The sequence below is a fragment of the Xenopus tropicalis genome, chromosome 7, assembly GCF_000004195.4.
Source record: "Xenopus tropicalis strain Nigerian chromosome 7, UCB_Xtro_10.0, whole genome shotgun sequence".
Lineage (NCBI taxonomy): Eukaryota > Metazoa > Chordata > Amphibia > Anura > Pipidae > Xenopus > Xenopus tropicalis.
This window is the reverse complement of record NC_030683.2, coordinates 95,604,268-95,748,446: the sequence shown is the minus strand read 5'-3', so window position 1 is coordinate 95,748,446 and position 144,179 is coordinate 95,604,268. Positions and strand designations below refer to the sequence as shown.

The 144,179-nt window shown below is 39.3% G+C and overlaps 5 protein-coding genes across 5 annotated transcripts; 3 read left to right on the top strand and 2 right to left on the bottom strand.

Moving 5' to 3' along the window:
• Positions 1-4,171: 4,171 nt before the first annotated feature.
• On the bottom strand, positions 4,172-20,527 carry dhrs3 (dehydrogenase/reductase (SDR family) member 3). The gene is given in 6 exon segments (NM_001008431.2): positions 4,172-5,041; positions 6,141-6,266; positions 7,285-7,523; positions 7,792-7,911; positions 8,147-8,290; positions 19,876-20,527. Coding segments are annotated over 6 exon segments (909 nt in total). The 5' UTR covers positions 20,071-20,527; the 3' UTR covers positions 4,172-4,956.
• Positions 20,528-40,510: 19,983 nt separating this feature from the next.
• On the top strand, positions 40,511-51,456 carry aadacl3 (arylacetamide deacetylase like 3). Its single transcript, XM_002937459.5, has 4 exons — positions 40,511-40,788; positions 47,366-47,591; positions 48,104-48,167; positions 50,613-51,456. The coding sequence occupies exons 1-4, from the start codon at positions 40,612-40,614 to the stop codon at positions 51,385-51,387; spliced, it is 1,242 nt and encodes a 413-aa protein (XP_002937505.2). The 5' UTR covers positions 40,511-40,611; the 3' UTR covers positions 51,388-51,456.
• Positions 51,457-54,347: 2,891 nt separating this feature from the next.
• On the top strand, positions 54,348-59,302 carry c1orf158 (chromosome 1 open reading frame 158). Its single transcript, XM_002937470.4, has 4 exons — positions 54,348-54,937; positions 57,190-57,303; positions 57,788-57,962; positions 58,905-59,302. Exons 1-4 carry the CDS (start codon positions 54,854-54,856, stop codon positions 59,186-59,188), a joined length of 657 nt encoding a protein of 218 aa, XP_002937516.1. The 5' UTR covers positions 54,348-54,853; the 3' UTR covers positions 59,189-59,302.
• A 6,687-nt stretch (positions 59,303-65,989) lies between these two features.
• LOC101731600 (cysteine-rich motor neuron 1 protein) lies at positions 65,990-75,058 on the top strand. Its single transcript, XM_004916186.2, has 4 exons — positions 65,990-66,349; positions 69,617-69,787; positions 71,124-71,291; positions 74,092-75,058. The coding sequence occupies exons 1-4, from the start codon at positions 66,067-66,069 to the stop codon at positions 74,331-74,333; spliced, it is 864 nt and encodes a 287-aa protein (XP_004916243.2). The 5' UTR covers positions 65,990-66,066; the 3' UTR covers positions 74,334-75,058.
• Positions 75,059-82,813: 7,755 nt separating this feature from the next.
• Positions 82,814-123,471, bottom strand: lrrc38 (leucine rich repeat containing 38). Its single transcript, XM_031906609.1, has 2 exons — positions 122,651-123,471; positions 82,814-84,772 (listed from the first exon to the last, which is right to left on the bottom strand). Exons 1-2 carry the CDS (start codon positions 123,276-123,278, stop codon positions 84,537-84,539), a joined length of 864 nt encoding a protein of 287 aa, XP_031762469.1. The 5' UTR covers positions 123,279-123,471; the 3' UTR covers positions 82,814-84,536.
• Between the last annotated feature and the right edge of the window lie 20,708 nt (positions 123,472-144,179).

Genomic DNA, 144,179 nt, shown 5'->3' with positions numbered 1-144,179 from the left:
CTAGGGCAAGGTGCATAACTTGTGGCCTTCTACATGTTATTTAAGTACAACTCACAACATACTTTGCCTGGTTGCATTTACTATTTGTCCACAACAAACGTTTCTGCAACTGTGTTACTAGCATTGTTTGAATTTATGCAATATTCATGGTTCATCAATGTATGCTTGGATTTCTACAAACTAGGTAAAGTTATAGCCAACAATTCTGCAGGGAAGCGCAGAAAACAAACCACTGATGCAGTACCTTTGTTTTCTTCCCTACAGAACTGTTGGCTTTACTTGGAAGATCTGGCAGAGTGGATCAATTTGGGGAGCTGCAATCAAATTATTATACCACAATATAGTGCTGAATTAACTTTCTTTTGCTCATCTAGGTAAATGTATAGCTGCAAAGAAACCCACAAAGAGGCATTAAAATAAAGTTTGCTGCATTTTTCAAAAGAGAGGGGTTTTCCAATGGGGTGCCACTCCCTGGATGCCTGCCAACTGCTCAGTCCCTATTAAAAACTACAAATAGGCACCACCTAAGTTTCTGGTACTGTCCATCTCCATTCCAAAAATGTAGGTCCAAATGCCAAGATGTTGCAGTGATAATGGATGTATAAGGGCTCTGGCACACGGGGAGATTAGTCGCGGAATTAATCACGGATGTTTCCGCGTATGCCATCCCACCGGCGATTTACATTTTCGCCGGTGGGATGGCATTTCGGGGAGATTAGTCGCCCGCGAACAGGGAGATTTGTCGCGGGCGATTAATATCCCCGTGTGCCAGAGCCCTAATTGGCACTACTGCAACTGATTTGCAACAGTTGCTTTAATTTTGTCAGTTTGGACACAGTTTCATCAGGCGCAGTTCAAATGCATCAGATTCAACTTCTCTTTGTGCTCACAATGATGCTGGAATTTTGGGGGAAAAAAAAGCCTGATTCCAAAGCAGATTCCAATGCTAGAGAGTCTGATTCCAATGCAGATCTCTTAACTTGCCCAGCTCAATTCGTTTTCAGAATCTTGGGAGCACACGCACCTTGCAACAATTAAAAAAGGCTATCCTCATGCAAAAAGCTGGATAAGAATACAAATTTTTAAAATCAAAACTAAGTAGCACCAGTCGATAGCCAATAGGGTCTCTAGGGTACTAGCCCATAGGGTCTCTAGGATACTACTAGTCCCTAGAGAACTAGCCTATAGGGTCATTGGGTACTAACCTATAGGGTCGATAGTCTATAGGGTACTAGGACACAGAGTGGCTGCTGACATGTTTTTCTCTACAGCCTTTTATTCTTTGCTCCCTTTAAAAAAGAGCCCAGTAAAAATTCAAAATGGGCAAGATCAAATGAGAAAACTTTGGTTGTCATTTTATAGAATACAAAAAACGATGCCATGTCAAAGGAGTCTTTTGGCTCCTTGGTGAGGTTGGGTCCATACAAATGTCTTGCACAGCTATAATACAGCCTATGGGCATCCAATGCTGCACATTTTTAATCTTCATATAAAGAGGATGAAACGCTGAGATGGACAATACAGTTAATTATGTAGAAATATGCAAAGGTACTACTTGTCACATTAAAGGAAAGTACATGAGCAGGTGTCTGAGTGACACTCACTTGTAAATCTTGCCTGATGGGACTTCCTTGTGAGAATTGTCACTACACTCTGCATCCTGTATGGCCACTTTAGCGGTGCACTGGCAAGACTATTGTCTCAATTTGGAATGTGTTTTAGCTCCTTATCCCTAGTCTCTTTGTGTGGGACTGTTTTATTGAGCTATGAGCAAGATCTTTACAGTAGCAGTGGTCTGATGAGTACAACCGTATTGATGAGTCTTTTAGTTAATTAGTACCAGATTTATGGTGGCTATATGCTACACTCCAGTAACTTTCCAAGCAGAATAATCAGATATACAGGAAGACACAAAAGAATCATTCCTCTACCGGATGAATCAGCATTAACGTGTCAGTGACCAAAGTTTCCATCTGGCCCGATCGATGAGACGACCAGTTCTCAAGGCCTCCTGCCATACACATATCAATTTTATCAGTTTGTGTATGTCCACTTTTAGTTTGCAAGTTCTTGCCATATTTGCTAATAACATTATGGCCTGATTTTGATTTCTACAGCAACTCTATATTCTCTTCTCTGGTTCTTTTTCCTGTGCCATTTTGTTGAAGCTAGTCTCACACTTTAAGAATTTCCAACGATTAAATACATAATAGACAGTGATTCTTTGCTCATTTAATATGTGAGTGGGGATGGAGGCTTTGGCCAGAAAGAGATGAGGAACAGTTGCAGTAGCAAAGATAACAGCCTTAACTATGTATATTTACTAAGTTATTATATTGAGATTATCTTGTAAGTGTATTATCTATTTGTCTCACAGGTATACAAACACTGGATATACCCGTTTCAATCAGTTACATGGAGACAAGAATTGACGTACACCTGTATAATGTTACCGGGCTTTTAAGATTCAATGTATCAGTTGCTAATTGAACTGCCTTTATATAGAGTCAAGCTGCCACCAAACCCTTTCTCACAACTTTGGTCATGTGTGATAATCCTTTCATTATGAGCGTTTGAGTGGGTCTTGGAGCTAAAGCATGGTCAGATGCAAGGAGTCCATGCAAGCAGGAAAAACTATACTAAGGAGACTAAATATGAAACAGACACAAATGGCCACAAAAACCTATTTTTTATTAAAGGAAATTGGAATGTAAGAGTACTGGGGCTTGCTGCAGTGACCAAAATCACTAAACTTTTACCTTTGGTCCTGCCACCCTCTCAAGCAAACAACCCACAATAGTAGAGGGAACTGACCAAGGATAAAAAAGTTTGTGATTTTTTTTTTGCTCCCAGATGTCCATAGCAGCAGCTTGGGTGGGTGCATGTGCAATAAACTAATGTCTATGGCCTGCATCTGTCCCATGTGCAAAGGAGTAAATGTGATGTGTGTAGGCGGGGCAAATTTTGTAAAGAAGACACTCATGTCAGTGACAGGTAGATTTTATTCCTGTCACTTTTCATACAGTTTGGACACAGGATGAATTGGCCTTTTCTCTGTTGGTGAACATGCTACGTGCCATAGGTCTAAGGCTTCAAAGCTGCGAGGGACACTTGGGAGTAGAAAAAAAAATGGCACAGCTATACATCCCAGCTAAATTCCCCCATTTTATTTTATGTATGGCATCAGACCAGGTAAATGAGAACTCAATCTGCTTAAAAGCATAAGGCCTCCTCCAGGGCTCTCTTGCAGCAGGAGCATGGAGTTAAAGCACATTAGGCCTTGACTTCATTATAAATGAATGGACCTTAGCCTGTAGCCAAGTGATCCCCAACCAGTGGCTCAGGAGCAACATGTTGCTCACAACCCCTTGGATGTTGCTCTCAGTGCCCCCAAACCAGGGAGTTATTTTTGAATTCCTGACTTGGTGGAAAGTTTTGGTTGAATAAAAACAAGATTTACTACCAAATAAAGCCGCCTGTAACTGATAATGCACATAGAGGCTCCCTAATAGCCAATCTTAGCCCTTATTTGGCAACTCCATAAACTTTTATGATGCTTGTGTTGCTCTCCAAGTCCTTTTACATTTGACTGTTGCTCACGAGTAAGAAAGGTTGGGGATCCCTGCTGTAGCCGATGGCCAAATTGGACAAACCTGAATTGGCAGCTGATATTTGTCCATGTAGGGGCAACCAAAGGGCCGAAATAGTGACCCTTATAGATAAAGAATAGTAGGCTAGTAATGCTGCAGTGCCGCCATTTTGGGGTCTAGGATTCAGTCCCAGAACAGGCATTGTCTTTGTGAAGCCTGTTTTTTTCTAAAATATGTGTGTGGATGGTAGAAATCCTACTTGCTACCTGGTTGATATAGGTTACTAGAGCCAACTTAATTAGTTATCATACTATATACTGTAAACACCTCTGGTGTAATTAATTTTGTAGCAACATCTGCTGCGATTGTATGCAACAATATGTGCAGGCAATTCTAAATTTCCTGTCAGACCTCTCTCCTTCTGCAAACAATGCTACTTTCTCAGCAAAGTGGATTAATATCACACCCTTTGATTAGTGTATAAATCAGATTTATATTATAACACAATGGCAATACAAAGGAATAACCACACAAACGGAATAATTTACATCCTAGCGAATAATCAAACAATCCCATTCACACTCTTTTCCAAACATTTTACTGTGAGCGTTGCAAGATACGAATAAAATGGTAGACCAGTTTTTCTCTCAGCGAAAGTGAACATACACATTATAATGTATATTATTTTGGTTACAGTTACTGGTTTCAGTTAAATGTCAACAAAGCATTTAAGGAAGGGAGCCAAGCTATATCCCCTTTAATGCTTTTAAATACACCTTAAAAACAAAGCTGTACAAAACCTGATTTTTTTTTCAAGCCCTTTGTAGAAACACAAAATCTGAAGCCATTTAAAATTGAATAGCTTAACAAAATATATTAAAACCTTACTTAAATTTAAGTATTGTGTTTTTTCAGGCAAGTATACCAATATGCTCTGTTAATTATCCTGAGAAAATACAATGCGGGGGGTGAACTCGCTAATGATTTCCAACATTTTCACTGGATTAGAAGCAGTATTGGTCTGTATTTAGCACTACAACACAATGCAACTGTTGCTTAAACAATTGCTAAAAGCAGATTAAAAAAAGTAAATTTGAATCTGTTCTTGCTACCAGCAGAGTTAAACAATAAAAACTCTAAATCCCTAAAAGAAAGGAAAACAAAATTCACTTGACGTGCTCCAGAGTCCATAGAGTTCAGCATTATTGGGGCCTGCCCAAAGGCCACGTTACAGGATAAATGACCTGGAAGAACCATATGCCGCAAGAGCATCAGTCATAAGACCGGGCATGAAAGTAGAGACTCGGCTCCACAGTCTTCTTAGGATTGCTTGTGCCTAATTGCGCACAGTAGTCTTTCATGGTGTCTATGTCCTCCCTTTGAAAGTGTTCATACAGGTGTAAGCTCCTGAAAATCTGTGTATTTCTTCAAGTGCTGATTGAGGAAGGATGCTGCAGAGAATAAAGACATGAAAAAATAAACAAACAGTCCTTCGCATGCTTTGGGTTTGTTCTAGGGGGGAAAAAGGATGTGTGAACAATGGAATCAGATGGCAAGTCTATGTGAAACAGAGAAACTAGGCTGTGGTTTCTTGTATACAAAGAAAAGGAAGTGCTGCTATTTTATCATTTTACGACTGATCTTCAAAGTCCTTTTAAGAAACTGTAAGGTATATGTATATTTTTCATTCAGACCCAACTTTCTTCAGTAAAAAACAAACCAACTGTAGTTTCTTTGATATTTAACTACAGGAATAAATTTGCTCCCTACGTTTTTATCCCCTTGTTTGGACACAAAGAAAACAGATAAAATTTCTTGGTTTTATACAAACAACTGACTGAAAATACAGTCACATAAGCTGCACACAGCATGTATCTGCTGCCCGTGAATCAGCCCCTTCGTTCAGAATGGCCTTTCCATATGTCTGCACCCAGAGCTGCTGCATCGGTCCAAGTGCAGGCAGACAAAGCAAATTTCAGCACAAAAACGCTCACGCATTTTGGCACAGAAATCTGTTCTATGCGCCTGCCCCTGGGCCAAGGAAGTGTTGCACGCACATCTATAAGTGGATTGGAGTGTAGGGGCCGATTCTCAGTCTGAGGCCCGTGTGGCTTAAGCCTAAAGCTGGCCATACACGTGGCGATCCGACGATGTTTCGTGCAACCATCGGTCGCACAAAACATCGTCAGATCCGCCACACACCATTCAGGGCTGAATCGGCAGGTAAGGAGGTAGAAACAATAGGATTTCTACCTCCTTCTGCCGATTCAGCGCTGAAGGGAGATTTTGGTCAGGCGCCTTCTACGGCGCCCGATCAAAATTTTCAAACTGGTCTGATCGGCGAGTCAGCCGAAATCAGCAGCTTCCTGCGATATCGGTCGACTCGCCGACATACCATACACGCACCAAATATCGTACGAAACGAGGTTTCGTACGATATTATCGGTGCGTGTATGGCCACCTTAAGGCTCACTGCCTTGGCAACACATTTTCTGCTGGCAGAGGGGAACTGTGTGAACCCAGCTAAGCACCCGGTCATTTGTTTTTTACCTTTTTAAGATCACAAGTGCGTGCATCGTCCATGGAAGCAGAAGAAAAGCTTTATTCTTTTGAACAGCCTCCACTGTTTTTGTAGCTACTGTTTCAGGCTTCAAAGGTGGGAAAAGGTTAGGAAACCTAAAATTAAAAAAAAAATTCTTAATTTTTGAGGCACTCAAAATGTTTACACATTTTTAACTTGAAACTTAAAAAGTTAAGTACAACCAACTGGATGTGCACAATACACATAATTCCACTTAACTAGCGTAACACTAAACCCCTACTACTGATGCAGGCAATAGGCAGACACAATGATATTCATTGGGAAACTCTGTGCCACTGGCCTAAAGGGCCTAATGGAGTGTAGGCCAGCGAGACAGCCCTGTTCCACTGAAAGCAATGCATGCTGAGATGAACTGGCTTTGACCCTATGCTGTCTGTGCATATCAGGTTCTAAATGCTCCTGGTTTATCTTCACACTGTACTGCTGTTTTTTGTCTCCTTCCTCCCCACTACTCCCAGTGTACTGACCTGCACAATGTAACAATTAGACACTACTGATAAAGGCAACAAAGACAGACCAGTCGCTGTATATTGTTCAAAGGGAAAGTATTACGAAAGCTTAAATTACACAAAATGAAAGTCTTCTTGCAAACCATTATTTAGCATCTTTATTGGTTTGAAAGAAATCCAGCATTAATAGCTTATTAAGTCTTCCGGAGACAAACACTTTGTCTTATAGAAAGGAGATCACAGGGACATTATCTCCATAGTGTAACAGACTGCAATCTCTGTATCTAACTAGAGATACAAGCTTTATCTGTATTTTAAATGAGAAATCATTTCAGATCGGCTGCACAACACAATATGGCGAAAGGATAAATAATTTTTCCCATATATTATCTTTCATGTAGTTTTTGTATAAAAACCCAGTACTAAGAACATACTGAAAGTAATAAATGAATACGGACAGTTTCTTTTACTATCACTCCTCTAAACCAACTGTTTTAGAGCAGACAGTTATTTAATCTTGCATATGAGCTGACTGGATGTTATTATTATAAAGTATTTATAAAGTGCCACCATATCCCATTGAGTTGTTCAATGTATCGTCCAGGAAGTTTTCAACTAATGAAATCCAAAAGCAAATACAAACCTTACTCTCATTCCCTGAAACATCTCTGTGTTGGTGTGGAATGGCAGTACTGTTGTAGCATTTACTCCTGGGCAGTCCAAAAGGCCCAAGGTCAAGCTTTCCATGAAGGCAAAGGAGGAAGCTTTGGAAGTGCAATAGTCAATGGCACCAGGGATTGCAGATAAGGCCAGCACAGAGTTTATACAAACAATGTGGCCATTCTGAAGTTCCAGCATACGTGGCAGGAAAGCTTTTGTAGTCTGGGACAAAAAAAAAAAAAAAAAAACAGTAAAAATATGTTCAGCAAAGAAAGACTTCATTCCTTTCAGTGAAAGGTATGTATATATTGTAGTGTTTTTCCACTAGGGAATTGGCTAAATCTTTTTGCATGATTCAGTCAAATCCTAAGATTTTAATGAAACAAATCAGAACCTTTAAAGTTATGCGACACAAATAGTTCTAACAATGCATTAGAAAAACATTCAGTATCCAGCATGGTTAAAGTAATCGTAACATTAGATATAGTACCCAAAATTGTCCTAGTGTGTTAATGTGTTGGGACTTCAAGAGAGCATCATCGTCACTGTCCATGAGACTCTTGCCATGTACAACCGCTGCATTGTTCACCAAAATGGTTACATCTCCAACCTATAAAGAAAAAAAAGATCAGTTAAAGTGTGGTATTTGAATAACACATTGTTAGGGACCAAGTCACACTGATATTACAGATTGCTCTTTTGTGTGTGTACATGAGGATATCTATAGGGGTATGTGCCCAGTACCCCCCCCCCCCCCCATGAACCCTAGGCATGTGCCGCTTCTGCTTGCCCCTAGTTCCAGCCCTGAATCGACAGTGCCAGTCCCATTACACCAGTGGACTAACCTTTTCTCTGACAGCTTTTGCTTGCTGGTAGACTTCCTCACGATTACCAACATCGCATACAAAGTATGAACAATCCGTTCCCATTTGCTTTATTTCTTCAGTAGTTTCCTTAAGGCACCTCTCTGTCCGGCCCCACAGAATTATCTGCAAATATGAAAAGCGGTAAATCAAGACCTGACACAGCATCTGTAGACAGCTTAAATGTAAGTGTCTTTTACAACTGTTTATTGTCATATCGAGAGTTCCGCAAGTCTTCACTTGTCAAAATAACTTCAAAGCCAAAAAAACATTAATGGTCAAATAAATGGAAGATATAGACCATGCACTGACAGGCTCAGCCAATGCCTCCTATTGCTTCAATCTTAGGAACAAGCAGAATTGTCTGTACAGACCAAAAGGGATCAATAGTCTGTCAAAATATCTTGTAAGGGACCAATGCATTGAAAGATGGATGGATAATTTGTCTGAAACTGGAGGAACTGCTCGGCCATATTGCTCCACATGTGACCCAGTAACGTTTCCAAAAAAAAAAAAAAAAAAAAAATCATGTTATTTTAAATAATATACCAGTATTCTAAATATTGGTTTTTTAAAAACCCCAGAAATTAATCAATATATATTCACACGCACACAACTGTCTTATGTGTCAACCAAGCCGTTTCCTAACTGAAGGCGTATATAAAAAAAAAAAAAAAAGCCAGGAGGCCATTTTCATAAATGATCATATCAAAGCACTTTGTGAAAAACATGAAGGTCAACGTGTCTTCTTTATAGTTACCAGATGTTGTTAAACCGTCGGGGCACAAGTTCATTGTATGTACTGCAATGGGATTAAACTTTCAAAGGGCCCATTGCCGTTTACATTAGACATCCGATGCCCTCATAAAAATTAACAATTTCCCCATGACATAGGGACGAACAGATGATTGAGACTATTAAAGCTGCATTCCTGGCAACTGTGCAATATGGAGTTTAAGATAAAACTCATCAGAAATGATTCAGTTTGTATTTTAATTGCAGAGTAGGAAATAAATGGGGAAAATAAGAGGAACTTGAGGCAGTGTTTTGAAAAGAAGTTCATGGGCAGATAGTTGCTTTTCCTGGACAGGATCCAGACACTATTCTCTTTGATTACCTCCCTCCTGCAGTAGACACACTCCTCTTTAAAATAATTACTGACCAGAAAATTGTCTGGGGCAGGAGCCCGGTGAGGCGGCAAATCCCCACCGAGTCAGGACAGCCCTAGAGGCATCCTGCCCTGATGTTACCTCTAAGTGACCTCGAGGGCCTGGCAGTCTAGAAAGCAGGTGGGGAGACAAGGCATCTGCTCAATGTGGGAACTGACAGTGACAGTCACCTGGGGACTGGAGACTGGGAGACAGTTGAAATACCTCCAGCTTTTGTTTCCAATTAGCACCTTTGCACTGCACTATATCAGCGTCTGCCGGGCGTCACAGGTTCAACTGGAATGTTACATTGCTGCATTAGAAAACCAAACAGAGCACCTTTTCATTGCTATACTCAATTATAAAATAAAAAGAATCTTTTGAAATGGCATCTGCCCATAAGTTCTCTGGTAAGTCAACCATGGCAGAACGGATAAAGTTTCAACATACTGCTCACTCCCCCTGGGCTGCAAGCACATTCAGTACTGATGCGAGTGATTGATGTGTGTACAGGGAGTGTAATCGCATCCTCGCCTCCCATCCCAATGAGCTGCTGCATGTAACAACAACATTGATCTTATCCGAACAGTCACAAGGAACCACCTCTTGGTTATTGAATGGAATAGATGTAATAACTTGGCTCCAAATAAACATCATCATCAGCATTTCCCAGCAAGTGGCTGCAAGCAAGCTGCTACGTTCTGACACTGCCAGAAACCAGCTTGTCTGGAAAAGGCCTCGGAGGGGCAAGTGAATGGGGCCCCAACCAGAAAACCCATTTGTTTTTGAGATTCGACATTAAAGCTAAAGCTATGGTGGTGGTACAGGTGGATCATCTCTTTCATAAACGCTCACTTTGGCTTTGATCACTACGTCTGCCTTAGACACAGCGGTTTCCATGCACCTCAGTGAGTAGATATCGGGATTTTGACCACTTTTCTGTTACAGACCTTATATGACAAGGTACATTTTATCAAAAAGGTTGAAAAAAAGACTTATGTATGATATATGTCAAAGGAATTTTACATCCATTAAAACTAGACAGGTTAATCTTTCCAGAGTTGAGTAGCGCCGAGAAGCACTTTAAGGTCAGATGGCATAGTCTCTTACAGATACAGTAGATATATGCTAATCACATAGATTTCCAAGGAGACTAGTCACCTGAATACTGCAGCTAGGAGTAAAGGGCCTTAGTTACATTTTGTTGGTTATTGGAGCAGAGGCAATGATTATGAGGGGGGAAGGCAATTCTTTTTGTGCCTTTTGTGTTAGCAGAGGTGAAATAGTGGTGGCCAAATGCAAAGCCAATGTACAATGTCAATATTCAGCCCAAGCTTTTGTTTCATCAGATTTGAATCTGAAGTTTAGAATTTACATATAAATGGCGCCTACCTGGCAATACATACTAATGGGCCCCTATCACACACACAGCACAGGGCTCATTTTTGTTATACAAAACATCGGTGTAGTGTGAGCGCAGCAGGCTGTTAGGCAGGGAATGCAGCAGTGCAGTTAATGGGCTCAGCATCATATTTCCATTCTTTTGTGGAATTATTAAGACAAGGGAGGGTGTGGGTGTGTTGTTTGCAAGGAGAGGTCGAGTAGGAGTCAACTTTTGCAATCCTATTAACACCGAGCCAGGGTCACACAGAGTGCAGTCTCTTAGAAAAGCATTGAGAGGTTTAAAGATCGCCTACAAGTCAGAAATCAGAAGCAATTGGGGAATGAAAATCACAAATGGATCACTTTTTAACAGCTTTGCAATTGGCAGCAAGACAAATCCCGTCCTACACAGCAGAGCGAATGCAGCCTTTGTTTAACCATCTATTAGAAACCTTAATAATAACCCAAGCATATTGCCTGACAGTTAGCATTTAGCGCAGGTACAGCCCTCTTTCTAGCACTAACTCGTGCCACTCAAACAACTGCAGTTTGGGCCCAAATCCAGGTCAGCTGACTTGCCCCCTGATATTCACCCAGAATAATCCTAGTATGTGTTTTAATAACAAAAGGATTTATTTTAATACAAATTATTCCACTAAAATGGTCTAATCTCAGTCATAGGGCTTGTAGAATCTGGACTATGCAGCACAATAAATATGGCTGCCCAACAGATCAACCCATAGCCGAGCGTACATGCACCATTCAGCGATTATTTATGCTGCTTTATACTGACATATTTCGCAGGACTTTACTGGCAATATTAACAATTCACAACAGTCCTGGGCTTAGTGTAATGTAACAATTTAAGGGTCCTGTCACATATACACACCCTTTGTCTGTAAGTGCTGGATAAATGCAATGTCTGAACCCCCCCAAGTTAGCAGTACTAGACAGCAGAGATCTAGGTCTCCTACCCAGAACTGCAGACCCATACGTCTCAGGGTCAACCCCATATACTAGACACGTTATGCCACATTTTACCTGGGCAATTTGGGTGGCTTGCTGAGGCACCAGTGCAATATAATTCATGTGCACTGTAGCATGCAGAAACAGTGTCATGTTTAGCATGATGTTCAATAGAAAAAACAAAAAGTGTAGTAAAGATATTTTGGAGATGTAGCAGCACACTGGATACAAGCTGGGAGCGTATCAGCGCGGCACTTCCTCTGTTAACGGTAAACAAGTGTAATGATGTCATTAAGGGCTGGCTGACCCACGCCTGAACCCCCGGCCTGTAAATTAGTAGGAAGGTGCCAAATCCTTTCCCCTACTGACACACACTCGCAAGGGGTCTCCATGTGCCATAGCCCAATCTCCTACTGATTTACAGTGAAGCCAATAAAACCTTGCAGTCCTTTCATGCCTACGATGTTGCTTCTTATCACTGAAAATAGTTTGCCCCTTTCATCCACTTTTGCATTGGATTTGCTGAGTCACTGTAAGGCATCCACTTATACAAGGAAAACTAACAGATATGACTGACTTTTTTTCTTGCTTGCCTTTAGAAATATGTCTACGTATGATAAGATTGGTCCTACTCACAAGAGCTTGCAATTTAGCAGAAACTAGCTAACAGCTGTGCACTCAATGCAGCTTGTTGCCTGCTTGTGAAGGGTGGTACTGGTGCAGAAGCTTGGCTAGCTACAAAGTAGTAACGCTAGTGGCACACTTGGCATTTTCCATCCAGGCAGAGAAAAGGCTAATCCATGTACTGCGTTCTGTACTATTAATGAACAGACAAGTGCTTGTCAGGGCATGCAAGAGGCAAATTTCAGGGTGAGAATGTATACTTTTGCGTTATTGCTCTCAAATCCACTGTGTGTGCCTAGACAGGCAGATACAATGCCTCTCAGCACATCAGACTTTTCTACACCTGCATTTCTAAGCAGGCAGAGAACAAGGCAGAGTGAACCACTAGCCTAAAAAGTCTAATAACACTGACAACGGTAATACCATGCAAACAAAACAGGTTTATTATATACCAAGAGAGGAAAGAAAGATTCTGAAACATCAGACTCAGGGCAACTCTTATGGCATAAGCCAGAGTGTAGTCCTCATTTTGGGCAGGAGATACCTTCAGTTATCTACCAGAATAATCATATGAACTGGTTTTTAGGTTTACTTTCCCCCCCTCCTATTAGCCTTAAATTTAATCTCAATAGTCCTTAACAAGCCTCTAACAAATGAGGCCCAAGCATGGATTATCTAACTTCTACCTTATATGGCCATTTACAGAAATGGGGCTTATTGCCCTGAAGCATGTTGCTATATAAACCCAAGACCAATCATTTTTACAGTTACCATCCTTGCAAACACTTTAAGCAATGCTTTATAGATATAGCTCTTCTGCACAGTCCCTGTACCATTTGTGACCATTGAAAGTTGGGTTTAAACTTTCTTCCCCTTAGAAACGTAATGTTTACTTTAACATCGATTTATGGTGCTACCATGATCCCATGGCTGTCACTAGCTCTACTTGATTAAAGAATCATAAGTGCCCTTGGAAAAAAACTGCAAAAAGGTAACATTTCCCAAACACGCTATACAGTATGTATAAAAGTTCACTCAGCTTTTACTGGTGAAGCTGGTGCACTTGGGCTAAACCTGTAGCCCTTGGTCCATAAACTAAGTCTGTAGGGACTAAATTTTAGGGGTTGTATATTTGTTGTTCTGTGTATTTTTGGAGCTAGCACAGTGACACCAGTTTTATATGTATCTATAGATAAATGGTCCTAGGATAAAGACAGTGTGCTTTCTTGCTGTTCTAAATACCCTAGAACTAGAACAGTGAGCATGCCAATTAAAGATTATGGTAACTGGTTGTACCCTTTATATCACTGATTTTCTCTCAGGTCAAAGGCTATATATATATTTTTTTTTTTAATTTTTAAAACTCTAACACAAAAATTGTTCAATCCCCACTCCAAAAGGATAATGTATTTTTAGCCTCATAAAGACACAAACATGCCAGACACAGAATCAAGGTTCATGGCCCATTTGGGAGATACAAGGCTTTAACCTAGATAAGAGCTACACATCCCTCTAGGTCACAATGATTGTTCTGTGAATAACCCTTTGAAGTTGGGTAGATGGCATTCCTTTTAACTCCGCCACCAATATTGTCACTTCATGAAAAGATTATTGGAGTCGACCCCTCCTTTGGATACACAGATTGCTTATAATAAACACTACCTGCAGAAGCCACAGGTTAGTAATCTGTGAGATGCAAAAATCATATTTATGGAACACAACTATGCCCTGGAGACTAAGGTAGTGTCTTGCACTCTATAGAGTGCAGATTAGGCCTACTGAATTTATTAACTGAAAAAAAAACCAGTGGGAGAAATAAGATCTATTAAATAGAAGAAATGCAGAGAGAATAAATAAAGCCCTGCTGTTAATATAAGTATGGATAGGGTAAATTGTTCTTTTAGTTAATGGAAACATGCAAAACACTGTTTAAAAACCCCCACTATGTAGCAGATATTATGAACACAAACAAAATACACATTAGACCAACACTCAGTGATGAACTCTCCTTAATCTGAAATGCTATTACCCACACACTGATCTCTTTCAGTGTCAGAAATCTCTCTGGGAGTGATGAAGAAAAAGAAATTAACAAGTGAATGGGTCTGGTTTTCCTGAAAAGCCTTTACATACAATAGATGGAATAATAACGCTGTAGGTATCTTGCAGCATTTGGTAGAGAAAGACCTGACTCTCCCAGTCAGGACAGCCTTTGGTATGAATAGGATTTCAAGAGGTACAATTTCTTCAATCTTCAATTGAGAACTGAGGCAAAATTGTTAAATAAGACCAAAATGCAGCCTAATGCAGTAAAAAATAATAACTCAGGGACACAAATCAGCCTTCATGTGACAGATAGCCTCCCTTGGAAAGTTCAATCTTGTTCAAAGCACAACCAGCAGCTTTTAGAAAGCAATTTCATGACTAATATCCTTAATGGTATTTTTATAGACAAATAGTCTTGCTCCTGAAGTTGATAATTCAAACTCAATGTTGTGCAAGAAAATCAATATCCCAGATAAATTATTGATAGTTAGCATTCCAGACAAATGACCTAGATAGACTTAATGGAATGATTACTGGATGGCATCCAAAATAATTGTACTGTGCAGCCATCGCCAATGTCTCACAACCCCTTTAAATCTACAGTGAGTTATAATAGGCACCTGTGGAGCACATGACAAAACCCGTAGATAAAAATGTACAGAGCTAAACGGGAAATGAGACGTTCAATATTTCTGCAAAATAACAAAATGCATCACAAGAGAATGGGTGGCTACAAAGCACAATTGTGGCTGGTCAGCCGGCCTGAAAGACAATAGTTGCTTTGGCAAGGATAAAAATCCAAGCTGAGCCACACAGAATGGTTAAGTGAAAGGAAAATAACAAAATGATCTTTTGTATTTCCATTTGACAAATCCAATTATTTGTCCAAGGTTAAAAATTTGACATGCACATCATTCATCAAAGGCTCCTATTAAGCCAGGTGCTTTAGGATCTGTTCATACAATCTTAGGCGAGTTAATGAAAGAAGCCGTGGAACATCAGAAGATGTTAATACTAAAATAAAGTTACTGTTACATGAAAGAGGACTTTAGCAGTCACAGATAGGTGTAAAAGTTCCCATACTTTGGCAGACACTTCTTGTAGGTGTGGATTCTCAGATAAATGGCAAAGGTGGAATGTTATTACACTGCTTATTTCTTAGTCAAGAGGGTTTTTTTTTTTTAATCAGCTTTGAGGATAAGCAGAGGCTAGAAGTAGAGTGCTTTCCTCATCTTGCTAGCAACAGCACACACAAGACCTGATTTATAAAGGCTTCTGATACAACTGCCAGAGCACTAAGGTTGGTGGCACATGGGGAGATTAGGGAGGCAACTTCAGAAAACCGTAGATGCCATTCCACTAGCAATTCACATTCATGCTGGTGGGAAGGCATTTTAGGGAGAAACGCAGTAGCGAAGATTTATCACGGGCGACTAATCTCCCAACGTGCCACCAGCCTTAGCGAATGGAGGATTTTTAGTGGACTGCTGGTTTACTTGACATTACTCCTTGAGATCATGAAGTAGAATGTGGCTTTTGTGTCATTTAAGTTCTTTTTAATTACAAGATATCTTGTAATTAAAATAGGCAACATGTATGTTCAACACAAGCACTATTCATTGAACCAATGTTGAACAGGGGAATACTGCCCCATTAAACATGACCAAATAGCATCTGGCATCCGATGCAAAACTTTGCACCTGTTTGCAAAGCTGATCGTAACACTGAATAAAGTTCTAGGAAAATGATTGCACTGTGTTTAGAAGACATAGCTCATGGTCACTATTTTGCATTTTGTACAAGTTTAGTGAATGAGCCCTTTGAATTCTTAAAGCCTAGTTAATATGAATGTTCTTAGCCTGTCTAAACGATGGATTATTTCAGCTAACACATACTATTTAATACAGTATGCATATATTCACCAATATTTGCTGCATCTACATGCTCTTTAGTTTTCTGCCAACATAATTTCTAACAGAATTATGCATTTGTCAGGTCTTCCAGAAGCCGGGTCATAACAGTCCACTTGTTAAATGATTAGACTCTTAACTTTTTTCCAGTACCAGAACTACATCAACACATTGAATCATTACAAACCCATGCCAAACAGAACTCCATCCAGTACATCCAACTGGATGGATGAGCGCATTTGCTAGCAACATTTTGTTTTCAACATGCTATTAATCATTTCCCTGATTAACCGTCAAGCATGAGACATTCAATATTTGACCCAATTCTTTTGATCTTGAAATGTATGATATAATGCGGACTGCTTCTCTGAGATGTATTATTAGAACAAAGGCTAGAGCCACGTTGAGTTATATCATTAGCTATTGTTAGTTAAATAAAAAGTCTCATGAAAGTGATGATCCTATTCTCTTGTGATCCTATACAGCAGAACAGCATTGTTCCACATTGGTTTAGTGCCTGCAGGAAAGTATATAATTGCACAGTGAATAAAAAGTAGTAAACAATGAGAAAGAAAGGAAGAAAACCCAGAGACAAAAGTATGTTGTCTGCAAACTGCCAGTGATAAGATTGAAGACTACATAAAACATGGAATAGTGTTATAAATCACACCATTCATTGTTACCACTCTGTTAGCTAAAACCAGATGAACTGCTTGCCAACAGCATTTAGACTGCTGGCACACAGGGAACTATGATTGCAGAGGCCCTGCCAGACAGAACCATGGCAATCAAGACACCCTTGCCCACAGGGAACAGATACATATTTGCTTACACGGGAAATAGAATCATATAATAGGCAGCCTATGTTATATCCAACGTTACTAACACTACTTATACTTCATAATTCTATACACATTTAAAACAAAGGCAACTGCAAGATTTCAGGTGACAATCAAGACAGGTGGCCTGAGGATAACTGCACAATAAGGCAACTTTGATTCAACAGCATGAGCTAAATGCAACTCACAGCAGTGAAAACTGATCCAAAAAAGGATAAAATGGGCAAAGATGAAACCTCCTTTTCTGTTTCCAGCTAGGGACAACTTTGTGTCCTTTGCAAAAATCTTCTGGTGAATAATGCAGCGGTTTATTGTACACCCCATATACATTTATACAAAATGCCATTTCCTCCCCATAAGGGCCTTTTTCCCCCACTGTAACAAAATGCCAGAGTCTAGCTTCAAATTAAAATCTTCTACTACATTTAACAGCTTTATTGCCCTCCTCTGGATGCTATTTCTATAACACTTTTTTGTGCATTGGAGACCAAAACCTCAAAGATATTAAAGAGGATAAAATCTGCACTTTATCTCCATGAAGAAATGATAACTAGTGAAATGAAGAATAACATGTGAAGTTGCAAAAGTGCTTGATCATTTCAATGTAGTAAAGTGCAAAGTTGTGGCAATGATTGTTTGCAACATGTTCTAGGTCAATGTCCATTTGCTTGCTTGTCAAAATAACCGTGGATGTTTTGAAAGCAGACAGTTCACTGCTCAGTGTGAAAAGTACATGTACAAGCTTGACAAGTTACATTTCACACATGCCCTGTTCATAGTACCACTTATATCTGCAACTACAAATGACGCCAATCTAGGAAAATATTACCCAAAGTGTCATTTGTTTCGACTAAAGGAAAACACTACATTAAAAGTAAAATGTTAGCAGCAGCACAGGAAAAAAAAAACTTCTAGAATTTAAATAAACCCAAGAAAATCTTGACAATAATAGCCTCCCCATGGTTCCATCTGGAACAATGTCTCTTTGAGCTGGAATAGCCCAGGCCAATTAAAATCAATGACAATCGTGTAACTGTTGGGAACTTCAACAGGGAGCTTGGATTTGTAGTTTAAAGCTACAGCAGCACTGATCAACTTGTGGCCCTGCAAATGTTGGGAGCTGTACTTTAGAATTTAAGGACCATAAGAATCCTATCCATATACATTGGAAACATCACATTTCAGTACAGAAGTTGCTTTGCGTCCTGGCAGAACCTTGGCAGGGAAGGTGCTATCGGGTTACTTAGTGAATTGCTATTCTGGGCAAATAAAGTAAAAGTTCCTATGGAGAACAACTCTTTTCACCTGATCTGACTCTACAGAACGAGTTTTGAAGGACAAGTTACAGTTGCTACTACTACTTCTTGGGAGGTGGGCAGCATGTGGGCATGCCTGAATGGATACCTGCCTATAGCTTTGGGGCTGATTGGAAACCGAATCACAAACAAATGATGCTTTATTTGCACGGTTAGAAATCTTGTTTGTGTTTCCCCTTGAATTTGTCAGTAAATGGAACAATTCAAGTAGGGCTGCTGTGCTCATGCTCTTTCTCCCTTTAACCACAAATCAAACCTGTACCCAAACACAGGTCTTTACACTGAATTATATATATTTACCAAATAGTACTTCTGGCAGCAAATTGCTCAACTTTTGTTCTATATAAACTGGTTATTTTGCACCAACTGGGTATACAGCTCAGAAGAAGAACATACTTTGTATTAACAAAGTACAGAGAGTTTTAATTCATACAGAGACTTAAAAACAATTTACTGACTACAGCAATAGTTACCAAACCTTATGTGGCCCTGTTAAAAAAATAAATAAATAAATAAAACCCCTAAAACCTTCAACCTGTCAAAGAGGCTTCTCAGATCAAAGGAATTCTATATACTTTTTGCCTCAAATGCACCCATATCGAGCACCCAGCACAGAACAATCTCTGCTCTCGGCAACTCAACAAAGTGATTCTGCACTGTAGTAAATGTAAGAAATATAATATAAAGATAACTGCTCAATGGCACAAGCTGTTGTACCTGTAATTTCGGGGGGGGGGGGACTATGAGATATTGAACCCCTGGTTGTTCCCGACATCCCTGTTAAACATCCACAAGCACCCACCACCCCACTTTATATTTAAGCTATGTCCAGGCAGTTTTCCCGTTACCTACAAATGGTAACAATTACCTAGCCAACTGATCAGATCAGCACAATGGGTCTAACCACTGAAGACCCTTCCTGTTGTGCCTTTGCTGGCTGCCATTACAGAAGTGCATAGGACTCACCAACCACCCAGCTTTTCTAATGTGATTAACTTTTTTGCCACTGCCCAGAGCATGACAGTCCCAAATGCTTGCCCAGAAGCTCTACACATGGATCAGTGAACTGTCATTGGTAGAAAGAGAAGAGAAAGCAGTGGCAGTGAGCAGGCAGGCAAGCCTATGTGTGGCTACCTTACAAGCCAATAGCCCCAATGTACCGGGGTGGCTGTTGCAGGGGGCAACTAGTTGTTGTGATGTAGACAAATGGGAGGAGCTTGGGTGCATGTTTATGCTCTTCCCACGCTGAGTGAACCTTGTGGGAGTCCCTTCTACTGTTACATTGCGGCTTCTTTACCGCTGGGGTGAAAGGGTGACAGGGAAGGGTCCCCATGTCGGGGCGTAGGAATAATTACTAGTGAGAGACCATTAAGAGCAGCGCTAATAGGAAGGTGTGAGTGGGTGCGCAGGGCAGGGGAATGCCTGAAGCTGTAGCGCTGGTACCCGGGAGGGCCATAGCCGCTGTCACGCCAGCCTTACCTTTTTAGCGTTTTGCTTTGCGAACTCCCTAGCGAGGTGGCGGCCGATCCCCCTGCCTCCGCCAGTGATGAGCACAGTGTCCCCGCTCAGGTCCCTCAGCCTAGTGGGCATCAGCAAGTTCGCAGCAGCCTTTAGAATGGCGAATAGCATCTGTACGGGGAACAGCAGCAGCCTGCCCACTGAGCGCATATCCATGGCTGCTGCACCCAAGCCGCAACTTTCTCCCCAAGTTCCCCGGGCACGGAGCGGTCTGTCAGCTCCTGAAGGGACACAGCCCTGTCACTCGTACAGCCCCGGCCAAATGACAAGTCAATGAATACCAGAGCCGCGCTGCTGGGCACAGTCCCTTGCAATAGTTGCCCTGTCCTGGGGCAAGGCGAGCTGCGGGTTCCCCCCTGTCGGTGCAGCAATGGTTTGCCCGGTGCAGCGCTGAGACTCCCCCGCGTTGCTGACAGATTGAGGAGTCCCCAGTAGGCTGCTCTCTGCTATTCTTAGTCAGGAAATGGCCCGCAGCAGAGCCAGGCACTTGGCAGCACTTTCACAGGGGAGCGCACTGAATGGAAGTTTTGTTCAATGTCATATGCCCCGTGTGTGCTGCAGGGCTGGAGCGGAGATGTGAGCGCTGCCCGACTCCTGCTTCTGCTTTGCTCCTTCTCCCTCTCGCAGCCTGAGAGTTTTTATACCCCATTAAGCCTGATTGACGGATAAAGTGCTGGAGTGCGGGGAGGGGGGGCGATATTTCACTACTGTTTCTGTGTGAGCGGCAGTTGCCTGTAGTTGCTTTCTTCCCCTCCCCCAGCGCTATCGCTTGGCCGCCGCACAACACAAGGAGACTCGCACACTCCTTCCTGCCTCACTCTCACTCCCACCCTCCCTCAGGGCTGTCTGCATGGAAGGACTTGCTGGGCGCCACGTTTAGGTCGCAGCTGTTAGCGGAGGGCGATACCCAGACCTGTGGATATAGTATGTGCGTTGGGAGCTTGGCAGCCTCCTCTTGTCTAGGGGAGAGCGATCCCTCGCCTTGTGCTGATACGCAAACGCCACAGCTGCTGCTGCTGCAGAACCGGTGTGGGAGTTCTCACGGTGGTGTCGCCTCCCTGCACCACAGCCAGCCGGGCAACTGCTATTCTGCTGGGCACCCTGGGGCTCTGTGGGGGTCGGAAAGCAGGAGGTGCCTGGCACACAGGGGTGCAGGGAGAGTGAGGGGTGCAGGTAGAGTGAGGGGTGCAGGGAGAGTGAGGGGTGCAGGGAGAGTGAGGGGTGTAAGCACTCTTGGGCCAGAAAGCAGAACCCTGGGGAGTAAATATAATGCAGTGTCTGAGGTGCTTCTCTGTGTAGGGCAGAGTCATTGTGTACAAGGCACACACATCATGGAGCTGAATAGCTTCTTCTGCTAAATGTCACCTCAGCATTAACCTCTCCTACAAGCTTCAAAAAGTGCAAACAATCCAAATGTTTTGACCATAGGAGGAGGATAATACAGATTTAGCTAGCCTGAGCCTTCCCAAAAGGAAATGCATTGCATATATACATCCAAACAAAAATGTTCCCTTTCTCTCCTGGTTCGCACCTGTATCTTTGCCTTTGGCCATTTTGTGCCTAATTCTTTGGGGCATGCATCAACATGTTCTCATGGCGGTATAGAAACATGCGCTAATGGAGGGAACAGTGACAGCACTAAAACTGACTCAGCAAGCCATAAAAAATGTTATGTCCCTCTTAATTCTGCCGAATGAGAATACATTATACAAACCGGTACATTTTTGACTGATTTAGAACTAAGCACCCCCTAACTCATGGGGCTGATCACCATATGCAATAGCACCAAAGTGGCAAGGCTGCCAAATGAGCAGATCTTTGCTTAATATGGCCACCAACAATCCGGGCCAAATTAGGGCTAATCCAGTCGTTTGGCCCCAGGCCAACAGTGGGATCATAGCTGATGGCCATGCAGGCCGATTGGGAGAGAACCTTGTCAACACTCTAATGTGGTTTAGAACCTGGCCATCAGTTACTTGGCGTATTAATTATCCATTGGTTAAGTTTTTGTTGTAATAGTGTTCTGCTTGAATAGGAGCAGAGGGTTAACACACCCTAATATCCATTGTGCTGAAGAACTTTTGCACCCAGTTCAAGGCTATGTATCTGTCTTATCAGATACATTTATCTATTGTTCCTACACCCCATTAATTTGTCTAGTTAAGTAAAGGCCATACACTATAAGATCCACATATATGTTTTCTGGAATTGAACTCCCCTTGCAAACATAGTGCCCTAGTCAGTTGCCTTTGCTGCCTTCCCTAGCCCCACATCACTCTGATATTAGATAAGCTCATGCTAACACTGTCCTAGAATAGAGAAAATTCCATTGCAGTGATTGCACAAATACTATTTGTAGAGGTGTAACAGTACATACAATACTTCACAAGTGTTAAGATACAATAAATATGATAAATAGGAGATGGAGATCTAGCTGCTTAAGGTGTATAATGTAAATCAGGGTTATCCACCTGGGGCCTTTGGGCAGGATGTGGCCTACCAAGGAAATTTAAGGGATGGGAGCCTGCCAAATATGGCCACCACCAGATTGCCACAGCACAAGTATGTTTAGCACTATGAAGGCATCTGTGACTGGCACTTTGTATTTTTGCACAATTTTGTTAAGGAATCATAATTGCTTATGTTCTGGACATTGTGTTGTTGTGTACATAGACCGATTTCCAGTCTGTGTTGCTGTTCAGATTTTCCAATGGCCAGACTTAAAGCTTACTGAAAGTGGGTACACAGATGCATGTGGCAAGCTAATTTTTACATGGCAAAGATACGTAGTATTAGCAACTCCAAGTTGGCTGGGGACCCAAGAAATATTCTAGTAGAGGTCATCATCTGCCATCATTTTCATTTCTGAGGGATCAGATCCAGTGATCAAGTAGGGTCAGCTAGCACTGTATTTCAATCTTTAGCAATGTTCAGCATAATAACAAGAATGTTGACAATGAATGGAGCAACTATTTTGTAAAGGAACACCTTCATGCAGATTCACTGCTTTAAAAATATTTTTATTTCAAGCCACTGCACACAACATGTTTCAGGCTACTTAGTGCCCTTTCTCAAGTGTGAATGGTGCATCCCTACTACAGTCATACCATAAATGATGTTTGGATGTTTCCTATTGGCACCTTGTATGGTCATTGTCCAATTAGTATCAAAATAGAGCAACACTTTTATGGGGATCTGATTATTGGCCAGTTAGGCCAGCTATCTCTACTGCACAATATCTTAAGGTATAGCAATCTAATAGTGCAATTAAGATTTCTGTATTTTCTATTACTTAAATATTGTTATTCTAAAGTCCATCTCATTTTGATTAGGTTGAATTTATAAAACCAAGTAACTTGGATTAAAAGTAACAATGGAAAATATAATGTAACTGTAAAATGTAATTCTGCTTTCCAATATGCATTCATTTCAAATTTTATTGGTTTTAGATACTGTAAACGTAGTTGTAACTGAAGCAGTATTTGTCTCTCCCTTTCTGTTCCCTGGTTCTGACTTTTTAAAACAATGTAGCTGTAAAGTAATCTCTCCTTTAGGTGTGTTAATCAGCTAGTTTCTGCTCTATTCAGTACTCAGAACCAACAGTGGCTGCTCGTTTTCTTTGCAATTGTATTTACAAATAATTTGAAAGTCATTTTTAGTTAAGGTATACTGGAAAGTTACTAAGAATTACATTTTCTTTCAATATGCAAAAAAAACAAAACTTTTTTTGTATGTGAAGCTCTTCTATAAAGAGGAAATATACTATTAGTAGGCCTGTTTGTCCACAGATTTTACAGGTATGGAATCTCTTATCTGGAAACCTCAATATCCAGAAAGCTCCCATAGAGCATCTCTCATACAATCCGTACAAATAATTCATTTTTTAATTACTTCCTTTCTCTCTGTATATTTGTGGCAAAACATTCCTATTGGGTCTAATGTTTAAAGGATTTTTAGCAGAGATCACGATTACAGAAACCACCCTTATACGGAAAACCTCAGGTCCCAAGCATTCTGGATAATAGATCCCTTACCTGTATCTGTCTATATGCAACGATAGATCAAATACATTTTTTTATTTTGCATTTAGCACTATTAGATCAAGGCCATTTTTTTCCTTGTGTCTGGCAAGTTAAATTGCCTTTTTGTAAGTACCCTAAATATTTATTTAAAGCCACTATTTGATTAAAGACAGTTTAGTCAATTTTTTTTTACAGCTTAAGAAAACCAAACTTTACCTTGCCTCCAAATCTAAGTTCCTCCAAACTTTATTCAAGCCTTTCTGTCAACATGGGAGCAGATGTGCTCTGTTTGGCCAAATACTGCCATGATTTGGATAAAAAGTGTGTGCTTTTTTAGTCTCCGGAAAAAACACTCAGGATTAATTATCTTCTACAACTTCATTAACGGAAGTGTTAAAAAGTTCAACGTTTTGTTTACAAGTAAATATTTCTTACTGTGATGTTTGTGTTCCCAAAGTGCGGAAAATAAGAACTGCGGATGCATGCTGCTCACCAGCGCTAAATGGATTTCGCTGCAATGACAGTAATAATGAGTACGACTTTCTAAATTGCTGTTAAGTTGGACTTCAGATAACATTTACTTTGTTGTCAAAGGAGAGGTATCACCAATAAGTTAGTGTTGATTCATGGGAAGCCATTTTATTTAGTTTAACTTGTGTGATAAAGACCTGCAACAGTTTCCTCTTTAACGTTAGCATTTTAATGTCTATTTTTCGAAAAGCAAAAGTGAGTGTTTTTTATACGTGGACGGAATGGATGTCAGTTGAGCAGTGAAACATGCATCAATGAAGAAATTTCAAATCATTTGCTACGTCTAGGAACAATATATTAGGAAGCAATAGTAAGGGGCTGAGTTTCAGGTTCTACTGAAATGATTGGAAAATGCAAGTGAATTCTTTACTTTTTTACAAGCTGGGCTTTATCACTCTGCTTATAATAATAAATCAGCCCTTTATAGATAGTGTAACAGCACAGGGGGCTTTGCAGAAAACAGCAGTGGACAAAATCCCCCTGTCTACACTTTGGGGCATATTTATTATGCTGTGTAAAAATCAGCGAGAAAATTTGCCACACATTGCCGGGCTTTGCTGTGTAAAAAACGTCGTAAAATCGGTGTAAGTTTTTTAAGCATTTTTTCTTCCACTTATGTAAAATAACGGCGTAAAATCTGGGGTTCGGATGGCGATCTTCTACGTTTATTTTACACAGCTTTTTACGCCGTTTTTTCAGAAAATTTGTTTTACACAGCTTAATAAATATGCCCCTAAGTGTTCTTGCATGGAGGGCCGCCTGTCACTGCTTTGAGTGCATCTGACTGGGCATGGTGACAGACAGACAGGGGCAGTTTGACTGCCTTTGTTTTCTGCTGGACAACAGTAGCCGTTACAATACCCCTATTAAGCCTAAATGTTGAGGCATCCTCAGACAGCTATCGGAAAGGTCATGTTTTAAAAAATCCTAGGCAGGTCTGGACTGGGAGTCAAAATAGGCCTGGCATTCCCTAACAGCCCCCAAAAGACCACTAAATAGTGACTGTCTATGGCATTTTACAGCAATCAATCTGGCATTTACCAGATCCCACATATTGCCAGTCCGGTCCTGACGCTCGGTTAGTTTGTATTTACTGTAATGCTGTTCTGCACAGAGAACCTTAGCTGTATTTTTAAATTTGTTTGAAAGCACAAACAGTTAATATAGTCAATTAAATATTATCCATAGAAATTAATGACTTCCTGCTTTGCCATAGTATCAATGAGCAGTTACCAAGGAATACCAGTAATACCCCCCAAAAGTATTAAGGGATGTGCAATGAGATGGCATATAATTGTGAATAGTTTTTTAAATCATTTGGCACAACAACGTCATTGGCCAGCTTAGAGTAAGGAAGGAGAGATCAGCTGCAAAAAAAAGTGGGCAAAGTAGCAGTGGGCCCTGAGCTCCTTGTTTGTGTTAAACAGACATTTGATCCAGGCTGCCCTAAATATGTTAAGCCTAAAAGCTACAACAGAATATTTCTTTGTGCTCTAAGTATAAAGAGCAAAGGCTTTCAGTAGGTGCCATTTGACTGACTGATTAAAGCACAGTTCTCGCAGAGGCGGATTTTGCTGGTACATAAAAGAGAAGTGATGAAATCTGTCAGATTTTCCATTGCAGCAGAGCACTTGCAGCCAGAATCATGCATCATTTATTTATTAATGTATACTTCAGCATTTCCATTACATTGGTGTTGCTGCTGCTGTTGGATAAATGGGGTGAAGTCAGTGTCAGAATCATATTAGCGCAGGGATGTAGGGCCTTGTCCCTTCAGTTAATGTAGGACTGAATGTTTCATCACCCTCATCTAGAGTTTCTAGTTCTAAACTGCTAAAAAGCAGAAGATGGAATTCCAGATTATTGAAGATATGGAAGAAATGATGGATTCCCAGTCAGTTGTCTTTAAGTTACAATGCAACAGCAGCTGCAGCCAGTAATAATAATATAATTGCAAGAGATAGCCCAAATGTTCTGTAATTTGCCCACACATAGTAGATGTCTAAACTGATTGGCTTGGGGTCACTGGGGAAATGCAAGTCCATCATGTTCCAAGTTGCCCTGTGAATTCACTGGTGCGTAGATCACACAACCCCATTCATGGATTGTGCAACAAAGTTAGCACATATATTCAGCACTAGGATTAAGTGCTTGCTAGCGCCTATGGCTTGCTGGACCTGGGTAAAATTATGCGTATCTTACAACATAACGGCAATAATAAGATTATTTGTTACTTGCATACATATACTGTAGTTACTTTGTCCATAATAAGAGCTTTAACTATGCTCTTTATGTTTCTCTGCCTGCTGTCTCCGTTGATATTGCAATGTAGGCGATCAGAAATAGGGCAGTGCTGTGCCATTTGGGCCTCATATAAACACCGGACACATTCACACATGGGCAGTAAATTATAGCATTCAATCAGTGGTTGCTTTTTCAGCCATCTGCAGGTTGAACAGGAGCAAATTTCCCAGTGTTTAGATGTTTTACCTGCCAACAAAGACAACACCTGATTGGCCTTCATGATGGCCTGGCCAACTGATCTCTGGATAAAAGTTATCAAGGTTGGGCATGTTCAAAAATCCTGTATTAGGATCTAGTTGTTGGCCAAGTAGGCCCTGCACATCAGATCAGGCCAAGTAGGCCCTGCACATGGGAGTCTGATGATATTAAACAAGCAAATCTGTTAATGTTTGGCCAGCTTTAGTTTCCGCAGAATATGCAGTGCACTTTTGAACCCTATTGTAAAGTGAGTAAATTAGTGGATGGCACTAATATACTATACATATGAAAATTAAGTGTTGTCCCATAGCTCCAGGGGCAAAGCTTCCTGCTGATGTTTGTAAATGTAGCTTGAAAGTGTTGCCCCTATGTAGCTTATTATCACCCCTCCACCCCCCCCCAGCCAAGGTTAAATCGAAAACAAAACAGGACTCTGCCCTCCTGTGGTTACTGCTGATTAATCAGGTTCATATACGGAGGTAAGCATACACCAAGACTTGCATTCATGGGCACATTAGCCTAACATAACATTTTGCCCTAGAAACAAATATGTCTCTGTTCAGGAGAGCCAGAAAATACAGTCATTTGGATAAAATGACAAATTTCCGTTTTCTGATTTGGAAGAGTTAGTTTTCATTTTATTTCCCTCCAGGCAAAATGCCAGGTACTGTTAGCTATTCTGAATCATTTCATAGGACTTATTTTGCACTCGCTCCACTTTCACCAAAGGGCCTGGACCTTTTATAAACCAACCCTTTGTATTATATGTTCAGTCACGTGTTAGTGTGTTTTATCACTTCTTTTACTTTTGACTTTTTTAGAAGCTTAAATTAATTGTTCCATCTGACTGGCTGGCTTCTGAAAATCTTTAAGGAAATGTGTTGATGTCTTTTTTGGGGCTATACAAAGTTATTTAATTATCCTCAAACATCCGCTTATTTGCTTTCACTACTATAAATGCATTAAAGGAAAACTGTACCCCCAAACAATGTAGGTCTCTGTAAAAATAAATCACGTAAACAGCTTATACATTAAATTTTGCTTCATCTAAATAAACCATTGCCATAAAGTATTAATTTAGCCCTTCCGTGCAGTTTGGTAATCTGCCAAATCTTTTACAAAGAATTCGCCCAAATCCGAAAATAGTGGATTCGGTGCATCCCTACTATACTATAAATAACAGTATTCCCATCATTCCAATTTAAAATTTTGGGACAGTTTCTGCCCAGGCCTCTTGTCCACTTCAGCCCTATCATAATCCACAATTTATGCCCCTGATTTTACCAACCCATTGCTCTTTCATGGTAGGTTTAGATTACTGGAGTTAGCAAATTTGCCAAACTTAGTTCTCAACAGAATGTTCTTTATTTGTTCAGTTATGTTAATACACAGTTTATAATAATGATATTCATAGGAGAGATGCCAAACAGAAATGAGTGTTTGCCCTAAGTCACAAAGCCACAGCATGAAAATCAGCCTTTTCTATCTGGAAAAATGTAACGTAATTACAAGTAGGATTTGTAGTTGCTTTATTAGCATTTTAAATTTCAGTAGAACATGTGCATTTTGCACGCTGTGGGCCTGATTTATCAACTCATATGTTTTATACAAATGGTACCAGTGCATATTGCTTTGAAAACAAATGATCAGAGTTTGGGATTTAACAATTTGTTCTCTGTCCTGAAACAACTTATTCGGGCTTGGAAAATAAAAGTCTAAATGCTCTCCCCATGTGCAATATGCATAGGGTTGGCACCTTTTCTATAAAAAAAAAATACAGACCTTCCTATATTTCTGTCTTTGTTTCCCTGTTATTGACATTACCATCATTGTTACTGGTAAAATACCGACCCAGTGACAACCACAGATACACACCACACAATGACTAGAGATCAGAAGTGAAAAACAGGGTTGTAACCACTTTGGGAACAAAGCCCTTTCTGGTATGTATAGGTTCTATGGGGTAAAACACAGGAGCATGTATTAACTCAGATCCAGCCAGGTGATCCCTGCTGCCACCAACTTTCCAGAGACACTCATCTAAACTAGAGAAGATACCGCCATTTAGTTATGTCTTACTGACAACATGCACTAGAAAAAATTGTACCCCTGAAGCCAGTCATAGTCCGAATGAATACAAAGTCAGCAGTGATGTTATGACATTAATGGTTACCTTATCTAGTATCCCTGTGCAAAAAGATGTAGGTTCTACTAAACTAGAATAAGAATTATCTTTTGGGGTTAGGGTCTGTAAAAGTAACCTTTAAAATCATGGGGCATATATAAAAGATTAACTAGAGCACATCACAGGGAAATTCCACCACACTTTCGTCAATGCAAGAGCATAACTATAGATGAAGCCGGGTGGGGCAGGAGAGCCTAGATCATGGGTTCTGCTTCCTCTATAGTTGTTAGAAATTCCCTCTCTCCAGCTTCTCTCTTACCTACCCTGGCATGAGTGGGTGGGGAGCGGGGGGACATGAATGGACAGGTGGAGGGAGGGCCGGCTTAGGGGCTGCTGTTCACGTGGAGACCATTGAAGATCTTTTTTGTACCCTTGAACAGAGTGTCAGAATTTACTTCTGGCAACCTGTGCTAAGCTCTGTTTCACATTTTGAGAAATATGCCCTCTGTCTTTAATGGAAAGGATCTTTTAGAAAGTAAAGGTGGCCATATGCAGGCTGATTCAACCTGCCGACATCCGGTCCTTTAGACCGATTTAGCAGCCTATCTGCCTGTGTATGGGCACAAATTGGACGTCGGATCAGGGACTGTATTGGGTCGTTGATGCGGCCCCCGAACCAATGGTGCCTATACCCGCCATCCCGTAGGTGGGGATATGGGGAGAAGATCTGCTTGCTTGGTGACCTCTCCAAGCAAGCAGATCTTACCGTGTATGGCCATCTTAATAGAATCTTAAAAAGCATGTAAATGACTACATTTTATCCATCCCAGAATGTAGTGGTCTGCAGGACCGCACAATTACCATAAATAAACATTTATACTGAAAGTTGATGAGTTGTTTGCAGGCTAGTTGTCCACCCATGTCAACTTTCCAACGTCAATTTTTAACCACTTGTAAACACTTTTTGTAGTTTTAAAGTTGTTTATAAATATAATTGCAGTTGAAGCTGTTTTTGTTCTAACTCTTGAAATAATAGGTCCAGGTCTGTTAATCAGCTGGCTTCTGCAGTATTGTTTCAGGAGTATGTACTGGCAGTGCAAAACCCACTGAGCAATTTTTATGTATATTAGAAAATTATTTAGCATTATATCTTTTTCCATTAAACAAAAATATGTTTTTGGGTGGAAATCATTTTTAATTTAGGAAATGTGTATGCTTCCTTAAGAATAAAAATCCATATATTCTTGACTTGAATGGCTTGGTGAAATGTATTGTAATGTTACAGTGCCCTCTACTGGGCAAATAATATTTAATACACATGAGAGCTACAAGTTGTACCTTATATGCCATGTGGTTGTTATTTTTTATAAAAAAAAGTTTATTCATAAAGCATCACTATATTTCACAGCACTGTACATTTCAACCAATACACACACACATATATATGCATGCATATATTAATATAATCTATTATTCACAATAGATCCGGTGTTGCTGGTCTTTTTTTGTAATATATATATATATATATATATATATATATATATATATATATATATATATATATATATAAGGACATAGAGCCGCACGCACAAGGACTTAGTGATTAGTGAAAAAATGTATTTGAAAAAATCCAACATTTCGAGTACTGACTGTACTCTTCTTCAGGGACAAACCAAAAGACCATACACACCCACCCCTCTAGATCATCCAGGTAGCTCCTTTACATTTTGCCTACAGGCTTCTGCTGTGCTTCTGTGCTTTCCCTTGACATGTTACTTTGTTTCTTTCCCTGTTCAGTGCGAGTCAGCGCTATTGAATCTCATATTAGCTACTGTTGCTGCTGTTAGCTACTCTTGCAATTTTCTGTACGTCACTCGTTTTATTTGTTCCAACATTTTACTCCTTTGTGCTATGTGGTGATACTGTTTTATTACGTATTTTATTTTACTTAACTTTGATCTGTTCTCTGGACATATACACTTTGTTTACACTTGTTACTATGGTTACAATCACTGGTTTTGGCGCCCTTTTTCTGTGGAGGGGTATTTCTAGGGGGGTGGGTGTGTATGGTCTTTTGGTTTGTCCCTGAAGAAGAGTACAGTCAGTACTCGAAACGTTGGATTTTTTCAAATAAATTTAAAAATCGCTAAGTCCTTGTGCGTGCGGCTCTCTGTCCTTATATTTCCTCATTTTGCCAGCACCCAAGGCATTTGAGCCTGTGTAGGGTGTGCTCCACTCTTCCTTGTATATATATATATATATATATATAAATAAAAATAAACGTTCCCAATGTTTCTATGTACAACATAACCTTCAAATAGTGGCTGACCTGCTTGGCTGAGGCCCATGAAGGCAAGTCCTACAATACATGTAATTATTATCTCCCCATATAAAACTTGTTTAATGCAGATATTAGTTTCACTCTGTAGCAGAAATAGCAAGATGAAAGACTTACATTTAAATGAGTGGATCATTCACCTCATTTCCCCCAATAAGGCTGATTATTTTTTGTGGACATGGAAGAAACCAATTTTTTTTTTTTACTCAAGCACTAGTTGATTTAAGAAAAAACTGGGATACAATATTTGGGGTTTTGTTTTTGTTCCAAAGGAAATGTTGAACACACGTGAAAATCACATTGCTCCATGCATTTGAATTGTGACTGAAAATGAGTGTTTTAATGAACTGGGAAATACAGTTGTTAGAAACCATTCCCATTGGATTACCCAATAGCACATAGTACTAAAAAAGTATATTTTTTATAAAAATGGTTAATATAGATGAAGCAGGGTTTTACATATGAGCTTGTTTATGCAATATATTTTTATAGAGACCTACATTGTTTCGGGGGTATAGTTTTCCCTTAAAATGTTGAAAGACCAAAGCCCAAAGCACAGTCAGCATTCTGTGAAAGTCATGTTTTCTGATAACATGTACAAACGGCAGTTGACTAAAGTACAAACAGCTGAACCTTACTCTCATCAGATTGACCATTTCTTAGTTCTCCCAGGTTAATTAGTTGGCAAATAGTGTTTTTACTGTTTTTTTAATTAACAAGAAAAAAAATACATGGATGTCTTTTTTTATATCAGATGGAATTATACAGCATTATGGTCAATACATATTGCAGTTCTGTTTTCATTTCCCCTATTCCCACAAGCCCAGTTTTGTTCTTCTGGTACAGCAGCAGGTATTCTGGACTTGCTTTTCACTGGAGATAGTGTGCTGGCCATATACCCCAATACCAACAATGTGTAATAAGGTAATATCTACATATTAAATAAAAACTGAATAATACAGAATGATCACTAACCTTTGTTCAATACAGGTATAAAATCCGTTATCCTGAAACCCATTATCCGAATTACAGGAAGGCCATCTCTTCTAGACTCAATTTTAATCAAATAATTCAAATTTTGTAAATGATTTCCTTTTTCTCTGTAATAATAAAACAGTACCCTCTGCTTGATCCCAGCTAAGATATAATTAATCCTTACTGGATACAAAACAATCCTATTGGGTTTATTTAATGTTTAAGTGATTTGTTTTATCTGATTTAAAGTATGGTGATCCAGATTATAGAAAGATCCCTTATCCAGAAAACCACAGGTCCAAAGCATTCTGCATAACAAGTCCTATACCTGTACCATGCTTGCTGATTGGCCTTGTTTTCCAAAATAGCAATCATGTTTGTGATACACTTGAAATGTCTGCTTTTATATAAAAAGAGTGCAGTAGAATTTTCCTGTGTATTGTATTTTAACCCTTTTACTGCATTTGCTGGACTATACATTTATCCCATAGCATAACCTTAAACCTGGAAATGTAGGTACAATGTTACTGGTAGAATGACACTTCCCCTGCCTATAGTACCTACAGTACATCATTGCCAGACTTAGCTTTTGTGGGCATCTCCATCATTCTGTATGATACCTTACTTGTACCAGTTTGTATATTCTCTACCTATATGGTACAGAAGGTTGAATTGTGTTACTAGTGCCAAGCCAAGTTTGTTGTATAACAGAACTGCGGCCATTGTTTATTGCAGTGCTGTCCAACTTCTGTTGTACCGAGGGCCGGAATTTTTCCGACCTACATGGTGGAGGGCCGATAATGGAAGCCAGTTTTGACCACTCCCCTTTTTGAAACCGCACCCACTTGAAACCACACCCATGTTATCACATGACCATACCCATATTAATGGTTGTAGTACAGCAAAAACCTGCCATACTCTGCCTGCCCTACCCTGCCTGTGTGCCATACTCTGCCTGCCCTACCCTGCCTTTGTGTGTGCCATACTCTGCCTTCCCTACCCTGCCTGTGTGTGCCATACTTTCACTGTGTGTGCCATTCTTGGCTGGTTTGTGCCCTACTTGGCCTGTGTGTGCCATACTCTGCCTGCCCTACCCTGCCTGTGTGTGCTATACTCTGCTTGCCCTATGCTGCCTGTGTGTATGGCACACACAGGCAGCCTACAGTGACACAATGCTGGCACTGCTCCTACAGTCTGCACAATAACTATATATTAAAAAACTTTTTAATTGCAGTACCACCTCAGTATATGTTCTTTTTGTAATGTGCAGGGATTATTTGTGGGTTTCTACTGCTCCTGAGGTGTGAACAGGGGAACAATGGATTACAGCCTGACCAGTAGGTGTGAACACTGCAGGGGGTGAACAATGCAGAGATTAAAAGGTGTGAACAGTACAGGGGATTACATATTTAAACAATACAGCCTGATTACAGCCTGAGGTGAGAACCATGCAGGGGGGGCAGTTAATCACAGTACTGATACAATTTAAAGCTTACACAAGAGTAAGCCATCAAAGCAGCCAGACAGGTGGGGGGCCACACAGAGGGGGGTCGCGGGCCGCCAGTTGGACAGCACTGGTTTATTGTATTGAGATACAAGCCACACTGTCTACTGCTGCAAGCAATACAGTATCTAGTAGAATTAAGCCTAAAACAACTTTTCTGAGTTTTCTTGAAAATGTTTCACCACTAATCCTTCTTCAGTTCAAATGAGTGGCATTTAATCCATTGAGGGTAGAACAGTCACAGACATCCAATCACAATGGTTCCATTAAACCTATTCAGTCAGGTCTTGGCTGAAACTCACAGGTGTGACAAAGTATGATCCAGTCACAATGGTGCCATTCTTCTCATTGATGCAGGTGTTAATCTTTCCAAGTACATGACTGGGATTGTGAATTGTTGTGAAACTGCCAGGGTAAGGATGTCAAAGCGGCATTGTATGTTGATGACAAGCAGTGTTGCAGGCCTCTCCTCTGTTCAGGGATGGTTCTTCCAGTCTGACATAAATGGCCTCTTTCAAACCATCTGTCTTCTCAGTACAAAATAAGCATGTTACTGTCCTCAAAGCAGTGTCCCTTTTCCTTGAGGTGTGGATAAACTGCTGAGTCTTGTCCTGAGGCGTTTGCCTCCTATGTTGGCCCATTCTCTTACAGTGCGGTTGTTTTGTTTCCCCAGTGTCTGAGCACTCTTCATTACTGGACAGCACAGACCACATTACTTTTCATGTCCTGTGGTGTAGGGTCTTTAGGGTGCACCAACTTCCATCTCAGGGTGCTGCTGGGTTTGAAAAACACGGGAATGCGATGTTTGTTAAAAATTCACAAGTTTTTCTGATGTCACAGCATCTCCCCTCTGTGTGTTGGTCTGGTCTTTTTGCCTGACTTTGATTTTGTTTTGATAAATGCCCATTGTGGGTACTGTAAACTAGTCGGATCCATGACAGACACTTTCTTAGCTTAAGGCAGTTTATTTAACACAGGGGTTCCCATTTCAGTGTACAAAACATAAATCATAAAAATAAATCCTGCCCTCTGGGCGCTACATTCACACATTAGATGAGTTCCCTCACTAATCTGGGCCTCTTGTGGACTTCCAGTGAGAAAACACAAATGTTTGGGGTCACCCCTGTACTTACAACATTTCTGGGGGATTTGCTCAGCCTCCTGGCTCAGTCTCTTGGCAGCTTGTTAAGTCAAGTCTCCCTCTGCTCCTTGCAGTGGCAGGAAGCACCCCCAACCCTTCGGTGAGTCCTAAAACACAGACAGGTTACCTCCCTGCTCTGAGAGACCTTTACACACCTTTCCATACAATTATATACTTTTCCATAGCACAGCCTTCCAGTGGAAAGTAAGCTCCAATATGCGAGCTGCACTACTGGAATGGATTGCCTGGTCCGCTTGTTCGTTCCAGAATATAGCTTCCAGGGCCAGACAGCAAAACCCTTTAAACAGAGGAAACCTTCTCTGTTTATCAACATCTCCCTTAAAGTCTACATCTCCCACTATGGTGAACTTAAAGGGAAAACTCACATTTTCTCTCATTTGTTGGGTCACTCTACCACATATATCCAGGTTCCCCTCTCTTTGACACTATTGCACAGTCCAAAAATGCCAGTTTGCTGTCTTTTTACTTTCTGAACTTGATGTTTTTGTCCACCGAGTTTTTGTCTTCACTGAGGACTGGAACCACACATGCCTTAATTGTGACCCACATGTCATCCGCTTATTTAAACCGTTGACTTGGTGTTGTTCCCTTGAATGTGTCCAGGGCTTTCTTATGCGACACTTGAGTCCTTGGAAAGCGATGTCAGAGCCCTCCTCTCCTGCAAACTTAGGTTGGAAGGGGGAGCTTTAGCATTAGCTAGGGCTGCTGATACTTTCAACTGAATGTTGCCTCATCCACTGGTATCTTATTGTTGTGGATGGAAGATTCTGTGGCTGTGATGAAGTCCACCATTGGGACATACCGTGGGGCCACCGCAAAGTTTAGTCCCTTGGCTAAGACTTTCTTCACTGGTTCTGTGAGATCCCTGTCTGATAAATTCTTTACCCAAAGATGCTTGATGTTATGGCATTTCTTGTTCCCATTTTTCTTCTTCTCTGTTCACTGGGTACGTGACAATAAACTGGCGAATTTGTTTGTGCTACCTGCGCCCAATCTGTGAATTCAACCACTCTTTCTGCTAATTCTTAGATACTATCTACAGATCCCTAAGCTCTTAATAAATGGCCTAACCTTGTAGAAGGAAAAAAGAACAGAAATAAATGATAATTGTTGGGACATGCTACATTGTATTTTAGCCTGGAATATATATATTTGGTATTCATATAGGATGAACCACAGACTCCTAACCTTGCCATGTATATAGGGAATGCCATCCATCCTATTGTTAAATGTAAAATGTCAGTGTATACATATCATGTAGCTCTAGATATTTTAAAGTAGACAGTACATCATTTTTTACACATGTTTCATTGAGTCAAGCCCTGAGGCAGCTTTCTCGATGACACCCCCCCTCATCCTTCCACACTTACATTTCCAGGCTCAATCTGCCCCCACCGGCCCACTAAATAGTGACTGTCTATGGCATTTTACAACAGCCCCTCTTGGCATTTGCCAGAACCCACAGATTGCCAGTCCAGGCCTGGGCACATTGCAGTAGCACTCTCTGCACTAGAAAATTAAAAGAAACCAAAAATTCTTGCTCCTGCATCACCCTAAGGAGGTAGAAAAGCTGAATTTTTCCAGGAGCTGCTTTTTGCTGGCCTAGGTAAGTTGTAGAGTGCTGCCTCCTGAGGCAGAGTTCTTACCTTGCCTTAGGGCAGGAGCGCCCCTTCATGTGACACTTACCACCATATGTAATAAAAGTTTGGCCAGTAGCAGTAACCCATAGCAGCCAATAAGATGTTTGCTTTTAAACATGGTAGTAAATTCTACCTGCTGGTTCATTGCTATGGGTTACTGCTCCTGGGCAAATTTAGTGTCTTTATTATATAACCCCCAAAGTGTAGATTATAACTGATGACATCACTAAGCACTACTTATACATAAGAATTACTGGTTATTTGTGGCTTTTGTGTATTATAGGCTTCTACTGACTGGTCCACCACATTTACTATGAGTCTTGTACAGGTATGGGATCCCTTATCCGAAAACTCCACTCTGAATTATGGAAAGGCCATCTCCTGGTGACTCCATTTTAATTCAATAAATCAGATTTTTAAAAATTATTCCTTTTTTATGTAATAATAAAACATTACCTTGTACTTGATCTCAACTAAAATATAATTAATCCTTATTGGAGGCAAAACAATCCTATTAGGTTTATTAAATGTTTAAATGATTTTTAGCAGACTTCAGGTATGGTAATCCAAATTACCCCTAATCCAGAAAACTTCATACCGAGCATTCTAGATAAACCTGTATTTGATGCAGTATAAAGGTAAATATTATTTGTCGCTGTTTCATACAAGTGAATATTTAACATTTTAAAGTCACAAGCAAAAGAAGAAACTGATTTTTCTTCTTTGAAAGAAAAGTCTTTATAGGGAATAAATAAATCTCATAAAATATTTTAATTTGGGTTTAAACACAGATTGCTCTTTGTTTAATGAAATCCCCAAAGAATGCAAAGAAATGAACTATAAGCACATTCCACCTTCTTATATACAGTGGCTAGTGCAAGCTGTCCTCAACACAAGCACATTAAGAAGATTATTTTTATTCTTTTTTTTTTTTGTTTGTTTTACTTTCTTTTAAAATGAGGTCAAGCATTTCTGAATTCATCTGGTTCATACCTGATGTGGCGGCCTACAGAAAATCCAGCTCTGTAACCTGAACAATGAAAGTCAAAATTAGCCATAGTTAGAAGAATTTCTTACCAGCAGTAGGCAGCCCAGTGAGTCCTGATATCTCTGTAATCTGCCACTGAACCTTCATTCTCTTGACTTCTACCTGTTCCTTTTTTATTGATAGGGCTGTTTTTTCATATTGCCATACTGTCCCCTTCTGCATCATTGCCTGCTCTCATGAATATTCTGGGCACCTGTTGTGAGAACTAGCAGCACCTAAATAATCAAAGGACAGATCTGAGGGCATAGTTTTAGGCAGAAAAGCTTTCAAAATGGTGCTCTTGGCACATGTCCTGGTTTGGGGTAGCCATTTCTGACTGGTTTCTTCAAGAAAACAAATTTAGAAATACAGATAGGGGACCTGTTATCCAGAACACTTAGGACCTGGGTTTTTCTATAATTTGGTTCGCCATGTCATAGAAAAACAAGCAAAAAAACATTAAATAAACCCAATAGGATTTTTTTTGCTTCCAATAAGGTTTAATTATATCTTAGTTGGGACCAAGTACAAGGTACTGTTTTATTGTTACAGAGAAAAAGGAAATAATTTTAAAAAAAATCGAATTATTTGATTAAAATGGAATCTATGTGAGATGGCCTTCCTGTTATTCAGAACTTTCTGGAAAATGGGTTTCCAGATAACAGATTCCATACCTGCATTTGTATGTATGTGTGACCAAATCCCTGATTTGCAGACATGTTTTACAAAAGATGGATATCTCATATCACATCACAATTTAAATCATTCTAATAACATTTCATTGTAGACTTTTAAGGTTTTAGTTTATTACATTAAGGGATGGAAGTGGTTACCCTTCATGTTAGAGTTTAGTTAAACGCAAGTAAAATGTTAATCCATAGAGAAAACAGAATGTGGTGTTAGTTCAGGAAGATCTTTTCCTGATTGTACCAGAACTGGTAATACTTTTATCTGGAAGTGTTTGCCTTTTTAAAGATCAGTAGGAAAAGAGAGGGTGTGTGAGAGCTGACCTTCATGAATTTGTGCCTCTTGACCTTTTTTTTTTTTTTACTTACTTTATGTACTTATTTACTTTTCCCACCCTGCAGTACCTTCCCTGCTCCTTTGGGTAATGGCTCACGGGGCGATTTCTGACTCAAGCACTTGGTCAAGTGACATTAAGGGCTGTGGCAGATGGGGAGACTTGTCGCGGGCAACTGCCACAGCCCTAAAAAAGGTTTTGCTTATTTCTTTATAAAAAGTATTACTTATTTCATCATTGAAATTTGTAGGAACAAAAAGACTCAATCGCAGGACATTCCTTGCATAGGTGCATTTATTGCTCTATTCTGCACAACATGTTTCCAAATGCCACTTGATAAAGGGAGCCCAGGGAACTTCTGCTCATTGGCTCAGTCATTATCTGCAAACGGCAAAGCACCAAGAACAACAATGGATTTAATTTACAGATGCAAAAGGACATTTTCCTTTATATACTGTGCCCAAACTGGAATGGTGCTTTGCATAAATACTACCTTAATATTTAGATCTGTGATATCACCAACTGCCCCATCCAACAAACTGACAGAAATAAAAAAAAAAAACAATAGCTATATAGTTATGTCAGTATATGATTATTGCATACAATGGAGATATAGTTGTGCTTATCACCTGTAAAAATGAAGTCCACTTGCAGAAACAGCTAAAAAAATACATTGGATGCAAAAACACTTATCATGTATCTTAGTTATGTGTCACTGTAAATGTACAACCATTTGCTTCAGATTCTAAGGGTAAAGTGCACATCTATTTCTAAGATTGCAGTTAGTTAATTTGTCAGTTTTACAATCTGGCTATATGCTATGATTGAATAAATTACCTTGAACATGCTGGATTGTTGCATGTGGCCACCATATAAGGCCATCATATAAGGCCATCAGTAAGCCCAGATTGGAGCAGGGTGAGGGGGGTGGTTGCAATACATGTATGGGACCTGTTATCTGGAAACCCATTATCCAGTAAGTTCCGAATAATGAAATGGTCGTCTCCCATAGACTCCATTATAAGCAAATAACTAATTTTTGAAAATTATTTCCTTTTTCTCTGTAATAATAAAACAGTACCATGTACTTGATCCCAACTAAGATATTATTAATCCTTATTGGAGGCAAAACAATGCTATTGGGTTTATTCATTATTTAAATGATTTTTTTTAGCAAACTTAAGGTATGGAGATCCAAATTACAGAAAGATCCCTTTTGTGGAAAACCCCAGGTCCAGAGCATTCTGGATAATAGATCCCACACCTGTATAAAACGTGAATTTCTAGTTAAGAAAATAATAATTGCTGTCTGAGGCAAGATTTTCATATTGCTTCCTGACTAAAATGCCTCTGATTTTAGCCAGTGAAAAAGCAATTTGGCACACTGTTTACCCACAGTTTTGTAGTATTTTTTGCCCATGAGCTTGTTATTAAGCAAGCAATTGCACTAATGGCAAAATAGAGGTGTGCCTAGGCCTCATTCACCTTAGTAGGTATAGTTTGTGCATTGGTGCTAGACAGAAGGCAATTAGGGCACAACCACTATGTGTATGGAATTTTAATGGGTGCAAACTTATGTGCCTTTTTACACCTAATTGTGCTCATTATTAACAAATTTATGTAAGGTCTAATCAGTAAAAAGAGAGAGAGGCCATATCTAGACTGGCACATAGCAGCTGTTATCAGAAGAAATACTATATATTTAAGAGGGTGTGTTATCTGAGCAGTGAGTGCTGGCACTCCCACAAGTCTGTTGATCACCCATAGGAAGAAGCTGGAGACCAGGAAGAACCGGTGCAGTCAGCTGAAAGTCAAAAGTGCTGCTTTGCATTGCAGCCTGCATTGACAAAATGGGGCTAGCTTTTCCTTTGCTGGTGCTTTTTCTTGCAGTTATTTTTTCCCTTTGTATATTAATATTTGCGGGAGTCATTTATTTTGAATTATCCAACTCACAAATCCCCCCAGGGGTGGCATGTCCTGGGAAACTTCGTATAATCCATGCCATTATGATTGGCATTGCAGTTTTGGTAAGTACTTTTGCTGAACACCGAGTGAGTGTCTGTGTCTTCTAAACTGTTTGCTGTTTTCTTATTGCAGTGTCATAGGGAAACTTTCACTTAGAATGTTCCCATGTACACACTTCCCAGTGTTTATTTGCTGAGCATTTACTTTTGCTGAGAGCACAGTTTACATACATGTGAAGGGCTCTCGGCTTGTTTATTCTGATTAGAAATGCACGCTATGCTTCGCTTGCTTTTTTGTGGCTTTATATTTTAATGTTAACCTCTTGTTCCAGAAGGTCGTTTAACTTTCATTCTTGGTTTTATTTATCACATGAATTCTGCATAACTGCTGCTGGAAATCTTCTGCTGAAATGTGCTTAAAGGGGCAACGATGAAGGTAGCGGTATATTAAGGCTAGCGGCACATGAGGTATTTTGACCAACACTGCCATGCATGAAATGGGGACAGGTGGACATCTCAACAAATCACTTGCTCGAGCTTTTTTTTATGGTAAAGTCCATCTGTCACACTCTTGTGTGTCTCATAGGGCACTTTGTTGGCAGCAATGGTTAAAACTCCCCAAGTGCCATTAGTCTAAAGTTGGCCAAATACAACACCAACATATTGTGCAAAATTTCATTTCATATGATTATTGGTTTGTGCATGATGCCCCGCCAATTTTCAGTAGAATGGGGGAAGTGTAAAAAAATTTCATCCGCTGATGCAATATTTTGGCCATGGTGCCTTTTCTTCATTTCCTGCTGTTCAAATCCTTGGGATGGGAAAATAGCAAGGCAGCCATAGTGTGTGTAGCCTCTAGTACTTTCTCCATCCTTTCATCCTGTTGGCCAGTTAGGAGGAGGGCATACACAGTGGGCCAATGTATGACCACCCACCATAAAACAATTTTCAGTTTGAAGTGTTTACTATACTGGCTGACTATCTGAGCATGTATGCCTTGTCGGCCATTCTAACAGTGCTAGCAAAGGCATCAAACTGTTCATGCTCACATTAATCATGTAATCATTTTTGCCAGTGCTCTACAGTGGGCCAGGTAGCCCTCACCCACCCAGCTCTGCCACGGATTTAGCAAGTCTCTGGTGACAGCTGGGGAGGTATTTTTTCATTTTAACAAAATTCTATTTATCATATTGTCACACAAGGGCCTATATATAAATACAGCCCTGCATATAATACCGCAATCCTGATAGGTAGGGGATTATCTCTCATGATGGTAGTTGACCTTTCAGCGACTTTTTCGTACTTTGCGCAACTTTTTTCGTACTTTGCGACAAAATCGGATTTTCGCGCCGAGTACGAAAGTTTCAGATTCATTCAAGCTTCGGTATCGTGCCTTTCCTTGGGCCAGGTTGGAGCTGCAGAGTGCCATTGAGTCCTATGGGAGGCTTCCAAAATCATGCACTGAAGGATCAAAGTCGGAAAGGTTTTCCCGCCGTTTACGATCGATGCAAAAATTTCGGATCGCCAATACGATATTATCGCGACTGTTCCGATTTTTTTGTAAGCATTTTCATGATATTTGCTATCATCAGAAATTTTCGTATCTAATCCCAATTTTTCCCCATTTCAGGATTCGAGCTCGTACTTTCATGAATGTGACCCTATAAGGTGTAATGTCTTAGCTTTTCGGTTCAAATTGAGATGCAGGAAGATATACACTGCTGGAGATTCCAGCAACATTTTTCAGTGTATTTTGCATTAGTGATGTGAAAGAGCATAGCAGGGTGTGGTGTTTGAAAGCATAAGGCCTGAACTCAAATGTCCTGTTTTTCATGCCTGTATGGCTGAGAGACATGAAAGTGTACAAAGAGCAAATGCAGTAACACAAAGATCCTATACCTGATAACTTACAGACTGGCTAGTCTAGTGGGAAAATCGAGTGTTCTGGGTTTTTCAGTGTTACATGCAAGTAGTATTGGTGTATTAAGAACTGGTGTAACCCTCCAGCAATATCTTTTTAGGGCCTGTAATGCCAGGAAGATATCCTATTTCACATTTCACATACGTCACTTGGGGCTCCACTGGACTGTCTACATTTCTGCCCCCCTAAGGTTCTGTCTCCTTTTTTTACCAATTTCCTAGACACAGTAATTAGCAAAAAAACACCCTATCTGCTCATAACAGTCAGACAGTGCTATATTGACTGCTGCTCTCTGTATTGTTTGGTCTGAATGAGTGGAATAACAGAAGGTTTGGCATACTGTGTATGGCCCCTCTTACTGCATCCAATCTGTCAGATATTGTGAGTGGTCAGACTCAGCCTGTGTATGGCTGCCTTTAGTTGAAAATGTAAAGAATTGGCTAATTGCTTTACTGCACAGGTTTAGAAGAGTTTAAAAAAAAAAAAATTGCTAGTTTAATGATATATGAAATATTTACCTTATAATTGTGTGAGCAGGGCCTCAGGCAATCCTGGATTTGACTGGCTCAGAATTATGTACAGTAATGTTCTGTATGGCTGAAGCTGTGCTATGTTGGTGCAACTCAGCATTTTTCCATGGGATTCTGACCTATCTTAGATGGATTGGACTGTAAATACATGTAATAAATTGTACAAGATATGCCACAAATTCATTATTTTCACCTTTATTATATTGGGCAGAAACAAAATTTATTATAATTTAATGTATAAGTCACTGCAAGTAATCACGCACAGTTTTTTGCTGAGCGGATTAGTTGCCGCATGTGTCTTAGCTCTTAAGCAATTTTAGGGTGAAGATACATGGAGCTTCTAGTAGCAGCTACTTGTCACGGCTACAAAAATAGATAAGGCTGATTTACTGATAATTGTCTCTACATGTGTTTTAGCAGAGACAATTTTCGGTATTGTCTATGGCAGGGTATTTTCTGGCATTTAGTAGCCATGAGAAGTAGCCATTACTAAGTAGCTTTGTGTGTCTTCACCCATAGGTGAAATTCAGGCCCTCCCCTCTTCATATTCCACTCTCTCATTCAAACCACTACCTGGTTGCTAAAGTAAACAAGACCCTAGCAACTGGATAGCTGCTGAAATTCCAAACTAGAGAGCTACTGAGAAAAAAAACAAATAACTGAAAAAGCACAAAAAAAAAAAAAAATGAAAACGAATTGCAAATTGAGCTGCACCTGCTTGTTATTGCGTTTGCTTGTTTGCACTACTGTAGTGCAGATAACTGACTTGGGAACAAGATCAGCAGTGTTCTGTTTGCTTGACTTTGAGTAGTAGTACTTAAACAAAACAATTCTCTAAAGCTTCAAGCTTACATCATATGATTGTATCTTTTTTGTTTTCTTATCATGAATAGGCAAGGTGAAACAGGTGACATACAATGGTAACACATGAGCATGGGCGTCCACAGAAGGGGGCAAGAGGGGGCACTTGCCCCCCCCTGGAAAAGTAGCAAAAAAACCAAAAACCTTACTCCGTTTCTGCACTTTCCCCTCAAGCCCGTTTTTGCTGTGCTCCGATTGGATCTTTCTTCTTGTGGATTCACCAATCAGAGCACAGCTTCCTTGACAGACAGTAAAATTGACCAATCAGAGCACAGATGCACACAGGGATCGGGAGATTTTGCAAACTGGAAACAGAAATAAAGACTGAAAAGATGAATCTGCAGCTGTAACTTTACCTGAGAACCAACTCTCAACTTTTGCTGCAGTTTTCATCCCACAGGTACTATACAGTTCTAAAGAATCACTAGCTGACATTAAATTGTTTAATTTATAATCTATCCCCTACCCTAACACATGGAGGGTAAGTTAACTCTTTCCCTCTGAAAAAGCTCATTGTGTGTTTATATATGTGTTGTTGTTTTTTGCACTTACTATTTTTTTTTTTTTTTTTGTCATTGTTTTGTTCATTTATAGTAAGTTACAGTGGGGCCAATGTTGTGTATCCGTGCCAGTGTTATAGTGCCAGGGCCTGAATATCTGCCATCAGTACCCACTGCTCCTCATGGCATATAATGTGCTGGGTTTGTAAATACAGACTGCATCTCACTGTATATAATGGGGAGTCAGTACCCACTGCCTTTCTTGCTATAAAACTAACATAAACACATCTAAAGGGGTGGTTCACTTTTAAGTTAACCTTTAGTATGTTATAAAATGGCCTATTCCTAGCAACTTTGCAATTGGTCTTCCTAATTAATTTTTTTGAATAATTTGCCTTTCTCTTCTGCCTCTATACAGATTTCAAATGGGGGCCAAAAAATATTGCTCTGCGAGGCTACAATTTTATTATTATTATAATTTTGTATTACTTATTTTTCCAAGTAGGCCCCTTAACTATTCATATTCCCATCTCTTGTTTAAATCACTACCTGGTTGCTAGGGTAAATAAGACCCTAGCAACCAGATAGCTGCTGAAATACCAAATGGAGAGCTGCTGAACAAAAAGCTAAATAACTGAAAAACCATTAAAAATAAAAGTGAATTCGAATGCGAACTACCCCTTTAAGCTAACTGATCCCAAACACAAATGTTTGCAGATCCCCTAACAGAAGTGCGCGTATGAATACTTTTACTACTAATACTAAACATTTTAGGGTAAAAAAAAAAGCACCCCCACCCGCACTTTTGTACAGTATCCCTGGGAGTCAGTGGGAACGGCAAGAGGTAGTTGGGAGGTTAACTTTTTACGTCAGCAGTGAATCCACTAAGTGTCACATTAGCTGTAGGTCAGTCTGTGTATGGGCCATATTTAGCCTCCCCTAGTATCATCCTGCAAAAAAAAAAAAATATATATATATTTATCTGTTGCAGGATGATGCTAGCTTACTTGCCCCCCCTTGGAAAATTTTCTGCGGACGCCCATGCACATGAGTTTACTTGTGGCTCTAATGGTAATGCGGCAGTTCTCTTCTCTACAGTGTTATGTTTCCAGTCACACCATCAGTCATATATGGTAGAGGACTTTGGCAAGGTTAAGAACCAAAAACCATTATTACAATGTGGTAGATAACTGCTGGCAATGTGCCGGCAGGTTTTTGTGGGCAGATAGAGTCTAAAAGGCTCCAAAGTACATAACCTAAACAAGCTTAATCAGAACAATGACAGGGAAGTATCTGAGAAGATCTAGCAAGCTAAGTTTGAGTAAGTGACAACACTGACCAAAATGGTGCAACAAAAAACTTGGCTTCAATTTTATGGGTAGCTTTTCCTACACATATAATTTGTGGTAAGAAATATCTCTTTCCAAGGTCATAGTTTAAAGTATGTTTATTGTGTGGAATAATAGTTACAATATATTATTATATATAATATGGTATAAAGCATATGCGTCTGCTATGATCATATGCGTTCAATGTATGTGCATGTGTGTGTGCATGTATGAGTAAATGTGGGAGTCCCAACAGGAAACAAGAACAAGGGGACACATCCTCTCTGTGTTCCAGAACATTTTGGCCGAAGTGTTTGTTTGATATGCATGGTTTTGCTTCCATGTATGGAACACATGGACCACATATGTTCAAGTTAATTGGCTCCTGATAGAACACCCTACTGTGTGTGTGTGAATGTGATAGGGACATTAGAGTGTAAGCTCTACTGGGGCAGGGAATTATATATAACATATAACAGCATACACCGTGTAAATTTTTTGTATACATATTCCGTTTTCCTTTCTTATTATACATGGTTTGCGTTATAAATAGGAGGCATAGGAGCAATATATGCAGGGCAAGTAAAGCCCCACAAAGCATTAGGATAGAATATTGTACCTTACACCCATGGTGTCCATTTGAGCTTTGAGGAAAAGGGGCCAGGAAGCAATTAAAGGAAAACTATAACCCCAAATATCTGATTAAAATATATTGCATAAAAGAGCTTATATGTAAAGCCCTGCTTCATCTATAGAAATCATTTTCATAAAAATATACTTTTTTAGTAGTATTTAGTAGTAGTATTATTAGTATTATTTAGTAGTAGTATTGGGTAATCCTAAATAGAAAAATTGCTATTTCAGGTACTAGGGGCCGCCCTCTGGGTTCATATTCACAGTGCACACAAAGAAACCAAGGGCACACATGTTAGGTCACATAAGTCACTTCTTCCTGTTGCATTTAGAGCTGCATTATTACCTGTCAGGTGATCTCTGAGGGAACACACAAACCATAAAAAATATTGGCTCAAGATAAAAGATGTAAAAGAGCAATATTTACTGACATATATATTTCAGTTTGGTAAGATTTTGGGACATTTAATATGACATAAACTATTAGTTAAATATTATTTTCTAGGGGTATAGTTTACCTTTAAGCTCCATACATTAATGATGTGTTTGCATGGCACCATGCCATTTGTTCACATTCAAAGTGTGCTTTTTGGCATTCAGGGGCACCCAGTCCAACAGATTAAAACAGAATATGTACAATGCCCCCTGCAACTGTGAAGGGGCTGTTTAACATAATGGAGCTACAGGAGTCAATTTAGTAATTATAGCTCATGAGTCTCATAGGGCTTTTGTACCTCTGGGTTGGTAAGAAAAGCCATGTACATGTAGTTTAAACATTTGTTGTGTGTTGCTTGCCCTTTAAAAATGTATTTGCATTTCTAAAATGGTGTAACCGTCAGGCAATACATCTTTTTTCTGCTTAAACAGGGGAGGATATTTCATAACCTAGGACTATGCAATCAGCTTGGCTTTATTCGTTACGTAAGGGAGCAACTGATGGTAAAAAAGCTGGGAGAGGATCCAAAACTTTTCATCAAAGACCATCAATTTGAAAAAGTGCCTGTAAGAGTCTACCAACCAAGATCGCCATCCGCTGGTGGGAGGAAAGGAGTTATGTTCCTTCATGGAGGAGGCTGGATGTTTGGAAGCATTGGTAAGAGAACAAATCAACTTACCGTAAATGCATAAATGAACTAGTTAACACTTTTCTGACTTCTGGGTTTCTTTGTTATGTTTGACCTTTAATATTGTGCCACTTGTAAAAATGTAAACAGTTGATGGGCGTATATGTCAATATTCCCACCTACTCTTGCAGTTGGATGTTGTGTCCATTTGTGTGTTTTCCCCAGTGCAAATCTTTGCTCTTATGGTATCTGGCACAAAATCTTACACCTGATAGCAGTGGGCGCTATTTAGCTGGAATTTGGGGGTTAAATGTTTCACCGGGGCTTAAAAAAAACTCCATACATTGCTATGATTCCTTAAGTTTTGCACTGATAATTAACTTCCCTGGTGGGCTTAAATTGTAGTCCTGTAGGGCCAGACAGGGTCAAACCCATGAATTAAGGTTGAATGCTTACTGATAAATTGAATAGGTGTGGTTACTCTTAACCAGTTTTCAGTTTGGTTACCATTTTGACATCATTTATTTTTTTTTTTTTACAGACACATATGATATTTTATGTCGCTACATCTCCAAGGAAACAGAAACAGTTGTTGTCTCAGTTGGGTAAGTCATTTTAATGTCTAAAAACATATATAAAGGAGCAAGAGAGAAAGAAGGACTTTGGGTCAACAAGAACATAGTTTGTAACCCCCTGCCCCATCCACCCTTGCTACACCCCTAATTCACAAACCCTCACCCACTTATGGGTATGCACTGCATCTTTAATCAGGGACGGATTTGTATTTAGTGTAACTTTAGGCCCAATTGTATATATCAAATCCCCACCGCCATTGTTTCTTGCCCTGCTTCCACCCTGCTGACACTATCACTTGTAATGGGAAAAAGGGAGTTACCCTGGGGATGTTTTTTTTACTATTATTATTGGCTTGCTGGCAGCATGATGCCCCTAAAACGTTGACACCCAAGGTGTTTGTGCCCTTTTTCAAAATTTCCTAGAACAGACATGTCTTTTTCAACATTTTCCTAGGACAGACATGCCTATAGAGACATATGCACTTCAAGTAACTTGGAGACTGTCAATAAAACACACAGTAGTGTTTTTAATAGGATTCCCTATTTTTTTATATTGTTTTTATAGCTTTATGAAACCTTATGTATTTACTACTCACACAGTGCAAATAAAGACACATTTAAAACTGGATTTATATTTCAAAAATATTCAGCTGTTCAGGTGTGATAAAGGCTATGAAAACATTGAGCCATAGCATGTTTTCTATTCACTCTGTATTTATCTGTGCTCTCCCTCTGTTAATTTTTAAATCTTTATTTTGAACAGAGAGTCATAATTAGGGCATAGGCACACAGGGTGATTCAGAACATTTTCAAGGTTGACAGAAAGGTGGACAATTGCTCCACACCGCCCCATCGTTTAGCATGGGCTTCCCAGTTCAAAACTGCCTGTCCTGATTTCAGTTGTCTAACAGGACTCTGCTCTGATTGCTGCTGGCAACTCAGCCAATGATATGCTGCAGCATTATAGTCCCACCCACTTAATGACCACTCCACCAATGTCATCAACTCCACCCCTGACATCACCTGTCTGCACCACTGTCCCGGACCATCCACCAAACAAAGGTGGCAACCCTATTAAAATCATTTATTAATACTGCACACAGCTCATTTTATAGAACAATAAGAGATTTTTGCCTCTAACCTTATATTGGTCCTTATTTTACTTAGTGTCTTAAAACGTTATAACAATTCAAATTACTTTCTACAATTTCAAAAGGAAAATAATAGAAGATAATACCACTGTAATTGTTGTTGTAGTGTTGCCTATTTGGTCTTTCATGACATATGCATATGTTCTACCACTAATGATATAATGGTGGTATCGTGGCTCGCTGAGCCAATTGCCTCCCATAATGTTCCTATAAGTTAATATAAAGGGGTCGTTTGCCTTTATGTTAATGTTAAGTATATCATAGAATGTCCCATTCCTAGCAACTTTGCAATAAGTCTTCATTATTTCTTTTTTATAGTTACATTTTTATAGTTAAATTATTTGCCTTCTTCTACATTTTTACAACTTTTAAATTGGGGTCACAGACATTGGCAGCCAAAAAAATTATAAATTATATAGTTATACTGTATATTTTATATATTTTATAACCAAGACAAACTCTGTCTCCACCTGTGCCTTGTTTGATACTGTGCAATCTCTGGGCAGAAAGCACATGAATTTTGTGTCATTAGCTGCTTAGTTTTACAGCGCTCAGTTCAGCTCCAGGAACCATGAGTCTCATTAGGTCAGGATTTAAACATATCTCTGCTTGAGTTCTCATGATGTCAAGAGTAATTAGCCTGAATGACCTGTTTTTAACTGAAGCTTGACCTAATACCTGGACATAAGGTGCTTAAGGCCTGGCATTTGCTAGTCCTTGTATAAAGATTAACCCAAATAAATGAATTTAACTTGAGCTTTTTGAAAAGTAAACATAATTTTATGCAACTTTGCAATATATATCAAATAAAAACATGCAGCCTTTTCATGATTTTTAATGTAATAATATGGTTTTGAACAGTTACCTATGCCTGTTCCCTGTTCCTTGCTGATCTAGCTGACTAATTTGAGACTCCAAAAAAATGTAATAGTCGACTGTCCTCAGTCTGCCTCCAGCCTGCAATCCTCCCAATTCCCTGCACATGTGAGTTCAACAAGAAAATGAACATCACAGTGCAATGCATTGTGGGTTATGTAGTTCCTGCATGCTGGAACATGTCTGTAAGAAGTTGTTACAATTTGTAACATCAATGTTTTAGTCCCTCCTTCCCTGCCAGGATTTCAAATGATGCAGAAAGAGAAGAACTGTTTTGCAGCTGTATTTCAGCATATAAAAATGGTATTTATTCATGCTTTTTGAAGGAACAGATTACAGCAGGGGACCCCAACCTTTCCTACTCATGGGCCATCATCATTCTAATGATATAGTGCCAACAAGTTATGTGCATTTTAATTTAATATATGTACATCTTTATCTTTTGTAGTTACCGTTTGACTCCAGAACACCGCTACCCAGCAGGATTTGAGGACTGTCTCAATGCTACAGTCCACTTCCTAGAAACAGCACAGGAATATGGTGTTGACCCTTCCTCAGTTATAATAGCCGGTGACAGCGCAGGGGGAAATCTTACTGCTGCGGTTTGTCAGTCTCTCGTAAACAAGACCAACCTTCCAAAACCATTGGCTCAGGTGCTAATATACCCAGCCGTTCAGATGATTGACTTTGATTTACCTTCATATCAACAGAACCGGGCTGTTCCAATTTTGTACAGAGAACGTGCTGTCTTCTATATGTTGAACTATATATGTGATGATTTGAACGTGCTAGAGGAGATGTTGGATGGCGACCATATACCTGTTGAAACAAAGATGAAGTACAGGAAGTGGTTGAGTGCAGAAAATATTCCAGATGAATTTAAAGCCAGAGGGTACAAGCCCCGCATCATGTCCTCACAAACCGAAGAAGTTATTGAAGAAGTAAAAAATGTTTTGGAGGCAACGTGTTCCCCATTGCTTGCAGAGGATTCTGTTATTCACCTCCAACCCAAAGCTTATATATTGACATGCGAGTTTGATGTACTGCGTGATGATGGACTGCTATATAAAAAGAGACTTGAAAGTAATGGGGTTCCTGTAACCTGGTACCATGTTCAAGATGGATTCCATGGGATTGTCAGTTTCTTTGACAATGGAAGCCTTTCTTTTCCTTCTGGGAAACTTGCGGTTGATAGCATTACTAGTTATATTAAGAATGCTTAAGGTCTGTTAGCGGTTCCAAAATTGCTCAGTTGTTGATGTGATAAATACTATGAAAAACCTTTACCATGACTTTTTGCATAGTAATGTTTCATAATTGAGCCATAATGTCTCCATCTGGGTTCATAGTTATTAGTAAAAATCACTTTTTAGGTCAAACATATTTATATACATAAGCACAAATAGGTGCTGCCATCTACTGCACAAAAGTCTGTTTATAACTCTGGTAGTAATACACCTTTAGGGGGTATGAAAGCCTGGGCAGGAGGAGGGTGAGTGACATTGTCGGGGGTGACACCAGGGGTGGTGATGTTTAGTGGGTGGGGCAGTGATTTTAGGGGGTAGGACTTGGACACAGTGGGGGTCATTAATCAACAGTGGGCAAACTTGCCCATGGGCAGTTACCCATGGCAACCAATCAAATTGTTACACTCATTGTTCTACCTGCAGCTGGCTGAGAAAAGGTAATCACTGATTAGTTGCTATGGGTTACTGCCCATGGGCAAATGTTGATAAATGAGCCCCAGTGACTGGTGATTGGGGCTTGCTGCATTAGTCACTGCAGAGTCCTGCCCAGAATCAATAATTTGGAAAACCGGTCAGGCAGCCGGTTTAACCCGTACAGCCCTTAGGAAAACCGGTCTGTTCAGGTCAAAACCAGACAGCTGGCAGCACTAGTAAGAAGGACAAGCTGAGAGGAATATAATGTGTTTGGCAGCAATGCATATATGAGGGTAGGGTGGGTGTGAGCCGTGTAGGTGTGCCCCCCCCCAACTTGCACATTATTTAGATACGCTGGTTAAGGGTGGCAAATGCAGGCTGCAACAGGGCCCTGTACTTGGGCCCTGCCCTATGGCTGGTGTTAAGTACAACCTGGCCTATGCTCACCAGTGTTACATTCTGAACCTAAAAGCTCAGCCAGTCTTGCACCCCGTGCTTTTCACTTCTTGCTGGTTGCTATGGAAATTGCATGATGATTATCATATCCAGCAGACTTTTATAACTGCAATGGAATTCTCTTACATCCACAGTCCGGTTACAAACGATGAACACCATGTAGCCTTATTGATTAAAACAAGAATAATTATCCAAAAAGCCTGGTTGTTTAAATGTTTAGTAACCATATCTAACTATCTAACTAAGTGGTCCATATGGTGATCATACAAATCCAAAAAATCATTATAGGAAAATAATCAATGCTTTTAAAAGAATAAGAAGTCTCAAAGGTAAGTAATGTGCACATGAATAAAACACGACAACCCTAAGGGGCACATTTACTAATCCACGAATCCGAATCCCGAATGGGAAAAAATCAGATTGGAAATGAAATTTTGGCACTTTTTCGTCGCCGTCACGGTTTTTTCATATTTTGCGCGATTTTTTCGCCGCCTTCACAACTTTATCGTATTTTGCGCGACTTTTTCATCGCTGTCGCGATTTTTTCGTATTGAGCAAATTGTAAAATATACGATAAAGTAGTAACAGCGACGAAATAGTCGCGCAAAATTCAAAAAATCGCAACGGCGACGAAAAAGTCGCAAAAACACAGATCATTACAAAAAAAAAGCATTCGGGCGCTTTCGGTCCGTTCGTGGATTAGTAAATGTGCCCCTAAGTCTTTGGTAATACTCCCTATATGCACTATGTTTGCTAATCTAGCTTTTAGTAAAGTTACAACCCTTAATACCCCCTATTTCATGGCCTGTGCTCCCAAAAAGATTAGGGGCTGATGATCTGCTTTGAAAAAGGAATACCCTATCTAATCAGGAAAGAACATTCTTAAGCGGAAATGGGCACTTCTGTTGGTAGGAATGCTTCCGGACACTCCCTCAATGGTTTTCTGCTGTTATGCACCAGCATGTCTCAAATATATTTTCTAAACAAAATATTGAAACATAGAGATGGTGATAATGGGGGTCATATAAGTGTAGCCAAGACATTCCTCACTACACAATCTGGAAACAGGGTTAGCAAATAGCTGGAGGGAATATAACCCAAAGGGATAAAAATTATACATTCTTCTTATATCCCCACAAAGTACATTTCCATATTGACTGTTTCTTGATCCAAGTCCTACTCCCCTACACATTTTTACTTCCAAAAGTCTGAACTTCCCATGGTCAGATCATTTCCCAGCAACACTGACCTTTTCTAGCTTAATAGCTGTACTTTCCTCAACTATCTATTACTGGAGCCTTAACAATACCCTTATTAAACAACCCCAGGTCAAGGGCTCAACTGCATTCATTACACAATATTCTAAACAAAATCTAAATTCAATAAACTTAGCAATGACCCTATGGTAGGCCCACACACCCCTATTCAGAGGGGAACTGATGTGTGTGACTATAGATTTACCTACCCAGGCAGAGGGTACAGCAGGCACCTGGGGCTACAAGAAGCTGTTTTCACTGTGTAGCACATCCTAACTGACTCAAGGCACCATATGAAATGGAAAGTGGAAAGTGCCCTTGAATAAGATTTCCCAAAGTCCTATTCGATTATGTAATTAGAAGGGGACATACACCCTAATCTTTTAGGGAGCCTGACAAGCACCCTAAGGCAGTAGCCCCATGGCTGCACAGCTGGCCACCTGCTTGTTCACTTGTATGTGGCGGGTGGCCAGAAGGGCCTGGGAGGGGAACTACCATGGAGCAGACCCTGTAGTCTGGGTTCCCCTGCAGCCACAGGGTCTGCTGTATGGCAGTTACACCACTGGACCTATCAATAGCTGCAAGAGAACTGATTCTGTTCTAGTCTGGGCAGACCAAATGTGTGCTGCACTAATGACTCTAAAAAATAATACCGGTATAGGATCCATTATCTGGAAACCCATTATCCAGAGGCACTGAATTAAGGGGTCGCCATCTGCAATAGACTCCATTTTAAGCAAATAATTCACATTTTAAAAACCAATTTCCTCTTTCTCAGTTATAATAAAACAGTACATTTTACTTGATCCCAACTAAGAAATAATTAATCCTTATTGGAGGCTCGTTTAATGTTTAAATGGATTTTTAGCAGATGGAAGGTATTGGTATGATCCAAATTACAGCAAAATGCCTTATCTGGAAAGCCCCAGGGCCCGAGCATTCTAGAGAACAGGTCCCATTCCTGAATAGAAAAATTGCTGTAAATAATATATTTCATATGGCATATGAATATTGGTTTGTATTTGTAGTTAAATACAGCCAATGAATGCAATTTACACTAAAATTAACTTCAAACTATTGATGAATTGCCTGAATGAAAAGCTGTGGGATGCAGGTAAATATTCATTTCCATTGTTTTGTATGTGAAAAGTGCAGAGGAACTCTATTGGTGAATGGAACAAGCCAGAATCCTTACTAGTGGTTTCCATAGCAACAGTAAACACTGAGACTGTAGGCACAGCAGGGAAATGTGATCACATAGAAGCAACTATTTGCTATAAACACACGACTCCAAGTGAGGCAGCCAAAAGCCAGTTATGGATCATTATTCAGGATGGAAAATAGAACCGAAATACTCCGACAAAGTTCTTATTGGAAACTGGGTAGAAGAAAGGAGAAAGGTATTATTATCACAGGGATAAACACGTTCAAACTCAAAACTATATATTTCTGTGCAATATATCTGGATACGAGGCAAGCTGCATTCTTTGTTTGGACTGTATTAATTGCATTGAGCAATTTCTAAAAATTCTATCCCTTCAGCCTCTTGCACTTGCACAGTTTTGGGGGCAACATGATAAAAGTCACAAAGTCTATGAAACCATAGCAACTGATCAAAAATAGCACATATTAACCACATTTGATTTGTTGATGTACGTTACTAGAACATTTAGCAAATTTGTTAAATAACACCATATAAATCCTTATTGATCACCAAATCTTGCCTGTTATCCAGAATGCTCAGTACTTGGCATTTTCTGTATGAGAGATCTTTCTGTAATTTGGATCTCCATACCTTAAGTCTGCTTAAAATAATTTCTGACTTCTTTTTGAAAGGATTATAGTTCAGTACGGGGCAATGGCTGGTGATATGGATGGTCAGGACTAACCAGAGAGACTCTAACAATAACTTTGGCTATAGCTGCAAGCTGTGTCAGTAATGCCTCCATTAAAGCTATGGGTAAATAGAAAGGTAGAAATTATGAAATACTTACCCATGAATCAATATTTTCATCAGACCTTTAAAAACCCTGTAAAATTGAATTCTTTTTTAAGTTTGACCCTGATTTTGCGCTGTTTGGTGAGAGTGTATACATGCTAAAGTGCTGTTGTCAATAGCAACTAGTCAGCAGTTCATTGTGACCAGCCTACTGCACATTTAAAGAAGCTAGAAACACTAAATTATATAAACAGGACTCTCAATCAAAGATTAATATTTAGTATGTTTTATTGCATCAGAAAATATATACTGTAGCTTAACACAATTTGCCATTTTTATCTTGTAGAGCCTTTGTCAGGGACACATGCAATATATACATCAGGCATTGGACTATATATTTTTCTATGTAATAAAACATCCTTGGTATTCTTTGATGGCGTGCCATATTAATTTTTTTTATTTGTGTGTAATATTAAGTTGAGATGTCCATGTAGCCCCCCACAGTGGGCACCCTAATTTATTAATATTTATTTATTATTGTAAATTGTATGGTGCGCTCCTCCCAGATGTTGTCTCTACAGTATATTTCAAGCTGTGCACGTTAGCACCTATGTAAGTAAATGAGCAAATATGTGTATTCTCGATCCTCTCTCTTCGTATTCTCTACTCTATCTTCTCTTCATAATCTCCCCCTTCTCTCATCTCATGTCATGCAGTTCTCTAGCTTTATCATGTCCTGTACTACTTAAATAACATAGTATTATTTCTCAAAAAAGCTGTTAAACTCATATCAGCACTATTCCTATCTTTCATAGCATATCAGTGTCACTTTAATGTATTTGTATTATACAACACACAAAGATACATCACGTACACTTATTATGTTCTGTACTTGCATGTAAGCAATCCTGGACTGAATGGATTATTTAATTCTGAGTACTGTTGAGTCATATGGACAACTATTCATATGATCTTGGGTTTTAGTTGTACATTGTTTTATCACCAGTATTGCCAGACTGACCTATTATCTGCTTAATCGGCTGTTGGGTCATGCAATTGATCTTCCCCATTATCTGTTGTACAATGGTTATAAATGCCAAAAAACTATATAGATGATGCAAAACAGCGTTTTCATACTGTGTGTGATTTCTTATAAAGTCTGGAAATGTTAGCAGCCCCATTGTGGTTGGAAATAAAACAAGAGAAATATTATTATTCATTATGTTATCATTTATATCAGGCCCCACCTGTCTTGCAAACTAAATTCCCTGCCACACACACTAGGGTGATTGTGAGCAAACTTGCATAGGTGGGTTTTGGAGTGTGGGGGTAAAGCCATTTCAGCCATTGGCAGAAAATATGAATTGTGCCCAAGTCACAATGAAACCCAGGAAGACACCACTGCAAGACAGCAACAGAAACCACTGTACCACTAAAACCATTGCAATCCCTTCCCTTTAGGTAGGCTCCTCAAAGAATCAACAAACTCATATGCCTAATGGTAGTTGACTAAAAAAGTCTTTATTTAGACCAGCAAACACTTTTCATGTTGTGGCACAGTTTTCTGCAGTTGGGCAGTCTAGCTCTATTACCTTTCATAGTATCTGTTCAGCTTGTTTGAAATCCCAGTACAAGAAAAACATTGCAGTTCTTCTTTAGGTTTATAATAATGCTAAATGAATTTTATTTCAGTTAAATTGTGCTAATTTCTAGTTTAGGACAAGATACCAACCAAAGCAGGACAGTTGCTACAATATCGACTTTGTCAGTTTTCCAGACAGCAAGCCAGATCGGATTTTCACCCGATCAATTGTGAAAAAACTGGAGGTGAGTAAACAAAATAAAAATGTGCCGACTGTACACACTGTGTGGGACTGATTTTGCCCCATTCTTATAAGAAAATTCCAGGTTGTTCAGGTTTATTGGATGATGCTTTCAAACAGTGAGACAAAATTCTTACTTGGACTGAGATATGGGCTTTGATAGGAACACCGTAGGACGCAATTTTTGTTATTTAGCAGCTTGGTGTTATCTAGTAGCTTGGTGTTTGGGATCATTGACTTGCTGAACATTTACCTTTTGAGTGAGATCCTAATCGTCCGGCATAGATATTGACTTGTATCATGTCCATCTCCATAGTTTGTTCTTTTTAGTTTTATACTAGAATAAGCTGATGTTTGATAACTTCCTTTACAACTATTTTCTATTGTGAGTTGACTATTTGTCTATTTAGAAATTGCCTTCCCTTTATAATTCCAGCAAAATCAGAATTTATCTAAAAATAATTTTTGTTGCATCATTTGTGTTTTAGGGCTTGCCAAAATGCCATTTACTTTCACATCATGGAGAGCCTAAACATAAACATCTAGTATCACTTTATGATGATCATTATTTAAGATCTGGCAAATCCAAACTGCCCACTCTTCGTAGCTACGATGGCAACCGTCTAGCCTGGGTTCCAGAACAGTCTGATTATCCCACTGCAGGTAATAAGTATGTGATAATCTTGTTCAAATCATTTAAATGTAGTGTATGTGGCTGTGTATCTATGTTTGAGCACAGATGAAAAAATGGATTTAATGACTGTTAACTGGCAGTAGTTCACTGTGCCCTATTATATATATTTCCAATTACCAAGGGATCAAGTGTATCAACTCTACAGCATGGTATGCATTGTAAGTGATCTTGAATTCCAACCAAAATAGTAGTAACATAGACATTCTCCCAAGCTTCATTGAAGCAATACTGTCATGGGAAAACATGTTTTTTTTCCCTCAAAACGCATCAGTTAATAGAGGTTTCACATGGGGCCAGCCATATTCTTCATTTTCCAGGGTGCATGTCACCGGGGCATTTTCCATGGCAGCCATGTGACCTGTGCTCTGATAAACTTCAGTCACACTTTACTGCTGAGCTGCAACTTGGAGTGATATCACCCCCTCCCTTTCCCCCCAGCAGCAGATCAGCAGAACAAAGGGAAGGGAACAAGATAGCAGCTCCCAGTAGATATCAGAATGGCACTTAATATTAAGAAATCCAAGTCTGGCTTGGGACTCCAGTTAAGGTGGCCATACACAGGCCGATTGTCGCTGCTGATATCGGTCCCTTGGACCGATTTGGCAGCTTATCGGCCCGTGTAGGGGCAGGAACGAGGGGCATGCCCGACTGATATCTGGCCTGAAATTGGCCAGGTATCAATCGGGCAGGTTAAAATATTAAGTTGGATCAGGGAATGCATCGGCTCGTTGATGTGGTCCACGAACCGATTGCCGCCATTATAATTTGACTGTTTGGCCCCAGGCCCCATCAAACATGGTTTTTACTTGCACATATTTCATTGTGTTTATTTAGAACTACATTACATATCAATAACAAAGGAATGCTTTAGAGAAATATAGACTTACATATTCTTTGTTCTTTGCCTTCAGATCCTCCTACAAACTTTGGTCTTTTCCAAGCAAAGGAAAAACAATGGAGAGAACAGTTTTCGGAAGATCACAAAAGTCTTTATTCTGCTTCTTACAAGCAGCCTCCCACCTCTGCATATAGCACTGTGCGATTTGGTGTAGCACCCCGTGTTCTGTCCAGCACCATGTATCCAAGCAATAACAACAATAAAAGCATGAATTTCAGAGAATACAGACACTTGCAGGTTCCAGGCTACCCTGTGCCTCACACTCATGTAAACCAGCCAGCTGGGTTTATGACTTAATACTTTTAGGCAGTAGCTGGTTACTAACTCTAATGTATACTACCTGGTTGGACTGGATTACTGCAGTCATGCTGACCTGTCTGGTTATGTTATTAAAGCCACATTGAAAACAAAGACATATGTGTTGTTATTTACATCTAAAACAATGCTCAGCAGTCAAGCAAGCTGGATGTGTATTAGGGTTCCTTACCGCAGACTGTAAATTTAGTAATCCGTGGGAGACCTCCTGCCAGGACAAAGATGTATATACGGGAACAAGAAGGACACAACCAAATGGAAGTTCAAACTTGTTCAGTTTATTCTTACGTGCTCATAGTATTTATACCCCTTGTGTAAGTGCAGACACAAAGAAATCATTATAACATTAGCTTTAGAACGAAGATGGTCTATTTCATTATCTTCAGAGATGGCCTTCGATGATGGCTAATACGGGACAGGAATTGTAAGGAGGACACAAGGAGTAGAAGTTGCGTCAATGCGTAGATAAGATTAAGTTGTTTTTCGAGGCTTATATTTTGTAAGGTGCAAGCTGTGCCCTTGCAACTATTATGGGATGTTCAAGGCTTGGTGGTTGCTGTTACAAAATGGAGATACATTTCTAAAATGGAGTATGATATGCTAAGCATCAAAGTGTATCAAAGTATCAAAATACATGCATATATGAATATATGATTATATGAATATGAGAATATAGGATATTATATCAAACCTCACAATGTGACTATTACACAAGAACACAGGCAGACCCCATAGATCAATCGCACACACTCACAAGCTACACTTTCCAGTCAAATGATATTCAAGTGCCCTTTGTTCCTGAGTTTCAGTGTTACAGACACAGAAGAGCCAAACTACTGTGCAGACCTGGCTTGAAGCTTAAATAGTGTTTTTTTACTGACTGTATGCTCCATATATTTCATAGATATTCTTTAGACATTCTTTATAAGGCTGGTATAAATGAAACATTGGAACCAAACTGTCATGTATATTTACAGTGTCCTCCATAATTCAGGCATGATAAAAGTGCACATTACAGACTTTAATTTTTTATTAAATTATTTGCATACATTTCAGTTTCACCATGTTTGGTTGTTACATTGTGCAAGCCTAAGAACACTCTGCTAAAGAGCTAATTGCTATAAATTCTATTTGCCTGTCAAACCCAAACAGAGATATGTTCATGTATTGCAAGACACCAGTTTCCTAGCTTCTAAAACTAGCCGTATGATATAAGCATTCTAAGCTAAAAGTCAGTTTGAAGCTAGCAAACCTGTACTGTGACTAAAGAGCATAACACAGAGCCCCATTCTGAGCTGTTACAGAAAGGATGGGTACCTACCTACTAATTGCTTATAACTGAATACTGCATGCCAGAGTAATTACCTAATCACCTCAGGCTAATATCCCATGGAGCGAGTTAGTTGGCCGTAATAGATCACTGCTGGGCAACTAACCACTCAGAAATGCCTTTCCACTGGCAACAACAGGAGTCGCTTATGCAAAAGGCCAACGCATCATTTCAACACAAAGTTGCCTGCAGGAGGAAACTTCATGCAACTTCGGAAAGCCAAAGTGATAAATTGGCCTTTCCACCAGCGACTTCTATATATAGACACCTGAGGGCCTGTGCCTATGGCGGCAGCTTTAGGGGGTGCTTGGGTGCCTATAGAATTGAAAAATCCCCAGCCGCCAGATAATTCCTATGCAAATCTGGCAGAGAAGCTTGAGGGGGTGAGGGTGCAGGGGCAATTGCGGCAACAGTGCCCAACATAGAACACACTTAAGTCCAGTGCCTAGCGTGGCAGCGAACCTAAATAAAGGCCTGCCTCTAAGAGAGCAGATTAAAGGCAAAAGTTTTAATTTTTATACAATACGTTAAAATACATTTCTCGTCTTAAACCTTTCTATCTCGCTGCTCCTTACCTCTGAAACTCTATCCCTGAATCCCTCTGTAGGGAACACTCACCCACTCTCTTTAAGATAAAACTCAGCTGTTACCTTCTGGAGCACTAAAATATTATTTTGGCCAGTCCTGCGCTTAAGGGAAAATGCCCATACCTGATGCACTCTTACCTTCCAGTTTGTGCCTGTATGTTACCCAACCACTTAGATTGTAAGCTCTATGGGGCAGGGATCTCCTTCCTACTGTGTCTCATACCACATGGCACTTACTCCCTGTGTATTTATACTTATTTATTGTATTTATTATAACACTTGTCCTCTCTGTGTGTAATTCTTTATATTGTAAGATTGTACAGCGCTGCGTACCCTTGTGGCTATGTGACTTATAAATAAAGTTATACATACATACATACATACATATGTTAAGCCTGGAAAAGATTTGTGAGGGAGGCAGCTGGCACTAAAACCAAAATTGCTCAATTAAAAGAAAAAAGTGAACCCCAAAATAGGAGAAAAAGAAAAGGAGATTATATGGTTCAGGCCTATAACTAGACCACTCTTACTCAAAAGATGTATGCTAACCCCACACCATCAGGGCAATTGTGGGACTCCAAAAACCAGGAGTGAAGGACCAGACCAGTTGAAACCTCTGAAACTAACATTTAAAACTTAGCTAAGTGCCACTTTCCTCTCCCATCCTTAAAAATCATAAGGGGTGTAGCCAGAGCTGTCAGCCTGTAAGGACAGTACTTTGGGGGAATGCGGCTGTCTGAAATATTTCCCTGATACCCGAATGTGAGGTCATATATACTATTGAAAGTGATGTCACGCACATGTGCAAAATCACAGCTGAAGCCGAAATATTGCACATGCTCCCCCAAAATTCACCACAGGAAACTTCGGAGAATGCTGCTGGGGGAAGGGAGAATGGGGGAGAGCCACCAAAGTCATGGTGTAAGTAACTCCTGAAGAAATTGGGGGGGGGGGTTGGCAGCTCTGTGTAGTATGCTTTGTATTTGGTCAGCCAAGCTGCATAAAAGCACGTTATCAGTGAGTTGTGGACTTCTGTTAGACCCTCGTTTTGGAAAACATGAGATTCAAGGTTATTTTTCTAATAATTTTGTATAACATACCAGGCTATCAGGCCTATAACTGCACCTTGTGTGAAGAAACAACATGCCCCCCAATTCTATTTGGCTGCCACATCAATAGGGCAATAGATCCCTGTGGATGCTGTGTACATTGTGCCAGGGATAATTTGCAACCCTGTGGAGGTGAAAACTGGGAAATCAGCTACTGTAATAATGGACTAAAATGTGCCGCAGTAAATAGTTACATAGAGTTCAAACAAGACCAGAGACCATCAAGTTCAACCCTTCCAAGTAAACCCAGCACACACAAACCTATCCTTACCTATCTATACACTCACATACATAAACTATATATACAAACATTAATACTAACTGTAGATATTAGTATCACAAATGGAACAGGACTTGTTGAGATTCCAACACAGGGATTTGTAAACATAAGTACCATTTTTGCTCTTGATTTGTCATCCAAACTGTTATCTAGTTGCTAGTGTCACTGACCCCTTCTCCCACACTGCTACAGTAAACACCAGCGCCACATTGATCGAAATGTTGAGCAATAACTGTGGAACTGATGGAATCAAGGTATTGGGCTTTTTATATGGGCACTGCAGATTCTACTAATAAAATGTTTAAATGACAGACCATCATAAATAGTAACAAATGGAAAATATTATAAAACATAGAAAATAATAACAATAGTAGACAAATACATGGGCTTGGAACTGAACAGAAATCCAGTTAATAGAAAATAATATTTATTATAAAAGTAACAGAAATTACTAGTTTTAAATTGATTCCCACTTGCTTTATGGAGCAGGAACTATATATATATATATATATATATATATATATATATATAATCAGTTAACATGTGCTTACACAGTGAAAATAGCTTCTTGCAGCCCCAGGTGCAAGCTGTACCCACTGCCCGGGCAAATAAATACAAAAATGATGAAAACAGCAGCACTCCGGTTGTTTTGAAAAATGTGAATCTTTACTCAAGTGCCAAAGGCACCGTTTCGGGCTTCAATCCAGCCCTTTATCAAGCCTCGGCAATTTGAATAATGAACAATCTCAGTTAATGTTGCACAAACATTCCAGCACTATATAAATTAAGGTTAAGTACCTGTATGGAACTGGCTGGTCACCATATTTGGTAACACTGTAACCTGCAACAGCTGCGCCATGTTGGTCGCTACAGTGACAGCACAAATGTATCCAGGGACAAGCCGGCCAGTCTGGCCTTTGGGTAAACTCCCTGTTAAAATATATCCAGAAATAGCCATGCTTTCCCCCCCATTGTAATAAAAGGGTCCTTTAAGGGAGAATATAGTTTTAGTCCTGGTGCAAAATTTTAAAATAACAGTGTTAAGTAGCAGAAACTAAGGATTCACATCACTGACGTGGGTGGGGGTGAAGTAGCTGTAAATACTCCCCTCCCCCGATTTATTACATGTCTTCATATCCCATACACACTATGGCCTCATATATAATTTTCTTTGATCATTCATATGTTTCATGCAGGACCTTTTTTTTTTAAAGTTTTGTATAAATGTCTGTAATTGTTTTTTATAAACATCATGGCTATTTCCTATTTGGTTTGGGAAAGTGTATTATTTTGTAGAAAAAGCTGGACACTAATGAATAAAACAAATATTGGCTTTTGTGCAAGGTCCTCTTGGTGCATAGTTCTGTTTGTTTCAAAAATATTCCTGCAAAATCTTCAACAAGAGAGTCTGACAGCCAATCACCTTGCGAGAGCACCAAACACCCAGTCTGTGTTAAGACCACTTTCCTCTATGGGGACTGTACCCAAAGGAGTGCATGCAGCCACTGAAGCCTAATAAAATGGTGCATTATTCATTTACATGCATTCTTGTGGCTACAGTCCCCATAAAGGAGACTCGCATCAGTTACCTTCTGCATTCCTGTGTGGTGGAACACACAAAATATTCATTACAGTGCAGTTACTAATGCCTGTGTGTACATAGCAAATTATAGACTTTGTGTAAGTTTGCAGGAGCCACAACAGACACTTTCGGCAGTTTTTGTAATATAGAGGTGCCCATATCAGCTTACAGTACACAAATCAGAAAAATAACTCCTGTCCTTTGGGTGCTGCCTGCACACTTAGCACATTGCACTGGGCCCCTTGTGGCCTACTATTAACTAGAATGGGTGAAAGTCGAGACTTTTAGAACTAAAGTCCAAATCAGGAAAAAAAAACGGTTAGTAAATGGGCCCCTTAGTATATACCCCTGTTTATTTTTGATGATAGTCAGAAATTGTCACTCTACCAAAAACTAAAATAAATTGTCCATTTCTGTATTTTTGCTACATCTGTACCTTAGTGATCACCATGAAAGGGTCATTAGAGATCACAGTACAGTGTGCAAAGTGCATTTTCAGACTCAAATTGACATATATAATATCAGGCACGAATTTGTGGAAAGGCCACAAAGGGCCGGGCCTAGGGCAGCACAAATTTGGGGTGGCATGCCGCACCAAAATGTTAAACTTTTTCGTCCATACGGAGCAATAGGGACCTCTGCCCCACTGCTCTGTTGCGAGTGTAAAGCCTCGCGCATGCGTGATCGCGAGTTCGCACTTGCGCGGGGGGGTTGTGCGCGCCAATCGCGTGTTCGCGCGCGCAGGGGGGGGGTTGGCGACGGACAGGGGGTGGCCTCGGGGCACCCGGATTACAAATCCATCACTGTATAATATAATTCGGCTTCCCCCCATAATTTTAGGGTAATTGTGTCTGTACTCTGAGTTGGGGTTGCTCCCAATACATAAAAATTAACAAAATTATGAATGTGTACACACAAATTGGGTCTGAGTTGCAGCTAACATATTTTGAGAGTAGGGATTGCATTACTTCCAGGTGCAGCAGTAAAACTGCATTAGCAGGGGATGCACTTATTAACGCTACCCTCTGTGACAACCCTGGCATTAGCGCCACATTCATGGTGGTGGTAACTCCAGCATTCACAGGCATTATTAGGTTGGGCACGATTTAGCAGAAGAGGCAGGGCTGACACAATGGGGCTCAGCACAACTAGAAAGAAGTGTAAGGAGCATATTTAGCACCTTGAGTCTATTTAAAGCGGACCTGTCACCTTAAGAAATAATTTCAAATTGTTTTCTATTGTGTTTGGCAAGCAAAATAAACTTTCTTACACTATATAAATTATTTTAATCTTATTTTCTTCAGCCTTGGAATTCACAATTGCAGCAAGCAGGCAGGGGCCATTTTGTGGACACTGTTATCAAAACAGGCATTGCATTACGCCAAAATCTTGTTTCTGTGCCAGTATAGGGGGACCTGATACCCATGTCCATCCACTGGTTACACAATTAGATGGTGAGGAGGGAGGGGGAATGTGAGCAGTGCAGCAACATCTAAGAAGTTCTGAATTGAAAGTGAAAGTAACTGTCTGCCCCACCTCTATGCCTAAGGCATAGAGGCGGGGCAGGCATTATATGATTGACAGCTGGGATTTTAAAATGCTTTTATAATGGGTATGGATGTGGTAATAAAAAAAATATTTTGGGTTTCATGTTTAATTTGAAAAGGACTTTTATTATACAGCTTTTTATGTCTGGGTGACAGGTCCTCTTTAACCATGACCACACTTGTGCCTGAGCTTGTAAATTATCCTTAATGAGTTATAATTATTGCTATTTTGAAGTAAAAGTATTCAGAAGGGCTAACTGTCATTGGTTTTGGAACAGTGTGAGTTTGTTTTTGAGCTCAAGTTTCAACATACTCTAATGTTTACTTTAGATTTCCCAGCATGCTTTGTATTTGGTCACCCAAGCTGCATAAAAGCATATTACCAGCGAGTTGTGGGCTTCTGTCAGATCCTCATTTTGGAAAAAATGAGATTCAAGGTTATTTTTCTAATAATTTTGTTTAACATACCAGGCTATCAGGCCTACAACTGCACCTCGTGTGAAGAAACAACATGCCCCCCAATTCTATTTGGCTGCGGCAGCAATAGGGCAATAGATCCCTGTGGATGCTGTGAACATTGTGCCAGGGGAAATATGCAACCCTGTGGAGGTGAAAACTGGGAAATCGGCTACTGTAATAATGGACTAAAATGTGCCGCAGTAAATGGAACAGGACTTGTTGAGATTCCAAACATAGGGATTTGTAAAGGTAAGTACCATTCTCATGCATATAGAACTCATACAGAACTCATTCATAATCATTTCCATTTTAATGACCAAGTGCTATCAGTTTTACCATTATATTACTAACTTTATATAACGTCTCCCCAAGACTGTGTATAGATTTAATAGTATTCTGAATGATTATTTTTTTGTTACCAAATTGTATCAAAAGTCTAGCTGCTAGTGTCACTGCCCCTTTCTTTTAGGCTCTTTCATCTGTGCCGCAGTAAACATCAGTGCCACATAGACCTAAGAGTAAACATGTAAAATTGATGGCATCAGGGCAATGGGCTTTTAATATGAGCACTGCAGGTTTTACGATTCATAAAATAGTAAAAGAATAGTAATAGACAAATACAAGGGCATGGAGCTGAAAAGAAATTCAGGTAATACTAAATAAGCAATGGCAATAAGCAATTTTTACTACAATGTACCTAAACATTAATAAAGTGGAATGAGAGAATAAGCTGAAAAAAAGTAACAGAAATAATTGATTCTTACTTGATGCATAGTGCAACATCTATTATCTCTAACGTATGTATATCAGGGGGTTTATAATGGAGAAAGATCATACAGGAATGGGATCCCTTATCCAGGACAGTACATTATATAATCAGTCCGACCACTAGGAGGAGACAATTATGCACCGTTAAACTCAAAGACCTTTATTTCTAAACATTACCTGGTTTCCGCTAAATCTCATTCAAGCTCTTGCCTAAGACTTAGGGGCACATTTACTAACCCACGAATCCAAATCCAAATTGGAAAAATTCCGATTGGAAAACAAACATTTTGCGAGTTTTTCCTATTTTTTGCGATTTTTTCGGCGCCTTTACGACTTTTCGGAAATTGTCGCGACTTTTTCTGTACCAATACGATTTGCGCGAAAAAACGCGAGTTTTTCATAGCCATTACGATGCGCTCGTATCTTGTCGCGACTTTTTCGTATTGAGCGCTCGTAAGCGGCGGGCGAAACTTTCAGACTTAGCATGATTTTGGAAGCCTCCCATAGGACTCAATGGCACCCTGCAGCTCCAACCTGGCCCAAGAAAAGTCTCCCATAGGGCTCAATGGCACTCTGCAGCTCCAACCTGGCCCAAGGAAAGTCTCCCATAGGGCTCAATGGCACTCTGCAGCTCCAACCCGGCCCAAGGAAAGTCTCCCATAGGGCTCAATGGCACTCTGCAGCTCCAACCTGGCCCAAGGAAAGTCTCCCATAGGGCTCAATGGCACTCTGCAGCTCCAACCCGGCCCAAGGAAAGTCTCCCATAGGGCTCAATGGCACTCTGCAGCTCCAACCCGGCCCAAGGAAAGTCTCCCATAGGGCTCAATGGCACTCTGCAGCTCCAACCCGGCCCAAGGAAAGTCTCCCATAGGGCTCAATGGCACTCTGCAGCTCCAACCCGGCCCAAGGAAAGTCTCCCATAGGGCTCAATGGCACTCTGCAGCTCCAACCTGGCCCAAGGAAAGTCTCCCATAGGGCTCAATGGCACTCTGCAGCTCCAACCCGGCCCAAGGAAAGTCTCCCATAGGGCTCAATGGCACTCTGCAGCTCCAACCTGGCCCAAGGAAAGTCTCCCATAGGGCTCAATGGCACTCTGCAGCTCCAACCCGGCCCAAGGAAAGTCTCCCATAGGGCTCAATGGCACTCTGCAGCTCCAACCTGGCCCAAGGAAAGTCTCCCATAGGGCTCAATGGCACTCTGCAGCTCCAACCTGGCCCAAGGAAAGTCTCCCATAGGACTCAATGGCACTCTGCAGCTCCAACCTGGCCCAAGGAAAGTCTCCCATAGGGCTCAATGGCACTCTGCAGCTCCAACCTGGCCCAAGGAAAGTCTCCCATAGGACTCAATGGCACCCTGCAGCTCCAACCTGGCCCAAGAAAAGTCACCATACTGAAGCTTGAATGAATCCGAATCTTTCGTACTCGGCGCGAAGGCTACGAAAAAGTCACGACTTTTCGCACAAGTAGTAACGCTATGAAAAAATCGCCAAATTTTGCGCAACATTCGGAATGGCAATGAAAAAGTCGCGACAATTTTCCGAAAAATCGCCAAATACCGATCATTACGAAAAAAACACAATCGGACGCATTCGGCCCGTTCGTGGGTAAGTAAATGTGCCCCCTAGACTTGCCTAATTAAAGAAGCCAAAATTCTAAGCAGCTTTGCAATATACATTTATTACACGTTTGTAATGGTTTTTGAGTTATTTGTTTATATAATTGCTATTAGAAGCAGTGTTTGCCTGTCTTTTTCTATTCTCTGCCCTGGTGGCTCAGACTGTTGAAACAATGTAACACAAGGCAGCAGACTGACAGACCTGACTTGCTGGAGGAGACTGACCTTTGCAACATTGTTTAAAATGTAACAACCAGTTCAGCAAATGCTGCTTTCAATAGCAATTACATTTACAAATAACGTTTAAAACGCTACAAATTTTAATTATTTCATATTGGAAAGTTGCTTAGAATTATGTTTTCTTTCATTATGCAAAAAATAATTTTTGGGGTTGACATGCCCTTTAATGTGTCACTGTATGTGTAATTTGTTATACTACCTTTGTATTTGTATAACAGAAATAATAAAAGATGAAAGTATCATTATTTACCTTTCCGTATCATAAAACAAGGCAGATCTGCTGTTGTTTGCCAGGATATAGAAATAGGCACAGGTGTATCAGAAAATGTAATGCCCCAGCAAGCATAACAAGTGACTGTAACATTCTCCCCCTGCAATACTCTACTTAACATAATATTACATATCGAACAAATATAAGAGACTTGTTTTGTGACCTCTGTGTTGCTTTGCTACTGTCATCTAACAGCTGTTCACACTAACCTTCTTCTAAGGCTGATGCCCCATGGAGCAAGTAAGACTAACCACGAATAACCACTCCGAAATGCCTTTCCACCGGAAACAGTAGGAGTCGCCAGCAGAAAGGCCTATGCATCACTTTGGCTTTCCAAAGTGGCAAAGTTTCCAAGTGGCGAAGTTTCCTCCTGCAGGTAAATTCATGTGACTTCGGAAAGCCAAAGTGATGCGTAGGCCTTTCCGCCAGCGACTCCTATTGAAAGGTTAGTTGCCCAAGGTAGCAGAGATCTATCGCAGGCAACTAAACCGCTCCCTGGGATATCAGCCTAATAAAGTTTCAAACATACAGATGGATTTGTTTGTCAGTGAGATCTTATAAAATACATTTGAGTTGCTGTAAGTTTAACATGACAATTGGTGCTTGCCATTTCTTGAATACAGATCTAAAGGGGTTCCCATACAAAGAATATTTTGAAGATAATGATGAAATCTGCCCAAAGCAAACTGGGTGTTACAGGGTGGTAGGAAATTGTGATTGTGTTACTAAACGTACCTGCATTCTGGATTTCTTCCAGTATTCAGAAGAACAGTGCAACCCAATGCGAGACTTCTGTAAGTAAAGCATATACTTTTTATAAAAGGAATCCAGAACAATGCTGAATGTATGTATGTATGTATCTTTGTTTATATAGCACAATAAATGAACACACCCAACAGGGGGTCATTACAATTATAGATAAACACAATGTATAAAATAAATACAATTTACAGTTTCATTAAGGATTCTACAGAGTTTGTAAGCATCAAAGAGGCAAGAGGAAGGAGGTCCCCTGCTCATAGAGCTTACAGTCTAAGGGGAAGATGTGAGTTTATGGATTAATACATAAAACCTCACATTCTATTCATTTTAATGGGATTTTTAGAAGCGTATTTAGCAAATGATGAACTCTTGCTTCTACCCTTTGATAGATACGCTTCTAAAAATCCCATAGGAATGAATAGAACGTAGGTGAGTTTTTATGTATTAAGCTCTAAACTCAGATTTTTAAAAATCTGCCTCTTAATGTACTTATACAAAAAGCATTTCTCTTTATTTTAATAAGTGTTTACATAGTTAGAACTTACGGACCCCCAATAAAATCGTATAGGGTTTCTACATTCTTGAAATAATATGAAAGATGATCTGTTTCTTATATGTATATTGCAATTCCACTAGGCCCTCTATTTGTTGCTCTAGGCCTTCTGTATTTATTATTATGCCGCTGCACTTTATCCTATATATACTATACATATATTTGCTAAATATGCTGCTCTTTGAAATTTTTGAAGTGTTATTATGCAATAGTTCTTAATTAAGTAAAGGTAATGTATCAATAAGAAAACAGGTAAGGTGAGTTTTTAAAGGAAGAAGTAAAATCAATGGGGGGGGGGGTGCCAAGTTGTTGTGCTCAGCTATGTATAAACTATCTATTATATTCGAACAGTTTAAAGCAGGGGTCCCCAACCGCCGGGCCGCGGACCAGTTCCGGGCCGTGGACAGCAGGGCAGTGGGCCGCAGCGCACCCCCCCTCCCCAGCGCGGCGCATGTATTACGCGGCGCGCCCCGCCCCCCTTGGTCCGTGGGAAAAAAAATTTGCCTCCTACCGGGCCGTGCTGCTGAAAAGGTTGGGAAGCCCTGGTTTAAAGAATTGGTACCCCCCATCCTTTCCCAGAGCTGCTCCAGGGAGACATGAGAAGGTGAAATAGAATATTGGAAAAATGGTCAAAAATAAAACAATAGAAAGCAATTGACAAAAAGTTTGTGTTTTTGGTTTATTGTCTGATACCAACTAACCAGGAAAAGGTACATTTCTTTTATAGCACAGGGACATAGCTAATGCTAGCACTTTTTAGATAAAGGTTTATAATAACAATAATTATAATAGTAATATGTGTTTACTGTTTACAGTGGCCTGGGAAAGGGAGCAAGAAGAAGAGAAAAGTGAAAAAGAAATAAAGTATTGCTTTTGGAGCGGCTGTGATATCACTGATGGGAAATGTGTCTGTGAGTCAGGAATCTGTGATTTCAATCGGAGGTTTCAGTTCAGAGACATCTGGAAATGTAATGAAGCCCTTGGTATGTACTGGTTTGCATACATACTATGTAATCAGCAGAGATGCAAGTTCGCAAACTTTTAGCGATGTTTGCAATTTTGGGTTCGCCTTAGCTGGAGCCAAATTTTGACCTCTCACCCCAGAGCCAGCAGATACATGGCAGCCAATCAGGCAGCTCTCCCTGGACCACCCCCCCCCGGACCACTCCCTTCCATATATAAACAGAAGCCCAGCAGCCATTTTACATTCTGCCTGTATGTGCTTTTTGCCCTTGATCCCCCTCCGGCATGCCACTGTCCAGGTCGTGGCACCCTTTAAACAACTTTAAACAATCAGTTTTCTGGCCAGAAATGGCTTTTCTAGGTTTTAAAGTTCGCCTTCTCATTGAAGTCTATGGGGATTGCAAAGTTCGCAAAAGTTCGCACTTTTTGGCGGAAGTTCGCAAATGGGTTCGCAAACTTTTTTTGTGAGGTTCGCTACATCTCTAGTAATCAGGAAGGATTCCCTAGCGTCAATAGATGTGCATGAGCGCTATTGATCAGAAGAGGCCGGATGGGTGCTCTGGCGCTTAGTACAACTTCGTTTTTTTATTAGCTAGGAAGGTGTAGTTTTAATCTTGCCTAACCTGCACACAACATTCCTGGTCATGTTTTAGCATTTCTAATGCATTTCTAGTGTTATAACCCCCTTAATGATTATAGATGTAGCGAACTGTTCGCCGGCGAACTAATTAGTGCGAACATCGGGTGTTCGCGTTGGCGCAAATTCGCTGACTTTTGCCGATGTTCGCCAATTTGGGTTCGCCGCGTTTTTTTTGCGCCGCGTTTTTTTGCCTCGGTTTTTTCCGCCGCGTTTTTTCGCTTCGGTTTTTCGCCATTGCGTATACATAGGAATAGCTTGTGGTTTTTTTTTTTGCGTTATTTTTTTGCGTTTTTTTTGGCGGTTTTTTTACAAAGTATTTTTCAGAGAAATGTTTACCCTTGATCCCCCTCCGGCATGCCACTGTCCAGGTGGTGGCACCCTTTAAACAACTTTAAAATCAGTTTTCTGGGCAGAAATGGCTTTTCTAGGTTTTAAAGTTCGCCTTCCCATTGAAGTCTATGGGGTTCGCAAAGTTCGCGAATATTCGCGAGTTTTGGCGAAAGTCCGCGAACAGGTTCGCGAACATTTTCGGCGATGTTCGCTACATCACTATTAATGATTACTCAGTTGGAAGCATGGAATAGAAGTTTGGTCTTCCATCACTGTAGTGTGAAATATGCTGTAGGAGGGGGAACTCCAAATATTTTTCAATAGCTTTTGCAGAGAAATACAGGTATCTTTTATGATGGTTATAAAGCCTTGAAATGCACTTCCAGAATAAATTGTGCTTTTAGGTAATTCTGTAAATGAATATTAGTATTTTGCATTACTGCAGTTGCCTTTACAGTTAGAGTGACCATCATCAAGAACAAAGAGAACAACTAAGGTTTCCTAGTTCCCCATGCTGAAAAGTATGGTACAACCTGTGGTAGACTGGCTCTCAATTTATGACTATGAATAAGCAACTATAATATGCTTAGACCTATTCTGCTATGCATGTAATGGATCAGTGCAATACTGGAGGGTAAGTGGTGTGTGTCAGCATACACTGTTCCTTATTATTTTCTTATTCCTGGGTCCAAATATAATATCTGGTTTGCCTGTATGGCATTGTTATCATCCCTCTTTAGTATGCCTGTGCACTTTTTCGGGTTGGGTTAAAGGCCCTATCGTTCAGCTCTCCGCCTAGTGCTGGTACTATCATATGGCTTCTTTAGAGATTTGTCATCAAGTGTTTCCTGCAGTTTTATAGCAGGAAATCCATTTGTCAAATGTTTTTCTTTTTTACTAACGTTATATCTGGAAAATATGTGATTCAAAGCAAATTATAAAGGCTCTAAGGGTCACTTTTGACCACAAGTGCAGAATGCAAAGTGCAATTTTATATGCAACCACTATTTTTTTTACCCATAATGCAGCATTGACCCATAATTCCAGCAAAATTTAAGCAGGATGGGGAGTTGTGCCCATGGCGAATCAAAATGAACACAATTGCACGCGTGGTGGATGCAGGATGCAACTTGCTGTGAAAATCCTGGAGTTAACTGCCTTGTATAGGGTTGTGGTAGCTCCAGGGTTCCCAAATGTTAATTGGTGAACTCACTTTATTTTACCATTGGTTAAAAGGAGATTCCTTCTGTAATAGATACTATTTCATACCTTAATAAACTTAGTTGGCAGGAAGCCATTAAAGTTCAAGCTATCATTTAAGAAGACATGGTCGCTCTATTTTAATGTTATTGACTCAAAAAATAAGGATCCGATCTTAAAATGCTTCATACTTAAATTTATGTTCATTATTGATGGACATCTCATTTCTATTCTGATATAGCCACAATATTGTTCTCCTGGAAAAAATGGTTCATTTTTTTTTCCTTTTCATTATTCATACACTGGGCATAGTTTTTACGTTAGCCTATTGGTTTGTTTACCTATTTAAATGATATACTTGATTTTAGTTAAATAATTTATGTCCTTATTCATTAAGGACAAACTGATAGTTACTTTTGTTCTTGAACCTGCATGTGAACAATCTATCACTATTTATATGTATATTTATTGCAAAACTTCAATAAAATGTTTAAAAAACATACGTGTGTGTTTGGGCACAAATACTTTTATTGAATATTGTCATTAAGCACAACATCTGCTTTCATTTTTGCATGACTTCACACATTTTGCCTCTCATTAGATTTCAATGTGATGTTCTACATTATTGTTTTTATTTCTTATTTCTCCAGTAAAGCAAAGGTGTTCCAATGTGACGTGTCCTGAAGTGCAACCAATTGAATGTCCCATTGATTCAGTGCTCAGCCAACCCTATACACCACAGGGAGACTGCTGTCCCAAAGTCCCCAGTTTCTGCACTTGTGATTTTGGAAAATGCGACAACTCGTGCCCAAAAGGAAGAAGGAAAGTCATGATTTGGAAGAGTAATGGAATCCCTGGAAGCTGCTGTGATAGATTTCGGTGCCTTATCTAGATTAGTAATGAATTCTCTTTTAATCTCTTCAGACTGAAAATGCATTGGTTGGTTAGTTATCATGTTACAATCAGATTGGTCATCACCATATAATCCTTATATGAACTTTAAATAAGGGTGACTTAGTGGGGCAATACTCTTACTTTCTAATTTTTACTGATTTTTACTGTTTTTCTCAAATTTACATTTTAAAAATAAATTGGTTTCATTTTACCTTCTATGTTATTGATAGCAGCTCAGTAAGCCAGTTAGATCCAATTATTGATACAATTCGGTGCAGCAGCAACCTCACCCCTACTGAACTTACTCTTAATTTCTCAGAGCTTTTCTAGAGTCTGTAACAAGATAACTGTTACAATTTAATCCATTAGTTGCTGCCATGGCCAGTGACCAGTACACCGAATTAAAATAACCTTGTCTAATAAGCAAGACTGACTGAAAAGGGAAATGTGAGATACTAGCTCCTGCACTATGGGTTTAGCCTCACAACTGTTGATTCCACATGTGTATTAACCAATCATAACAAATGATACTTGCATATCTTAATTAAGGTCCAATGAGCTGTTTAGCTAATGTATGTAATAAAAAAATATGTTGATGATGTTTGTGCCAGGGAACAAAAGCTGTGATGTAAGCAGCAGACAATTTGAAGCTGCTGAATCCTATGCTGGTATTCTGAGCTTGGTGCACTGGATCAATAAATTTCCTTCTCTTATCGAGCATTATGGGGGTCTCCAGGTGTGGTGATTTCCAAGAAATTTAACCAGATTTAACAGTACATTGTAGACCTTGGATCACTGTAAAACCTGAGAGAGCTCTAATATGGGAGTTGGTGTTTTTATGATTAACCGCAGGTTGTTGATGAATGAACCATTATAAAGGTCTACTTTCCTGTCCATAATACAGAGCAATACAGAGCACATTTATGTGGGTGCTCCTGACAATACTAAGCTCCAGGTTTCATTGTGTTGAGCACAAACACCTGCATCAATGAGTGCTAAGTGTGGGGCAAGATACAAAGTATGTAAAACATGGTGGTTGGCAGTGCCAGGCCCAGAATATGTGGTTACAAGGCATGGGGAGGAGCAAGGTTCAGTAATGTGGAAGAGGCTGCTATGCACTATGGAAGCAATGTGCAATTTAATGAGCACATCTAACCAATTTAGGGGTAGGCAAAATATGTATATGCCCGGTAGTCCCCTCTTTTGCACCCTAGGCACGTGCATCTTCTGCCTGCACCCTTGTTCCGGCACTGGTGATTGGTGTCTGTTTTTTGCACTTGCACAGTGCTCCTCACATTGACAACACTTGAAATAACAACAAGTTAAGTCTTGCATTTCAGAAATGTTAGGGATGTTGCAATGTATAAATTATATTTTTATATTAGGTTTTTACAAAGAGAATAATATTTGAAAAACAACTCACATTTAGCCTCATCAACTGCCCTGGCTACACATTCCAATAAATACAAATAAGTCACATAACTAGTTCTTATTTGGCCACCCTGAAAATGTATCACAGGTAGTGATACACTATGAACAAATGCACTCTGTCATTTCTAATGACCCATATCAAATCAGGAAGTAAAGAAATCCTACACATCTATCTTTAAGTCACTGAAAGCTCACAATATCGATGTACATGGTGGGTATTCTAATTCAAAATATGTAAAAAGCATCAGAACCAAACTGTGAGAATAAACTCCAGCAATGACAAAGTCTATGTGTGTTATACCACTTAGAGAGAAGTAACAACTTGAGATTACCATACTGTTTTTAGAGCTCTGAATATAGTTGTATTTTAATGCAGACAGTTCCAGTACGACTTCAGACACTGTCAGAGATAATGCCCTACAGTAGAGGTAGGTCTGCCATTTTTTACTGAAAAACAAGCAACTTAGAAAAACATACAAAAATAATAATTACAAATCAACAGATATTCTTTCTTAAATATAAACATAAATATAAACAAAATGTGCATTAATAAACTTGAACTTAAATCATATATTTACATGCATTTTAACTCTGCACATATATACATATGGACATACAGTATTTACTCTCAGTACAAAGCCCACCCCAACCCTAAGGACAGAAAGACAGAGGTGCAGGTTATTCATCTAAAACAGCATGAGCCCAACCATAAAAATCTCTTAGAAATTAAAAAATCTGAAGGGAGTAAGAGAGACCAGCCCCACACCAGAGAGGCCAATCAGAAAGGGCCAGGTAAATAAAGGCTTTTCAAGGAGGCTGAAAACAAAACCCGCGCCATAAAGATGCCCACCATGCCGCATCCATCCTCTGCTTCTCAAAAGAGCGAATCTTGCAAAGCTCACCCAGTATGGTACCCACCACCTCTGAACAGGGGGTGCCTAATAGGAAGTGTAAAAGCGAACTACAGAACTGACTAGAAAAAGTGTGCTCAAATCAAAACCCTGGTGACGCCCGAATGCCCCGTAGGCCCACTCCTGGTAATCTAAACCAGAGAGGCAGGGAATGCCCAAGGCATTAGGCACTTTTTTTGTATACTTCAATGTTATAGGGACAATGAAGCAGGAAGTGGTCCATGGTCTCCACCTTCCCAGAGCATTCCTCCCGTGGACAGTCACGTTTATCGGTGCACCTATGCTTCACGTTCCCATTAACATAGAGCTTCCCGTGGAAAGAGTGCCAGACGATATCCCTGAACTTGGATGGAACCCCAAGGAGGAGGTGGGGTTGCCACCTTTTGCAGTGGCTAACTCTGAGCAGGGGGGCGGAGTTTTGACCCAGACAGCCCTTCTGTAAACCGTGCTGTCCGTGTCAAAACCGGGCTGGTGACAACCCTATGTAGAGGTAGTGTTGTAGGTCCTATTCTCATCCTGTACTATAGTTTCACTGAGTTCCAGTCAGTGATGTTCCTAAGGTGGCCCCTTTCACTGGACTGGGGCGATGAGAGACAAATTGCTTATGCAGAGAGTGCAATTTGAAAATTTGAATTTCGCCCCTTGAAGTTACCAGGAGTGGCATTTAATGTAATATTCTTGTTAAAGAAAAATTCCCATGTTATCCCAAAATGTGCTGCTGTTTCTCCCTACTTAATCCCTTACATCTCTGTGGCTATCACTATACATCATATAGCAATATTAAAATATAACCACTAGAGGTCGCTTAAACAGAGGGAAAGATCAGTACAATGTAGGTCCGTATTATTATAGTTGCTTGATAAATGAGCAAGTGTGACGCATGAAAACTTGTTTTGGGTTTCTAGCTGATTTGTTACAGACAATTGTTCTTACAACAGTTCCACAGAACTGTAATTTACTTGTGTGAATGAGATAGTGAACCTTAGATTGCAAGCTCCATTGTGGGTGTCTGATGTGAATAGTGAGCAATCCTTGTAAATGCTGCATAAACATGTCAGTGTTGCTCTGTTACCCCAACAAGTGCCAGTCTCACCTACCACATGACACTTACCAACTAGCTAAAATTCTCCATGAGATTTGATTGGATGGTGGGGAATCTGTATCAACCTTTTAAGACCTGCTTGAAAGTGTAAGAATAATAAACAAAGTTCTCTCAAAAAACATGGTAATGCAAACAAATAGAGAGTTTTTAGCTTATTGTTTGTCCAGTTTTTTCTGATATGGACATTTACAGACATGGGATCTGTTATTAAGAAACCTTCAAATTATGGGAAGGCCATCTCCCACTTTATTAAATAATTCGCATTTTAAAAAATGATTTCCCTTTTCTCTGTAATAATAAAACAGTACCCCAACTAAGATATAATTAATCCTTATAGGTGGCAAAATAATCCTATTGGGGTTTATTAAGTGTTTAAATAATGCTAAGTAGATTTAAAGTTTGGAGACCCAAATTATGGAAAGACCTTTTATTTTAAAAGCTCCAGATGCCGGGCATTCTGGACAGGGGCGGGCCAAGCCGACCGGGCACCCTAGGCAACCCGGTCGGCATCCTCGCCCCCCCCGGCGATGGATCATTGCCCCCACCATGTAATGACAAGCGGAGGGGGGCAATGACTAAATAGAGCGGACTAGGGGTAGGCAGGAGAGGTTCCTGCCTGGCACCCCCCAATCATTGCAGCCTATGCAGCTGCCTCTTCTTCCTACCCCTAGTTTGACCCTGATTCTGGATAACAGGTCCTATACCTGTATTAAATTCCCCTTAAAACCTTTTGCAGGTTTGCAAATTTATATAATGCACTAATATGTGCAAAGGAATGTGTTTACTTTGTGCATTTTGTTTAGTTAATCTCTTAAAGGCATCCCCCCCCCATAATTTTATCATATGTTTTCTGCTCATGGTGAGCAATTAGTAGTTCACATTAGTAGTCATATGTTTTCTTTATCATAAACAGTGGAGGTCACCATACTTAAGGAAGAGAGTATAGTCCCGAATATAGTATAGTCCCGAATGACTTTCTGAGTCACAACTCAGTACCTCTACATAAGGTAATTTATACTGTTTAGTATTTGATGTTTTCCTCTCATCTTAACAGTACCCTCCAGAGAGTAAACAAAACATCTTTGTGTTAGTCCGTGGTGCTCATAACTTCATGAATGCAAAAAAATGAAAATAACACTAAGGGGCCCATTTACTTACTCACGAACCGGCTGAATGTGTCCAATTGCGTTTTTTTCGAAACGATCGGTATTTGGCGATTTTTTCGGAAAATTATCTCGACTTTTTCGTTGCCATCCGAATGTTGCGCAAAATCTGGCGATTTTTTCGTAGCGTTAAAATTGCGCGAAAAGTCGCGCCTTTTCCGTATTGAGCGACTTTTTCGTTACCAATACGATTTTCGCGAAAAAACGCGAGTTTTTGGTAACCATTACGATTCGCTCGTATCTTGTCGCGACTTTTTCGTATTGAGCGCTCGTAATGGCACCCTGCAGCTCCAACCTGGCCCAAGAAAAGTCACCATACTGAAGCTTGAATGAATCCGAACGCTACGAAAAAATCGCAACATTTTGCGCAACTTTCGGAATGGCGATTTTTTCGTAGCGTTAAAACTTGCGCGAAAAGTCGCGCCTTTTTCGTAGCCATTCCGAAAGTTGCGCAAAATGTTGCAATTTTTTCGTAGCGTTCGGATTCATTCAAGCTTCAGTATGGTGACTTTTCTTGGGCCAGGTTGGAGCTGAAGAGTGCCATTGAGTCCTATGGGAGGCTTCCAAAATCATGCTAAGTCTGAAAGTTTCGGCCGCCGCTTGCGAGCGCTCAATACGAAAAAGTCGCCACAAGATACGAGCGAATCGTAATGGCTACGAAAAACTCGCGTTTTTTCGCGAAAATCGTATTGGTAACGAAAAAATCGCAAAAAATACGAAAAAGTCGCAAAATGTTCGTTTTCCAATCGGAATTTTTCCAATTCGGATTCGAATTCGTGTCTTAGTAAATCAGCCCCTAAAAGTGGAAGTCACTGAGATGATCACAACTTAATGCATATACACTATTGTGTCTGGTTTGCAAAGACTCTTGTGTCTCTTTAAAGGGACACTGATTTTTATGGTATATTTTTTATTTCTGAAATTACACTGTTTACATAGCCAATAATGCACTCTATTATTTAAAATTTTATTCTTGAACCAACAAATGTATTTTTTTAGTTGTAATATTGGTGAGTAGGCAGCCATCTCAATGCATTGTGCCTGAGTCTGAGCTTTCAGAAGGAGCCAGCGCTACAGATTAGAACTGCTTTCTGATAACCTATTGTTTCTCCTACTCCCATGTAATTGGAGGAGTCCCAAGCCGGACTTTTTTACTATTGAGTGTTATTCTGATATCTAATGGGAGCTGCTCTCTTGCTGCCTTCCCATTGTTCTGCTGATCAGCTGCTGGGGGGAAAGGGAGGGGGGTGATATCACTCCAACTTGCAGCGCAGCAGTAAAGTGTGACTGAAGTTTATCAGAGCACAGGTCACATGGCTGTGGCACCCTGGGAAATTAAGAATATGGGTAGCCCCATGTGAAATTTCAAAATTTTCAAAATGAACTATAAAAAAATATGTTTGTGTTTTTGAAAAACAGTTAACAATGCAGGATTCTGCTGGAGAAGCTCTATTAACTGATGCATTTTGAAAAAAAAAAAAAGTTTTCCCATGACGTATTCCTTAACAATACATATAAATACCCGAGCTCACTCCCTGAGCAAATGTAATGACCAGTGGTTTTCCATCCTAGAATTTCTTTTTCACTACAAACCTAATAGCCCACAGACCAAAAAACTCAACTATAATAAATGAGCAATAATTTTATTTGATAAAGCCTTATAAATACAGTATGTACAACTTATTTGCAAAACGAAAGGCAAGAGACAAAATTGACATTGTATTTCATAAGACAAATATGCACAACATATTTGTGAGACAGCAGGTTAATAAAATACATAGTAAAAAAAACTGCCCTTGTTTATAAATAGACATCTAAATGTATTACACATGGCACAGGAGAGAGTCAAGTCACTTCACTTAAATTCCTGCCAAAATAAATTTGTCACTGATTACAATATTTCACATACATTTCTACCACATCAATTGACGTTCATTCCATTGCACTGTTTTAATATAAATACAGGAGAACCTGAATGGAAGACTTATTTATTGTTCTTCTTAATATCTGATAAGTGTTAAACCCCCCAAAAATCTTCTATGCACCTCCCAAACCTAGTTTGGCTATGTACATTGCTCCTGAATCAGCTTCTTCCAACATGCTGTAGTTATGCAGGAGGCTCTGGTACCCACTAAAATATGCATGGAAAAGTCATGCAATACCACAGGATAAACCTTATACAGGGCAAACAAAGGTTTATCGTCTGGGAGTTGTGTTTTTGCAGCACATAACCAGCTGCATTTTAGCATCTCTATAGGGAACAAATATAAGAAAATGTAGAAGCCTCCTAGTTGTGGGCTTGAGGCCTAGAACATTGATATCAGAAAGGCCTTAGATATTATGAAGGATGTTCCATGTATATTTTGCCATCACTCAGGAAACTATTCTAAACCATAGGCTGAAATATATAGATAAGTTTGTATTTTTATGCAGTTTTGTAGTAACATTATTACAGACCAGAAGTAGGGTGTCTGTATAGGATTACATGTCGACTGCTTGGTTCAACTCATTTACATTGGGCCTTAAACTAAAGGCAGCTGCTTAGTGAGTTCTATTTTCCCTAGGGAAACTGCAGTGATATAAGAAGGGTAGATGCTGTCTCTGTTTGATTGACAAGCACTCAGGGGTTTCAGGCGGGTACAAGACAACAGTAAACCTCCATGAAATTTGGTCTTTCAAAAAAATGAAATGTTATCTCTATGCCTCTAGCCAGGTTTCATTGGGGCCACTGCAGTCTGATATTTAAGAAGACCATCTTCTATGATATATTCACCTCTACAGCAAAAAAATATATTTTTTTGCTCATTATTACAGATTTGGGTATTGCTGAATCCTTAGTATTTCAGAACCAAATCCTCAACCTAATGTACTAGACAACAATGAAGATGTAGACAATCAACAAAGGGATACTGCTTTAATTACACTTATCAGTAGCTAATATGGAACACAATTGTACTGTATTGTGTATCATTGTTATTTTAATTCAAACCCATTTTAAGTGATTACTTGCTAATATATGACCGCACATTTGTAGCATAACTTGTATGAATTAGTACTGCCTACCTCAGATTATCATAAAATTTTTTGGTAAAGTCCAAATGTTCAATGATTTCAAAACATTTAGAATAACCTTCTTATAGATAAACAATAGCATTTAACTTAAGAGACAGCTCGCTCTTAAAAGAGAAAAAATACCCCCCTTTTAATACGGGCTCATCCATTTAGGGTAATATTAAAAAAATATTAAAAAAAATGCACAAAAACTCTAAATATTTATTTGCGTTTTACACAGACATACATTATGCATGATTCCTCAGTTTGAGAGGAAACCATGACAGTCTGTCTCTGACTCACAGTGACTATTTTCCCACCCCCCTTAGGCTGGCAGAGCCATTCAACCCCTCCCTCACCTCGTTGCATATTGAAGTGATGGATTCTGGGACTTGAAGTCTATTTGCTTTGCAAAGAAGGTGATGTACGGCTTCTCTGTAAAGCAGAGGGACCTCATGTCCCAGAAACCATTATGTTAAAGGAGAAGGAAACACTCACAGAAATGCTGCACTGAGTCCTCTATCAAAAGGTACAGAATTTCTTGTCTCTTTGTTTTCCTGTGCCAGCATTTGTGTAGCTCACTCCCCTCTCCTGCTCCCCCCTCCCTCAAGAATGCTAAGAACTCCCTCCCCCCTTAGGAATGTGGATCTGAGCCAATCAGCAGGAAGCTTTCTTATAGTCTTACAAACTGAGCATGTACAGGGGTCTTGGTGCAGGAGTGAGGCATTATGGGAATTTTCTTTACAGAGCTCAGCGTTTTTTTTTCCTATGAAGCTTCTGATCACTTGAACAGGAGAAATATGGGGAGACTTCAGGGCACTATTGAGAGAACTGAAGGTATGCCTGCAGCTTGAGATTAACTCTTTATTAGCCTTTCCTTCTCCTTTAACATGGAACAAATGTGAGGGCGGGGTTGAATGACTCTTCCAGCCTAAGAAGTTAAATGGTCCCTTGATTCAAAGGCAGACTGCGATTGTTTCCTGTCAGTCTAAAGAATTATGTAAAATATGTCTGTCTGAAATCTCTTCATGATTGTTAAAATTTATTGTAATATGCTGTAAAAATTTATTATGGAATATATAGAAATACGATATATATAAATATATTTATATTTTGGAATGTAAGAACTCTGGATTTGTTCCTCTGGGACCAGTACATTATTCTCTTGGTGACTTAGCAGATTGTACACTTCATTTAGCTTTTCTCCCATGGGTTGTATTTTTAATTAATAAGGCTTGATTGCTATTGTAACGAAGTCATAGCTTAAAATACAAGTCTGCAATAGGGTTGCCTTTTTTCATTTTCCTCGTAAATGGTATTTGAAGATCTTGTAGACTGACAGTATAGATTAAAATTCAGTACAGGAAGAAGATCTTTTGCTTCTTTATGGTTGCTCTAATAGATTTAGGAAAAAAATCCTTTACCCGTTTCTTATAATTGTTTTATGAATGCATTGTAAGGTTTGAGTTTGAAAGCATAACCCATTCATTTATGAGACCAGTGCTTCGGATTTTAAGGTCTTACCAAAGTAATGAGATAAATGTATTGTATGGGCTGCTCAGTGTGTCACCACTAGAATAATGTATTATGCAAGAAAAAAAGCCAAAAGGCAGTTTCCATTCAGCTAAATGAAATTCGCTGGTGGAGAAACATTATGTATGTCGTTGGCCTTAGACTCATGACTGATCTATATTAAGCCAACTCACTAAATCAAAATGCTACACAAATCATGAAACCTAGTGGTATACTGTAAATGTGGTCATGCACTAAAAAGCCTTTTATTTGGCAAGGTTACCAAACAAGCAGATCTCTCCCCAATGTGTCCACCTTGAGGTGGCTGATATTGGATTACATTGACAGCATGTAGGCAGTCAGAGACCTCATAATCAAGCCATTGTGCTTGTTGCCCCGACCAGATTTTTCAACCTGCCTGATCAACATCTAGGGGATTTTTTGCCAGATATAGGTTGGGTAGGCCCGTCGAAGGCCACATACACAGGTCTACAAGCTGCTGACAGACCAAGCCAGCTTTAATTGGCCCATGTATGGCCACCACAGCCTCTGTGTAATATACTGGATCATATGCATTCAATAGAGAAATAAATGCAAAGGCAATATTACAGACTACATAAGAATAACCTAATTTGTTGAATGTAAACATTAGTATAGAAGACAAAGGAATTCAAAATAGATAGAGATAGATAGATAGATAGATAGATAGATAGATAGATAGATGATAGATAGATAGATAGATGATAGATAGAGTATGAAAATAACTAATAACTACTAAGATGGGCAATTCATTTATCTTTCAAGAGGACATTTATACTAACTAGACAGCACCCCTTGTCATTTATAAATAATGACCATAATGTTTCTTGGCTTTAAGGGTCTCTTTGTCAAGTAATAATTAACTTGATTCCTCTTGATGTTCTCTAGTGTTTCATTTTCTATAATTTACAGCTTGGAATACGTAAGTGTCATATAATTTGGTCTATCCATTTGGTTAAAAACAACAAAAAAATCCAGAAATGCATTTCTTATTACTCATCTTCATCCTCATCTTCTTTGCTTGGAGCACATCTTTGGAAGCAGTGGACCGTCGTAGCCAAAAAAAAACTTGAGAAAATGGCAGCAATCGAAACAGCCACTCCAGATAAAAAGATAATTAAAAAGTCTATGGTTGACAACCTGTATTTGCATTCCCTGAAACTGATGTCTGATAGCTCATGCAGGAAAATTTTTCGATCTTCTAATATGCACTGGATTTCTTCCACACCTAAAAGAATGACAGAATAATGAATATTACTTTGGGATAGATGTGAGGGCTTCCTTATGAAGGAGGCTTTGCAGTAATATGTATATGAGTAGCTTTACCTGAAATGTTTCCCTTAAAAAGGATTTGTTACTGTACTTCTAACACTGCATTGGTCAGGGTTGGACTGGGGGGTGCAGGGCTCACTGGGGCTACTGCCCCAGAGGCCCCGCCCCCCTAAAGTGCCCCTCCCCCGCATGGGCCCCTGCTGTGCATCACTAACCCCCCGCAAGGCCCCCCCCGACATCCTCCCCTGAACAAACGTAAGTGAAACGCGTCAGGGGAGGACATCAGGGGCCAGGGGAAGCGGCAACAGGGTCACTTCTGGGCCCTGTCCGCCCCTGATATTGGCAACAATGTCCCTTCGGGCAGCATATTTTATATGGCTGGTTTTAAGCAGGCCAGGGATTGTTTATATTGTGAAGACATTGTTGAGTTAACAGGTCACTAACTGCTACTGAGTTACCTGCATTGGAAAAAATCTAAACTGGCCTATTTAGATGGCCATGGTAATATTTGGGGTGCTTTTTGTTTTTCTAAATATCCTAGAAGAGCCAAGTAGGGTAAGATTTTGACAGTTTCTTATAACAGATTATTTATAATCTAAAGACAGGAACAGATTAAAATAAATTCAATATTTCAAAGTATTATGTTTTTTTTAAAAAAGTAAAGCTGTAAGGGTTTCTAGCTCAGTACCTGTATGCATGATAAGTGCTGTGTTACTCCTTATCTTATTACTCCTGTATGTATCACCAACCACTCTCTACCCTGGCATATTATTATGATAGAAAATACTGCAGAGGGTAATGAAAAACAGACATTGGCAGCATAAAGGCTCCTGTGTGGGGTAATGCAATATGTGACGACACGGAGGGGACTGTAATGAATTCAAATGCACAGAACCGTTGGATCACAACATAGACAAAGAGATTGTATTGGAGACAACAGAACTAGAATTTTGCAAATTTAGAAATCTCATAAAAAAATCTCACTAAAAGAATCAGAAGCCAGCCCATAAGCAACCCATTAGCAATGGCATGATCCTTGGACCTCCCTCTCAGTATGTAGTGAGATCAAGGATAAAAATAAATCCACTTTATAGTAAAGGGTATGAATCATAGGATAATCCAATGAAATGATACAGACAAATCATAAGCCATCTCATAGTAATTTGTTAGTGGTGGTGGAAAGAAATTATAATTAATGACATCAATTGTAATATTATTAATTATATTACTATATTATATATTAATATATTATATATATATATATATATATATATATATTAATTATAATATTACAAATATCCAATAATTTTGAACTTATTGTAAATGTAATTACTATTGAAAGCTGTATCTTTCTGTTGCTTTTTATTGTTTCCACTGGTTGTTCTGACTATCTGTACCACTAAAACAGTTCAGTGGGAGTCAGCTGTCCCACTAATACTCAAGGTCCAATAATATAGTGCATGTTATTTAATAAACAGACTTGTAACTAAGGAGAACCACATAAGTGTGTAACTCATTGCAAGAGTCCAGAGTGGACAAGAGTTGACTGCTGCTGCATTCTTCAGTGGTACACAAAGTTAAAACCTGCATTGAAGAGAACAGGGAGAGACTTTTTGCAATAGAAATTACTGCTGGGGCAGTAATAAGAGTTTAACTTTAGGAGGAGTGCATGCAATCTCTCATGTACATGGCTACAGTATATAGTACATGTAACTTGCTATATGATGCCCCTGCAAATATGTTGCCTGGGGTGATGTTCTCCTCACCACATTGGTGAAACAAGGCTTTTAGACTTTTAGACACTTGGTGGCAGTTTTGGTTATTGACCATGGACAAATGTAGTATGGGGGCAAATACAATGTCTGTGCTGGGCCAGCCAACAGTACTATCACTATCAACATAAAGTAATTTATAAACCAACTCAGTATGTTTATTCAAAGCATGAAATCCACATTACTCCCAACTAATGATGATTTTTTTTCTCCAGGCATGGATTTGCAACAAATTTCCGCAATTAGCAACTTCAGCGAAAATTTGGAATGAAAAAATTTGTTGTGTGTCAACAAAAGGCGCAACCACGCCAACATAGGCGCCAAAATAGGCGAGACACACTTGACAAAAAGTTGTGTGACAAACGTGTTTCACAGATTTCCCGCCATTTCGCAAATGTTATGGCAAAGCAATACGGGACAACTCCATAACTTGCCAAAGAACCATTAATGAAATTCTATTTGAACTAGGTTATTTTTACCCTCTCATAAGTATCATGTACATTCAATGATTTGTAGATAATGCAATGTGTGCTTGGCTGTATATCTGTATATTTAAATACTATATAAACGATATAGCCACTCAGTTTTCTACTAAGAATTTTCATTTGTTTGCCTGACTCCCATTACATGGTCAATGGCTCAGAAACAATTGATCTATTTTTGTAATCATTACCAAGCTGTTAGCAGGTGGCAATTAAATTTTGTTATTATAGCTTGGGCATTGCAATTTATCCAGCAAATTAACGTTTTAGTTGGGGTTTTATCGCCATTTAATTTAATCAGTTTAGCTGTATGGTTTTATTTTTTGGTCCCTGGTTTGTATATTTTAGCATTCATGATGTGTTAAAGGGTCCATTCATGAACTTACTGGATTAAGTAATAACACAAGCAAAGAAAAGTACTTACAAAATTATGTCTGTGCCATTATTGGTTCATGGTTGATCTTTGAATTAGTTATAAGGCAGCGGTTCCCAAACTTTGGGGTTACCCACCCCCAGGAACATGGAGAAGTAGATCCGGACCCAGCCTGATACTTCTTGAAGCCCAGCTTTAAGGGTAATTATTGTTCACATTTGGGTGAACACTTATTTTACTTATATCTATAGCTAAATGACTGAATGCATAAATCTTTTCAAGTATATGTAACCATAGTATGAACTAATGGGGGCCATGAGTAAATATTGGACCTCGTGGGGGAGCTGTACACTGTATTTTACTTACTTAGATAAATACGCATGGCTCCCTCTATTCTGGGGTCTTCTGCCCAACAACCCAAAACCTTCTCTGTTGCAATGGAGGGAAACTAAAATCAGTATACATATACTACATACCCTAGTTGTTAGGTAACCTTACCTAAGTATATCACTTCAAGGTGATCTCGTAAAATACAATCACATCATTTGTACTGACAAACCTTGTGACCACACTTTAAGCCTACTAAAAAAGTAATTTAAATATTAAATAATAGGTTTGTTTTGCCTTGAATGAGAATAAATTACATCTTAATTAGGATCGAGTTCAAGGTACAAGGGCTTATTTGCAAACTAAAAAACTAAAACGCAGAATGCAAAGTCCAGAAAAAGGCCACAATCAGCCAATATTTTTATTTCATTAAAACTGAGTCTGTAATTTGTGGCTTTCTGTATAATGGATTCCTGTATGTGAAATCTGCCAATAGGTGTTCCGACTGTGGTTCTGAAACATGAAATCATTTTTTCCATGTGCCTTAATGATAAGAGGCTATGTTTGTAAATCATGGAAAATCTTACACAGAAGCAGCTATACTAGCACTATCCTGGCTAGCACTGGAAAAAATAAATCAACCAAGGCTTTTCTATAGCTGTGATTTTAACTTTTACCTGTCTGAAAGAAAGTAAGGCTCCAATAACTTTGTTTAGTTGACTTACCTTGTTCACTAGTTGGTGTTTGCTGTGAAATTCAGGAGGGAGGTTACACTAATCCTATTGGCACATACAGTACTTTTTTACCAATGTGCAGAGCAGCAGTGTCTATGAATGCAATGTTATGCCTGTTGCCTCTCTTTCAAACTCAAATAATGCAGTGTTTGTGTCTTAAATATAACATACAAACTATTAAGCTATGGTCCTAGAATTTTGTAAACTACTTACAAGCAATGTTCAATAGACTTCTAAATACCAGGGTTGATTGAGTAATGAACCCTCAAATCTAAAAGTAAAGCACTAACAGATACCTTGATAAAACCTTAATCTTACATAAAGCTGGTCCCCTCCTGTCAGAATAGTGCTAGCCTGCTCTCTACAGCTGACTGGTTCATTTGGCACAGCCACCAAATGAGCAGATTTTACCAACCATGGAGCAAACCAAATAAGTCTCATTGGATCATTTGGTCTACAGGCCAGTGATCATATCAAATGGGTACCTGTGTAGAATTGGTGGGGTCTTACCCAATGGAATTTTCCAGACAGCGGACTATGTGGAATAGGTTGTAATGTTGCTGTATAAGAAAAGTGTTATTGGGCTTGAATTAGGAGGTTTGAATGGCTCCCTTCTTTATAAACCCAAGATTGAGCAGCCAATGTTGATGAGATTAACTATGAAAAATATTAAAATCATTATGCAATTAGATGTTCAGGTTAGAAGCTATTGAGATATGTATGTATAAGCAACAAGAACAGGGCAATATATTCTGTAAATAATAATAATAATGTTGTTGCCTCTACTAATTCATATGCAGTCACTGTACAACAGCGAGGGTAAACAGAACAGAACAACAGCATTGATTGTTCATATCAACAAATCGATCTGAATGAATTTTCTGCCAAGCAAAACAGCTTCTACTTTCTGTAGTGACAAGAGCACCGGGAGAACGGAGAGTACATAGAATTTAAAAATAAAATCAATGAGTGACGACTTACTTATTGACGTATTATGTGATATGAAATCATTTTGTAACATGGTTCTCTATATTATGCCAACTGGTAAAACTACAGTATACATGTGTTTGGTATGTATGTGCTTGAGCAAAACAGGATTAGATTATTGTAGCAATTCAAACAATCTCAGAGCAAAAAAAACAAACTGTGAATGAAGAGTTGTTGTGACCTTTAAAAAAACAATGTGAAACTTGAGTAATGGGGAGAATGGGCATAGAGTTACCCACTGTGCTCCTTTTCATGTTTCACTTTTTGGAGGACATCTGAGCTGGTGATGGTGATGGGTAACGTTTATGTTAGAGGGAGGCTTATTAGGATAGTATGAGGTATAAATAAATGGTTACAAGTAAGTGGGCTTCCATCTTCAGGTCCTCTTAAACAAACTAAAATACAGTACTGTCCATGGCGACTCGGTTTCAAGACAGGGGACATCCCCATAGATATAGTCAGCAGTAGGGACATTCTGCTTACCCCTTTCTCTATGTACTCTAAGACTGCTTGTAATGCCACATGCAAACCAGCACTACTTCATGCACACTAGGCACCTCTAATGATGGGTGATCCTCTGCACATATGTCTAATGATGGGTGCTTCTGTGCACATATGTCTAATGATGGGTGCTCCTCTGCACATATGTCTAATGATGGGTGCTCCCGTGCACATATGTCTAATGATGGGTGCTCCCGTGCACGTATGTCTAATGATGGGTGCTCCCGTGCACGTATGTCTAATGATGGGTGCTCCTGTGCACATATGTCTAATGATGGGTGCTCCCGTGCACATATGTCTAATGATGGGTGCTCCTGTGCACATATGTCTAATGATGGGTGCTCCTCTGCACATATGTCTAATGATGGGTGCTCCTCTGCACATATGTCTAATGATGGGTGCTCCTCTGCACATATGTCTAATGATGGGTGTTCCTCTGCACATATGTCTAATGATGGGTGCTCCTCTGCACATATGTCTAATGATGGGTGCTCCTCTGCACATATGTCTAATGATGGGTGCTCCTCTGCACGTATGTCTAATGATGGGTGCTCCTCTGCACATATGTCTAATGATGGGTGCTCCTCTGCACGTATGTAAGCAGTGGCATCAACAGCCTTATGTACACTACTGCAGACCTGTTTGTTTACCTTTTCAAATATATTTGTAATTGCATCCATTTCTCACAGTTTTATAATCTGAATGATCTGAGTTGGCTAGCCACATTCTAACGTACAGGTCTGGGTTTTAGGAAAATTCACACCCAATAGCTACTATTTCATCCCACTTTTCATGTAGGCCTTCAAACACCTACATTTCTAATGGCCTTCCGTTACAGGATTCCTGCCATAATCTTGCCTTCCAACAGACCTGCATTTAATCCCGCCGCAGTGGGTATAATTACATACTAGGCAGGTGGCACGCTTACACAGTTTCTCTCTGAAATACTACATTTTAGAAAGATGAGAGTATATTTTGCTATGTACTATGAACTTCTAGCTCATCAAGTAACTATTTATAAATGCAAATGAGAAATGTGGTAAATGTGTATCTCTCCTGACCTGGGATTACATTTGATTTCTTGTAATACAGTCCCAGGTCAACAGGGTCATTTTTCACTAATACCATAGTAGTACTTTAGTTCTGTAGATTCTATAACATGTAATGAGCTACTGTGAGCCATAGATCAGCCAGCAGCATAATACCTATATATATTATAATATCTATATATTAGAAAATAATAACAGGTCCAACTATTGTCTTATAAAATTGCATAACATTATTATTGTTGAATCCTTTATCCCTGGTTGTCATTCATTGAATGGAATGGACTCCTTACTCCTTCTCTTTTACATGGCTCTTAGCATTACTCACATGTGAGCTTTGCAAAATTCTTTATTATTACAAGTGTGTGCTCCTCCCTTCTTTAGTTTGTATTGTATTTTTTATTGCTTATGTCACTTAAAATATTCTTTTGTCAAAGTTTTACAAAAAGAAAGACATAGCATGTATCCACCGATAATTCCAAAAACATTTAAAACTAGGAGTGTGGATGGGATCTCTGCCCTCCCTCTGTCCCCGTCTCATATTGGAACTAACTCAGTAGAATGTATATAACTTTGGCAGCTACAGTATAAGCCATACAAGGTGTCCTTTAAATGAAGTTTAGATACCAAAAAAATGTTTAGTTACTGCAAGTGTTAAATCAACTAAACCAACTCCAGTACCTTTAACATAGGAATACAGTTGGTTTTAAGTTACTGTATTGCATTGTGTATTTAACTGTAAACAATACACTTAAGTAACATAAGTGAGCCCTGCAAGTTCACATTACTCTTTTGTCTTCTTGCTATGGCTTGTAAAGGGAACTTCCTTTTGGTGAGGCATAGTGGAAAGTATATGTGTTAGAAAAGCTTCCTCTTCCAGGAATTTCCACAGACATTTAATTATTTTAGTTGCCAGACATTGGTAACTCCATCTAGGGCACCTTGCTAACCTAGACAGCGGCCCTTAGGAGGTGTCAGTTACTTTCAGTTGTCCCTTGTCCCACTCAAGGCAATGAAGGCCATACAACCTCATCACACTTTATGAACCATGGTACCCCTATATGTCAGCATTTGGGATACCTGGATTTCTTAAGGGTGGCATCTGTTCCCTTATTATCCTTACATGGCATGGGTATTGCCATTTTATTCAAAATACACCTGCAGCAATAACTTTATATATATATAATCACCAAGTCATGGGGGAAATAGCTATGAGTTGATACTGGGCAAGAAATCTTTTCAGACCCTGTAGCTTTCTAGGCGAACAGATTTGCATTGATCTCTCTGAGCCTAGTTGGTGCTTATTTTCAGATCAGATAAAAACTCCTCTTGTGCTCTACACTGTGCACCAAATAATGTCACCCTTCTGAGGACAATTGCTTCCAAAGTGGGAGTTAATTGTTTATGGAGAGATAGTCAAAGCGGCACGTGTAAGATGCAATCAATCACAGTAAGCCCACAGGCTGGGGTCTGGGCTGACATAAAAACAATATCTATCAGATGCAATGATCTTTCTAGGTCTATGTTAGTGCCCACTTATTGGTGAAGACACAGGTTCCTTTCTTTGGAACTGCAGCCATGAAACAATTACTTAGAAATAAAATGTATTAAGCTCTAAACTCACATTTTGATAAATCTGCCCTTTTATGTCCCCTTAAATGACAATTCCTTCAGAAATCCCCTTTATAATTATTATGTACAAAGGCCTAGTTTACATTTTTAAAAATTTTCCAAAGAATTTGTTTTGCTTTGGTTTCGCTTTGGTAACTTACCACATCACCGACTCTTTCAAAAGTAGAATACCGATTTCAAGATGTATGTCCTATGTCATGTAAGTCTATTAATTTAATTTATAAACATTTCCTAAAACTACTTAAAAACCAAGGCATGTGGCTGAAATGGCACATTTTATTTGGCTCAGTGGCACATCACTTGTGACTTAATAAGATGCAATGGTTCTTAGCTAGTTGGTTTGCTTACACAAGTCAAAGTTCTTTCACATGTGATAGTGCAGCTGTATTGTTCATGCATTATTCACCATTGTCTCCTATATGTCCTGCATCAAATGTAGGCGCTGTAGCAGACTATGTTTCACACAAGCTTTCAGACAGTGTTTGAGTGTACCAGTATAATACATGTACATTTGGTCTTTCATAAACCTTTTTGGCAGATGCATACCGAGTGGCTAATTTTATTGGATTTTTGTATGTACTGTGCAACTGCTGTTACTTAATATTATATGCATGGTCCCTGAACCCAAAATAGAATGAACTCTGAATGAATTTATCTATTACTAAGTACCTATTTATTTAACTGCTTGTAGGCAGAGTCATCTATATTTCCTTACTAAAATAAAAAATGATAAATGTACGGGTATGGGACCCCTTATCCAGAATGCTCAGGCCCTGTTTTTTTCAGGTAAGGAGCCTTTCCATCATTTGGAAAGTTTACTAAAAAATTATGTTTATATTAAATAAATCCAATTGGACAGTTTTTCCTCCAATAAGGATTAATTGTAGCGTATCTGGGATCAAGTACAGATATCGGACCCCTTATCCAGAAAGTTCTGAATTACAGAAAGGCCATCTCCCATAGACTACATTTTCATCAAATAATTCACATTTTTAAAAATGGTTTCCCTTTTCTCTGTAATAATAAAACAGTGCCTTGTACTTGATCCCAACTAAGATATAATTAATCCTTATTGGGGGCAAAACAATCCTATTGGGTTTAATTACTGTTTAAATAATTGTTTTAGCAGACTTAAGGTAGGAGATTCGAATTATGGAAAGACCCCTTATCCGGAAAACCCCAAGTCCAGAGCATTCTGGATAACGGGTCCCAAACCTGTACTGGAATCAAGATGATGTTTTATTATTGAACCAATTTAAATAAATAATATTAATATTAAAACATTTAATTATTTTATTAAAATAGAGTCTATGAGAGATGGCCTTCCCATAATTCAGAGCTTTCTGGATAATGGGTTTCCAGATAATGGACCCTATATCTGTATATTTATATACACCTCTGTTTTAATGGAATCCTCCACTCAAAAACTCTTTTTTTGCATGAATAAAGAAAATGTAACTCTAAGCAACTTTCCAATACATATTAGTTATACATTTCAATGGTTTTAAAGTGAATTGCAAATGTATTTTCTATTGAAAGTAACATTTGGCGGTAGATTTAATAAAAAATCGCTCATCGCTAGATATAACAAAAATCAATTTTTCTCAACAAGAACAAAACTAAAAGGGTCCTCCCCCTAAATACTGTTTTTGAGTTCTATTTCTAATTTGAAAATGTTTGAAAACTTGAAAGTCTCAAATATGTGCTTCCTTATTCAAAAACTCTAAATTTGAAAACTCAATCACAAAAAAGTCCAAATTGAAAGTTAGTTTATATTTTGAAATGTACAACTCCCATTATTAAAAGTGATTTTTTTTCTGCCTGAAAACAATGAGCAGCATTTAGTAAAGAGCGAAATTTTGGAAAACAATAGTTCTTTTTGTACTTACATAGGTAGGAACCAAGATATGAAACCCATCACAGCAGTGCTGTCCAACTTCTGTGGTACCGAGGGACGGAATATTTCTGGCCTACATGGTGGAGGGATGATAATGGAAGCCAGTTTTGACCACTCCCATTTTTTAACCACACTCACTTCAAACCACATCCATGTTATCACAAGAGCTTTGAAGACTATACCCACACTAATGGTGGTAGCGCAGCAAAAACCCAAATGGTTGGTGCTCACTGTAGGAATATCACCCTTCATTCATATGTGATAGAAATGTATTAAGTCATATTAAGACATTAAACCATTAAATCGATACTATTAAATCGATATGCCTCCTCTTCCCCTGTGGATAGCACAGCAACCCCCAGCATATAATTACACACCTTAGGAACCATATAATGACTATTTCCAAATGCTAACACACTCCCAGGACAAACCCCAGCCAGGTTCACCTCCCACAGGCAGCATAGGGCAGGCAGAGTATGGCACACACAGGCAGCATAGGGCAGGCCAGAGTACTACCTATGTGTGCCATACTATGTCTGTCCTACCCTGCCTATGTGTGCCATACTCTGCCTGCCCTATGCTGCCTGTGTGTGCCATAACCTGCCTGCCCTATGCTGCCTGGGTATGCCATACTCTGGCTGCCCTATGCTGCCTGTGTGTGCCATACTCTGCCTGCCCTACCCTGCCTGTGTGTGCCATACTCTGGCTGCCCTATGCTGCCTGTGTGTGCCATACACATAGGCAGCATAGGGCAGGCAGTACATACAGTGACACAATGCCAGCACTGCTCCTGCAGTCTGTCCGAGGCGTGAACAGGTGAACCTGAATCTGAGGAGTGAACAATGCAGGGGGCCAGTTAATCTCAGTACTGATACCATTTAAAGCCTACACAAATGTAAGCAGTTACCACAACCAGACAGGTGGGGGGGGACACACAGAGGGGAGCTGCAGGCCGAAATTCCGAATTACGGGAAGACCATCTCCCACAGACTCCGTTATAAGCAAATAATTCTTATTTGTAAAAACAAATTCCTTTTTTTCTGTTATAATAACACAGTAGCTACTACTCGAATCAGTTAACATGTGCTTACACAGTGAAAATAGCTTCTTGCAGCCCCAGGTGCACGCTGTACCCACTGCCCGGGCAGATAAATTCAAGAATGAAGAAAACAGCAGCACTCCGGTTGTTTTGAAAAATGTGAATCTTTACTAAGTGCCAAAGGCAACGTTTCGGGCTTCACTCCAGCCCTTTATCAAGCTACTACTCAATCCTAACTAAGATATAATTCATTCTTATTGGAGACAAAACAATTATACTAGGTTTAATAAATGTATCAATTATTTTTTAGTACACATAGGGGGCCATATAATAACCATCAGATTATTTTTTCCCTGCTTCCCCATATTCCGGAAAAAACCCAGGTCCCAAGAATTCTGGATAACAGGTCCCATACCTGTATTTCCATTACTGCAGGATGCTGAGACTGTAACTGCATTGGTTAGCAGGGAAATAGAGTATAGAAAGCGAGACAAAGGAAAAATCTTCCATCTATTTTACCTTATGAAATCTGGCTATATTTAGCAACAGAAACCTGTCAGAACTAATTAAAAGTCATCAAAAGAATTCCACTATTTAAAGGAAAGTTAAGATGAATTTTAGACTTTAAAAGCAAAATACAAAACAAATGATTTCCCATAAGGGAAATTGGTATTGTAGAATTATTACCATAACCTCCAGTATTGATTTATGAGGCCTGAGTAGTGACAATTTGGGTTTTCTGGATAGAACAATGTAAAAGCATGGGCCCAGTGTGTAGAATCACATTACACCTTTGCTTTTGCATTTTCACAACAGATTCCACTGAACCTAGCATTTCATTTTGATGGTACATGCATTTCCCAAAGCTTGCAAGCTCAGCAACATGGCTCAGCACTTCTAAACTGAAATATTATGAGTAATGTATTAAAGAACTGCTGAGCTCTTTGTGAACAGAATATCCGTGTTCTGCATTTTGGCCCCCATCATGGTGCCACTTGGCTTTTACTGCTATACATGTCATCTCATTGTTATTACTTATGGGGTGATTTATCAAAAAATTACCTTTTCCAAAAAAAAAAATGAATTCCATTAATTTTAAAATTATGTTAAGGAATTCCATTAGACTCCATAAAACATGTAAATTCCCAATATATATATATATATACATGAAGTATTTTTTTCTTACTATTGTAAAGATAAACATTCTGGTTTTCTGCAATATGGACTAATATGGATGACCTTATGAATTCATGCAAAAGAACAATTTTTTTTCTTTTACTACAAATGAACTGCACAGTAATTCAGGATAATCATTATTAATTCATTATCATTAAGGATCACTAAGCAATATTTCATCAGCTTATGAACTGACCTCATATGAATTTCTTCAGTATATTATTTCTTCATCTTGGTAATTATCATAAACTCATTACTGTTTAATCAATTCGTAATTTATCCATTCGGGAAGTGATTTCATATGAACTTTTTCATTATATAATTTTGAGTATTTTTTATATTTTAATATGCGGTTGATTTATTATTTATGTATGAATTCATTTGAAGTAATTTGTAGTTTATTTGTCCTCAGTTTATTTGGGCAGATTTAGGCTGCCAATTTGTTCCCTTTAGACAGAGTTGACATCTTATCTGCCCAGGTATGGGCCTCCCCAACTGCCTTCCAGAAAGGTATCTGGCTGAAAATCAGTTTAAAATGCCATGGTATGGGTACTGCACGAGCACGTTGATGTGGGCTTCTCCTAACAGGCACCCATAGGAGCCAATTATCTATCATCTGATTACTGGGCCAGTGGCCAAATGGTCGTGTCAGCCGGATTTGGAGCAGAATGTAGCTGGCCGAATTGGGCATCGCACCAAACAAGGTCCATACTGGAATCAAATATAAGAGACTGTAGGCCAGGGGTCCCCAACCTTTCTTACTCGTGAGCCACAGTCCAATATAGAAAGACTTGAGGAGCAACACAAGCACCATAAAAGTTCATGGAGGAGCCAAATAAGGTAATAAGATTGGCTATTAGGCAGCCTCTATGCACACTATCAGCTTACAGGGGGCTTTATTTGGTAGTAAATCTTGTTTTTATTCAACCAAAGTCAGGAATTCAAAAATAACTCCCTGGTTTGGGGGCACTGGGAGCAACATCCAAGGGGTTGGGGAGCAACATGTTGCCCCTGAGCCACTGGTTGGGGATCACTGGTGTAGGCCATGGGGTTTGGCCTTTCTAAAATACCACTGAACCAGGACTTATTTATTGGTTTAAATTGAAAGTCTTGCAGACTGAATTCTGCATTGAAGTGCCTTCCCTCCTTGTATTTATTTCAATTTCATTAAGTGGGGTCCTGCCATGGCAATATGCATGGTTTGCTTGTAGACACCTCAATGTTTCTGCACGCTATCGCTGCGCCTTACATACTTAACATGTAGTAGGTATTCCCTTGGAGGCCTGTAACTCTCAATGTTTTTTGATGAATGCAAAAAACATTGCCCTCTAATCCCTGGGGGTACAGAGCCATATAGAGGTTAAGATTTGAACTAAATCCCTTGTTTTCATCGGACCTTGCATTATTCTCTACTCTCTTAATAGGCTGTTTAGTATGGTGAGCCAACCTATCAGCTCCATGATCTGCCCCCTATTTCCAGCGTGATGGCTTCAGCCATAGAAAAAGCAGATCGGTAGATCCAATGGGGAGGCAGGTAAGAAGGCAAGGCATCCTCACTTATAACAAAGAACAACTTAGGGAGTGTTTGTAAAATGATACTGACATATTCCTTAAACCAGAGGGTTTTTTTTTGCAATGTCATTGTTACTTTAAATGCGTCCGGGTCACCACACATAGAGCTTCCTTACATATTGTCCTGCAGCTGTCAATAATGAGGTGTATGTTCATCTTCAAAATTTTGCTTTTATAAGACTTATCACTTATTTCAACTGCAATGGATATTGTTATGCCAGAATAGTCACGTGGCCACAATCACTCTGACCGCTTGCAAGGTATTTTGGTCTATGGAGCTGGATGCAAATTCTCCCTTGGCACTTTTTCACTTTCACTTGTATTTATGTTGTTGTGGGGGAAGTGGGGTCCTGCCATAGCGATATGCACGGTTTGCTTCCTATAGACACCTGAACGCTGTCTCTGTGCCTGACATATGTAACATGTAGTAGGTATTCCCTTGAAGGCCTCTCACACTCAACTCTACTGTAATTCATCAATAATTCAATTCTCCCAATATGCCCCATAGCAGCACTTTTAATATGGTAATTCTGGGCATAGTATTCTAGGGTCTATTTACTATACTGTGTAAAATATGGTGTAATTTTTCAGCCAGAACTGATGAAAAATAATGGTGTAAATCATGCATTCAGACGGCAAAATTTACCATTTACGTTGCACAGATTTTTACACCATTTTGTCTGAGAATTTCATTGTACTCAGCATAATAAATAGGCCCAAAGTCTTGTAGACGAGTGCAGCCCAAATTATTATGTCATGGGTCAATTATGTCTCATACAGGGTATTTGTGGGCCAGATAATATTAAAATGATGTCATATAATCAAGTCTATGTAGCCCTGAGCAGACTGGGGGCCATAAAATCCCTTGGAAGGCCACATCCAGCCCATGGGCCTCCAGTTGCACAGTCCTGCTATAGGCTGTGTTTTTTATGACCTAGTCTACTGCATCTTGCTCTCCATCTTATAGGTAGCAGCACAAGGCTACATCTTCTATAAATAGGGGAGGTACTGTAATAAAAGGTGTAACATTTGCTTCATGCCTAGTGAACCATAACATATCAGCAAGTAGTATTTACTGATGACCTGTTTCAATACAAACATCTCATTAGTTGCCATGGGTGACAATGGACCTGGGCAAACTCGGATTACATGACAAATGATTTTGTTTGACATTAGACTGCTATCTTACCAGTAATGGATATTTATTTGAGGACATTGCTAAGCTCATTAGATCAAATAAAAACATTGTGCCACTGGAGGTAATATAAGGATTGCCATGGAACCTGCAATTCTGTTTCCAGTGCTAACAAACCTTCCATTTGCCTATTATGCTACAATGTAAACAGAATCAGTATAACTGAGAATTTGCTCTCTGTCAGATACAAGACAAAATTGCCTGTCAAGCAGTGAACACAAGGAGACTTTTACTCGTCCCAGTATTGTGTTTCCGTCCCACAAGAACATGATGGAAAATGTCCAGAATCTTGTAAATGAGCTCAAGTAAAGCTCAGCTCCTAGTGATTGAATGTCATTCAGAAAAAACAATCAGCTCCAGAGGGAATGTAATTCACCTTATGTGCCATGCTGAGTAGCATCGCAACAAAATACCTGGAACACAGACCTTTGTGTCTAAGATGTCTGACAAATGAATAACAGTGTTTTTTGTTTTTGGTTTTTGCTGTTGTTTTTTTGCAGCATTTGTAGTCTGTAGTTTTTCTCTGATTAGTGTTTGAACCCATTAGACACATCCGGTGCCTTTGCAGCAACCCATCTCCAGCTCAGATCCAAAGATATTGGATGTTTTTTGCTCTGTTGTTTGGTGCTTTACTCAAGGATTTATAACTGTCTGCCCCAAGCAGTGCCATTCTAGTAGACTGAGGATCCATTAGTGGAATGCAAATAAACAATTTTCTCTCTATAAAGTCTTTTTTTTTGTCTTTTCAGGCAAATATTTTAGTAAGAACTTTCAGTGTCAGCAGGGAATATATGTTTTCCTTCTGAGACAAAGTGGAGGCTATTCTCACCATGTGGTCCTCAATAATCAATGAAACAGATACAAATATCAGAAATACGCTGTATAAAATGGTAAAAATGTACTTATCTGTACACATTGTTCCTTCTAGTTCACAAGTAAAACTGAATTAACAAAATAATATTATATAAAAGAAACATAATTAATAGTTTTCATCTATCTATCTATCTATCTATCTATCTATCTATCTGTCTGTCTATCTTTCTATCTATCTATCTGTCTATCAATACCATGGGGAATGAGGGTCTCATCATGTCATCATCTGATCTTTACACAACCTTCTTCCCATTTCCTCTTCTAGACTGATTCAATGACTTTATACAAGCCACTAGAGACAGCCTGATCCATCATATTAGTGATAATGGTGGATGTGTGTGTTCCTGTATATGCTCAAGGACATTTCAAATTGTTTGGCCACTCAAGCATTTGATAGAATTACAAATGTAGGCTGTGGAATATGTATCCATGAATCGGGCTACCCTTTATTGAGTGGTACACAAATTCATCATTTTGGCAGTCTAAGAAACAGGAAAGGTATCATCTCTTAAAAGATGTAGCCAGACTCTGTTTTCCAAAGCCCACCTTAACCTTCACTAACTCTGAGACTGCATTATTTTTTGTCGCTATGCACCATAACCCGGTGATCGGCTAAAGGCCCTTAACAGAGAACAATTTTTTAAAATGTTACTAGAGAAGTAGGCACTGAGAGAATTATTTGCAAACAATATAAAATGCCTGTTTAGCTTTATCCTTAGATCTCAAGATGTCACCGCTGTCTTTAAGTATGATCTTCTGACTGTTCTTCAGTTTAACTTTTAGTATGTTATAGAAGGCCTTTTAATAGAGAGTTTTTGGTCATAATTTTAGAATTATTTGCCTTCCCTTTGTGATTCTTTACAGCAAGTGTCCACAAACTATGGCCCGCAGGCCAGATACAGCCCCTCAAGGTCATTTACACGGCCTCCGCCCCCGCTGCATCCTCACCCCTGGCTACTACCTGTCTGCCTCAACATGGTCCTTGGCCCCAGCAAGTCATGTCACTGCGTCTTTGAGGACCCCTGCTTTACAGCTTTCAAACTGGGGTCACTGACCCCAACAGCCAAATACTATTATTAAGCAAGGCTACAGTTTTATTGTCATTGTTACTCTTTATTACCTATCTTTCTCTTTAGGACTTCCTCTATTTATATTCCAGTCTCTCTTTCAAACCACTTCCTGGTTGCTAGGTTAAACTGAACCCTAGCAACCAGATAGCTGCTAAAATTCCAAACTGGAGAACTGATGAACAAAAAGCTAAATAATTAAAAAAGCACAAATAACAAACAATGAAGATTAATCACAATTTGTACAATATTTGTGTAGGATGGGATCATGACAAAAGCCATAGATGTACCTTATATTTACAAAAACAAATCTTAAAAGAGAAAATATAAAACACGTTGTGGTCATTACAATGTAGCCTACATTCCCTTGCTATGAGTGTAACTGCAAAACACAGGCCTCTGTGCTCTGTTAGATTTATAATCAGTACATGCAATATTGTGCTCTTTATTAATTATGTTTCTAATGTTATTTTATTTTTCAGATGAACTGTATCTGAAATATACAGAACGATCTTACAAGCATGTATTTTTGTTGTGTGGTTGGTTCATGTTATTGAGGCCCACAAGGTGGCAGTCTAAGGCAAACTATATAAAGTAACATGAACTGCTCATTAATAGCTTGATACAGGATCTATTATCATACCTCCCAACTGTCCTGATTTTTGCAGGACAGTCCCTCTTTTAACAGCTCAACCTGCTGGATTCTTACTGAAAAGTCCCTCATTTCCCTTTGATCTCCTGCACTGAATGCTAAATAAGATACAAACTGAATTAAAAAGTAGCTTTTGGCAATGAGCCCAGAAATCTTAAAGGACAAGGAAAGGTAAAAACTAAGTAAGCTTTATCAGAAAGGTCTATGTAAATACAGCCATAAGCATTTACAGAAACGCTGCACTGAGTCCTCTATCAAAAGAAACAGGATTTCTTGTCTCTTTTTTTGTTAACATATTGTTGGGGAGTCTGACTTCCTCTCTCAGAAAAATTCTTAATTCCCGTGTCCAGAGTCTGCACAGTTCTCTCCCCTCTCTTGCTCCCCCTCCCACTAGAATGCTAAGAACTCCCTCTGCCCTCCCTTAGGAATGTGTGATCTGAGCTACAATGTCTAGACTGCAAGCAAGAAGCTATTTAAAATGGCTGCTGCTATCTTAAGCAAACAGAGAACGATTCTAGGGTTCTTTACTCAGGTACCGTAAAGCTTTCTGCAGAATACATATAATGTTCTAGGTGTCACTAATGTGGTGAATCTATTGGCAAAATGCCAAAATGACTTTCCTTCTCCTTTAACAAGCTTCGCCTGCAATTAGATACATTTTTTCTCAGACTTCATTAAAAAGTAGCTTTTGGCAGAGAGCCCAGAAAGTTAACAAGCCACACCTGCACTTAGATACAATTGTAACTAATAAGCTAAACAGATCTCTTGGGGTAACTGAGACTTGCAGCTTAAAGGGCAATTTCAGCTTCATTAGCAAAACTGTAATAACACATAAAACAAAATAACCTGCCAAATTTAGTAAAATGGGAGTGGTATTTAGGCGGTGTGATCGGAAAAAGCGGTCATTAAATTTCTACCGCACCGTGCTTGGCATTTATTTTTGTCTGCTTTCAATTTTTCAAATGTTGGGAGGTATGTATTATTGTTGTGTTCTTTGCATTTGATGTAAATAAGTGTACTTTTAGTCTTGTGTTCGATGAAACAATTTAGTCGCCTGCGGTAGATCTCTGCTAGCGCGGGCGAATAACCGCTCCAAAATGGCTTTCCAATGGCACAATAGGAGTTGCCGGGGAAATGGCCTAAGCGTCGCTTTGGCTTTGCAAAGTTTTCTTCTGCAGGCAACTTCATGTGAAGCAACGAGTAGCACCTCCTATTGTTGCCAGTGGAAAGGCATTTTGAAGAGTTAGTTGCCCGCAGTAGCAGAAATCTATCGCAGATGACTAAATCGCTCCATTGGACATTAGCCTTAAGGAGCACTGTTTATTTGTTTTAAAATCCATTACAGTGTTGAGTGGCTACTTTGGGTCTTGTACCCTGTTACCATTCGTTACATGTGTGCTAACTACTACTCCGTTACTCCTGTTACTATGCCAGCTATATTTTCCTACACCACATCTCATTTCACATATAGAAAATGAGAGGGATAATGTTAGGCACAGGTAACCTTGGGCACAGCTGTAATGGTGGTGATAGGCAACCTATCTTACTTCAGATACCATTGCAGATATTTTTACCCTTGCTACCATGGTATTGATATCTTTTAAAACTCTATAATAGATATCCCGGGGCACCCTAGCTACTGTGTTGGTAGTAATTATTTAGTACAAAGGCATTCTGAGAACCAATATGTACATATGTATACAAAGAATTGTTTGTACAAACAAAACTGTTTACACAGATACAAAACTGGAAGATAGGATTGGTCTGCTGGTCTTTTCCCACCATTATAATCTATATTTGGTTGTAGAGGTTGCAAGGTTTGCAGCTTCTGTACAATATGCCCAGTGCCAGCTGCCCCCAGGTGCCAGCCCCCATTGCAAGTACTGCTATGCCAGCACTATGCTCTTTGTGTGCTGCCAGTGAATGTATGGCTGAATACTATGTGCTCATTTGTAAATCTACAAGGAAATCTCTGCTATTTCTGAGTGGCAGAACTAAAGGAATTGTTGTACATTCAACCCATGATTCAATAAGTTTTCATCCTTGCTGTTAAATTATTATGCAGAGAAGAGCAGGACATGAATCAAATCCCAAAGCTCTGTTCGCAGACTCCTAGACGCTAACTACCTTTTGTTTAATCAGGTTTTGTGCTTTACCCTCATAGATCCAAGAAATCTAATGTATCAGATTAAGGGTTTATGCCGCTAAGGTTTGCATCTTTATTTATATATTTATAAACTGTGTGCTGTGTATTCTGTATGTCCTGAAAGCCTTTAAAGGGGAACTCCAGCTTCTGAACCAAAATTTGTCTGAACCCCTGATATACTTATCACTGTAATCTGTTGCTTCAAAAAGTATGAATAAATGCCATGTTTACAGTATGTGCTGAAATTCAGCTGCAAAACAGTTTGTCTCTTTTTGCATCATTTGAAATCCTGGCAGGGGAGGAGGGACTAAAACATTGATGTTACAAATTGTAACAATTTCTCCACAGCTTACAGACAGCATGCAGGAACTACATAACCCACAATGCATTGCACTGTGATGTTCATTTTCTTTGGAGGATGCAGGCTGAAGGCAGGCTGAGGACAGTCGGTAACTGTTACATCTTATCTGAGTCTCAAAGTAGTCAGCCAGATCAGCAGGAGAACAGGAGCCCAAGTTTAGGTAACTGTTATTACATTAAAAATCATGAAAAGGCTGCATATTTTTTAATTGATGTATATGGAAAATGAAATTAAGTTTACTTTTCAAAAAGCTTAAAATGTCTCCCAAACAAATTTGACAGCAAATGTACTGCCTTTACCACCACCCCCCAAAATAGAAATATATTCCCTGGCTATAATAGTCCTATATAGGTATGTTACTCATGATTAAATGTTTGCACTGATATTAAAATATTGGTTATTTGCAATGTTACTGTTTAACAGGAAAGAACAGATTATCAGATTAGTGGGTGCCCACAATGGAAAAGCCATATGGTAAATTGTAATAATTCCCAGCAGTGTCGGACAGGGCCAGTGGGGCACCATAAAAACATGGTGGGCTCTGCCAACCCGGTCCCGCTCAATGCTAGCTCTGACACAGACGCTCCTCCCCATCCCTGATTGAAGGTGCAACACAGTGCGTGGGGGGTGAGGTTCGCACATAAGTAGAGGGGAGGTCCATGACTGGGGTGGGGAGCCACCGACATGACAGCCCCAGTTAACTCCCCAGTCCAGCCCTGATTCCCAGTACAGCTATGTGATCTCTTATCCAGAATCCTGATATCCTGAAAACTGAGAATTATAGAAGGCCATGCCCCATAGCGTAAATTTTTTACATGTAAAATCCATATTGGTGGTACAACAACCCTTTTGAGTTTATTACATTTTGAAATGTTTTAGTAGGCGTGGTGATCCAACCTACAAAAAATACTCACATGGAATACCCCAGGTTCCAAGCATACAAGACAACAGCTCTTATACCTGCAGCAAATAATCTTATAAATATGTTTGAATGCTATATATAGCAAAGACGCAGAGGAAAAAAAATCATAAATACCCCTGATTATATTATTCTGTTCAAATTCCATTTAATTTAAAGGGATTTTTACATTTTTTTTAATTAAAGTTTTCAAGTATAGACAGATTTGACCATTTAAAAAGAAGACAAAGGAGACCTAAGGATCTAGGCAGTGCTACCTTTGCAAGTAGATATTTTTTAAAATTGAACCAAATTGTAAATATTACTTAAGTCTGTCTAGATTTAAAAAAAAAAAACTGTAATAAAGTTGAACATCCCCTTTAGAATAAAAGGTTGATATACAGTTTCATGTTGAATTGCCATACAATAATACCATTTGTGTACACATTGCAGTTCTGCATACCCACGCCTTGGATGGTTACTGAAAGGTAGAACTTTTGGACATGGAAAGCCACACAGCAATAGTAAGCATCGGTATGAGCTATATGGAATTAGACAGCATACAAAACTTTGCATGGGGTGCTCAGCTTACAAATAAAATTTATCCAAAACTGTGAATTTTTTAATGAACTTTAAACATAAGGAACCACCTAATAATACAGGTGTGGGAGCGCGCACATTTAAAGAACATGGAAACCCCCAAAACACGTTTTTGCCTAATAAAAGAAAATGCAACTTAACATTATTAGTTCATTAAAAATTTTCAGTGCTTCTAAAGTTATTTGTAAATGTAATTGCTACTGAAAGCAGCATTTGCTGAACTCCTGGTTGTTACATTTTAGGGCTCTGGCACACGGGGAAGATTAGTCGCCCGCGATTAACTCCCTGTTCGCGGGCGACTAATCTCCCCGAGTTGCCTAGCCCTGCCATCCCACCGGCGAACATGTAAGTCGCCGGCGGGATGGCAGACGCGGCGGCGCGATTTCGCGCAAATCGCCGAAAAAGACTCGCGAGTCTTTTTCGACGACTTCCGGAAATCGCCCCGCCGCGTCTGCCATCCCGCCGGCGACTTACATGTTCGCCGGTGGGATGGCAGGGCTAGGCAACTCGGGGAGATTAGTCGCCCGTGAACAGGGAGTTAATCGCGGGCGACTAATCTTCCCCGTGTGCCAGAGCCCTTAAACAATGTTGCAAAGGTCAGTCTCCTCCAGTAAGACAGGTCTGTCAGTCTGCTGCCTTGTGTATGGTGTGGTATATACAATACCCAATCCTCAGCGCTCTTAATGTGATAGAGTTCCGTGACGTGTGAAATCAGTAATTTAGGACGTATACTTGTAGTCTTGCAGCTCCTCCTAAGATCAACCCCTTTGACTGGGTCCCAAACACTTATAGAGAAATATAGCAGGAGCGAATGTGTATAGAAACAAAAAACAACTAATAGTGTGACACTGTTTGAAAATAAACGTTCTTTAGTGAAGGACAACCACCAAATAGATATGTAAAGGACTTAATTCCTGTGCAAATCACCGTATGCTGTAATGCAAAATGCTTACCAGATGGCAATAGAAACAGGCCAAATGGATAAGGTAAATCCAGAGTCAAGTTGCAGCCGTATCCTCAATATGGGCACAGGAGAAAAAAACGGCAAATAGTGCAAGATTGTTTATTACAAAGAACTGCTGAAATCAATACTACTTACAAGATGTAGAAGATAAAAAGGTTCTCAGAAAACAACGCGTTTTCTGAGAACCTTTTTATCTTTATCTATGTTTTTTGTTTCTATACACATGCGCTCCTGCTGCCTTGTATTACATTGTTTCAAGAGTTAAACCCACCAGGGCAGAGAACAGAAAAGGACAGGCAAACACTACTTCTAATAGCAATTATATATACAAATAACTCAAAAAACATTACACTTTTGTAATATGTTGCTTAGAATTTTGTTTTCTTTTATTAGACAAAAAATGACACACTGGGTTGACTTGTCCTTTAATTGTAAATGACTCGGGGTGATCTATGTACGTGGATATTCTGCATGTTCCAGTATTTTCTTTTTTTAACATAAACCTGTGTATCTGGGGTATCCAAATGCTGAATGCTTACATTCTCTGTTAGAATGTTGTCCCTGAGATGGAGTCTATCTGATTCGTTGTGACAGCAAATACATCTTGAGGTGATTTCTAAAATAGCATTGTCCCAGGTTCCTTATTAAAGTGTGACAGTGTTGCTGGTGCAATAAGGCTGCAGGCGCCAGCCTCCCATAGTGCCGCGGTGCACCCAGCTACAGCCTGCTGACCAGACTCATTGCTTCTCGGAGACCAGCTGTGACCATTCTTACAAGAGGAATTGCTGCACAACTTTGAAATCTGTTTAATCTGAAGTACAGTTATCTGTCATTATTGTCCCTGCGTGGGGGTGACCTTTAGCAAGAAGGGAAAATATTATAGAAAGCATAGCCTACATTTAACTAACAATTGCACTGCAGAAATAGGCAGGAGATAGGTAATACTTTTATTAACCTCTTCTGAAATACAGAAAAGCCAAGATACTCTGGAATTCTGGGAATTCATCATAGCCAGTACAAAAACATGCTGCTTATTTCAATATAGCAGGGCTAAATGACCATATATTTGAATGAGTCCAGGTAATAATTTAAATAATTGCTTTTACAAAACTGCTACACACATGTACTATATGGCATGACTGCTAATACACTGGGCAGCTAAAGTCCAAACAGGAGTTGTAACAGGACAAACAATGACTACCGCTATATATAACATAAAGTGGTATATGGGGTATAGTATGAAGTGCAGAAACAGATGCAAGCTGCAATGTTTTCCACACTTTAGGGCACATTTACTAAAATGTGTTTTTTTCTGGCCTTGAAACACAATATGGTATAATTTCGAAGTAACCACGATAATTTCTGTAGTTCTAAAATGTCTCGACAATGCTTTTATCGTTCGCAAGAAAATGTCACAATTTCGTTCTGAAAGTCACAATGGTCGTGCCGAAAAGTTTGTTAACGCCACGAAAACCTTTCTGGCTTTAATGCCTTCCATTGGACTCAATGGCACTCGACAGATCAAACCTGGCGAAAAGATAGTCCCGATGAACGTGTAACCAAATCGTTAGCAAATTCCGTATATATATCCGTTTATATTCTTTGCGCAAAATCCGATTTTTTTGTGGAAATTTACCAAAAACCATGAAAAACTTGTGATATTTTAACTAACTTTTTGCATACATTCTGGAATGTTCTATAATTTAGTAAAAATACAAATTTATCTCAAAATTGTTTAGTAAATGGGCCCCTTTGTTTCTTGCACTTTTCTGAATTGGGTGCCCATGAATACACACTGCCCATGTTTGACAGCACTGTTGTATTCATGAGAGGTGGGCGGGGTGGGGGGGGGCACACAGGAGCTCTTCTAACCCTTAGTGCTGTAGCTAGCACTTACATCCCTTAAATAACCCCTATATTATTTTTACAAGAGTTCAAGTTTTACACAATATAAAATAAAAAAAATCTTGAAATGAACAGCAAATTAAATTAATAAAATGACATAATGAAGGTGCATATAAATATATTTCAAACACAAAGAGAGACAAGCCCATAACTGAGTTTCCTAAGAACTGAGCACCTTGGTATAGACTCGTTGTCAGTTGCAGTTCCAAAAGAACATGAGCATGCACTCAAGGGCTGCACTCATTTCCAGAAGTGGAACACGTGCCCATAAATCAGAGGTGTAGGGTTTTATCCCAGGCCTCAATCATTTTAAGTACATATATATATAATAGTCAATAATATAAAGCTGCCATAAAATGTCTTAACAAATGAAAAGTGTAATATTTGACTTTTCATTGAAATGAAAAACCAATCTTATGACTTCATATATTGAAGTTCAAATAGATATGGCAGGTAGTGTTTATGATGTTGGACAAGGCAGACAGAACCACCTTAAGGTTCCCTGGCAAGCCCATGCTTTGCTGGAGAGTGATATAGGATAACTTTTTATGGTAATATCAGGAATAACACAGTTTCTAAGTGAAACACAAAAAGTTTGGGGCGATGAGACCTGTATATTACATACAGTTATAGAGGATGTGTGCACCTCTGAAATGACTTTGCTTATCCATTCAGAATATACAGTGTAGCTGCAATGTACATCCCCAACCTGCACATTGAAATCTCTCAATATGTTCAGACTGCACACACTAACAACATTTGTGCTACTATTTTTGTGTTAACTGAGGTTGCCATAAATGCAAAAATAGTACAGGTATTGGATCTATTATCCAGAATGCCTGGGACCTAGGGTTTTCCAGATAAGCGATATTTCCATAATTTGGATCTTAATACCTTAGGTCTATTAAATAATCATGAAAACAATAAACAAACCCAACAGGATTGTTTTGCTTCCAGTAACTATTAATTATATCTTAGTAACCATTAAGTACTAGGTAATGTTTTATTATTTAAAAAAAAAAGTAATCTTTACATTTTAAAAAATTTTAATTATTTGATTAAAATTGACTCTATGGGAGATGGCCTTTTTGTAATTCGGAACTTTCTGCATAATGGGTTTCTGGATAATATATCCCATACCTGTATTATAAATGCTGTTGGTTTCTGCTATCTGAACTGTGGTATTGACTTTCCTTGCCAGAACAGATAACGATCTTAACCTTAGGAACCCTCTCTGGCAAATAGTGTTCTTACAGTCTGCTGTACACTAGTACACAATATGATACACAAGGCATCATTTACAACACACAGGGCAGTGAGCCAAGTGCAACAAGGCAGACACAAAATGTCATGTATGCAGGCATGTGTTGAGTAGAAAACAAAAGTACACAAATAGGAAAGAAGGAATTAATAAAGGAGAAAAGCACGGGTTGGAAATAAAGATGGCAGAATAGAAATAAAGAGAAAAATGAAGATGTGTGGGATAGGAAGGGTGAAATATTAGAAAGAAAGGTGAGAAGGAGCATGAACTGGGAGAAGAGAGAAGGAATGGGACCCTGGCACAGTTTTCTGGTATCCAAGCCTAGTATTCCAGCCTGACACTTCTAAGGTGATACTGGTGTTATCAGTGCATTACTATACTCTGCATTCATAATATGTCATTGTATCTACCAACTATATCTACCTGAACAAAACAAAAATGTAACAGGGCATTCTGCTATAAAGCCATGTATATATATTTGGGGAAGTGCAGCAGGAATCTATTTAGGAACCTTAAAAATTATATGAGGTGACTTTTCCTATCAGATTTTTTTAGTAAATGTTAGGCATTCAAGGACATGAGTTTAGTCGAGTTTGAAAATTAGAAATTATAGTGTTTTAATAAATGTACCAATAAATCTAGTTAAAAAAAGGGTAAACATTAAATAAACCCAACACCATACAAGGTACTGATTTATTATTACAAGAAAAAGGAAATCATTTAGAAAAATTGAATTATTTTCTAAAATGGACTTTATGAGATTTCCATATAGGAGATCCTACGCTTGTACAGGTATGGGATCCCTTATCCGGAAACCCATTATCCAGAAAGCTCCGAATTATGGAAAGTCTGTCTCCCATAGACTCCATTATAATCAAATAATTGAGAATTTTAAAAATGATTTCCTTTTTCTCTGTAATAATAAAACAGTACCTTGTACTTGACCCCAACTAAGATATAAATAATCCTTATTGGATGCAAAATAATCCTGTTGGGTTTAAATAATGTTTTATTGATTTTTTAGTAGACTTAAGGTATAGAGATCCAAATTACAGAAAGACCCCTTATCCGGAATACCCTTGGTCCCGAGCATTCTGGATAATGGATCCTATACCTGTATTATAAATATACAGTATCTAGTAGAATTAAGTCTAAAACAACTGGACTTTTCTGAGTTTTTCTTGAAAACGTTTCACCACTCATCCGAGTGGCTTCTTCAGTTCAAATGACTGGTAGGGAATTCCCCGGTATTTAAACTCTTGATGGTAGTAGAGTCACAGACATCCAATCACAATGGTTCCATTGAACTTGTTCAGTTAGGTGTTAGCTGAAACTGACAGGTGTAAGAAGGTATGATCCAATCACAATGGTACCAAGATTCTCATTGATGAAGGTGTTAATCCTTCAAAGTACATGACTGGAAGTGTGAACTGTTGTGAAACTGCCGGGGTAAGGATGTCAACGCGCCATTGTATGTTGGTGACAAGCGGTGTCTCAGGCCCCCTCCTCTGTTCAGGGATGGTTTTTCCAGGCTGGCATAAATGGCCTCTTTCACACCTCTTTCAAACCATCTGTCCTCTCGGTCCAAAATATGCACGTTACTGTCCTCAAAAGAGTAACGTGCACACTTCCAGTCATGTACTTTGAAGGATTAACACCTTCATCAATGAGAATCTTGGTACCATTGTGATTGGATCATACCTTCTTACACCTGTCAGTTTCAGCTAACACCTAACTGAACAAGTTCAATGGAACCATTGTGATTGGATGTCTGTGACTCTACTACCATCAAGAGTTTAAATACCGGGGAATTCCCTACCAGTCATTTGAACTGAAGAAGCCACTCGGATGAGTGGTGAAACGTTTTCAAGAAAAACTCAGAAAAGTCCAGTTGTTTTAGACTTAATTCTACTAGATACTGTATATCATGACCTGGATGAATGAGAATCTTCATAGACATATGTATTATAAATGTGTTTGAGTGAATTCAAAACAGTGACTGTGTGTACAGATTCCTGTACAGGGAACAATGACACCGCTGGCAGCTTTAGTCTAATTTAATGTGGTTCATTTACTAATATAGGCACTAAATGTATCTTAAACTGATGTGTAAATATAAGAGTCATACCACCTCTGTGTGGGCTCTTTTCATTGCCCTGGGATTTATTTACAGCTCTTACACTGATAGAGATTAGAATCTAGCAGAATCCATCTTCTCTGTGCCAGACAGGGTGTCATTACCTGTAGAGCGGTGATACGATCATGTTGCAGTTAAGCTGGACACAATCAGGAGCTGTCTCTTACTGTAATTGTCTCTGCTGCATCAAAGGTCAGTGCAAATCTGCCATTGATCTTATACCATACGTCTTGAATTATAACATTTCTCTGACTTAAATATCAGACTTCTCATTTCCAGGAATTTTTGCCTCAGTTTCTCAGCTCACATGTACCAAGGGAATTGCAGCAAATAACAGGCTTGACAGGGCCCATCGCCAGATAAATACAAAGCCACATATTAAAGAAGGGAAGACAAGAATGACATCTATTATCCTAATCGGCTTATATTGATGGAATCCTTGAACGATCTGGACACACTTGAGAATTACAGACAGAACATTCTCAGTGTCAATGACTCATTATCTGTTCCTTCTACAAAATGCTGATGTCTGAGTTCAGAGAAGCTGATCAAGATCCTATATGTCATTTTTTAACCTGCTTTTCACACAGGACAGAGACGTTATACAGTAGGAACAGATAGGGGGACAACTCACTGAAATGGGTGCACTCTTTCCCACTCACCCTGTTTATGAGTTATTATACCTTAAACTGGCAACATAATATAAAAATGTCATTTATTGTGTATTCAGAAGATTCCTTTTCTGTATTTTTGTGTTCACATTTATTGACGGAGCTACCATGCTATTCAACTCAGGTAAAGTTAATGTGAAACAGGTTCCACTGATCTCTTGATGATAATGGAGATGGCATGCAATGTGACAGCACCAACTTGTATGTATAAATAGAACTATGCAGAAAAGCCTCATTTATCATTCATGAGCAAGGTGCAAAGTGCAAATCATGGGCATGGTACATTTTGTATCTTGCCCCAAGCTTATGCAACAGTTGCACTCTAGGAGTAACTCTTTGCACTGACCAATGAAAGTACAAACCATCTGCAAGGCTACCAGAGCTACTGGTGCTGCATGTATATGGGCAGAGCATAGGCATCCCCGTATCCCACCACCAACCTTGTGCATCATTCAGCCTTCTAATTAGGAAACACTGGCTAATTAGGAAGCACATGTCCATGGCAGATTCAAAGGCCCAGATGCAAATGCTGTGTAACTAAGTAATAAGGCTAATATTGCACATCTTAGTGCTCAAATTCAATATACTGTATGGACAAGTTACAGGTTACCCTGGAGAAGATGATTCCTATGCTAGTAAAAGCACCCTCTGTTGCTTCTATATCATTGGTCAATTTATGAAACCCATGAAGTGACTATATATCATATATATTTCAAGCTAAAAGCTCGCAGCCAGCACTATCAATTCTGCCGTGACAGGCGAAGGTGAAGCTTATGATATGATGTCTGCTGAAGCTTCTGAGTGAAAATGGCTATTGTTGGCTGGCCAAGGCTTCACTAATAACATTTTTGTTTTAATGAGGTATTTTTCTTTATGGGTAGAGAGGGATTTAGGAAGTGTCTGGTTCAATACAGCACAGCTAAGACATTGTTCATTTCGGTCAGAAAAATTGTTTGCCTTTTGTGCCATGTTTCACTCGCCTCATTCTTACGTACTTAGTTATTATATAGCTCAAGGTTTACATACTGTACATTTCACAAAATCGCTGCAAGCAAAAGACTCATGATGAGACAAGAATGTCACCTCCCATCTCTCATACAGCAGGTATATGAGATGACATTCTTGCCTCATCATGAGTCTCTGTCTTGTAGTGTCTCTGACTTTCCAAATTCCCTCTATATATTTCCTTTTCTCTATGTCACATCATGGAATGGGTTTAATACTGAGGAATACATGACTGCCTGCAACACACCTTCCTCTCAGCAACCTCATTTCTTCTATTTAAAGACTCAAGATGGTGAGCACCCTGCCCCCAGTACATCACAGCATTCATGCCACTGAGGACCACACGGTGACATCATCACACTGCAACTGTCAACTTATTATGCCATCATGTCGCAATGGACAGGCTATTACATTGTTGCAGCAGTGTTACCCCCTGATTCAGGCCAAATGGTTAAAATAAAGCCTCACAGATTTGCCCACACCTAGGGGCATATTTATTACAGTGTGTAAACCAACATCACCAGTGATGTTGCCCATAGCAACCAATCAGTAGTGGTGAGTCCGCATTTCAACATTGGCAAATTGTTTCACGAAACTTCCGAGAAAATTGGGCAAATTTTTCGACGACTCAATAGATTTGCTTATCACTAGTGGTGAGTGATTTTTTTCACCACACATGGATTGGCAGTGAAATTCTGCATGGTGATTTTTTTTTGTGAAACTGGCTTAAAAATTTGCTGACAAAAATTCACAGTGAGGAAAAAGTCGCAGTCACATCCATTGTTTTGGTCGCATCAAATAAGTCTCAGTTGCGCCAAATAATTCATGCAGTAGCTGCGGTTTGTAAATTCTTTGCTGTTTAGTGAATTTTTTAGGAGTTTCTCAAATTTTTCAGCGAGGGGAAACAAGATAGATTCACTCATCACTACCAATCAGTAGAGATGTAGCGAACTGTTCGCCGGCGAACTAATTCGCGCTAACATCGGGTGTTCGCGAACGCGCAAGTTTGCGAACTTTCCGCGTATGTTCGCAATTTGGGTTCGCCGCGTTTTTTTTCGCTGCGTTTTTTCGCTGCGTTTTTTCTCAGCCTAAAAAAACGCCGCACAACCACACATGGCGTTTTTCAGCCTAGTACTGGTGTAAGCAAATCCCGTTTCCATGGTGCCAATAGCGCGAAATAGCAAAAAACGTTGCATATTTCCGCTAGGTCTGCCCGTTTTTACGCAACGCTTTTTCAACAAAGTATTTTTTAGAGAAATTTTTGCCCTTGATCCCCCTCCTGCATGCCCCTGTCCAGGTCGTGGCACCCTTTAAACAAATTTAAAATCAGTTTTCTGGCCAGAAATGGCTTTTCTAGGTTTTAAAGTTCGCCTTCCCATTGAAGTCTATGGGGTTCGCAAAGTTCGCGAATATTCGCGCTTTTTGGCGTAAGTTCGCGAACGCGTTCGCGAACTTTTTTTTTTACGTTCGCTACATCACTACCAATCAGCTATTAGAATTTAAGTCACCAACCAGTTAGAAAACATAAGCAAAGGTCTGATTGGTGGCTAAGGGCAGCATCACTGGTGATGTTGGCTTACGCGCTATAATACATATGCCCCCTAATGTTAGGCATATTCCCACAAAGCATACTTACATACAGTCATCTAAATCTTTCTGTTATATCCTCTGTTGCACTCTCTGCCATACACCAAATACCCTCTATTCGTGACCTAAACTGTCGGTTTTACTCCCAGCGACAGCCTAGGCCCTGCTGATTAGCAGATCTTTAATTCACTCACTATAAATTAAAAGCACATGTTCCGTGAGTCACTTACTATTTGGATTGGAGTGCTCAGGTTCATGCTGCTACATAGCAGTTACTTTATACTGACTGCAAGTCATAGTAATTAAGATGCTCTGTGTGTCACTGTTTCTTCATATATTGTCAGCCTCATAATTCAGCCTTTATAGATTGCAAGCTATTTGTTACACCTCTGCAATGTCTGTTTGGTGGTCATTTAATCAACGCTGTGCTGCCTCTTCTAATAAGACTTTATAGATCACACTTTCCACTTAATGTTCCCAAGGTGGGAGCAATTCGACAGCATTCATATAACTTAACCTCAAGCCCTGTGTGATCACCTCTGAGGAGCTATCTTACCCACGGGTAAATTCCACCATATACTGGGGATGTTTCATTGGAAAATGCTATCCCTCTTGCTACCATATTGGCATTATTATGAGATAAACAATCCTTATATAGAGATGGTTTGTATTATATCAGTTGTCATTTGTAATGTTCCGTACATAGTGAATTAAATAGTGAATTAAATGCCTTAGTACCGCTGATTTAATTCCTGCTGCTTTCAAATGTTATGTCTTTGGATTCTATAAATACATTTTGTACTACATTACATGCTCGGATTCAGACAGTTATCCACCATATATAATGCCTAATTTAGAGCCTCTTTCCATGGTAATTATTGACTCTTCAATAAAAATTCAATGAGCAATGCACTGTGCATAGGAAAGTGGATACAATTATATATGGCAGCTGTGTATCTCAGATGACAGTCTGTTATGAAATATAAGGTAACAAGGCTGGTACATTTCATACAAAACATATTGTTTTCTTTGGACCTGCAATAGACAAATTTTCAGACAGAAGGACATTGTTACTATGAATTTAGAAGGGTTTTATATCATACCCAACATATATAAATATAGTGTGTTCCATAAATGCTGGCAGTGTAAGACAAGTAAATGCCTTTACTGCCAATGGTTTGTGCTATTTGATTCCCCTCTAAGAAAGACATTCTTTACAGGACGCACTAAAACTAGAATATCCAAGCATAGCAGTTGCCATTGTATAAACATCTGAAGAGTAAAAGCTCAGTCACATTATACTGGATTATTAAAGAACATCCATTCAGTATTCAGACAAGAAGTGTTTTTATTAGCATTTAGTAGTACATACCTCTCAAGGGAGATTACAGATAAATGTTTTTAATATTCCCTTTGCATTGCTGTAGCACAGCCGTAAGTGTTGGCAATAAAGAAATGAGCGTGCATGAGCTGTGTAGAATTCATGTAGGGAGATAAATATGCAACTCCCGTGATTCCCGGCTATACTCCAGTGAACTTTACCTCTGATTCCATTCACTTTGCAGAGCCTCAGTTGTATTGGTATAGGGGGTCCCAGGTTGTCCATGATTGCAGGAAATAATCAGCAGTATTGCTTGCAAACACAAACTTATCTATCTATAACCTGAGCTTACCTACTGAGGTCCCTGTCCACTGGCGGCCAGAGTCACCGCGGGGTCATAACTCCTCAGTGACTCCTCGGTGGGGCTTAAAACTGCCCGCCTAGATAACCTAATCTTATGTTTCACTCCTAGAGCAACTATTACGCTACTATTCCTGTTGCCACCTCTCAGTGAGGTGAAGTCCCAGAGAAGACCCTGAGCACACGTGTCTCTCTCTTTTATGCGTTTATATACTGCCACCTATAGGTCAGCTCTAAAATCGGTCTCAAATTTCACTAAACCAGGAAAGCAAAGTTATTTTATACATAAATCCAGGACCACATTTATGGCTTATTTATCAATTTTTGAGTTGGTGAATTTGAGTTTATTTTTATGTGTCAGTGTTTTTTGTGTTAAGCAACAAGGCACTGCATAAGAGAATGAGCCCTTCCCTGGAAAATCTCAGGTCCCAAGAGTCACATAAAATAGATTCCATACCTGGGTCTGCTTGGACAGAAACACTGCAACCTCCCAGCCTCTAAGGCCACAGACACACGTAACATACTGACTACGTCCTGAGTGACTGTGGCCTAAAGACATTAGAGAAAATCAGTTCACCCTTCTATCTGTAAACTATCAATTATTATAGATCCATTATAATGCCTTCTGTCACTAACCATCTGTCTTTAGGATCAATTATCCCATTTCTGTACACAACCTTATTAATTCACACAAACAACTAAGCCCTGGCAATGATTTCAGATTAAAATTCCCCCTATGTTTAGACACTTAGCACTTTATTTGATTAACAAACCTCATTGAATTTAATGGCAATCCACCTGGCACTGCTAAGACATGGCAGATTTTAGGCTGAAAACAAGCATTTTTTAAGCTCAAACCTCCCCTCTGTGTGCAATGACAGATATATGCCAAGAAGTGAATTGCATGAAGCACAGCTGGTTTTGGCAGTATTTAGGATTTTTCCTCTCAAAACAATCTTAATGCTTAAGGTGTATGGTGTTTTTATAGGTTATCCCACACAGGTCATCCCAGTGTCGGACTGAGATGGCAGGGGCCCCCAGAAAACCCTGGACCATGGGCCCACTCTCAAAACTTTAATTCCTCCTCTACTCCCTCAAACTCTTTGTTATTCTACTCTCTTTTATCCACATATTATACTCTATTCTTCCATCTAGCAAGTTTCCTTGTTCCCATACAGAAATAGAGAATGACTGTGAAATAGGCTAAATAGTTAGAAGCAAGAGGGCCCACTGACACCTGGGCCCACCGGGAGTTTTCCTGGTACCTGGTGGGCCAGTCCGACACTGGCTCATCCCATTCATGTTTTCCCAAACAGGTCATCCCTCTGTTGATTATTTCCCTTTTTAGACCTACAAGTCTCTAAATTTCTTAACTACATCTTTGTGGTTCCACATTTAAGAGTAATCATTCTTGTCCAAATTGCACAGCTTTGGTAATCTCTGTGAATATAACAGGCTGAAATATGAGAATGAGTAGTGATAAGTAAATCTGTTGGAGAAAAATTTGCAAAATGTCTGGAAAATTCGCTAATTACGTTGAAGTCAATGGGAATTTGTTTTATTGGAGTCTATGGGTGTTTTGTTGCTACATTGTTTTTTTGTTTAATGAAAAAATTTGCTGAGCAAAATTTACTTGGAGTGGAGACTGTAAGGCTCTGCCTGTCCTGTGCTCCTATAGAAAATAACAGAGAGATTTCATGTATAAGTATAGAGGAATAAATGTACATACCCCTGACTCATTACCTGTGTGGGGTCACTGGAACGATTTAAAATGAGAAACAATTCTTTACAGTTCCAGCATTTAGGATCAATAGAAATGTGTACCAAGTGCCCACTGAAAACTACCGTTATATAATTAACACGATACACAGTTCCAGCAGACAGCAGTATTCCCAATGCGGCTCTAATTCAAGTCTAAATGAAGAACAAGAGAGCCTTTGACACCTTCAGAACAGAAAATTGCCTTGGAAATGTGGACATATTTTGCTGTGACATGCTTTACTGGCGTCATTATTTTAACCCATTAATGTTATATGGTTTGTGACACGTACTGCAAGGCCCTGTGAATAGGAAAGGGTTAGCAGTACCTGAGTTCATTATAGAAGCAAGCTGTAAATTCCAGGAGAAGGAATGGATCAAGGACACAATGATTTTCCATCCCAAAGTCCTTGAAACTGTTATTTAGATCCCAGTGTATAAACAGATGGGCCCCCTTGCTCAGCACAAAATGTGCCTCTTTTAGACTTCTGTTTACCAAAGTGCAAAGACAAAAATCTTTTAATTAACCCTTCAATTAATATAACAATTTAATAGCAGGGAATTCTGCAGACTCTATGCACAGCTTACTTTATGCAAGTGAGACATTAAACTAAAGACTCTATATGAGCTATAGCTTGTACATATATGCACCAATGGACCAATGGGCAGATCCCTGCAAGATCCCTGTGTGGGATAACCTATAAATACAGTTTAAACAGTTATACATATTTATTAATCATAGCCAATGTAAAAGTAAACTTAAAATAAGAATTTATTTTAAAAAAATAACATTTTTTCTTGCTTGTCGTGGCCACAGCAGTGTTCTGTTTGCAGCCCCCTGGTGTGCTTTTTGGAGACTCCCCCATACTCCCCCATAGTATGTGTCACAAGTACCCAGATGTATGGATGCAACAGAATACACTTATGTGTATATTGGCCTTTACAGATCAACCATCCTGTGTGACATACTTTATAGCAATATACAAAGAATCACAGAAAATTTGGGTGGCTATATTCTCACTTTGTGGATCATAGATGGGGATAGAACAATTACATATTAACATTATGACATGAAAGGCCACAGCACCTCTGAGAGTGGGCTAATAAATAATAATATTATAAATTATAATCTCCCCAGTAAAAACTGACTTATCTATCAAACAGATACCAAATCAATTTTGGTGAAATTTGGGGCCGGTGGTTAATGGACTTCTATACGGACTGTTCCATCTTACTGCTTAAGCCCCAATTATGACACTATAAGCTACTATAGCAAGCCATGTTAAACAGTGCCTAATATATATGGTCAGTGCAGTAACCCTAAACCATTAGCTTTCATTGATTTTATTCCTTCCACTCCTTCTCTTCTATTCTTCATATTTGCTCTCAACCCTCTGCAAATTCAAGTTTTTCTGTCCTGACTTCTTCAGTCTGTCCTTACAACTTTCTTGCTACTGTGTTAATTAAATAACATTTTAGTAATTATTGCTATTTATTTTGAAAGATATATAGTAGGCATGATGCAAACATCATAAAACACAGAAACAAACCTATTACAAATTATGTAACATGTACAGCATGTGGTCAGCATGTGATCTTACAATTTAAATAGCAGTAGTGCATTGGACTAACTGCTTTTACTAACTAGTTGGACTAACTACTTATAACTAATACATTCTCTTTGCTACAGATCTGATCATCTTAGTGGTTCCCAAACTGGGGTCTGGTTGGCTAAGCCTGAAAGCCAGTTAGATTGAGATCTATAAAGAATATCTTTTTGCTCTCCTAGAAGACAGAAAGCCCTTACCCCAAAAGGGTAAGCTAGATATTCTTGGAATAATGGATGAATGGGCAATAAACTAATGTTTTCTTATAACTGGAAACCTGTTATAGGATAGTGGAGCCCTGGCTAAAAAGAAGCCCTCCAAAAGGGTCTCGAACTGAAAAAGGCTAATGCCCCCTGCCTTAGAAGGAGCATTGCTATCTAGCGGATAAAAATGTAACAAAGAGAGGAATAGGGGGTCCTGAAAACTATGATACCTTTTCAGGTCAGGATTATCCAGCTTGAAACAAACCAAGAATGCCTCAACTAATTGCAAGGTTAGTTTCAACAAAAGCTGGATGGCTGAACATTCTGAGGAATGGACAACATTCTGATGGATAAATGATGATGATGGATATAAATGGGCAGACTAGACAAGTCAAATGATCATTACAAAAACATAGATTATTTGTACTAGAGAAGTTAATTGGTTGTGATATAATCACTGAGCAAGGCTAAAATGTGCTTGACATATTGAATCATTGGAAATATCATAAATCATTATATCATATATCATTACATTTGTCAGCACATCAGTTGCAACCCACTAACTTCTATCCTGTATAGTTCTTCCTCGCTGCTTGTTGGGTCTTCATGATCCCACTCAGTCCACAATCCCATTGCTTCCCAACTCTATACTTCCTCACCAATCCTATTATCATCATTGGCAGATAACCTTGCACAGATGGAGCAATTCATCTTTAGTGGATGATATGAGCTCAACCCTCTCCCAGTTTGGGCAAAGGCTCTAATCGATGCAGGTATCAATATAAGTTTCCTCTTCGTCTCAGCTTCAGAGGTATATACCACTCATCTGCCTTGTGTTGCCTTTTTGGCTAGTATGTTAAATTATTTCTATTATTAACAATAGAAATATCCATCATTCTTGCTTACCTGATTCCTATTTCTCTACATGATGTGCAATCAATATTTTAATCTTTATAAGGTAAATTGATACCAAAAAAAAATTATTTTTTTATTTTTAAAATATATTAACTATTTCCTGCACAACAGAAAACCAGTTTGTATCTTGTCATTTACTTATAGGTTCTATAAAACATCAAGTGAGTCCCTAGAAATCCATGGGCAGTAGTGCCTAGAACTTTGCAGTCATGCATCTGTGCACAGGCATGTACCATTCAGGCTAGAGGTGTGCTTATACACTGTAGGAAAGGACCAAGTCAGGCTTACACACTAGGTATGTCACGTATAGAAATGACATTTGTAATGGGTATAACACATTGTGAATACAATTATACAGTTTTGTAGACTCTAATGCATCGGTAGCAAGCCTAGATACTTCTATTATTAATTCCACAGCTTTATAATTAACAAGCCAGATTTCTTACATTATTTATAGCATATCCTGGTACACAAAGAGTTACTTCCCATTATCTGGCTCTGATACTCTCTGGTAGTGCATTCCTCTGCGAATGGTTCTTTTTTTCTAAACAATAAAGACGTAAACTTGTGTGTATAATACTTATTACCAGCAGTCAGTGTGGCATTATAGCTCTTTGCTCTGATTTCTATTCAGCGATGCAGTAAATGTCTTGCTCCCTTTAGTATGCATGAACATGGTATACTTTCTCATACATACATATATACATGGTGCAGGTATGGCTGTATAGAAAACTGTACACTAATACATGCTAAGGCATTCGTGCATTTCTCTGCATACTGAGATCATGCTGCATGAATGTAAAGTCCTACCTTTTTGTAATTTTTGTGCATTTTCATCAATCCAAAAAAAGAGATTGGCAAAGTCACAATCACATATCCAAGGGTTACCATCCAAACGGATCGTACGAAGGGATGTTAGTGCTTCCAGGGCTGTTACACTCAAACTTTGCAAATTATTGTTATGCAATTCCAATACCTGGAGGGAGCTCAGACTTTCAAAGGCAGCTTCATGCACTTCTGACAGGTTATTATTCCCTAAATATAACTTGATGAGCTTTTCTGCCGATTTAAAAGTCCCAGCGTCCAGCTGTGTCAGGTTGTTATAGCTTAGATCTAAAAACAACAGTCTGGAAGAACTGCTGAAGGTGCCTTCTTCTAATGAGGTTAATGAGTTGTTTTTGAGGTCCAAATATATAAGATCTCCATAAAATAAAAGGAGGTCTGCTGGTATAGTCTGAATGTGGTTGTTGGCTGCAAGAAGTTTCCGCACGTCCAATGGAAATGAGCTAGGCAGGCTTGGGAGTCCTTGGTCCCTGCAGTCTATAGTATGGTAATCCATACAAACACAAGCAGAAGGGCAAAGGAGCCCCAAAGGCAACATGAGCAGGCAGCAAAAGCAAAACAATGGTGAGATCAAAATAGGAAAACATGGCAACATTGTAAAGGATTGGTAGCACGGAGCAGTGCTAAGATAGAGGCATTGTGCTCAGCTGAGCAGCAACGTCTGACATGTGTGTATATATGTGTGTGTGTGAGAGGTAGTATCCAAGAGATCGCATATCATCATAGATCAGATAGCAGCCTACTAGGGGGAGGGGAATGAGTTGAGCAGCAGCAAGGTTCTGTACCAGCAAAATATATCAGCACAACTGGCAAATCCCCAGATTCCAGCCTCAGCCTGGGCTCCAGTGCCGATCGGATCATTTGTGCATCTCTTGAAAGGAAACTCACCTTATGAATGGAAACCCTGATGTTTTCTCCTTTGCTTATATGATTCCTAACAGTTGTGCTTATACATCCAAAACAGCACATTTACTATTCTAGTCTTATATTCTTTTTGTGCACTGTAAGTATCATAAATGGTTAGTATGTAGCATTAGGAAACTATAACTATATAGCAACTGTACTTTGTACTTATTTGTATTATTATTGTTATTATAATATATAGCAACAGTACTTTGTACTTATTTGTATTATTATTATTAATTATTATTATTATTATTATTATTATTATTATTATTATTATTATTATTATTATTATATATAGCAACTGTACTTTGTACTTATTTGTATCTATTATTGCATTGACCCCGTTTATTCTATTGATTTATTGTTCTGTTTACAGAGGTGTGTACATAAGTAGCTCTATATTTAAATAATAATATACACACATAAATTTTCACCTTGTGAAATTATTTTCATCTCTCCTTTATTTCCTTTCTCAACATTTCTTTCTGAAAAGGTGAAGGTGAATGGCTTATTATTATGTATGTATTCTGATCTCTGAAGGATGTGGATGCTCTTGATATCATGGATTTCAGAACCAGGCTTATTGTTTGTGTTACTATTGGAGATGTTCGGTATACTGTGCACATTATTCAACAAAAGACAGCAAACCTAGAAATACACCAGAGGAGAAAAAATACATTTTATCCTGTATAGGATTACTACACAATTTTATTGTTTATAAACAATCAATGCTCCACAATAAATATGTTTACTTAGATTGCCTATTTACAGGAATGTCACGAATGTACTTTTTCATCATGAGTCTTTAAATAAGTATATATATATATATATATAGTGTAGGTATCAGCAGGGGCATAGTTAAAAAAAAAACAAAAACTGAATAATCCAGTGTGACCATAGCATTATGAAAAAAATATTAATAAGAATTTTGCAGGCAGCCCTAGGGGGCTAGCCATTTATATTTTGTTGCCCCTATTGGGTTTAATTGATTTATTTAATATTATTAATTATTTATTTAATATTATGTATTTAATATTATTAAGTGGGAGTGATTGTATAAACATTTGCCATCTGCATTATTCCTAAAGGTACTTGCATAATTACCTGTGCCTAGGCAACTTGCAATGAGCGCCAATGAGCCCCTTCAGCTGTTTGTAATGATAATTATTATTTAGTCATATCACACACAAAGGGATATCAAATAAAATCGGTTACCTGCATGGCACAGTACATTATATAGTCCCTGGGTATAAATAAAAAAATGATTCTTCAAGCACTAGAGTGGCCTTTCTTTGTGTAACATTTCACCAGGCACAAATTTAATTAAAGCAGACAGGATTCATTTTGGTGAGGAAAAATTAATTATAAGGAGAGCAAGTAATAAAGCAGTTTTCATGTTGCCCCAATTATCTCAGATGGGAGACTGGTATATCATAAATACAGAACGTGAAAGAAATATATAGAGTCATTTTTACTTTTGAACATACATAGGGGCTTATGTAGTAAAAGTGCAGAGCATAGGTGTCGGAATTCCCCCCGATTTTGGAAGTCTGCGGCCTAACTGCTACAGACTCGCCACTGCTTCCATCTCTACTTCCATATAGCGACGTCACTGCATAACAAAGGTGGAAGCAGTGGTGGGTAGGCGGCTAGGGAAGAACAGGTGGTGGAGGGGGAGGAGAGGGACAACGTGGGTTGGCTTCAGGCGGGCTATTGGGCGGGCTATTGGGCAGGCTCTCGGGCGTCTGGTGGGCAGGGAAGCGAGCAACTTGGGCCAGTTTCGGAGAAAGAATATGAGAGGGAATTAGGTAGGCTGTAGATAGTGGAGCAAACATTTGGTAGGAAAAAAGCCATGAAAATGTCACGTGTTATTCCTTCTGAAAACAAAGTAGCTAATTTGCCAAATAATAAACCCAAACATAAAACAGGAAGAACAGAAGAACTGGGGCAGAGGCCCACAACCATATATACTGCAGATGTAGACAAAATTGACACCATCCTACTCACACACTCTTATTGTCCCCTTTAATCCTCACTATCCATTTATTTGTTTTCTTCTGCCGGTATCTGCTCTTGGAATTTAATTTCAATTTTCATATCAGTTAATATGTGTATCCCTTTCTTTGCCCATTTTGCCCCTTTTCTTACTCCTCTGAACAGTATATAGTATAACAGTGCCACATAAGCAATAAACAAAGGGAAACGGCATCCCGTTCCTTCCTCCCCTCTTAATATCTGTTCCTTGCTGCCCATTTCTCTACTCCCCCTTTATCTGTCACATTTTATATCTGCCCCCTGTTTGCTTCATCAAATTGTCTATTCTGCTTTGGTTTTCTTTACCATTTTCCTTCACCCACCTATTTTCCCCCCTTCCTTTCCCCCAATCTCATATTGTCTGCCCTATGCTTTTCATTATGCCACTCCCTTCCTTTCCCTGCCTTCCATTCTATCCTGTCCCCACCAGTCTGCTCATCGATTTTGCCTCTTCCATCCTTAGTAACGCTTATGCTGCCTCCTGAAGAGATTCTGCTGCTGTGTCTCAGCATTATTAAGAACTGTAAAATGCACATGTATCTACTGGTGATTAAAGATTTCTAAGGCGCACTATTTCAATTCAGGCTTCTGGGCAAGCAGTTTAGATGCCCGGCAACCTGCTCCAAACCCACACACCTTAGACATAGATGAGCAGGCAGGTGGGGGAGAGGATAGAATGGGTTATCAAAAGGTTTCTAAATAGTGTGTGCATCTAAATTACAGTGCTAGTCATTTGTTGAAGTCTCAGCTGGTTGCACTATTGATCTGAAAGCCTGAAGAGTAAACAAATGACTGACCCGACTGAAGATTATCAGAAAACTTTTGAAGCTAGTATGTGGCTATGTCAGTATAAACAACACTGGAGCAGAGTGCGAGGAAATGATTGAATATCTTGGTTATTCAGACAATTACCAGGACAGTGCGGTGGGACCTCTCTCCCCCCCTTTCTCTTTTTCTCCTCCCCCCCCCCTCAAACAACAGGGAATGAGACACTTTTCCCCAAGGACCAAGGTCCTGAAATCCCCATGAAATGGGGGCAGATGGGAACCTTATCATATAACCCATACATAGCAACTAGCAAATGTTGCCCCCACTGCTACAGTTTGGTTTTCCTGAAAATTTGGTAAAAAAAACCACATTGTGTAGGTGGAGTCTAAAGGGCATGGCCACAAAAAGTGGGCATGGCCAAAAATTTCTGGGCGGGGATCTCTCTCCTGCCCCCCCCAACCAAAAACATTTTCTGCTGCTTATGGTGCAAAGTGCAAAGTCACTAATAGCAACCAATCAGTAGGTAGCATTGACTGGTAAACATTTTACTGGTGCTATAGGTTACTGTATCTTTGTGTCTTTTATTACATTCCCCCTGTAGGATTTGTAATTGCAGTTATTAGTTATTTGCTCTTAATGAAAAAATAATCCAAGGACAAGCATGTATTAAAACATGCAGATAGTACAATTGTACAACAAAAATATACATTTCTAATTTAAATTCCAATGTATTTGTTGCCTAAAGATTAATGGGCTTAATAAAGACCACTTGCCCTGGAACAGAGCCCAGGAAGAACAGAGAGAGCGAACCAGCCAATTGGATTAACTCTTATTTGCTCCCACCATAGGAATAGGAAAGCTTGAGCATATTTAAAGGGCTCAGAAATATAATCTTACATAAACCTTAGAAACATGTTCAGCCAGATTATGAGTTATTCAGCCATTAGTCACAGAGTGCTTATCCAGTCTTGTTTGCCTCCCCATGATAGCTGGGAACAAGAGGAGATAATATAATTCTGCTTTATCACTGCATATTCTCCTGCAAATATTGCTGCACAATGTTGGATCTCAGCAACAACCTTTAATACGGAAAATAAATGCAGATAGAAGTCAAAACACATGCTTTTGATTATGTATATATATTGCATGATTATTATTAAAATCATGTCAATTAGAATGATCAGGGGCTTTTAGAGAACTTAATATAAAAACCTCAGGATCTACATAAATGTAATGATCTAGTCTATACCGCATTATACTTGGCAGACCAATGTTACAGTCTAATCTCCCTAATGCTTTACAGTAGTTCATGAGCTTTCTTGCTGACATTGGGTTTCACTGCAACATGATATTCACAAATATGGTGGTGCCCTCAGTTAGTCGGGACATGCCTGAGACAAGGATGATGGTGTCTGGAAGATAAGCAGCCATGATGTTAAAGACAGGGTCATGCAAAAAGGGTGCTAGAGACTCTGGTTATCCCCAGGGGTCTATTAAAAATGACCCAACACCAGAGAAACAGAGTGGTAAAGATTGCCATAGCACCTAAAGCTATAGTAGTGTTTTGTTTTGCAAAGCAGAAATGTAAGAAATAATCAATTTAACTCCCTATTCATAAAATGTTTTATTTAAGTATATTTATTCATTTAACTGATGGCTAGTTTGGTAAATGCAAATTGTGAAGTGATAGTTTTATGGTGGATCATATATGTAAAATTGCAATGATTATATGCAATATAGTTTATGTTTGCATGGGTCTGAATAGGAACAAGGCTATTAAAGTGATGTATCGGTATAAGGGTTACCTTTGAGTAGCAGGCTTAAGCAGGTGTGGCTCTTAGCTTTTCCCCTTAAATTGGAATTGAATTGAATAAATATTTTATGGATTTAATTAATGTTTAATGTTTATGAATAAGTGCATTATTAGAAATTGTAACTCTATTTTGGCTAGTATTTGCCAATGTCCAGCGGGTATGAGCACGCACATGTGTCTCAAGCACCCAGGATAGTTCTTAGCGAATGGGAAGAAATGCGCTTATGAGATGTTGCGACTTCACCTCATTCACAGGGTCTCTGCTCCCCGACTTAGATCACTAGTAGGATGGCTTCCTCTAGGGCTCACAGCTTCTGGGCCTAGTGGGGTCCCAGGCTCAATGGAACACCACCTTCTGCTGGTAAGAGGAAGGCTAAAGAGTAAGTGCCCACGCACTGTATAACACTGTATTACAGCGTGAAGGAAGTGGTCATCCTACCTAGGGGCCAATAATTGCACAGATGCAAATATCTAAAGTTGAAACATATCATTCCGCTTAGTAACAGCAAACTAGGAGGTGTAGGGATAAGACCATAGGGAGTGTTAACCCTATGGGCCCTACATAATGTTCCAATAAAAGTAGTTTAAATGATACTGTAAGTGGTGGTCTGGTGAGCGCATCCTGGACTCCCACCCTGGATGATATGGTAAGTACTGTAAGTAATCCCTAGGCAGCCAATGCGCAATAATAACATTCCTGCACATATTACTAAATTATATTGTAAGTTCTTGGCACTTGTGCCTGACCCACCAAGAGTTTTGCCCAGTTTGAATATAAATGGTATACTTCCTGCAGGTTGATGTTTAATTTTTTTACATTTTTCTTGCTTGTGTGGGATGAATTCTCTTAGCAGGTTATCCACCTTTGAGTTAACTTTTAGTAAATTTGTAGAGAGTAACATTCAATGACAATTTTGAATTGGTCTTGATTTTTTATAATTTGTTTTTTTTAATTATCTTACTTTTTGTTCAGCAGCTCTCCAGTTTAGAAGTTATCTGGTTGCTAGAGTTTAAATTACCTTAGCAACCAGGAACTGGTTTGAATGGGAGTATATAAATAGGACAGGACCTGCATAGAAAGAAAGTAATAAAAAGTAACAATAAAAATAAAATTGGAGCCTAACAGAGCAATAGAATTTTGGCTGCTGGGGTCAGTGACCCCATTTGAAAGCCAAGGCACTTAATTCAAACACTATACAAAATAAATAATGAAGACCAAATTAAAAGCTGCTTAGAACTGGACATTCTATAACATACTAAAAATTAACTTAAAGGTGAACCCCCCTTTAATATTAGTATTATTATATTATTATATTATAATTATATAATAATAATAATACTATGGGTAATATCCCCAATTACATTTTATGGTTTTTTTTATTAACTAAAGGGGCATTTTAATAAAAGCTAAATGCATGTAAGAAACAATAGTTTTCTCATCCTTCAGGCACTCAGTGTCACTTTGTGCTCTTTTGCTGCCTCCTGGCTTTGCCGCTACATGACACACTGACATTTGTGAGCTATAGCAACACATGATTATATACTGTAGCAGGTGCATATTCAAGGTCAGGGGATATTTTATCACAGAGAGGGATACGTGATCCATTAAATGAATACAATAAACCATGAGGAGGGGGCATGTATGCAGGATATGTCTCCATACAAAAGGGTTGAATTAAATCAAGCAAATCTATATCTTCAATAAAGTTTTTTTAAAAAACATATTTGTGTTTGACTTTATTTAACAAGTTAATAACATAATGGCTACCAATGTTTGCTGTGCCTAAATTAGCTGAATTCCTATCGCCTTGTGTCATTGTAAAATCTCTACATTCTGGATTCCTTGGGTGGCAGCTCTGCATCTGCAATGCACCCACGCTGTCCTTTATCTATATCATTCCACTTCCACAGTACATAACATATTTAGTGTATCGGTAGTGCAGATGGGCATCTACTGCATCCTAGGGCAAATCACTACCAACATGGGGAAAACGCTTACCAGAATTTACTTCCAGAAGTAGGGTTATATCAGAAAATTGCTTCTGAAACAAGTAGCAACCATATCGGCACCATATCAACATCTGGGTGGATATCCCAGGATCCGAGTGCATAAATGTGGATCAGGCAAATTCAGGCCATCTCTTTAGGATCTCCAAGTCTTTTTAGGAAACCTTCCCACTACCCCATATGTCCCAACTATCTACTTCCATTTTTCCCTGCTTTTCCTCGGTTCTTCTCAGCTCCCTGCAAAGATGGCTGCGCATTCCACTGTTCTACTTTTGTTTTCCTTAGTGCTCTTCTGCTGCCCCCCCTCAGTTTCCTTCTGTAAATAATTATTTGATTCTCAATAAATGCATTAAGCTATAATAAAAATTATAATTATAAAGCAATGTAATACCTGATTGGCTGGATGAAGAGCTAAAACATCTTCTGGGCAAGGTGGGTAGCAACCGTTGGATAAATATATTGCCACATTCACAAATATATTTATGTTCCATTTCGTCTCAATTGCTGGGATTCAAAAAATGTTTTGGTTAAGGTTTAGTTTGTTGAACTTGTATTTAAGCATTAAAAGCACAAGTCCCCAAACTTACCTACATGGAAAACCTATACACATAAGACAGACAGGGATGCTATTTGGGTACAGATATTAATATGAATAAAATCACTGAACCTCCAGGATTTTTTAGTTTAATTTCTAATATATCAGCCCCATAATGTCACTAAGTGAGAATGGAGTTTTCTGTACACTTTGGGTGCCAAACTGTATCCCCTGCAGGTGAAAAAAGGACCTGGAAATTCCTTCCCATCTGCATGGTTTGAAATTGCTATATGTAAAACGCCTCTTCTACATTTTTTACAATAACACCATCACCACAAGTCAAGTGGTTTATATGTAGCCACCTTTTCTGAAAAAAAACACTGGCCTTTATATATTATTAACTTTCTTTACTATTAGTAGCATTGGCATCAAACATCATTATTACCTGCCAGCCTGAAACAATACCAAAAAAGGGGACACAATTTACCATCAAAAAACCACTGCACCTTTTTTTGACGTGATTGCGATTTTTCACAGTGGAATTCTGCATAAGTTTCATGAAACAATTCACCAATAGTGAAATGCAGAATTTCGCTGTAAATCCATGCCTGCCAAAAAATTTGCTCAGCATATTCAATCACCTGGGCACACCATATCCTTCACCACCTCCAGTGAATCCATTCTGAAACGTCACATCTACAGGACCTTGTTGATGTATTTGAGATTCAGCATCAGACACCAAAACCCCTAGGCCTTCTGAACAATGTAGAACACTGAATACACCCCCTTTCCTCCCTCCCCCAGAGGCACTGGAGGGACTACTGCCTGTTTGACCAAGTCATTGAGGCAAACTTGGAGGAATCCATTGGCAAAGAAGTTGGATTGAAGTTGGATTTTGCATAAATTCCAGCCTTTCCCATTCTTTACTATGTGCCTGACCCAATTGTCCTCTGTGGGCTTCTCCCAAGAGTTCTGAAACCAGCAAAGCTTGCCCCCCACTTTTAGGTCCTCAGGACCACCACCTTCATAATTGATGCTGGTCTCACCTGCTGGCCTCCCCTTGGTCTGCAGGACTTGCCTTGATCTGGGAGATTTCCCTTTGGAAGACTGTTTCTCTGGATATTTCCAATTTCACTTTTGAGGTAGAGCTGTTTCCTTCCTGATGCTTTGGCTATTAGCTCTTTCAGCTTCTTCCCAAATAATACCTGCCCCTGAAAGGACAGCAAACACATTGCAGCCTTAGAAGTCACATCTCATTTACAGGTCCTAAGCCACAAATCCTTCCTGGCTGGGAGTGAGAGGGCAAGTGACCTACAGGCAAGAAAAATTAAATTAACTGTAGAACTGACCAAAAAGCTGTTCACAACTTCAGTTCCATGAGACCTTTCACAATCTCCACCATCTCCTTTATTCAGGAGGAGGCATGAAGGATGACCTGCCATTAGACAAGAATGACACAGCTTCTTCCCCTGCAGGATGGGCTCTGAACAGCCCAGACATCAGCTATCACCAGAGGAAGCCACTTCCTCCATCTCCTCTTGCCTCTTCTTGAAATGCCAGAGTCTATTTTGAAGTGCAGGCCTGCTCAGCGTGAACATCAAACAGGCAAAGCGTTGTACCTGAGTCTCCCGGAACTATAAGAACACAGGTCCTGATGTCATCAACTGCCCCCGCCCCTTTCACACCCCCCAAAAAACAAAAACTAGATGCCTCATTGGAATACAGCAGGATAGCAGCCTGATGTTGCAAAAGAGGTATTGGCATCCATGAAAAAAAAACCCTAGCCAGGCCCTAAACCTAATGGGAGGGAAAACCTCATCCTTGGGATGCCGACAGGCCCTGCTATTCCCACTGGCAAACTTCAAAGACTGCACTTTGAAGGAATGGATGAGTTAGGAGAAACACCCAAAAGAAATGGGGGTGAGGCTTTGGGCAAAATTTACTATCTAATTAGGGAGTGAGGGAGTAGCTATCCCACTAACAGGGACAGGAACAAAGGAAAAAGTGAAAATGAAAAACATAAAATGGAGGTTATACTATATTTGTTGAATTTACACATCCAGTAGATGGCAGAAACCACACACAATAAATTGTACAGACATTGCAATGACCAGTAACTTTACTCTACAGGAATACTGTAAACACACACCAAGTAGTAATCAACCTATTGTGTAGATTAACTTACATATTACCATAATGTACTGCATCTTAGCCATTTTAACCCTTGCTTTTATTGTTCATGTTTATACGAATGTACTAAAATATAAAATTAGCACCTAGGCAGGATTAATGAGTTAGTTAATTATAAATTGATGTTATCACTTAACATTCTGTAATGGAAGAGGGTCAAATGAAATCCTTCTGCTCCCCAGAACGACTCTCGGTTTTTGCCTCAACTCCAGAACAATGGGGGAAAAAGGTCTCAAGTATTGATGAGTGAATATGTCTGATTTCGCTTCACTGAAATAACCACAAAACTACAAAAATTCACAAAACATTTTTTTGCTACATGCATCTTATTTGCTGCAACCACGTTCTTCACGCAACCATGACTTTTTGATGAAGCGACCGTGAATTTTCCAAGCAAAATTTTGCGTTCATTTCGAGAACTAATTCGGAATGCGGAGTTTTGCTGCACTCATCACTGATCTCCAGATTTATTGAACAACAATGTGCACTAAAACCGAAGTCTATTCCCTGGTTACTGGGGAGCCACAATTCACACTGTCTCTTCTTAGTGGAACATAGGACTGATATTGTAGCTGACTCTGTCTCGCTTCCAATTCTAGAGAGTTCTATGTCAGTTAGTGTAACCAAGTACAAGCTCTCATTCATGCAGTCTCCTTTCCTGACTTTCACTAAGGTGTTCCCTATACCTTAGGTCCAGATTTCTACTTCCAACTACCTACATAACAGAGCATTTGAGACTACTGCCAGCTGGTAGTTACTGGGTCCTGTGTGGGATTGCTCTCTGCTATATGCCATTATTAGCTACACCTTGTATACCGGTAAATCAGCTCTGGGCAATAGTGTGAAGAGGTATGTTAGTGTATATAAAGTCATATTTTGTGAAGCATGTTTTGAATTACCCTTTACCCCTCCCCCCAAATCATAATCACATTAAATATTGGTATTTCAGCTATATTTTATGAAGACCTATGTGCTTTCAAACCTATAGACTGGGGGAAACAAGTGCAATGTAATGTGGAAAGGACATATTTCCAGAGTCAGTTAGGTTATAAGCATCATTCTGCAGTTCTTTATCTCCACCTATTTGGGCTGAAACTTTGAATCCTCAATTTATAATACTCTTGACCTATAGATGGGAATGTACACCTAATAAGGTTGCTTACTTGGGCCCTCTCTTGGCTTCTTTTCCTCCTAATTTTTGTATACATTTATACCAACTTTTTACTTTATCAGTAAAACCCAAATAAATCACCTTTGCAATAGGTGCAGCAGTATTGCTTCTTCTAGAGCAGTAAACGTATCCTCTGGCAAAAGGTTATGACTTCTCTCCACACAATTTAAGATTTTTGAGCATGGTGGATTTATGCACACATAACCACTAGAGAACTCTTTACTTTATTGGTAGGTTCTGGGTATTAGGAGCCTTCCCAATACTCTGTAGTTCCCAGATCACTGTTTACATGTCCCAAGTTGGCCTGCTTGTCCTCGATTCTTCTCAGATTTCTGCTCCTTGAGAAAAAAAGCTAAGGTGGCTGTGCTCTGATGAAGGTAAAAAGAAATTACTAAAAAATGTCTAAACTGCAAAAAAGAGCAGCCCATATGATGGCCAACTGCCCCTAATTTACTGTGCCAATTGCTGTATAGGGCCAAGATCTTAACATAAGTGCTAAATTAAATTACATTTTTAATTGTAAGCTCTTCTGGGCAAGACCCATATTACCTCTTGTATTAGTTGTTTTTGTATGGATTTTTTGATATGTTTAATGTTTATGCCCATTAATTGTACACCACTGCAGAATATGTTGGCATTATATAAATAAGTGTTAATAATAATAATAATAATAATAATAATAATACATTGTACAAGGGCAGTTGTCAAAAGCAACCAATTAGCAAGCAGATTGGAATAATATACTTCAACGTAAAATGATATACAGTATCTGATTGGTTGCTATGGGTAATTGCACTATTTAGCACCTATTTCCTCTATGTAATAAAAGTTTGCCTAGGTGCAAGGACCAAGACATAACTAGAGATTTGCTTTTATTTAGGTTACCAGTAAATTCTTCCTGCTAATTGGTTGGTATAAGTGACTAGACCTGAACCAACTTTGCTCTATTCACTACCTAACCCTATAGGACTGATTTTAAAAAAAATAGTGCTAAACTGCACCAGTTGAAATGCCCACATTAACCAGTATTCCTTTCACTTATAATCGTGCCCAATAGTACTATCTAAAATTATCTCCCTGCATGGTATATACTAGTACAGCTTTTAATAGTGGAGACAAATCATTGCTTTTATTTTCTAACCTATGCTGGATGTATAACCTTGCCCAATAGTACTATCTAACTTGGGCTCACAGCACGGTATATATCACAGCACGGTATATATAGTACAGCTTCTAATAGTGGAGACATTCCCAGCATATATCTGTACCGTGGGCCAGGCATATAATCTTACATTAAACCCACCAACAAAAAATTGAGATATCCAATATATATTATTACTGTGACCCACCAGCATTTTTAGGCTCAACTGTTTTTTGTACGTTTTAAATCCTTAACGTGGTAGAAAGCAAAAGAAACAAGTGCCAGACATAGCCCATTTCTTTGCCAAGGCTATGCCGCTTTTCAAACCCAGGTATTACATTGGCTACATATTGCCATTTCGTTTTAATACTGTTAACCTGTGTTCCCTAGAGGATAGCTTTAGTTATATATCATATTCCCTTACACATTATATGAAATAGCCATGACACATTACACAACCCTATATAACAACCAAACAGATTGTACAGTAGAATTCCAAAACCCTTCCCCTGCTTGCCTTGTACTTCCCATACATGTTCATGGCAGGATTTATATATCCAGTACTGCATTCTTCCTGCAGAGATTAATATCAGCATCAGGATACCCATCAACTACCCACAAGATTACTGAGCTAATACCCTATATTAATATGATATATTTTATTCTTTTTGTGCAGCATATACAGGAATTGGTATTTATTAACCATATTATATTTGGTTTATATTAATGTAATAAATAAAATAAGCGTTATGTAAATTTTTCCTCCCCTTTACTCTTTCCATTTGTCTGTGTAACCAGCGGCATGCCTTCTATGTGATGGAGTTCCTGAGTGGGGGAAGCCTTGGGAAAGAGCTGGAGCGGCACGGGACACTAACCTTGGACAGAGTGCGGTAAGTATTACATGGTGCTAGTACAATATAATTACTAAATAATAGCTTTATACCAATTGCACTTATAAGAAGGAAGGAATAATACAGTATTTACATTTTGGCACTAGGAAGCATCATATTCGAATTTAGCAGTCAATTATTTTCTTAAAAGAAAGCTAACATATTATAGAATAATCTTCGCTGTGTTAAACATTATTTCCCTTTTTAAAAGGTTCCATTCGGCTGAGATGATTTGCAGCCTGCAGTACCTCCATGGCCTTGGGATTATCCATCGGTCAGTGTAGATTTATTTATTTCTGTAACATTCTACAGCAGAGGCCAAACACAGGTTTCTCTGCAAATCAGCAACCCTTGTCTTCTTTTCTGTTACTCGTATAATCTCTATATTACAGAGGTATTAAACCACTTAATGTTCTATTGGACCATCAAGGACACATTAAAATATGTGATTTGTGCCTAGCAAAGCAGAGCATCTTCGATGATGATGCCACAACTGGCAGGGCCGGAACCCTAACATTCATGGCACCGGAGGTGAGATATGCAATTACCAAACTGTGCATGCCCAGGGGAAGCTCAGGAAGTAGTAAGAAGATGATGGTTGGACACTTATGGACACTTATTAGCAAAGATCCTTAGACTGATACAGTTTTTTAGGAATAGGAGCACCAGTCTGGGGAAAAAAGTTAGCAATTGGATACATGGGGGGTGGGGGGGGGGGAGCGGTGACAAACATATGGAAGCCCACAGTGTATTACCCTTTCCTTGTCCTTTAACATTTATATATATATGGGCACAAATTTTGTATCTGTCAATATACCTGAATGTTAGCATTTACTTTCACGGGCTACTGACACAAAAAAACTACTTTTTAAATTATGAATCCACATAAAAAGTTGCCTATAGCTCATGTTGATCATTTTTTGCTGATAGGGCTGCTTTTATAAGCAATTGCCAATGTGCCTGTCTCTTCTCAGCCTGTCAGTTATACAGTTCTAATGCTAACGTATTACTGGTGCACAAATATGGCAGCCCCCTCATAGAGGAACATGGGGCATCAGATAGGAAATGTAAACGCATCAAGTAATACTTTTATGGCAATATTATAAAGCTCATACATTGTTATGATAGATGTAAAAAAGGTTTCATTTCTGGTGTCAGTATCTCTTTGGGCATGATAAATAGCACATCAAAATACCATGAGTAAATATACTGTAGGTACTGGTACATGGTGGGTCAGTGGAGAGAACCAGCTTAACTGTGTCAAATTACTTTACTTACATGAAAACATTTCCATTACTAGCTTAGCCACCCACATTTGTACTAGGCATCATCCATATTTTCTGACACAGATTATTTTGCCTGTAGCTGAGTTACGCTGTACAGTTTATTGGGTTCTGTTAAAGGTGACTGTTCTGATACAAGCTAAAGAAACCAAATGGTCCCATGCGTTACTCACTGCACTTCATACACTCTTTCACTAGCTAAATCCATTGCTAATAGTATCCCAGTAGTAGTACTTAAAAGTCATTTTGCAACTTGGTAAGAGATTTTATTTCTTTTTAAGATTCTGCATAGAAAAGCATACAATACAGCAGTAGACTGGTGGTCATTTGGCATCACCATCTGCGAAATGGCCACCAGCCAGTCACCGTTTAACAAAACTGACATTGAGAGGCTCATTGATGCCATCAAATTTCATGAACCTGAGATACCTGACTGGCTGGATGAAGAGCTAAAACATCTTCTGGGCAAGGTGGGTAGCAAAAGTTGGATAGAAGTATTGCCACATATATATGTTATGTTCTATTACTTTTCCATTGCTGGGATTCAAAACATTGTCCATTGATCCTTTAGCTACTTCAGAAGGATTGGAAGCAGCGTCTTTGTGTTCGAGGAGACATCAGGAGCCACCCATTCTACAAACACATCAATTGGGTGGCCCTGGAAGAGGGAGAATGGCAACCCCCTTTCCATTTAGCACAGGTATATAACATCAGTGGGCAAATCTGTGGATTTCAACATGTCTACCTGCTGCACAAAAGCTGTGACATCTCTTCTGTTTTAACCGTCTGCTCCACCCTCACCTGGGTTACCATCTTCCTGAGTATGGACTGCTGGGTAACATCAGGCCTAGAATACTGAGGGGACAGTCACTCATCTAAGTACAGGAAAAGGGGTAAGTATAGATAAGTATCCCTTTATGTGCATGACTGTGTGAGAGAATGTGAAAAGCTAAGGGTGTAACAAGAAGGCGAGCAGATGCTAAGATCTCAGACTGCTTTGCCTTCCTGCACATCATGTCCATTGAACCCATTCCCTGTTAGTTATGTATATAGTTTTATAATTTTGTAGTTTTTTTCAGGTCAAGGTTTTTTCCCAATTTGAGGCAAATTGGCTGCAGCTTCAAATGGGTTTTTTACCTTGTCATTTAAGATTAGTTGTATTATATGAGCAAAGGGTGGGGCTTCATAGACACGAGCAGTTTAAGCCTCTTATGTTGTCTTTGTTTTTGTCACGTCTGTCATGTTTTGTGTGGGGAGCCAGTGGCAAATTATTCACATTGGTTCTCCCCTGATGCGTTACACCCAGCGTGAATGGTGTGTGAATGCGAGTAACAGGGTTGAACATGGCGTTACTGCTACATGTATAAACATGTGCCAATTCAACCAATGGTGCGACTGTGAGTGAAGTGTTGTTTCATTGGCACAATTTGTTTCACTCGTTGAATTTGTTGAGGACTAGATTTATTTAGTTCCAATTTGTCTTTGATTTGTGATTAAGGTTTCAAGCAAGCACTTGTGAGATCTAACAGGATCTAAACAGGCTGCCTGTAAGTTTGGCTGAATGGCTTTGAATTATTAGGCTGTATCTGTGCTATTAAACCAGCGGCTCTGGGTGCATAGTTGGCCACAGGGACAATAGGAGGGATCTGCATGTCTCTGCCTATAATTCTTTTTGTGAAAATGAAAACCTCTCATTCTTGATTTAATGCAGTGTTATGTGATCGGCGCAATCATGTTAATACCTTCTGTTTTCTAAGGGGTTTGCACTGCACTTTAAGTAACCGCACACATTTACTATTATATTGTTACTGTTGTTACTGTACATACAAAATAGTCGCACAGATGATTCCTGGGCTTCACTCCTATACCTCCCAACAATTTCATTCTCAGTGGAGAAAATCTATCTAACAATGTCACTTTGGATGCCAAAAGTTACCCATAGAATAACAGCATTTAAAGGTTAAAGCACCACTGAAAAATACCACCAAAATAAATTAGTAAATGGAATCATAAGAAAATATTATTATTACGGATTACATTTACAGGCAGCAGAGCCAGAAATGATGTGTCCTTAAATGGGCTGCTGCTGTAGGGGAACAGAACAACTCTATTGAAAATACCTTTTTATTATTCAGCTATTGTTTAAAATGATATTTAAGGTGAGACTAGGGTCTCTAATGCATAACCAGGATAGACTGGGTTGCACTGCTCTGGTAAAGTTACATCCCAGTCTCTAATCATGATATTGTTCAGCGCTGCAGAATATGTTGGCGCATTATAAATAAATGTTAATAATAATATTGTGAGCAGTGCCATGAGAAGCAGGTGCAGCTTACAGGCTGGGTATAGGCTACGCTAATGGTATAGCTGTGGTCTCAGAATGCTAGTTTATTACAGCAGCTCAGTACACCTGGTCATCTTAACTCTCTAAACCGATCCCAGCAACAAAATAAAAGATTGATTATGAGGCTTCAGTTTTATTGTAGTTGGTATTTTTAATTGCGTATTATTTAAATCTATCCCTGGTTGCTAGGGTAACCAGATAACAGTTTAAACTCCAATTCAGAGAAAAAAAAGGATAAAATATGTGCAATAGGGGGCGAGACCAATAGCACACCTTACACCTTTAGTTTAATAATCCCCTAAGTAGTCTAAAGCTGGCCATACATGCACCGATGATATTGTATAAAACCTTGTTTCATACGATATTCGGTGTGTGTATGGTGGCTCAACGAGGTGACCGATATTGCAAAAGGCTGTGGATATCGTCAATCGGCCAGGTTAAAAGATTTTTATTGGGTGCCATTGAAGGCGCCCAAGCAAAATCTATGTTCAGGGCTGAATCGGCAGAAGGAATTAGAATTCCTATTGTTTCTACCTCCATATCTGACTATTCAGCCCTGAACGTCTGTGGAGGGTGGGAACGAAAGATCTAAAATCGCTATATGTATGGCCACTTTAAGTCTAAGGGGGCAATTTACTAACTGTTGGATTTTTTCCAATTTGGATTTTTAGAGCTAAAAATTGCAGGAAAAAAGTCACGACTTTTCCGAGATTTACTATGGGGCACATTTACTAATCCACGAATCCGAATCTCGAATGGGAAAAAATCGGATTAGAAACAAACATTTTGCGATTTTTTCATTGCCGTTGCGACTTTTCCGCGAATTGTTGCGACTTTTTCGTCGCCGTTACAACTTTTTCGCGAATTGTCGCAACTTTTTCGTATTGAGCACTTGTAAATGGCGGGCAAACCTTTGCGACTTTGCATGATTTTGGAAGCCTCCCATAGGACTCAATGGCACTCTGTAGCTCCAACCCGGCCCAAGGAAAGTCTCCCATAGGACTCAATGGCACTCTGCAGCTCCAACCTGGCCCAAGGAAAGTCATGATACTGAAGCTTGAATGAATCCGAAACTTTCGTACTTAGCGCGACAGTACGGTTATTTCGCGACGGCGATGAAAAAGTCGCGACAATTTGCGAAAAAGTCGCGATGGCGACGGAAAAAAATCGCCAAGATCATGTAGAAGTCAATGTTGCAGTTTTCATGCGACAAGTTGAAAACACACAATATGAATTGATTGCTTACAGGTACATATTACTCTAATAGAATTCCTGTATTTAAAAGTTTTCTGGGTAATAGATCCCATGTTCGCAGACATAAACATAAAATAGATATACAGGTATGGGGTATAAACATAAAATAGATCCCTTATGCGGAAACCCATTATCCAGAAAGTTCCGAATTACGGAATAGCCATCTCCCATAGACTCCATTATAAGCAAATAATTCTAGTTTTTAAAAATGATTTCCTTTTTCTCTAATAATAAATAATAATAAAACAGTACCTTGTACTTGATCCCAGCTAAGATATTATTAATACTTATTGGAGGCAAAACAATCCTATTGGGTTTATTCAATATTTAAATAATTTTTAGAAGACTTAAGTTATGGAGATCCAAATTACGGAAAGATCCCTTATCCGGAAAACCCCAGGTCCCAAGCATTCTGGATAACGGGTCCTATACCTGTACTAGCACCAATGCACCTGTTATACCTATAATGTGAATGAGCCCTTTACAGCTGTGCTTATAATTGAATATGGTTGTATGCAATTTAGTACATTTTAAAAGTTATGCAGGAACCAAGGGGAAAATGCAGCAAAAACAATATGAACTTTTGCTTCAGTTTTCCTGAACAAATCTGCTCTGGCAATTGTGCCTGAAAGCTGTCTCCCTGTTATTTTATATTTCGCATGTAAATAAAAGAATGATTACAGGGGGCTGAGATGAAACAAATTAAGGTGGCCATACACGGACCGATTTTTTACTTACAAACGACCGATTCCCGAACGATCCGATGCTATCGTTAAGTTATCGTATAGTTGGTGGTGTACGAACGATCGTCGGCCCACTAAACGAGCCAACATTATCGTCCCCAAAATCGATCGGCCAGGTTTAAAAATTTTGGTCGTTTAACGATAAAATCTGCCAGTTGGTGTGAGTGTCAGACATTTGTCTTTCAACGATTGTTCTCTGCGCATGTCACGATTGCCAGCAACGACATCGATCGTACGTAGATGTACGATCGTAGGTATTTTACGATAATGATGCGACAAAATCTTTCCCGAATTATCGTTGCCCGTGGATGGCATATCGTATGGGAACTCGATCACCATACGATCGTTTGTCGATATAATCGTTCATCGCACAACGAGCGAAATCGCCTCGTGTATGGCCACCTTTACAGTTTAATGGGTAATCTGATATTAAAGATAATAAATCTAAACATATATATTGCAGCATATATTACATTGCTTGAATTCAGTTACAGCAAAATTAATATTCAGTTGTCATCCTTGTATCCTTAATATATCCTCCCTGTGATAAATGCCGTCACACTTGACATGCTCTTGGTTTATTATGTTATCATGCTATGACTTTATTTGATTAATAGTTCTGTATCATTCTGATGATAAAGAGCTTGTCTGTGGCTAATGCTGTGTGTTTGGTTGTTCCCCTCCATAGGTCTATCCTAAGTCATTATTTAAAAAGATATAAATGAAATAAAGTGTTTACTCCAACAGTAGTGTGTGATAGGGACCTTAGACTGTAAGCTCCACTGAGGCAAGGACTGATGTGAGTGATGTATAATCTCTCTAGAGCACTGCAGAATATGTTGGTGCTGTATAAATATTGGATAATAAGAACAGTAGTAGTCTAAATTGTAGGCAGGATAATAAGACCCCTACTTGATATAAAAAAAAGTCAAACAGTAAGTTCCACATCATAAAAAGTGGCATTAACTCAAGTTAAAGGGATAGTTAAAGGTTGGGGTTATTTTCCCTGATAATAAGGCGCTTGCAAGAGGACATGATTACTCTGTACAAGTACATTAGAGGGGATTATAGGCAGATAGGGGGTGTGCTTTTTTCCCATAAAAAAAAAAACGCACCAGAGGCTTCCACTTTAGATTAGAGGGTCCCCAACCTTTTTTAGCCGCAAGCAACATCTAAATATAAAAGGAGCAACGTAAGCATGAAAAAAGTACACAGGGGGTGACCAATAAGGCATGGGATTAGTTAATTAGTAGCCCAATGTGGACTGACAGTTTACTGGAGGCTCTGTGTGGCAGTACATATGGTCTATGCCTCCAACTTCAAAAATAAGCTCCTATTTTGAGGCCACTGAGAGCAACATAAGCAAATGTTGCTCATGAGCCACTGGTTGAGGATCACTGGATTAGAATAGAAGAATGGAACTTTCATTTGAAGCAGCATAGGTGGTTCCGAGTGATGCTGTGATGGCAGATTCTGTTAATGCCTATAAGAGGGGCCTGGATGAGTTCTTGAACAAGCAGAATATCCAAGGCTATTGTGATACTAATATCTACAGTTAGTATTGATGTTGGTATAAATTGTATATATATATATATGACTATGTAAGAGGTCGGTATGAATATGTGCATTGGGGTTAGTTTGAACGTAATGGTCTTTTTTTTTTTTAACCCAAATTTACTATGTAATTATGTAACTATTTTACAAGAGGGGCTGCTTTACTAACAGGTCCTGCTGAGCCAGTGTAGTTGTTCATAGCAATCATTTTTTAACTTGGAGTAATCAAAACTATTTACTGGTTGATTGTAAATACCAGAACTGGTATTTTTATCAAAGGGAAAATTAGGGCTAATATACCTGTTTTCTGGATGCAGATGCAAGAGCAGTTACGGGGCACAAAATACCACAATGACCTGCACTTAGTAAACAACCCCTATTGCCTCTGTTTCAGTCCAGATAAGTTCATTGTTGTATTGAGTGAACATGAAATAATACAACAAACATATGTAACCCTTTCTTGGCTGTAACAAGCCAATAGCACGACTAGATAGGTCTAGAGCATGGGGTACACGTGACTCAGTCCTTCAGGATGGGCCTTCGCTATGTGGAAGTAACCAAACGTGGTGTAGTGCAACTACAACTCACTGTAGCTGTGTGCAATGCAGAATAACAAATGGGCGCCAGAAGGTTCTTGCAGTTGAACAGTAGAACTGGTTTATTTTTCAGCAACAAGCAACTTGCAGGGTTATGCAATATACTCACACACATCAGTTAGCATAGCAGTCTCTGAGGACAGCACAGAGAGGGTGCACACCCGTTCCTCCCAACCCCCCTTGAGCACGGGCAGGATCAGTGCCTCCGGTTCAGTTGCTCACTCTGTGGAACAGTCAGCTGGGTACCACACTCCTCAGGCCCCATGG

Coding starts and splice junctions, on each gene's coding strand:
- LOC101731600 (XM_004916186.2), top strand. CDS start 66,067: ATGAGATTCAAGGTTATTTTTCTAATAATTTTGTTTAACATACCAGGC. Junction 66,350..69,616: donor AAACATAGGGATTTGTAAAG/GTAAGTACCATT, acceptor TCTTGAATACAG/ATCTAAAGGGGTTCCCATAC. Junction 69,788..71,123: donor CAACCCAATGCGAGACTTCT/GTAAGTAAAGCA, acceptor TACTGTTTACAG/TGGCCTGGGAAAGGGAGCAA.
- aadacl3 (XM_002937459.5), top strand. CDS start 40,612: ATGGGGCTAGCTTTTCCTTTGCTGGTGCTTTTTCTTGCAGTTATTTTT. Junction 47,592..48,103: donor CTGGATGTTTGGAAGCATTG/GTAAGAGAACAA, acceptor TTTTTTTTACAG/ACACATATGATATTTTATGT. Junction 48,168..50,612: donor ACAGTTGTTGTCTCAGTTGG/GTAAGTCATTTT, acceptor TATCTTTTGTAG/TTACCGTTTGACTCCAGAAC.
- lrrc38 (XM_031906609.1), bottom strand. CDS start 123,278: ATGTTGCCATGTTTTCCTATTTTGATCTCACCATTGTTTTGCTTTTGC. Junction 84,773..122,650: donor TGCACAAAAATTACAAAAAG/GTAGGACTTTAC, acceptor TCATTCTTTTAG/GTGTGGAAGAAATCCAGTGC.
- c1orf158 (XM_002937470.4), top strand. CDS start 54,854: ATGGATCATTATTCAGGATGGAAAATAGAACCGAAATACTCCGACAAA. Junction 57,304..57,787: donor CAATTGTGAAAAAACTGGAG/GTGAGTAAACAA, acceptor TTTGTGTTTTAG/GGCTTGCCAAAATGCCATTT. Junction 57,963..58,904: donor GTCTGATTATCCCACTGCAG/GTAATAAGTATG, acceptor CTTTGCCTTCAG/ATCCTCCTACAAACTTTGGT.